Source organism: Acartia tonsa, chromosome 1 (assembly GCF_053477335.1).
Source record: "Acartia tonsa isolate MP-2025a chromosome 1, ASM5347733v1, whole genome shotgun sequence".
Taxonomy (NCBI): Eukaryota; Metazoa; Arthropoda; class Copepoda; order Calanoida; family Acartiidae; genus Acartia; species Acartia tonsa.
In genome coordinates this window covers 38,793,431-38,918,762 of record NC_137260.1, presented here as the reverse complement: position 1 = coordinate 38,918,762, position 125,332 = coordinate 38,793,431, and the positions used below count along the sequence as shown (strand labels likewise).

The window sequence follows — 125,332 nt, the reverse complement described above, 5'->3', positions numbered from 1 at the left end:
CTTAACCTTCAACATTTATATTTAGACTAATAAACAAAATGAAGACAATTATTTCCAATATTAATTCAGATTTTCAAGCAGGGTTTTATAGACAGTTGTCCACGGATAGGAATATGAAAATTATAGGGTTAATTTTTCTTTGGGACAACAAGAAAAAGATTTTTTTTCGTAGAAAATTTCTAGATAAACATATACTATACATATGTTTTCAGAACGGTTTATGATTTTTTAGCTAGGAAGTGAAATCCGATTTTGCGTTATGTTGTAATTGTTATTTATTGCATCGTATAACAGACAGCTTTCCGCTTATATTAAAATCAAAACATTAGACCAGTTTTAACCGACCAAAACAAATGGTATTAACTTTATTATTCTTATTTTATTATAGGTAGAAAATTTTCTGTGATACGATGCTATACCTAGTTTTTCAGTATGACTAAGAACCGGTTTAAATCCAGCTGATATTAATCGATTTCGAAGCCATACTGGAAAAAAATTTAAGGTTCATATTTTAAAAATTTCAAGTTATGCTAAATATTAAAACAGGTACATGATAACTTCATGTCTGTTTTTCACAAAGTAGTCATTAAGATAACTAAATAAGCAAAATCATTTTGATAAAAAAAAGTCTGGTAGAAACTTTAACGATTTTACATTTTAAAAGATTCAGTAAAATGACACCCATATTAGATGCAGAACTAGAGAAAAGTTTAGTATCAAATTATATACCAGATTTTTGGTCCTCATGTCGCTTTTTGACTCAAAATTTACCTAATCAAATAATTGGGCGGCTTTCCTTAGTGCCTCGTTATGCACAGAAAAAAAAAACAAAATAGATTGAATATAAGGAAGTCGATTGGAGGAGGAAGGGGGGTGGGGGTTGCTAACAAGATTTGCATGTGTTTTATTTTTACTGTAGGTCAGGTTAGGTGACTTTATATTGGGTAACTCCACAGGTTAGGCATATAAAATCGACTAACCTTCTTTATTTTCAATTTATTTTTAAAATACGGGAAGGAGCTTCATTGTTCATAAGGCACTTTAGGAAATTTTTAATAATTAGTCTTTTTTATATTTAAAGGAGGTCATACATACAGATCTAGTTATCAAAGCAGCAGCTTTGTTTTAAAGCTATGAGTACATGTCTATTTAAATACATTTATTCCAGCTAGATATAAAAAAACAAGGATGACAACATCCATAAAAGCGAAGCACTAAAACGGTAGGACAAACGGACATTAACACTTATATAGTGTCAGAACTGAATAATTAGAATAAAAATATATAAGAGTCGACAGGGGCGTCCAAGCTTTTTATTTTGGGGGGGGTAAAAATTTTGTAGGGGGGGGGGGTAATTCGTGTTTGGGGGGGGTAAAATGGCGCGCGAAGCGCGCCGCAAATTTTTTTTACCCCCTCCAAAATTTTTACCCCGGGGGTAAAATTTGCTTGGGGGGGGTAATTACCCCCCCTGAAATCTGTTGGCAGGGGTAAATTTAGTTTACCCCCCCAAAATTTACCCCCGGGGTAAAATTTTTGGAGGGGGTAATTTAAATTTTATCTACTAAGTATATTTGCGATTACTTTTATTTAATAGATTTTTCCAATTTTTAACATTTACAAAAGGGCCTGCTTTATTGCTTCAAGATCCATGTCAGATCTATATAGGAAATAAATGTCTATAAACAAGCTCAAATTTTCCAAGGAATTAATGTTTAAAACTCATAGTGCTCCAATAATCCATAATAAACTCTCATTGCCCAGAACAATAAAACCCAATATTTTACTTTATTAAGAATAAATTAATTTTTTTTATTTCATCTTGCTATTTACATATTATTGAAGTATTTTATTAATATTCTTAAAAAAGAAAATTTAAATTCATAATATAGTAAATTTAAGAAAACTTAGTTTTAAAATGAGTTGATTCTAGCGCCCCTCCCTAATGTGTCCAAATTTTGAAACAAAAATTAAAAACATTTTAACCCTTTCCTGACGGTTATAAAAAAAATATATATTGGAAAATAAATTCTGTAATTTAAATTGCATTTTTGAAAGAATGAAAATGGCTTTATTATAAATACGTATTTGAAGATTAAATTAAGAAATCAAAAGAAAATGGAAGAAAAAGCAAGTTAGAGAGAGGTTTATTTTTTAATCAAGAAAACGCTAAGGCAGAATGTTAATATGTTCATAGTATCAAAGGCTTTTATTATAAAATAAATAACTAAAATCAGCCGGACAGAAATTCTAACGTAAGTAGTTGAACTTGCAGTAATCTTTATGTGTAAGTTAATATATTTATCTCTTTCTATTCTAAATGCATAAGAATATTTTAAACTAGCGGATGTGTACCTAGCATCCAGGGGCTCTCAATTAAAAGAGGCAGAAACAGGCCAGAAAAAATAGCTCAAAACCATCTGAAAATGAAATAGCCTAATACCATCATGGGACCTATTTAAAGCTTACCTAAAATAGAGAACCCAATTGCTTCAGTAGTTATTGAGATCTTAACCTTCATAAAAAAAGTGGAAAAACATATTTTTGCAGACAGACTGACGGGCCAATTGAGATGCAGAGTAGATGCTCATCACCCTGTAAAATTTTAACAGGGAAAAATTCATCTTTCTATCAATCAAATGACAATCAGAGCATTACCGATAGACTGACAGACCAGGTAAATTATATAATGGATGCTTATTTGTAAAGGAGAACCATATCGATTCTGCGTTTATAGAGATCTTTTAGTACAGACAGACACACACACACCGAGATCCTTTTACTTTATTTTAAGGACTATAGGCTAGACTTCTATTTTCAATAGAAGAAAAGGCACATTTCCCTTCAGAAATTGATGTCATCTGGAGGGTTATAGACAGACTAACCGACTAAATAAGGTAGAGAGTAGATATTCATCTATCAGGAAAATCTTCTCTAGAAAAAATCAGTCGTGATCGTCTATCTACTTTATAATTTGATAAATAAAATTTTTACATTTTAAATTAAATGCCTTGCAGGGTATTTCCGACAGGCTGATGGAATAAGTAAATCACATATTGGATGATTAAAGGTATAGGGTATATTCTCAAAAATTAAAACCGTCTTTCTTTAATAGCAGATGGTGAATTATGTTTTACCCTCAGACGGACATTTCTAATTAAAGAGGGGCTTCACGTAAAAAATATTATATTTAATAAAAAAGCAAGGTCAGTTAAAGTGAGGATTAGGGTGCTTTCCCATAACGAGTGCATATCAAGCATTGAAAATACACTTCCATATTTTATAAATAAATTGTAAATTAGAAGGGATAGTTATTTTTTGTATAAGCCTAACTCTTGCAGGGGGCCCTAACCCACCAAGGTTTACCCTTGATGTGCTCTTACTCTTGATAAGATATTAATTATAGAACATATAGAATTTCTTAGAAATTTTAAAGCTAAACAAGGATTTATCATTTATAAGTCCTTAGTAAAGCTAATAAACATGGAAATCTTTACAATAGAATTTATATAATATCTTTGATAGTAGATGCATATCAAAGCATTTCAACAGACGGACGGACAAAGTAAGTTCATCAGTATGGGGATGTTTTTTATTCCAGCCATTGATCTTTTATAACTGAAGAGAAATTTACGTCTACTTCTTTACGGTTTCTTTCAGACAGACAGACAGACATTAGAGTACCAAGAAACATATGATAACACCCATAAACTTTGTGAAGTTCATAAAAATCTAAAAAATTAGACGGACAATATGGTTAAAACATTAGATGTCAATAGAAATATATACAGTAAACTTAAAACATAAAATACCATAAAATCTAATTACTAAAACTTTAGCATAATGGACGGACTGACTGACAAAGTTAATTAAATATATATGATGCTTTTTAGTCAGCGAAATCCTCACAGACAAATTTGCTTTTCATTTTTAATTTTAAGTAAATCATAATTCTGATTTTGTACCAGACAGACATACAAAGTTCAAGTAAGATTTTCTGCTAAAATATTTTTTAGTACGGATACCCTTTCCAGTACGGATATTTAATATTCTCAAGAGCATTACAGACCAGCGAACAACGTGAGCTGTAGGCTAGTTAAATATATAGTATTAAAAATGCGCGCGAAGCGCGCAAAAATTTTTTTTATTAGAGATTTTATATTTTGGGGTGGGGGTATTTACCCTCCAAAATTGTTTGGGGGGGGGGGTAAATACCCCCTCCTAAATGGTTGGGGGTGCCTACGGCACCCCCAGGGTAGGGGTAAATTTTGAATGGGGGGGGGGGGTAATCGTCCCATTACCCCCCCCCCCCTTGGACGCCTATGAGAGTCGAAGCAAAATTGTAAACAAATATGATGAAATACTGCTTGATACAGGATAATATTTATGGGCATACTTACATTTTTAGGACTTGATTATAGAGTTGCTTCGCTTAAAACATTATACTTTGTTGTCCCAGGAATCAATATACCAAAAATCAGTTCAATTGGATAATTAGATCACATAAAAATTTGTTGTTAAAAAAGAAAAAAAATCAACATGTTTAAAATGGACGTACGGACATTTTGGTAATGATTATAGAGTTGCTACGCTTTCTAAATCGTACTTAACTACTATAGGAATCACCATTCAAAGTTTGAAATCGAAAGGACAATTCTAAAATCCTTAAATTAACAAAAAAAAGCTATCCGTTACGGACGTACGGACGGACCGACCCTAATTATAGAAAATCTTCGCTTTTAAAAACAAGGATAAAAACAACCATAAAAGTAACTCTAAAATCAGATGGAAGGACAAACGAACAATAACTCTTCTAGAGTATCAGAACTTAAAAAGTAACAAATTTCGTGCAAAATTTGTAAATACAGGATACTATATAAAGGACATACTTTCTTTTTGGGATTTAATTACACAGATACTTTACTTATGATATTGGACCTTGTTAAAAATTAGAATGTTTTAAATGGACATACGGACTTTCTGGTAACGATTATAGAGTTGCTACGCTTCCTAAATTGATTGATTGATTAGCCATAGTTTTATCTGGATGGAGCTAAGTAGTCATGGTGTAGGCACAGACGCTTCCTAAATCGTACCTAACCGTCAAAGGAATCACCAAGCTAAGTTTGAAATCGCTATAACAATTCTAAAATTTTAAGGTAACGAAAAGATCTAACCGTTACGGACAAATGGACGTACGGACTGACCTAAATTATAGAAAAGATTTGCTTTTAAAAAGGTTTTAATCTGGAAATGATAAATATTTAAAGAATAACATTGAATTCAATACTTGCACTCAAGAACACACATACATACACACACACACACACTTATAGATTCAAACATACAAAAATACATTTTACCACGAAGACCAGCGTCATACAATGATTTAATTATTTAAATCTTAAATCGATTTAATTTTCATTGTTTACTATTTACTACATCATCGCCACCCTTTTCGGTGATATTTTTCTAGTGGCCTCCAGGGGCACTGGGGTGGGGGGAGAGTTGGTAGTCAATATCTCCCTAATTTCAATTTCAGTTTTAAAAGAAAAAGTAAAACAAATTTTATCGAGGGGGGGGGGGGGTAATGATACCTATGATAAGATAAAGACCCATACAGGTACGGCTGTTAGCGAGATCCTTCGGTACAGACAGACAAACATATGTTATGTTTACACAAGGATAATGTTTTAACACAAACATTAAATGGTTTAAAACTATTAAAATTTATCCTTTTCTCTGATGTACACTCAAATTTTCTTTGATGGATGTATGTGGAGCATATTGGGCAAGATCATTAAGTTTTGTGGAAAATTGATAACCCCCCTCCCTAACTTGTTTCTTATAGCGAGGCCACTCTTAAATAGGGAGTTTAGTAAGTTAAACAAATTGACTGCAACTATTTATATTATATAACTAGTCTTTTTTATTGAGAATTTTGATTAATTAATTTTTTCCAAATGACCATGTATGTACAATTAAAATTTTAGTCTATCATTTAAACAACACATGACTAAAAATTTACTCTCACTTCATAGCTGATTGTACTTACATTAGATTATGTTAGATTAACAGTTTCCATTAAAAAAAAGTCTTAACCAGTGCAGGGGAGTTTTTTTTGCTTCACTTATAAAAAAAGGAATTCTTTCGTATGTTGGATAAAAAATTCTGATAAGAAATTGTGTTTAACACTTGGTAGAATTCATGCCTCAAGTTTTAAGCAATTGAGTAAAGATAAACTAATTATATCCTATAATATAAATTAGTAAGGATTTTTTTTGCCTGTAGCAAAAGATATCGCTAACCAGTGAATCAATACAGTTCCTTTTAACAGTGTAGCTTTTCATAGGTCCTGGAAAGGTTTATATCTATTTTGAGGGAGGGTAACACCCGTTCAGGCACACTTTTGGGGACTTTAGGGTGGATGTATAACTTGGGGGCGTATCCTTCCCTAATAAAAAATTCAATTTTAAGAGGAGATGTCAACATTTTGTATGTGCTTCCTCCCTCCCCCTCGCAAAACCCTCTGTACCCCACTGAATTCTTTTGACAAAATAGTCAAAATAAAAGGAATATTTATATATCTGTTTATAATATGACAAATGCAAATGCAAATAGAATTGCATGTAGCAGATTAATTGTCATACTATTGTATTTTGTATCTTTAATATTTATAGAATACTTGCATGTAAACAGTTTTAAAAACAATTATTTAATTTTGTCTCTTCATGTTATTGTGCTTCCTACACACGATTACAAACCTTTCAGAAACTTTTTAATCAACTTGAAATGTTACTAATTTATTGCCATTTACTCGCCTATTTTTTTTTTATTTTGCCTATACTTATAATACGAACTAGAACGATGTCCGTAATCACTGAACCGACGAGGTTTTGTCTCTCAGGGAATACAGATACAGGTCTTGGGGAGGTTTTAGCTATTTTTTCTTGTTGGGTTAGGGGGGGGGGGGGGGATGGTATAAAAAGAGACCCCATCTTTTTTTTATTTAAAATAACAAAAAATAACCAATATACAGAACATTTATTTCTACAACTTAAATAAAATAGCCAAAAAACGATGTCTTCACTTCTTGTGGTGAAGCTCCTAAACGCTACTGGCAAATTCGCCATTATAGATATATAGTAACTTATCTCCGACACATAAAGGTAAAGTATGAAAGTTTCAGAAGAGGGGGGTGGGGGATAAAAGTCAACCTAAAGAAACCAGGAAACTAACAAAGTTTATACAATGTTTTTGTTTCTTTATGGTTGTAAAATATTTAACCTGACATTTGGTTTTATGTAAAAGGTTTCTACAATCTATGTTGGTTAACATAAAAAAAAACAAAAACAACAACTTTTCACTTTTAGATGCAAATATACTTTACAAATTGTCTACTTTAACCCTTTACAGTCGGGCCCCTTGCCGCACCTTAATCAGTCGGGGGGGGGGGGCGTTCAACGCCCCCCTTATTATCTCAGTTCCTATTAGAGCTAGAGGGCTAAAATTTTTTGTGCAAGTCCCCTGTTTGATAATGAATTTCCGACCTTTTATAAGTCTAAGTCAATTTTCGCTTCCTTCACCCTTTTATTTAACAACCTTTGTTTTTAGGTCCTTTTTTACTTAAAAATTTCAAACGGCTGTAATTTTCTTATTTTTGAAGCTAGAAGAAAATTTTTTTTCCAGAAAATGTTTATCTTTATGTAAATTTTACATTAGAAATATCAAAATATAAATTTCAGCGGCCGCAGCTGTACTTGGCAGCTGCCAGCCGCCGCAGTCGGCGGTCGGCGGGAAAACGGCGGCGGATCTTCGTGAAATTTTAATATGTTATGTAGACATGTAAGAAAAGCTTAAGTTTAAAATTTGAAGTCTCTAAGTCAAAAATTGCGGCCACAGGAGCCTTTTAAAGATTTCTGGAGACCTGGAGGATCAGGACCTGCAGGATCATACCTGGAACCTAAAAGTGACTTGAACACCTGTATTTTATATAAGGATGTACTACTAGAGGATTTTTTAGTATTTTGGTATGATAAAATGCTTTGTTTTAGTCAAAAAAATATTTTTGCTCTTTACCTGGATGACCCTGCCAGGTTTGCTGGCATCCTGTGCCCGCCAGGATGGAGATATTCAAAAAATTCCAACTCTCAGTTATGTGTCATACCCATACTTAAAAAGTCAAGCAGTTTGGGCTCTTCATCTTTCACACACAGAAAATGAGATAGAAAAAACCGGAGGGGGGGGGCGTTCAACGCCCCCCCCCCCCCGACCGTTAAGGGTTAAGGGAAATATATAAGAAAAATTGTATTTCTTTACCTTATGATTACAACACAAGGGTGACAACACTCAAAAGTAGCGAAGCTCTTAGATATAGGATTATTTATTGAAATGATAAACTTTGAGCATATGTTCAGTGGTATAGTGAAATATAAGGACACCATTACTTATAGAGTAGGTTCACTTTTAAATGGAAGTAATGATTTGAGAAAAGTTGAGAGTCTTTTTACATGGAGAAAGAGTCTATAGTTGAAAATATTTGTTTAAAAATTTATACACACATCTAATACTTTAATTTGAAGATGATTAAAGTCTCTCCACAGATTATGACGTCACACGATAAAATAACCAATGAGAGGCAGCATTAATTTTACCATTTGGTCAATTACAATGTATACTGACCTCTCATTGGCTATTCTATCGTATGACGTCATAATCTGTGGAGGGACTTTAATCATTTTCTTAAATTTCACAGCATAAACTTTAAAAAATCCCTACCTACAGACAGACTATAACTTTACAACAGATTTGCTAAATAAAAAAGGCAAAAAGTAAAAAAAAAAATTGTTTCTGCCTCATAAGTTAGTTTAGAAATACTTTGTGAAAGCTAAAATATTTCAGTGCTGTTACAAAAAAATAATCTTTTACTAAACGGGTAGTTTCACGAAATGCATTTGAACTTAATTTAGTGAACCGCATATTTTTTCATGGTTAATTGGTTAAACTACATTTATATGGCATATATTTGAAAGAATTTCAATTTTCTACCACGTAGTTTTTAAATATCAAGACTACGTGGTAAAAAATTGAAATTCTTTTAAATATATATGCCATATAAATATAGTTAACTAGCCAAAAATATGCGGTTTACTAAATTTAGTTCAAATGCATTTCGTGAAACTACCCCTTTTATTTTGTAAAATATTTTTTTTGGTTTCAAAGAAAAAGCAGTGAAATTAAAACTTGTTTTTTTTATATCCAAATACATTCTTTCATTATATAGTGTAGATTTTGATGATGCGTGCGCAGATATATTTGCCAAAATACATAAGTCCTTAATGGGTGAATAAAGGGAAAATGTGTCTAATTTAACTTTAAGAGGGGGGTGTAGGTGTAGGTTACTAATATCATACCTCTCGCACGTCCCTGTTAACTAATAGTCTCTTAATTATGTCTCATCACTGTATTCTAGTAATTAATTGTCAACACTTAACTTATATAATTATATTTAGTATTATTTCTTTCGTACATTAATTTAGTAGTCGAGCATTCGGCTGCGGTTAGTAAAAATTTGACTGGCGGCATCAGCAAGCTCAGGAAAATATGCTTTAGTGCCGCTGCGGATACAAAATTGTTTCCGAGCAAATATATGTTATGTAGCTATGATTTTAATGCCATTTAAAAAAATAAAGGTATAATGTTACACAAACTTTTCATAATTTTGATAGCTTTTGCAAAAAACGATATTTTTTTGTATTTTGCAAGCAGGCAGGCGGTACGTGTCTTCGGGCATTTTCCTTGTTAGAAACATTTTCATGAGTTTCCTTTTCATTTGTTTTGTGTGTTGTCAGGTATGCCATGCTGCAGGCTGGCAGGGAGGGATGCTCCAGGTAGGGGAAATGGGCTGGCAGGGGCAAAAAAGGGCGTGGGAAAGCATTTAGGTGAGAATAGAGGGCGTTTAGCGTGAGCGTTGTTTTTTAGGATTTTTTGTTTGCTAGGTGAAGAGGGTTTGTATGTTTTTTTGAGAAGGTTTTAGACTTTTAGTGTAATACAAAACTTATCAAGGACAATTAAATTCAATTATAGCGAGTATTTCTAAATATATTCACTCGATGATGCAAAACTAATTACTTCTATTTTTCTTTGATTAGCAGCTTGAATCTTCAAAGTTTATTTATTATTTGTCATATGATTCATTTCAGTCCCCAGGATAAATGTCCTGACTGACAGAAAGGTTACAGTTAACTTGTAAAGTATCTTTTCTATTTGTAAATGTTTATTTTGAGACAATATATAGAAATAAAATATAGGTTTACAACAAATGTTCATGTGGTAAATACCCTTAAATTGCAACTGTAAAGCATCCGTAACCCTCTTTATTTATTTTTAGATTTTAAAGGGTAAGGTTAGGTAAGATTCAGTAGAGCTCTTCAGATTTAGATATCCCCTTCAAGATGTAGAAATATATTCTTAATACAGTGAGGGGGAGTGAGGGGACTGTATCTTCCACTGGCTTTTATCATCCTGTTTATGAATTGTAAACTTGTATAATAAAAACAGAATTACTGCTTTACCCTCCACATAAATGGTTGCAATATAACAAATCTGATTGACTTTAACAATGCCATTTTCAAAAAGAATCTCTAATATTGTTTTTAAATTGAGGCTATTATGTCCAATTATTAAAGAAGATTTTTAATTTTTATGACATTTTCTAGACTTTTTTGGGCTTTTATTTTCCTGTATTTTTTAAAAATTTTATCTGAAACTTTAAGGATTTAAGATAAAATAAAAAAACTATGTACATTATTATGACCTTTTTTGACACTTTAACACATTTGGTGGATTAAATATCTTACAAATAAAAGATATATTGTCTTTGTGTAAAAAATATTAAAAAATCTATTATCTTTAAGTCATGCTCAATTTTATAAGAGTTTTATTAGAAGAATGACAGTTAAAAGTAGTTATAATGGTTCCTTAACGATAAAATATTATAGCTATTTGATGGAATCAAAACCCTATACAAAAATAAAAAGGAAGTAGGTGCATCATAAACATGGTTAAAACAGGAGAATATTTAAGCCATCATGGGATAGATAAACATCAAATGTACAAGCAAGGGAGTGCAGAAGAACTCCCCCCCCCCCCCCCAGAATTATATTTCTTTTTTGCATTCCTTCAATGCTTACAACCCCGGTGACCGCACATGAATATGAGAAGTGTTAGAATTTTTGAAATCTTCTTTCATATAAAAAACTACAGGATACACCCCTAGAGGCCTCTAATAAGTTAACACTCCAATTTCAATTGTAGTCTTAAAAAGGAATAAAAATCCTAGGGGGTAATTTTTCCAGAGGTTTAGATCCCTCCCTCAAAAAAAACTAATAACTATAAACCTTAAAGAATCTTGAATGTAAAGGAGAAACATTTCAATCCAGCGGTTAACAAGATCTTAAGCTACATACTGACACACAGATTGATAAGTATCCTGTTACTTTTATTGCTAAGGAATTTAAAGAAAAATTAATGTTTCTATTGAACGTATTTGATTATTAATTCAATGTACTATAATCTATCTATAATACAAAGTAGAACGATGTCTGTCTGTCCGTCTGTCTGCCCGTCTGAAGCTTAAGATCTCAGTACTGAACTGATTGGGCTCTGCTCTTCAGGGAATATACCTACTGGTCCTGTGATGGTTTTAAGCTATTTTCTTGGGGGGTGGGACACCCCCAACCCCCCAAAAAATCAAAAATACCCCCCCCCCAAAAAATTTTTTTTTACTTTTTCTTTTTAAATCGAAAATACGAAAAAATAGGTTGATCAAATCTCTTGGGGCAAAGCCCCTAGAGGCTAGGGGCGAAGCCGCTAGTAACTTATAATATAAACAAAACAAACGCAAAGTAAAAGTTATTGCAATAATAACCTTTAAAGGTTAAATCTCTCTTATTGACATTATTCATGGCATTTTGGTTTATCTATTTCTTACAAATTTTCCCCAAACTTTGTTTTAAATTATTTTTAATGTGTCTATTTGATTTAAAACTTTTAGCTGGATTAGCAAACTTTGTCTGCTAATTCGTCTTATATTTAAAAGCTAAGTTTTCCTACATTTAGGATAAATTTTTAACTTTTTGTGACGATTCCTTTGATAATTAGATACAAATAAGAAAGCGAGGCCACTCTTTAATCATGGCTGGGAAGTTTTAATGATTTTATTATTTATTAATTAACTAGTAACTGAGCGCCTAGCATTTAGGGAGATTAAAAATGGCCTAAAATTATACCAAGACTTAAATATAAAAAAGGAAATATCCTAAAACCATCCTAGGACCTCTATAAAAAAAAAGAACTCTAGTGGTTGAGTAGTAATCGAAATCTTAAGTTACAGACAAAAAAATATACTACTTAATAAGAATGTTATTTTGTCAGAAATCTTATTTGTTGAGCTTCGCTTTATGGTTTTATAAATGTTCCATTTTTACATATTTCAGTTTAATTCTATTCTTGTACTATGATATGTTGAATTTAATGAATATTTCAACTGCATGCATATTAGATTTTGATTGATAAATAAATTATTAAGCATGAGATTTGAAAACGTGGTACACTTTATTTTGTGCCTTGAACATCCCATAGTGCGAGTCCGCGTGGTGTGTATAATACACGCTCCCATAGTAGATAGATAGCGCGTAGTTAATCTGTATCCCGGCCAGATACCTGTGAGTGCTCAGCACACACACAGCGGTCAACTCATACTATATCCACAGTTACACACAGTGCAATGAATTATAATTATCCCGACACAGAGTTGTGTGTCCTGTGTTTAATGTGCTGGCAAGCCCAGGGCAAGGGGTGAAAACAAAAACAAAGAAAGTAGCAATTTTCTAAAAGAGTTGACTGTCTAATTGTTTGTTAACACACAAAAGTGATTTTAAAGTGATTATCAGGAGAGAGTGAAAATTTATAAAATATATTTACATAGACAACTGTTTGTCAGAAGCAATAAAAAAATAAACAGAACATGAAATAAAAGTTTTATTATACCTTTGAGATTGCGACAAATAGAAATTAATTATTCCAAAGTCAAAATATATTAGATATTTACTTTGGGGACTAAAATAATTTAATTTTATTTTGAAGTGACATCAACACCGTGCTAGATTACCTATAATTCTAGAGTAGAGCTCTATTTCTGGCAAGAAAAACAACACGTCACAAAATTTCTAGAACTGAGATATTGATTTTAGATTTTGTATCTGGCTATCTGTGACACACAAATTAACCAGGGAAAAAAGGAACATTGGGCTCTTTGTAACACTAGTCCCCAAAATTGAAAAAAAACGTTTTCTTATTTGTTGGCTTAACAACTTTTGGGCCTTTTATTGAATAATGATTGGTTGGTTCATTATTTAAGGGTTAAAACGTCACAATCACTAATTGTAGTCTAAAGAAAGGATAATTTTGTATATTAACATTGGGAATGTACATTAATTTATCGGCAATTGTCTTATCCCTCCGATTCCCTGCCAATTAACAAAGTCTACAGTAAAAGGATTACAATATTCAAGAAAGAAAAAACAATTTTACAAAAATTAGCATTCTTTGCAAGCAAATACGCCAATTTAGTTTTCTAAAATTTTGATTTTAAGCTAAATTACTCTTAGTTTAAAATATTTTATTAAAGCAAAAGTAAAAGGATAGTAAAAGCATAATTAAACATTTTTGTGAACTGAAAAAAAGGCTATGTTAACATTTCTTTTGGGCAGTTTTACAGTGATTACAAAAATTACCTTATTTTTGTTAAAATCTTTTATTAATGCTGATGAATATTTTTAGTATTATTCAATGCCATTATTTTTTCAATTTCATGCTCTTTTCAAATCATGCAATCCTAAGCAATAAAGTATCAGAGGCTAGACTGTAAAAAAATATTTAGAAATTCCCTGTACAATTGTATACAAATAATCAACAGTATAGGCTGCATGTGTGGTATTCGGCAACCGTGAGCCATGTCTATGGCACCCCTGATCTGGGGTTCGGTGGAGGGTCAATGGCCCTCCCCCGAGTCCTGGGGAAGGGGTCTAGTGACCCCCTCCCTACGCTTAGAATTAATGATTTGAATCTGTCATGTTTATTATGGTTAACTGTATTCTTAATTCTCCCCCACCCTTTCCAAGGATGGGGGAATCATTATTGCCCAAACTGACCATTGTATATGTATTATTTATGCTTTTATGTTATGATTATTTATTCCTATCCATGTAATTATTGTTTGTTGTATATAACTGCAGTATCTCTTAACCCTTCAATAAAGTGACAACTGAAAATAGATGTTGATCATTATCTAGTGAAAGCTAGAGAAGCGTAGCTTCTCTATAGTAAGGTGTCCACGTCTGTCACACTGCCGTAATCTAATTGAACTCCGGTGTCTGCCACTTATCCTCGGCGGATACCACAACTTTGGTGACAGCTGTGTGAGATTACGGCGAACCACAAGTGTAGAGCAGACGCGCATCTGAGGCTAAGGTACTCCCAGCAGTGAATCTGGCAAAACTGACGCAAGCAACCTGAATTACCCACCCTGGACAGCAAAGTTTAACTCTGCATCCGGCAGTTGTGGAAGCGAAACAGCGAAATCTGACGAATAACCGCGAGCAGCGCTGATATCTAACGGAGAATTGAGCGCCAAAAGGGCTGAAACAGGCCTGCGGACCGGCTGAAACAAGCCAAATACGTGTAGACGGCTGAAAATAGGCCAACTTTACTGCAAGAAATAGCAGGATCCGAACCAGTGGCGCTAGCAGGACGGGACATTCCCTGCCGCCGATAGGCTGAAACATGCCACATAGCTGCAAGCTGCGAGCTAACATACGGGTGTAGTGCACCAGAACAGAGAAAAACTACGTCAACCCCGAGTATCCTGAGAAGCTACAACGCAGCCACCCATCTAGAAGACAGATATTATATCACATTTGCAGGGATTACCACCCTAGTGTGATGGCCAAACAATAGATTTATGAGCAAAGCTTGGCAAACAAATTGTTGTGTTGTGATAAATCTAAGAATAGAACAGGCTTGGATTACCGTGTATTGTGATAACAGCTAAAAATAGAACAGAGTTGGTCAACAAATCTGTTATGCAATTGTGATAAGGACAAAAATAAAAGCTAGATGTAATATAATCAAAACAATCTCAAGCCCACAGCACAAAAACAATACACCCCTTATTCCAAGGGAAGGGGAGGGGCCCCTCTCCATTGAAGGCAAATACAATCAGGGTGATATAACAGATAAGCCTAAGATTAAGAAGCAAAGGCCCCATTACACCAGCACACAGTTACCCCCCTCCCTCACAGTGGGAACGGACGGAGTTACCCCCGTCCCCTCACGCGCTTCCCCCCTTCCTACCCACACTAGACTAAGTCCGTCTGTAGTGTGGAGCTAGCGATCGGATACACAGAGCGCCATTCACGGGTAGCGCAACAGAGTGCGGAAAATATCATAAATCCAACGGACGAAGCGGACCAATGAGAGAGCGAGCTGAGGGGTGAGAGCGCGTTTTCCCCGTGTGCGCGGATTTGACGGCGCGAACGCGCGTTACAAGGACAGAAGATTTCACGCACACACACACACACACTTTCATACCAGAGCGGAGCTACTCCATAGCATTTAACAGGGGTATTTTTAGCAAATAAAGAATTGCAAGTTTCTTTCCTCCTAGCTCTAGTGTGATAAGGGAAAACCCAATCAGTTCCTGACAGCAGTTCAGACCCTCAACATCTATCTACCTCAACACCTAACTATTGATAAGTACAGCTAAGTTATATCTTTGCAACTAAAACCCCCAACCTAGTGATACAAACAGTGTTGGCTGTTAGGCTAGGAAGCCTCAAGTGACAACCCATTCATTATAGTACTGTATAACTTTGTGCCCGCCGTTTCACCGTTGACCCAATGGACCAGCATCAAGTCCCAGGAGGTGACCAAGCCCCAGGATGGCTCCAGGATGACCCTCAGCCGGCCCCAGCCGAGTACCGCAAGCTGATGCTGAGCAATCTGCCGGAGTTTAGAGGGCCGCCCAAGCAGTCCTGGTCGGCACATATCCGCCGACTGGAGATGTCATGGGCGGCTTACCGCGTGCCACCTCATGATTCCCTCAACCGCCGCAACGCCCTACTACTGTCATTGGTAGGGCAAGCGGCGGAAATGGCGTCCCATCTGTTTGGCGAGGCAGGCCAAGCCTTGACCTACAAACAGGTCAAGACCGAGTGTGAATTGCTATTTCGCCCTGCTTTTGAATCCCAAACGCTTAAACAAGCGTTTAGGGATTACAAGCAACACTCGACAGAACCTATACAGGCGTACATATCAACAAAGTGCGCCTTGTATAGGGACGCCTACAACCATGAGGATCTTGAGTTGTTGGTGGACGAATTAAATCGTGGAATTCGTAACGCCAATGTAAAACGCCTCATGATGAACCATGAAATTGCAAGTGTACCTGAGTACACTCGCAAGGCCATGTTCACCGTGACCATGGTTACTAAGCAGCTGAAGGAAGGTGTGTGCTTAGTGGACTCGACCGACGGGCTGACTGGATCTGCCTGCATCCAGTTGCCCCAATATGACGAGTCGGAGCCAATGGAGATTGGCTCCTTGGCTCCGGGTCTCCACCAGATGGGGAAGGTAGCTCCAGATGACAAGGTTCCAGGCCGCTGCTACCGCTGCCAGGGGAGAGGCCACCGAGCTCGAGACTGTCCAACGCCTGTGGAAGTTAGCCTAGAGGAGAGGCGCACCCAGCCACGCCGTGACCGTTCTGCCAAGTGTGAGCGTTGCCACTATGACGGTCACACGGCGGCCGATTGTAGAGCTGACTGGGCCCAGGTAGCCAGCCGCAGGCGCACCGCCGACAAGGGTGCCCCTCCAGGGAAGCCCAGCAGAGTGGCCCATATGGAAGGGAGCGCGCCCCCAGCACCACCACCGCAAGCAGCCGCCCCCAGAGCTGCGGACCGAGCCGATGGGATGCCGCAGTTCGGGACTGTCCCAGCTAGGATCAACGTACTGGGCGGCGCGGCTGAACCCAACCGGGTTGGCCTAGGCTTCAGTCTTAACCATCTGGGGCCAGAGCTGGTACAGCCCAACAACATAGCCGAGCCAGAGGTGCTGAGGCCCCAGCCTTTCAGCCTCAACATGATGGAACCTGCCCGACTGAGCCTACCCAGCAAGAGTGGAGGGGCGCTGCCCAGCGTCCCTGAGACGGTGTATGGGGAGGCCCTGGCAGCCGCTGAACGAGAGAGGCAGGAGGTGCTAGCCAGCACCTCTGCATCGATGTATGGGACGCCACCCGGCGTCGCCACCTGGGATGATGGGGGGGTGCTATCCAGCGCCTCCCACCTTGTGCCTGGGGCGACAACCGTCGCCGCCACCGAGATACCTGGATCCTGGAACGAGCCAGCCTCCAACCTGATGTCTGGGGCGACAACCGTCGCTGCCACCGAGAGACCTGAGTCCTGGAACGAGCCAGCGGTCCCAGAGGAAGGGGTGACACCCGTCACCCCCAGCCAGCCAGCGCCACCAGTCTGCAGGGAGAGCCCAGCTACATGCCAGCCAGCGCCACCAGCCTGCAGGGAGAGTCCAGCTACATGCCATCCAGAGCCCTCTACCAGCCAAGGGAACCCAGCGGCTCACCATCAGGATAAGTTGAATTTGTTAAATGTGTTGTATCCAAAACATTGTAAACACCCAGCCTTGCCTGTGCCCCCTGCACCCGAGGCTGGGGAGATTGAAATTTGGGAAAATAAGGACTTGCCTGTGCCACATGCACCTGAGTTCCTAGGGCAGGGGAGGGCATTGAGTAAGGGCGAGCCTGTGCCACATGCACTTCAGCCCCATGCCACTGGGCATGCCTTGGACCAGGGAAGGGAGCACTTAGGGCTAGGGGAGCCGACACCCAGGCAAGTGCCAGTCGCTTGCCAGTCTGTCATTGGGGAGGGTATCGGGGTGCCTCGGCCGCATACAGATAACGCTCAATGGAAATTTGTATCTAGCCAGGAGCAGCCCAGCCGTGTCCAGCCCCAAGAAGCAGCCGTGACCAGAGCCGGAGATCCCCAGCCGCGTGTACGAGGAAGATGGTTACCTGGAAGCCTCTCCCATTGGTGGATGGTCCTGTGGGGCCTCCTGCTGGCAGCCGTGTGGCCTACAACCAGCTACGTCCTGGTGGGGTGGGACTGTGCCAACCCCACCCATGTCACGTCTTACAATAAAGAAAAGATGTGTGACACGGAGCCCCTACACCAGGAGGTGCCCCTGGGCCATGACGTCCACGTCCTGCAGCAAGTCAAGGTGAGGGAAACCACTGGGTTCAGCTGTCAGCTCACCGTGTCCCAGTGGACATTCAGGTGTGGGGTATGGGGTCACCTCAAGGTGACCTCGGTCCCCACCCTCATGAGGCCAACCAAGATAGACCCAGAAGCGTGCCGAGACCTGGCCAGGAACCGAGTATACACGTTGCCAGGCAAGACCCAGCCACTGACGTTCCAGCTGAACCACCCCCTGTTCTTCACCATTGATATGGTGGGCGCCCTCGTCAACAGCCCCGAGGGGGTGGGTTGCGAGGGGGAGGACGTCCACTTTGAGGGCCAGCTCTACCGCAATGAATTAGTGCTCCAGGAGCGGCGGCTGCTGGTCAAGGAGGAGACCTATGTGGTGGAGGATGGACGGGTGGAGTCCCAGTCTGACCACCTGACCCTCGAGTGTCCCCATTCTGAGCTGTCCTGTATCACTGGGGAAGCAACCTACGTGTGGGACCACCTGGGAAGAGATTGCCCCTTGAGGCTGATCCGCAGCCTCCAGCCCAGCCTGGTGAGGGATGCATATCTGGTTGACCATCAGGCCCAGTTTTTCATCAACATGACCAACCCCACCTCAATTGTGAACTGCGACTTCGAGGCCCATGCCACCAACCATCCAGCGTTGTTCGTGGCAGCTGACCCAGCCGCGGCTGCGCTGCCCAGAGTGTCGGCCAGGGATGTTGACGTTCCCCTTCAAGCACAGATCCATGCAGGTTATATTGGATTTACCCTGGAAACGCGCATGAGAAGCACTGCAGCAGAAGAAGTAGCGGCCAACTGCTGGAAGCTCCAGCAACTAGATCCGGCCCACCCGGTGCGTGTCCAGGGGAGCACGTTCTCGGTACTGAGGGGAGACATCCTGCTGCAGCTGACCTGCCAAAGGCACAAGTATGTTGTTCGCGAACACAAGGAGTGTTGGGACAAAGTGCCAGTGGAGCCCACAGGGTTTGTAGACGCTGTGACACGGGTATACAGTGAGCACGCCACCAAGATTCCCTGTTCCTCCACCTACCCCCTGACTGTGCACGCGGAGGAAGGCTGGATAGAGTTAACCCCTGCTCCCAAGAAGAGGCCACCCCCGCTGGATACGCCTAAGCAGTTGTTGACAGAACCCTTAGATGACTTCAGCTCAGGTGGTTTGTATTCGCAGGCTGAGTTGAATGACTGGCAACAACTGCCGGCGTTCCCAGCATACAAGAGTGCCATGCTGACCGGCCTATCCTATGGCTCCTGCGTTCAGCAAGGCAGCTGTTCGGCCACAGGAGACCATGGGATAGTGTCCTACAACATTGACCGACTGGCGGAGGAAGGAGAGGCAGCCCTGGATGTCTGGGCAGGATTTAGACAAGCCATCCACGAGTGGGGAGATGGCGCCGCCATCCTGTGCTTGCTGTTGCTGATCCTCAAACTGCTGGGGGACCTAACCATCATTTCTCTGGCAGCAGCACAAGGAGGAGTCCGGGCAGCCCTGAATGCGATATCACAAGTGTTCCTGTACCATCCAGCTTTGTATAGGAAGGCGTTGGCTAGAGCCAGGCTCAACCATGCCAAGTCCCGGGACTTTTCAGTGGACTGGGATGCCATTCCCATCGGCAGGGAAGCAGCCGAGGAAATGGTGTCTATGGAATCAACTGACAGCGGGCATGACCGCCCAGGTAGGCCAGGACCGCCCTCTGGCAGACCCCGCGGCCCCTCAGGAGGACAGGCCGCTGCTCAGACAATCAACCTGGCAGCCAGTGCCCCAGCCGCTGCCAACAACAACCCGCAGGCCCCACTGCTGACCGTTCCAGCAACAACTGTGCCACCAGCAAACCTGATACCTGCCGGCGCTGACCAACGTATCCAACCCAAGTCAGCCTCTGCCTTTTATCCCACATTGGGAGCCCATCAACCCTAAGAAGATACTCACCACTAGGATTCCATTGAATCATTATCGTTTGTATATATATTTTAGCCTTAAGGAGCGGGCCGAAGGCCTCAACCACTGTCGGAAGTCTGGTAGGGAAACCACCTCCCAGCCTTCCGAGGGGAGAGTTGTGGTATTCGGCAACCGTGAGCCATGTCTATGGCACCCCTGATCTGGGGTTCGGTGGAGGGTCAATGGCCCTCCCCCGAGTCCTGGGGAAGGGGTCTAGTGACCCCCTCCCTACGCTTAGAATTAATGATTTGAATCTGTCATGTTTATTATGGTTAACTGTATTCTTAATTCTCCCCCACCCTTTCCAAGGATGGGGGAATCATTATTGCCCAAACTGACCATTGTATATGTATTATTTATGCTTTTATGTTATGATTATTTATTCCTATCCATGTAAGTATTGTTTGTTGTATATAACTGCAGTATCTCTTAACCCTTCAATAAAGTGACAACTGAAAATAGATGTTGATCATTATCTAGTGAAAGCTAGAGAAGCGTAGCTTCTCTATAGTAAGGTGTCCACGTCTGTCACACTGCCGTAATCTAATTGAACTCCGGTGTCTGCCACTTATCCTCGGCGGATACCACACATGCACAAACAATAGACATAAGCTAAGGCAGTCAAGGAGGGGACATTTTTGATTGGTCTGTTCAATAAGTTGAGTATCATAAATGTTTAACCAATTATTGTCAAATTAAAGTGTAACTTTGTGTATTTTCATTGGTGACGTACATCAATTCATCGACCATTGTCTTATCCTTTTAGATCCCTGGATGAAATAGATCAATCATGTTCAAAAGTAGCGTAACATTCTGAGTAATTACATAATACATAGAGTATTTTTTGTCCAATTGATAATTTTAACTTGTAATGGTAATGAAACATTGCATGGTTATAACTGAATAATACATGTTAGCAGTTATTGTAAATAAATCACTGAACATGACCTATTCGATGGATAGCTAATTGCATTTTTAATATTTTTGATTGTCTACATTTTGTTCCATAGAAAAGAAAATGAAACATGTAAACATTTTCTAATTTTTAATTTACACTTTAGTTGATTAAATTAAAATTAAGTATGATTATGAGGTTTAACATTTTCAGTAAAATATTAGTTTTAAAATGTCTTAATTAAAATGTAAAACTGTGTAAATTTGGATTTATAATAGACATATTTTGTCGTTTAATATTTTGCTTTCAATATAATATTTCAAATCTATAATACATTTAAATGTTTTTATGGTACTACGTCAAACCCTAGATACGTCAAACAGTAGATGCGACAAACGCTAGACAGACAAACAGTAGACAGACAAACCCTATACACGACAAACAATAGATACGACAAACGCTAGAATTAATTCTATTATATCTATAATACAAAGAATGATAACTGTCTGTCCGTATGAAGCTTAAGATCTCGGCAACCGCTTAAACTAATGGGCTGTACTCTTCAGGGAATATACCTAATGGTCCTGTGATGGTTTAAAGCTATTTCCGGGGGGGGGGGGGGGTGAGACCCCCCAACCACCCCCCCCCCAAAAAAAAAAAAATTGATCAACCTCTTGGGGCAAATCTGCAGGGAAAGGACAATGATAGCAAAGCGAGAGGGGACAATGGGCTGTTTATTACACTAGTCCCCAAAGTTTTATAAGAACGTTTTTTTTATTGGTTGACGAAACAACTTTTGTTACGTGAATGAATTTTGATTGGTTGATTTAATAAGTTGGTTGTTCAAACGTTTCAACCACTAATTTTACGCTATGTACATAGATTTTTCGGCAATTATCTTATCCTTTTAGATCCCTGCATTGATAGATTTTTGAATTTAGTATTTATGAACAAAAATATCACTGAATATTTTGTAAGTTTAAATTCTAGCGTATGTCGCTTCTAGTGTTTGTCGCACTTTAAAAATTCTATCGTTTGTCGCGAAATTGAAAATTCTACTGTTTGTCGTATTTTAGTGTTTGACGCATCTATTGTTTGTCTGTCTAGCGTTTGACGCATCTACTGTTTGTCTGTCTAGCGTTTGTCGCATCTACTGTTTGACGTATCTAGTGTTTGACGTAGTACCGTTTTTATATATTACGGCTAGAGCTCTATTATTTTACTATTTAGGGAATCTTAATAGATAAGTGATCTTAGACTTTTTTATGGCAAAAATATCATGAGGCAATTATAAATAAAGATTATTATTTTTTTTCTCTAGCATTATTTAACAACTCTAACAGGCAGGGGCGTCCAAGCTTTTTATTTTGGGGGGGGTAAAATTTTTTTAAGGGGGGGGTAATTTGGTTTTGGGGGGGGTAAAATGGCGCGCGAAGCGCGCCGCAAATTTTTTTTACCCCCCCCAAAATTTTTACCCCGGGGGTAAAATTTGCTTGGGGGGGGTAATTACCCCCCCTGAAATCTGTTGGCAGGGGTAAAATTTGTTTACCCCCCCCAAAATTTACCCCCGGGGTAAAATTTTTGGGGGGGGTAATTTAAATTTGAAAAAAAATTTAGTATTAAAAATGCGCGCGAAGCGCGCAAAAATTTTTTTTGTTAAAGATTTTCTATTTTGGGGGGAGTATTTACCCCCCCAAAATGGTTTGGGGGGGGTAAATACCCCCCCCAAAATCGTTGGGGGTGCCTACGGCACCCCCAAGGTAGGGGTAATTTTTTTTTGGGGGGGGTATTGTTCACAAAATTTTGGGGGTGCCTACGGCACCCCCAAAATCGTTTGGGGGTGCCAAATGGTCCATTACCCCCCCCCTTGGACGCCTATGCTAACAGGTTACCATATAACAAAATTAAATATGATATGATCTAAAAGGATAAGACAATGGCCGAGAAATTGATGTTGCATAAAATTACCCCCTCTGCGACGTAAAATTAGTGGTTGAAACGTTTTAAAATTCAACTTAATAAACCAACCAATCAAAACGCACAAAAGTCAACAAAGTCGTTGAGCCGACGAATAATATACGTTTTTGTAAAACCTTGGGGACTAGTTTAATAAACAGCACCTTTCACCAATCTTACTTTTACTTTCGTGAAATTAAAGAATACAATTGATTGAATGTTCTTTGCAAAACCAAAAAGGCAGCTCTAAGTCTGCGTTCCAATATATTTGTCTTTACATTTCTCTGAACGGGGAATGAACACAAGAAGAGTGAATGCAGAATCCGCTCCTGGTTATTTTCGCACGCACAATTCTTTTTTTGTGTGGTAACAAGTAAAATCTAGTTTTCTTTATCTTTAGCCTCCGAAATTGCAAAGAATAGTGGATACGAATCGGTTCTATGCAAAAATGACTTTCGCTGCAATTTGAATTCATTATACTTTTGACCAATTGAAACATTAATTAGTATGCTTTGGTCGGTATTTAATGGATTGTTATAGAAACGAATTTGATTTTATCGCATCGTATTATAGACAGCTTTGAGCGGATATAAAAATAAATAAATCTAAGTTTAAACCAGTCTTGTTAGCCCGGAAGGGCCAAAGTCCCGGGCTACCAAAACTGGTATAAATTTATTATTTTTATATTGATATTCATGGAAAATTGTCTGCAATACAATGCTATACATGATTTTTCAGTAAGACCGAGAACTGGTTCTAATTCAGCGGATATTGATCGGTTTTGGAGCTATACTAGACAGATTTGCTCATTTTAAAAGTAAAACGCACTTATAATAGCTATGATGAAAAATTATCCGTTTAGGGAGCAAATTGCAGCTGAAAATCCCTTATGATTCTAATGATATATGGACAAAAGGGTTGTACACAGGACCTAATGTTTATAATAATAATTTCGTGATACAAAAACTGTTGTATTAATATTGACATGCAACATAAAGGCCTCTTTATCTCTTTTGATCCCCTTTCGCATTTTTTTCCCGGCCAGTATTTAGAACTCATTATTAATATTTGTTTTTATTTATATTTGTTTATTGTTTCTGAAAATGCTAAAATATGCATTAGAAAAAAGATCATTTGAACACAGAATCCTTTTTTAAATCAAATAACCTTTACAAAGCTAATAACCTATAAAATAGGTAAGTAAGCCGTTATAATTCTATTGAACTGAAATCGTACTTTAGATTTTTCACTGCATTTCTCCTTTTAAACTTACAAGTATTTTTTCGTATTGATAATTAAAAACTGTTATATAGTAGTGCGAGTCCCTAAAATTTAATTTAGATAAAAATGTTTTGTTATTGTTAAGGTGATTAAAATATTCGGTGATTCTAATCGTAATTTTTGTGTTTTTAATACTTTTCTAAACTTGCTTTCTTCCTACATTCTCCTTTTTCTCTTTTTATGACCACTGAACATTTGCTTTATAAATCATTTGTACGTTTGTCCACTGTTTAGGCAGGTTTTCTGCTATTCGTGTTTTGTTGTTGTTTGCTTTCCGTGATTAAGATACTAATCGATTATAAGATTATGCTAGCCGGCAGTTTGATATCTAGCAAGGCTGATTGCCTTGACATCCACCAATTACTTTTTTGTTCATAGCTACTTTTCCCTTATGGATGTTGTCATTCATTTTTGATCTTCTTCTTAAACTACTTAATTCGTGTTCGGCCTACATTTCCACTAATTTATAGGCTTACAAAAATATTAATGTTACATGATTCAAATTAATTAAATCTTTCTTTGCTCCTGAGAGGAACCTTGAAAATGTATGGTCGTAATTAAAAATGTATGTGTATACTGTATAGTGCACAATCATGCCAAAAGATTAAATTTTCAGCGGATATGTAAACAGGGAAAGGACTTGATGTTTATTAATTTAAATCAGTTTGAATAATCTATTGTTTAAGGGCTTTTAATGTTATACGTTGTTTAAGACATGGAAAAGAAAATGATTATAAGAAAGGGGTTAAAAATACATAAAATACACTAATAAAATGAATTGAAACCTCTGACTATATATTACTATTGCTGCTAATATATAAATTAATGTAAATACTCACACACAGAGCCATTAACAAGATTAACATTAATATAATTCCATTATGTGTTTAATCATTTATGCATAAGCGCAATCTATATTATACTTCAATTAAATAATTATTAACATTGAACTTTATTTATTTTACCCGCCCCCAAAATAGTGAACTATATCGGTTCAGCGGATAGCGAGATCCTTTGGTACAAACAGACAGAATTTTTTTTTTTACTTTATTATAAGGATAAAAGCTTGGACGCCCCTGCTTAGGGACCCATCACTTTTTCGGTAAATTTTTTTTGGAAGGATCTTTGACATCTTACCGATTTTTTGAGGGGAGGGGGATGTTTTAAAGGGAGAGTAGATAGTGCATAACCCCTCAGAAAAATAACTTAAAGCTATCAAAACACAAGTAGGAAAATTGCTACCATTATATTTTTAGTATTATATTTATTTCTTTTTCTTCTGTCATTTATTTATTATTAATATGTATCTACTGTACCTAATTAAGAAAGAAAAAAGCTTTTACTTTCTTATAGCACATTAAGGATTAAAGGTTTCTAATGAATATTTAGAAGATTGCATTTAGTCTTGTTATTTTTAAGTTTTTTCAGGCTAAATTTGACTTTCTTAGGGGGTTGGGTAATAGGTAATAAAAAAATCTTTACTGAAACGAATAGGGAAGGTATATTAAGAATGTTTTAATCAAATTACCATTTAAAAGTAAAGGGTCTTTCTTTCTGTTTGTACCGAAGTATCCGTTATGATTCTCCTTTACCATGTAGATTCTTATAGGTCCTGATAGGTTCTCAAAAGAAGTCACCAGAAAAAAAAGGACACCTCTCCAAAATTATTTTTCCTTTTTCTTTTTAAAACTAAAATTGAAAAAAGGGGGGGGGGTCTACTATAGACTTCTATTGGCAGTTTGTAATACCACACTTATATTCCTTTTCAGGGTTCTCACGTGTATTAATCTTAATATAGATAACATGTTACTAATAAAAATCCTATTAACTAATCAATCTAATTAAGCATCTGCAACAAAAAAAGGAAAAATTAGATATTTTTTATTGTCTGTATTATAATGAGTAATTATATTATTTTTTATTGGTTGCTGAGCAAAACAACAATTGGAATGTTAGACTGTTTGTCAATAAAAAACTTCAACATAATATCCTATTCTATTATAATGTTTTTTTTTGTCTTAAGCTTAAGATTTTAATAATTACTTAACTGATTGGGCTCTTCTTTTTAGGGAAGATTAACATAGGTCCTGGGATGTTATAGGCTATTTCAGTTCGAAGATTTTTTCTCTCTTTTTTCTTAAATAGTGAAAAAAACATTTAAAACAATAGAAAATTTTTAAAAACATTAAAAATCTAATCTTCATGGAAATCGCTACACTTTCTAGTGTTTGTGAAAATATTAATGTTTCCCCTAAAACAATTTTAGACCCTCGCGTAAAATTATTTCAGCCATCTGCGTAGCCGTTAAACATTATCATTGTTTTTTTTTTTAGTAGTAGAAACATTACCTCAATCTTAAACATATGTGCGGATGTAGATATACACCGGACTAGTTACAGAAGAAATAGGTACAAAACTAGAATAATTAGAACTGAATTTGATATTATTGGAACTAAACATATATGTTACAACCCTCCCAGGGGAATTCATTATTGTCTCTCTAGTGTGCGCTGTAAAAATATTATTTCCATATTTCTGCTCTAAACTAGTAACATATATAAATGGCTTTGTTAATAAATATATGTGTATTTCTCTTTATGGTATCGAAACTTCTCTATAACCCAGTGACTATATAATTGAAATACAATTAAATTGATTTAAAACTTCTCATCTTTAAAGTTTTAATTTAATGAAATAAATTATTTTGGTTATATTCAACAATATTTTTTTTCAATTACAATAATGTATTTGTCTTTCTATCTATCTTAAGGCAAACTATTTTTTCCACAATATTTAGAGTTCTCCAAACCCTTTTTCTAAGTAAAATATTTGACCTTGAAATAAAAAGTTTAAAGCACATCTTACTTAGATATATCCCTATATAAGTTGGGAAGTTGAACATATTTTACATACATTGAAGTTGTCAATAAAAGATTATTATTATTTCTCGCATATAAACATTAGTAAAAAATATTTATGCAGTTATCATTGAAATTTTTAAGCATTTGTTTTCATAATCAAGCCCATATACTGATGAGTAAAACGGGACCCATTTATAACAGGAATAATTTTTGATTCAATTCTAAGATAATAAGATAACATCTTTATGAGTAAAAGTGATAGTGGGCATTTACAAGTCCTAAAAGACATTGCCTTTTTTGATGGAGGCAACCTATGTCCAGCTTTGCAACTGTCTTTATTTTGTATTCTGAACACAGATTAAATACAATTTATGGGACATGCAACCAGCAGAAATGAACTCAGGAATTTGTTTTTTCCCCCTAACATTTTATTTATTTTTAAGCAATACATACTTCTTACTTAATTTTTTTCCAAAAGATGTGCTAAAATTTTAATAAATTAAAACTACAATTCTAAATATATGCTATTAACTGAAAAGCAAATTTGTATTTTTGTTAATAGCGCAACTACTTTATAATTGGTCTAAATTGGTTAGAATTAGTAAGAAATGTACAAATGAATATAATTGTAACCTTTTAATATTTTGTACAACTTCAAATTAAAGTTGTGTGAATAAAAGTAACATTTTATAAATTACTGATTTAGTTATAAAGCCTGATTAAAAATCTATTAATAAAAAAATTATTTCTGCTCTACTCAAAGTTCTAAAAATTATGCTTTTATATTATTATAATTCTTTTAAAGAGGAGCAAACGGTTACTGTAATACCAATATAACTAAAAATAAAAATACATTAGCAGATTAATTACTTGTGCAGATATTGACATATTTATCAATTTTCATTTACTCCAAGAGTTTCTATTTGTTTTCCTTCAGGATTTTCTCAGATCTGTGAGGGATATAGAGATGGACTTAAAAAATTTCCACTAGCTTTAAAGGCATAAAATGTTTATTGAATGAGGAATATATATATTCTGATAATAGAAAACCTTCTAAACAAAGCTATTGTTTTTGGGTCCCAATTTGTTAACATTTCTGATCAAGATAAACAAATAATTTTTCACTCCATAAAAAATTACCTTGGGTAAAGAAAACTGGCGACAACTTTGATGTACCTATGGGTGGATATGACTCAGCTGAAGTGTCAGATCTAGTTGGGCTGTACCTTCTTAACAAGCTAGAAGCAGTGTTCCCCCAAGAAAATGTAGGTTTGTACAGAGATGATGGGTTGGCTGTCTTATCGGTGTCTGGGCCACAAATAGACAGAATCAGAAAACAAGTTATCAACATTTTCGGACAAGAAGGCTTAAAAATCACAGTAACTACAAACATTAAAACCACAAATTTCTTAGATGTCAACCTGGATCTGGAATCGGGCAACTTTAAACCCTACAGAAAACCGAACGACAAACCTAACTACATTAACATCAAGTCTTGCCATCCACCATCTACCAAGAAAGACCTGCCTACAATGGTTGAAAAACGGTTGTTTGATCTTTCCAGTAATGAAGAGCTTTTCAATTCTGAAAAACAACAGTATGAAGACGCACTCAAGGCATCAGGCTACAATAAAACTCTCAACTATCAAAACAATAATGCTCAACAAGGAAATCAAAATAGACGGCAAAGGAGCAGAAAAGTTCATTGGTTTTGTCCTCCCTACAATTCAGCATTGGCTACTAACATTGGCAAAGAATTTTTGAAGCTCGTAGATAAACACTTTTCAAACAATAGAGAAATGAAAAAATACTTTAATAGAAATACCATCAAGATATCTTACAGCTGTATGCCTAACATGTCCAGTGTGATCTCCAGCCACAACAAAAAGATCCTGGGTCAATCCAACAACCTGACTGAAGCTGGATGTAATTGCAGGAGAGGAACAGTGTGTCCGCTAGATGGTAAATGTCTTACTGAATCCTTAATCTACAAAGCTACTGTAGAATCTGACCAGACATCATCAACCTATATTGGTCAAGCATCTACAACATTCAAAACAAGACACAATAATCACAAATCTTCATTCAACCTTCTCCATCTTCAAAAAAGTACACGGCTTTCTGGTTTTATTTGGAATTTGAAAGAAGAACAAAAAACTTACAATATTAAATGGGATATTGTTTCTTTGCAACCTACTTTTGATCCTGGATCTAACAAGTGTCAGCTTTGCTTAATGGAGAAAGTTTCAATTCTCAATTCTGACAAAAACTCATCTATCAACAAGCGGCATGAAATTTTCTCTAAATGTATTCATAGAAGAAATCATCTTTTGGCCAGACTGTAGCTGTTTAATATAGTTCTTTTTTATATGTATATTGTAATACAATTTTTTTTTAAATCCTCTAAAACATTTGTAAAAAATCCACGTATTTATTTTTAATGAAAAAAATAGTCTCTTTCTGATGATTGCAGAAGCATGAAACTCTGAGTAAAAGAAAATAAAAATTTAAGATAAAATGTTGTTTTACTTTTAAGTATATTCTGATATACTAATGATATTTAATCTTTGAAAGTATAATGACGAGGTAATAAGCAATAAAGCAATTTTAGGCTTATTTATTTTCTGTATTTATTGTGAAAATGTGCTGCTGTTTTTTTGCTCAAGCCGTTTATTAAACTTTAATTATTTCATGACCCTGTTGCTTAAAATAATTAAATATATTTTTTATTATGAAAAATATCTCATATTTCTGGTTGTTTATCAATACATTTTTATTATTGGTTATTCATTGTTTGTTTGTAAATTAATTCATTTAATACAAATGCGCAGTATATTATTCTTTTATTCAACCATTAAATGATAAATAAAATGTTTGATAATAAGGAACTTTATGAAAATTATAATTTTCTAGTTGAATCCCAAGCTATTGAACAGCTTTGTGTATGCAAAAATGCAAAAAGCTGCTTTCTCATGCCCTTAATCTACAATTTTAAAAATGATTTTATATTTTGATATCGAATGCTTTTCAAAGGTCCAAGTTGCACAAAATAATAATTCTAAGTTGGCATTTGAACTAAAAATCATGTATTTTTAGTAGCTAGAATACTATACAACTCGGTTTAGTGCGTCAGTCTATCTCTTCTTTCTGTAAGGGATAAGAAAGTGGCCTATAAATTGATGTGAATCCCCAATGTTAATACACAAAATTACCCCTTCTGTAAATTACAGTTAGTGGTTGAAACGTCTTTACACTCAACAAGGGATAAGACATTGGCTGATAAATTGATGTGCATCCCCAATGTTAATACAAAAAATTACCCCTTCTGTAGATTACAGTTAGTGGATGCGTCTGAACAATCAACTTAACTGAACAGCAAACCAATAAAAATTAATTGAAAGTCCCCATTACTGTTAAGCCAACGAATAAGGAACGGATCTTATAAAACTATGGGTATTAGTGAAATAAACACTAACAGCCCATTGTGCCCTCTTTCTGTGATTACGTAGTGACACTGGATGTGCATGTTTTTTTATTGTCAATTATTTGTTATAAAAGCATTAAATTTAATTAAAATCTTTCCTGATGTAAAATTTGATAATTTTCTAATTGATTAATTCTCTAAGATGAGCCTAGATAGGACATATGAAAGAGAAAGAGAGTGGGCAGTATACTTTATGCTTCTCGCAGTTGGGAAACTCTCAATTTTTTTGGCATTCTAGAATTTAAATTAAAAATGTTTTATTTTTATTTTTGATAACTTTGAAAAGTTGTATCAGTTAGATTGGTGTGCGTTTTATGTATGTTTTGCTTATGTTTTAAAGTGTTACTCTTATTTACAGAAAATTTTAATTCCGGGTTCACCGCAAAGCCTCTATAAGGCCAGGGGCGCTGCCGATAGTGTTCATTTAAACTTATTCGCGTTAAAAGGATTATTTATTGGATTTTTTGCGAGAGGCCGTGGCAGACAATAAAATGAGCAGGCTGTTTATAATAAAATTACTATAAAAGTCAACTTTATAGTAAAAGTTGCAATGTTGCAAAATAACCACTGCACAGGGAATTTTGATGTGCCCAACTGTTATATATAGTGTTGAACATGATGATAAAAAGTCTAAGAACATGTCTCATTTATTTCTACGACTTCTATAAGAAATGTCATAATACAGGCGCATTTAGAAATATAGACCAGATACAGCCCTACTCTTTGAATTTTATTTTTTAAATAAAAAGTTTAAAAATATTTTTTCTTGGGGGGGGGGTGGTGATTTTTTTAGTAGGGTTAAGGCAACCTCAAACTCGTTCTAAACTTTCCCTGAACTTATAAGAAGCTTCATTGTAAAGGAAAACCACATGTCTATTTTGCATAGAATTATTGATTTAATTAAATAAATTAAGTTAGTAATACATTTACTTAAATTAAATTAAATTTCAATTTGGCTTATAATTGATTTTATTAAATAAATAAAAGTCAATATTTTAGATAGCCATAAAAAGATTTTCTTGTTTTAACTTATGGTTTTTTGTCGAAATGTCGAATTATTCCCTGTCGACTAAATGGCTTTTAATTAAATGGTTAATGGCTGATATACTATATATATATACTTATAGATATTTTAACTACATGCTTATGTTTATGTAATAACAACTCAATGTTTTTACATAAAGGGTTAAAGTCTAGCAGTATTAGGAGGGGGAGGAGATTAATCTGCCGCCAAAATGACATCTATTTGATTACGCCACTGCCTTTTTGCAGTTTTCTACCAAATAAAATATATATATTATGTAAGATATAAATATATGTCCTGCAATGTTCAATATAATACAAATACTCGCACATATATCATACAAGGAGGACAATATTCAGTAAAAGCGAAGCTCAATTGAATTTAAACTTCATCCCGTAACATTTTTTGGCGGGTAAATATAAGAGAATTTTATGCTCCATGATCTTCAGTGCATCATTTTAAAATCTTCTCACAAAATTAAAAAACTATTGGTAGGGAAAGAGGTGATATTAGGCTGTTTATTACACTAGTTGAAAAGTTTTATAATAACATTTCTCGTATTCATTCGAATCCGGTGGATAGGAACCGGTTCGCATTAATACGAAAAAACTATGTCTAGCATCGCATTATAGCCAGCTTTCTACGAATATAAAAATGTACAATCATAAGATTAAAACCAGTTATTTTCAGCCCGTGCCTTCGTCACCTCAGGGCTAAAAAACTGGTTTTAATCTTATAATTGTACATTCTATATCCGCGGAAAGCCGTTTATAATACGATGAAAGAAATAACTATTTTTATTCGTTTGCTTAACAACTTTGGGGACTTTTATTAAACTTTGATTGGTTGGTTTATTAAGTTTAGTGTACAAACATTTCAACCACTAATTATAATCTACAGAAGGGGTAATTATGTGTATCATCATTGGGGATGTACATTATTTTATCGGCCATTATCTTATCCCATTAGATTCCTGAACTATCCGTCATCCCGTTTAAGAGATATTTAATCATCTGAATTGTATGATAGCTTTGCTATCAACACTAAAAATCACCAACTCCTACAAATACACTTATCCCAGGGACATAAAGGGATAAGACAATGACCGATAAATTGATGTACATTCCCAATGATTATGCATAAAATTAGCCCTTTTGCAGATCAAAATTAGTTGTTAAAACGTTAGAACACTGAACTTGTGGTATCAACCATAAAAAATCTAAAGTCCCAAACGTTGTTAAGCCAACGAATAAGAAAACGTTATTTAAACAACTTTGGGGACTAGTGTAATAAACAGACATTGTCTACTCTCTCTCTCTGCACTTATCCATATTATACACAGGCTTACACACTAAACACACCCACACCCAGGAAAATGCTAGCAATCATTCTTAATAATATTTCTACAAGCTTCTGAGACATGGAAGTCTTAAAACTAATATCCTAAATACTTCGATGTCTCTTTGGCTATTTTATGGTAGCCATAATTTTTTTAAATAAAGAAAGGAAAATTATTCAGAAAAAATTGTCACTTTATCTTGTTTCAATATTATAATAGTCTTATTTTCATACAAAAATAAGTGTATAGAATTGACTAAGAATTGGATTGTAACAAATTTACAAAGTATCTTTATATATCAAATCTATGTCGAAGTTTAATAAAAGTTATGATATAATTTTTTTGAAAATCTTTTTCTAAAAAAATAATAAAAACATAAGAAAGTATTTTTTGTAATGCGACGCCTAAATAATCAAATATTACTAGTTCTCCGTGTACGAATGATTATTTATTGCCATGTGAATAAATCCTAATAATCTTTTTAGCAGTAACATTAAAGTGAAAAAGTATTCTCTAGTAAAAAAATGTTTAAAATCTAAAATTTGCAATTCCTTACATTAATTAGCACAGATAACACATTAAAAAAATAATAGATACAAATTTTTAAAACTTTAAACTTTTTTGGCACGTTTTAGAAAAAAAATTTAAAAGAATACCTGTTCATAAAAAATCCAAGGGAGTTGATTCTTTTTTATTGGGGCATACTAGTTCTTTCTTTGGCGGCTTGCCAAACTAAATATTTCTCAGAACTTGTATATATACATACATATAAATAAATGCTTATTGCATATATTGTATTGCACATTTATGCATTTCTAATTGTATTTGAACTGAAATGCCGCTTGATTTAATTTGAAATTTAGATTAAATTAACGTGGTAAACTGACTTGAAAATGACTGAATGTCTGCCAGGAGCAGTTGTGTGTGTGTACTTGAGTGAAAACTAAGATACTTGCTTACATTTACTTTTTTCAACAGTCATGCATCTGACATTTCAGTTTTTAGCACTGTACGCAATCACTAGGTATACAAGTATTTCATTCCCTTTTAATTTGATTGAATGTGTGCTGTGTACTCCATATAAAGTACAGACTAACAATCAAACTTTAAACATAAGTATTAAAAAAAGGGAAGTCGATAATTTTACATAGGAAAAACTAAGGGCGTATTTTTATCAAAATTATTTTCTTAACGGTGTTTACGTTCGTTTGATCGGATACCATAAATAGAAGCTGCGCTGTTTAACTAAGATTCTTGCTCCACTTCTTTGCACAAATTTAAATACTTTTGTGAATTAAACATTGCAAATCATAGTTTCTCATTGCATTAAACAACCTATAAAACGTTCTACACGCTAAAATTTATTATGTTTTGTACTCTGTTGTAGAAAAAAGTAAGATAAATTGCCAACTCCTGTTTGTGACAAATGAAAGACACAAACAAGCGGGTTTCTTCATTGTTTCTTTCCTTTGTAATATACCATTATTATACCATTGATTTTCATTTCATTTTTACTCTTTTTTTCTGGGTTATTACAGTTTTCTTTAAAAGCCATCTAAAGTGGCGAATTATTGAACCATTTTCGCTGCTCTCGGGTTCAAGTCTGATCCACTCCGCATCATATTAGATATGCATTTAAAAATATTACCTACTGCTGCTATGTCATTGTCGTACCTTTAAATTGTAATAGTATTGAAAATGCCTTTTAAGTAATTAGGTTAAAATTATCACCTAGGATTTCTAGAGAAAGTCTTGCAATCAAAGTGTTGGTTGTCTGTTAGGTGTTTGATAACCTATTGTTCTAGTCGTAAGTCGCTTTACAATAGTACTATATCAAATGTCTCTAGAAGGAAAAAAAGACAAACGAACAGATAAACAAAAATTCAAAGCTGTTATAATTGAATGCTGCCAAAAATATATAATTATGTTAGTAACGGCTGACGAACCTTGCAATTAAGAGTGTTTTTTTACACATAAAACGCAAAATCACAGCATGACTTGTCATTTACTATTCCAATCTAACTCCATGTAAAAATAAAAATAATGGTTTCATGCCAAAAACAATTTATGTTATGTAAACACATTTATTTTTACTTTTCAGAAAATATGAAAATGGCGCGGACTGATAGAAACCTTAGTACATTGTGATTCAACAGGGAAGGCATTTTTGTCGTCAGATATTTCCTGAAATTTTAACAACCAAGGATTAAAATAACCAAGGATATGTAATATGAAATATTTATTTGCAGGACCTTTATCTAAATGCTCTGTGTAGTACGTTCAAGTTGATATGATAAAAGAAGTTTCAAATTTTCAAATGATAAATATTTTTTCTCGCGGGATTTTTGCTGAAATCAAAATATTTGACGAGTAAATACCCAGAATACAACATTTTCAAATAAATTATAAATAAGTAGAGTTAAATTTAAAATAAGTGCACGGCTGAAATGTATTTTTTTAATAACTCAGAGACAGTTGTAGATAAATGAATAGGTAGCAATTTGCTACTATTATAAGACAAATGTACTAATTCTTATAAAAATGCACATTTATCTTTTATTATCAATTGTTTCAATTAATAATCTTTTGAAATAATTATCTGGTTTTGCTTTAATTTATTTGGTTAATAAGATATTAAAATTATTGTATGGTTGTAGATCTGATATTGCGTGCAGGCCTATACTCTCTTCTCTTCATCAAAACATCCTTGCACAAATATGTATTATGCATGGTGTACAGGCTTGCAAAAATCCATAGATTCACAACGTTACAAAATCATACAGAGAACTAGAAGAAAAAAAGATATTTAATAAACAAAAGAAAAAGAGAAAAGAATTTCAAGTGGATTAGAACCGGTTCTCAGTAATAATGAAAAATTATGTATAGCACCGTATTACAGACAATTTTCCACTGATATTGAAATAAAAATCATAATATTTTTTGTTAGCCAGGACCTTTGGTCCTTCGGGGCTATCATAACTGGTTTTAATTTTATAATCCGCAGAAAGCTGTCTATAATCAAAATCATGGGCTAATACATTAATATTTTATTTTTAAAATGCTAATATTTGTAGGAATGTTTAAGTAAAAGAGGATTTGTATGAGTGTGGTTCTAATTTTAATTTAACTTGATTAAACCAATAGTTCAAAAATACAAACATAATACAAGTTATAATTGTTAGGAACCTAAATAGTTTTTACTGACCTATGAAAAAGTTCATATAGAGAAACGAAAATTTCAAGAGATTCTACTCATCTAAAAAAAATGCATACTTAGTTTTGGAAACATGTTTTATGTTTTACTTTACAGTATTCTGGTTTCCCTAACTTAAATTATTATATGCGGCAAAAATCATTTTTTTTATTAGTTTTTGTACAAAATAAATCATCAAAGCCCCGCCCCCTTTCTCCCTTTTTAAAAATTACGAGCGGCTTCGCCCCTAGCCTCTAGGGGCTTTGCCCTAAGAAGTTTAATCAAACCAATTTTCGTATTTTAGATTTAAAAGAAAAATAAAAAATAAAAAAAATTTTTTGGGGGGGTATAGTCGTCCCCACTATTTTAATTTTATTTTTAAAAAGAAATTTTTATTTTTTTTTTGGGGGGGGGGGGTGGGGTGTCCCACCCCCCAAGAAAATAGTTATAAACCTTTCCGGGACCTATGAAAAGCTACCCTGTAAAGGAGAACCCGATCGGTTCAGCGGTTAGCGATACCCTTCGCTACAAACAGACAGAAAAACAAACAGACAAACAAATAGACATCGTTCTATCTGTATGTATTATTGTTATAGATAGATACGAAGGTAACTAACACAATTTAATTGTACTTTAGACACAAATTAAAAATTTCTTCGCATATAATATGTATATAGTTTTTGATGTAAAATAAATGTATCTTTAGATAGATTCAGCAAAAACACCATTTACGTAAATAATTCCAGCAGCTTTGTTTATATTTAAATCAATTTCTAGTCTAGGGCTCGCCAGCCGCAAACACGAACAGACAAAGCCGCTAAGTTATTGCCGCTTGGCTGCCTAAAATTTTAGATTTATTATAGGATTAGCAACCAGCTGTTATAAAACAACGATTTCAATGCGGTTGGATGACTTTGATTTGTACCTTTCTCTGCATTTTTACTAGGATTTTTCAACTTTTTGACAGAGAAACCGTAGGAAGAAGAAATTTAGATTTTTGTTTGTACTGGTAATATCTGGATTTCATTTTCTACCTTTCGCCTCCATCTTTAGATTTAGTGCTAAGATATGTAGCAATTCGAAATTTCTGGAGTATTAATGAATAAAACGCCATATGCATAAATACATGCATGCTTTTGTGCAAATTTAAATACCTTGAAATCGATTGTTTGCAAAAAAAAATGAAAATCGATTTACAGGTAGAATTTACAAACTAATATACTGAAAAATCTGTTTAAGGAAAAATAAAAATTTATCTTTTTCTCGTATAGTACCCTATACTATTTTATTGTATATGAAATATGATTTTCTAAGCTGTGTTTAAAAGTAGACTACTAAAATTTTGTGTAAATAAGCATTTATAGATTCTTCAAATGACATTCTAATTTATTCTACTTAGATAATCTTCTGTATTATGAGCTTCGCTACTTATGGCTGTTGTCCTCCTTATTTCATAACAATTAATCTATACATCTCTCTTTTATGTTTATTTTTCAAACATATTGTAAGCATTAATATATTGCTGCCGTACTAATGGACATAGGGGGCGTCCTAGCTCAGTGGTAACGCACTGAGTTACGGTGCAGTGGTGAGAGTTCGAGTTCAAGTCCCCATGTGGCGACTCGAATTTCTCAGTCGCAGTTCATTCACGCAACTTCCCCTTGGTTGTGCAAGAAGGGTGATAATTGTGTAGTTTGGATACTCAATAGTCAAGTACATAATATCAGTGCAACCCTTACCCAAGCTCCTCTGTGGAGAGCGTCATTCATTACGGTGACTTAATTTGGGACACCTGTCATACTCGGCGAGGGTTAGGTAATAGTAGGTCCCTTGAGACAGCGGGTCAAGTACTTGTACTTGAGCGTGTAGTTTGAGCTGGCCCTGGTGCTAGCATACAAAAGTGTCTCGTCCTACTCCATGACTACTTAGGTCTAAACACTAAGAAATTATGGCTACACATACACACACACTAATGGACATATTTTCCTTATTTTATGCTAATACTTGAGTTCTTGTAATTGTAATAGGATAAGGAAAATGTAGATAAATAAAAAGTTATTCCAAAGTATAGAAAAGTTGCACATAGAACTAATTCCACTATTAATATCTTTTATGACAGGAGGAAAAAGTCCGTGACAACATAATTTGTTCAACTAAATTACATTCCATGTTTTTAATGCAACACATTTTATCATTTTTTAATCTCATACAAATTTTCTTTTCCCTTGGACAAACGAGCACAATGCCTGTTTTAATATTAAACTTTCAGAATAATCAAAATTTATCCTCATTTTTTATGTTGAACAAGGATGACATAATCCATAATTAGTCCAAGCAAATATGAGAAATAGACTCAAATTGAGAACTGAAAACAGACAACAATTTAACAGATACGTATTTGTCATAGGAATCTTCACTAGAACTATCTCCTCTAAAAAATGTAATTTGTCAGAGGAATATAAAAACAGACGTGGAAACCAACTAAAGCACTACCTACTAATATTATTGGGTAATATTACCTGTTTAGAATTTGCATAGCAAAAAAATTAGTTATAGAGTATCTTCATTGCTAAAATATATAGGAATAAATAGAATGACTAAATGCATTGTTACATTTTTTCTGCATAAATGTTTTGCAACATAAAAATCTCGTCATTGCAGAAAAATAATCAATATTGTGACAAATTTGACAATGACAATGTTGGCGAGGGAATAAAACATTTAGCCTCTCTTTCTTTTCTAATAGAAAATCATTGTTTGGCAGCCACGCCTCAGCCGCGACTAAGCCTCAAATTTAAAATCGTTTTTAACTTTGAATTTAAAAAAAAATGAATTGCCATATTTTGGCCTAGTTTAGACTTTAGGCTGATTTTTAAAATTGTTAAAGGCTGAGTTCCCTGAGGATTACAGGCGGCGGAAGACGCGCAGCTGCCGAGCCCTGTAGATAATGATTGAAGATTGAATGTAATTAGATGTATAACTTTACCATTTCTTGCTTAGACACACAAACTAATTTAATTAAACAAATAAGATTCATATTATCAGGGACAGCCATACCTACCAACATTTTAAAAAGATTTGTATTTTTTTATCGAGGCTCGGCAGCCGCGCCTCAACCGCGCATATGCCTCAAATTACAACCCATTTTTGTGCAAAACAATAAAATTCTTACATGATGGATTTTATGATTTTACTGCATCTTAAACGCGACTAACGCGCCGATCTCTGCTTTTTATTTTACAATAAGACCTACAAATCATTAGACCAAATGCTATGAAATATAGAAATGGTTTTCTCTGAATAATAAATTACCATTTATTAACAAATTTACTATTTATATTAAGTAAGGTTGAATAAAACTTATATTGATTCAAATCTGACAACAAATATCCTTGGCTAGACTCCGAGAAAACATTTTAGTTATGTCAGCTAGAAACATGACAAAACTAATTTTTAAACCTGGCATTCTCAACTAAGGTAAGCTGAACATTTTAACAATTTAAGAAATATGTAGAAAATGCTCTTAATTGATTTTACATTGAATTACACGTTCAGGCTTTTTAGATATTTTTTCTAAGATTAACCTTTAAAGGAAATTTTTTACAGCGTTCTATCTCAAATTGTATAATAACAAGGACGAATACTTAACAAAGCAAGAACAAATAAATAGATAGGTTGACCATTGTGGCATAACTTCACCTTAAGAAACCACTTTAAGTATCTGGTAAATCTATTTACTGTTTTATAAAATTTGCATCTCCTATTGTGAAGCCTTTAAGATTCAATATGAGTGACTTATAATTACAGGACAAAAACTTTATATATTTTGTTTTAGTTAAATTTTTTTGAGGGGATTTCTCTTGGAAAGGTGTTGGTACCCTCCCCTAAAATAGTTATAAACCTTCCCAGGACCTATGAGAAAAAGGATAACCATTTCGGTTCAGCAGTTAGCGAGATCCTTCTGTGCAACAAATACGCAACTTTTATATAATCTTTCCTATATTTTATATTGATTTGGATAAAGGTTAAATGTAATACCCATAAGATGCAAATATTTGAAAACAAACTTTTCACACTTACTCACACACACGCACACACACACACACATATACATAGAATATTGAGGTGCTCAGTGGAGTTAATCTGCTTACAAAGTTTAACATGCCCTGACTTGTACTAGTTGGGAGGGTGACAATATTTCTGCTCTCATAAGTACTAATTCAGTATACTAGTATTATTTTCCGTCTCGTAAAGTACTCAAGAATGATTATACAGTGTATTTTTTTAACTTCCCAAGCTAATGAAGAAAATGAGATATTTATGACTAATTTATTTCAAAGGGCAAGTTCCCAGTTGAGGAGTGAGATTCTACCCCATCTGAAAAAATAAACCCCCCCCCCCCGCCATCTATCAAATTAAACCCCCCCCCCCCGGCATAATGAAATTTTTACCCCATCTTATGATTTTGTCCCCATCATGTTAATTTATCCCCATCTTCATATTTTGTACCTCTCCAAGAGAAACAAAATAATGTCAGAGAAGGGATAAATTATTGAACAGGGGACAAAAATGAAGGATGGGGTCTAAATAGGAACATGGGGCCAGGATTGGAAGGTGGGGTCTGATTTGACAGATGGGGGAATGATTGGCAGAAGGGGAAATAAAATCTGGGTAGGGGGGAGGGGAGAGTCTGGAGGGGTTTGCGAGGTGAGCCTCGCGTGAAAGAATTTATGTTAGGGTAGCATAAGCTACCATGCTCCACTGTAGTGAAGCTATGCCTTTCACTCTTCTATATTTTCCTATATTTTGAATAAAATTTGAAAATGCCTCTGTTTATTTTTTTTATTTCTCTTTTAAGACTTTTTTTATACTAAATCACCAACATATTCTAATACTTTACTTTACCTAATATTTTAAGAAAAAATTTGGCTCCATTGAAGAAAAATAACAATAGTTTGTTTGAAATAGGAACATCTAGTGGCAGATTATTGAACTACATAATATACATTTTTCTGGATGTCTTCAAACATGATTAGTGATTGAAAAACACAGATGGGGTAGCAAAACTGCTATGATATTAAAATTGAAGCAAGGGGTTAAAACTCACACATGGAGGTCCAAAAATTAATATGGGGTCATTTTTTCATGATGGGGTAGCTTCAAGTGCTTATATCTGGAGAACCATAAGAGATAGAGGCCTAGTTGCTTGACTGTGGTAACTCAGATTTACACAAGGAAGCCATTTATGCACATAGGGTGTCAAAATTTGATATGAGGTATTTTTTTCATGATGGGGTGTCAAAATTTGATAAGGGGTAGGTTCAAGTGCTTATATCTGGAGAACCGTAAGAGATAGAGGCCTAGTTGCTTGACTGTGGTAACTCAGATTTACATAAGGAAGCCATTAATGCACATGGGGGACCAAAATTTGATATGGGGTACTTTTTTTCATGATGGGGGTAGTTTCAAGTGCTTATATCTGGAGAACCGTAAGAGATAGAGGCTTAGTTGCTTGACTGTGGTAACTCAGATTTACATAAGGAAGCCATTTATGCACATAGGGGACCAAAACTTGATATGGGGTACTTTTTTTCATGATGGGGGTAGTTTCAAGTGCTTATATCTTGAGAACCGTAAGAGATAGAGGCCTAGTTGCTTGACTGTGGTAACTCAGATTTACATAAGGAAGCCATTAATGCACATGGGGGACCAAAATTTGATATGGGGTACATTTTTTCATGATGGGGGTAGTTTCAAGTGCTTATATCTGGAGAACCGTAAGAGATAGAGGCCTAGTTGCTTGACTGTGGTAACTCAGATTTACATAAGGAAGCCATTTATGCACATGGGGGACCAAAATTTGATATGGGGTACATTTTTTCATGATGGGGGTAGTTTCAAGTGCTTATATCTGGAGTACCATAAGAGATAGAGGCCTAGTTGCTTGGGGGTATTTTTTTCATGATGGTGGGGAATTAGGTTAAGTTAGGTTAGGTAATATTGAGTAGCCCTGCAAGGTTAGGGCCCCCCGGGGGGCCCTAACCTTGCAGGGCTACTCAATATTACCTAACCCCTGCAGGAGACCCTAAGTAATATTAAATATAGGAGCCATTTTTTATGATGGAGGGGAATTAGGTTAAGTTAGGTTAGGTAATTTTGAGTAGCCCTGCAGGAGACCCTAGGTAATATTGAATATAGGGGCCATTTTTTATGATGGAGGGGAATTAGGTCAAGTTAGGTTAGGTAATTTTGAGTAGCCCTGCAAGGTTAGGGCCCCCCGGGGGGCTCTAACCTTGCAGGGCTACTCAATATTACCTAACCCCTGCAGGAGACCCTAACTCTGCAGGGCTACTCAATATTTCCTAATCCCTTCAGGAGGTTGGGTTAGGTAATATTGAGTAGCCCTGCAGGGCTACTCAATCTTAAACTAACCTAACTTAACCTAGCTAACCTAACCCAATTCAACCTATCTTAACCTAACCTAACCCATTTTAACCTAACCTAACCTAACTTAACCTAACCTAACCTAACCTAACCTAACCTTACCAAACCCATTTTTACCTGACCTAACCTAACTTAACCTAACCTGACCCATTTCAACCTAACCCAACCCCTGCAAGGGGGCCTTTCCCTTTCAATATTACTTTACCTAACATGACCTGATCTGACCTAACCTAACCTGATTTCACCCCCCGACTGCATCATAAAAAATTGGCCTCTATATTCAATTTTTACCCACCATCAGAGAAAAATGACCCCATATTAATTTATGTATCCCCATGTGCATAAATGGCTTCCTTAATTTAATCTGAGTTACCACAGCCAAGCAACTAGGCCTCTATCTCTTACGGTTCTCCAGATATAAGCACTTGAAACTACCCCCATCATGAAAAAAATACCCCATATCAAATTTTGGTCCCCCATGTGCATAAATGGCTTCCTTGTGTAAATCTGTGTTACCACAGTCAAGCAACTAGGCCTGTATCTCTTACGGTTCTCAAGATATAAGCACTTGAAACTACCCCCATCATGAAAAAAATACCCCATATCAAATTTTGGTCCCCCATGTGCATTAATGGCTTCCTTATGTAAATCTGAGTTACCACAGTCAAGCAACTAGGCCTCTATCTCTTACGGTTCTCCAGATATAAGCACTTGAAACTACCCCCATCATGAAAAAAATACCCCATAGCAAATTTTGGTCCCCCATGTGCATAAATGGCTTCCTTGTGTAAATCTGATTTACCACAGTCAAGCAACTAGGCCTCTATCTCTTACGGTTCTCCAGATATAAGCACTTGAAACTACCCCCATCATGAAAAAAATACCCCATAGCAAATTTTGGGCCCCTATGTGCATAAATGGCTTCCTTGTGTAAATCTGAGTTACCACAGTCAAGCAACTAGGCCTCTATCTCTTACGGTTCTCCAGATATAAGCACTTGAAACTACCCCCATCATGAAAAAAATACCCCATATCAAATTTTGGTCCCCCATGTGCATTAATGGCTTCCTTATGTAAATCTGAGTTACCACAGTCAAGCAACTAGGCCTCTATCTCTTACGGTTCTCCAGATATAAGCACTTGAAACTACCCCCATCATGAAAAAAATACCCCATAGCAAATTTTGGTCCCCCATGCGCATAAATGGCTTCCTTGTGTAAATCTGAGTTACCACAGTCAAGCAACTAGGCCTCTATCTCTTACGGTTCTCCAGATATAAGCACTTGAAACTACCCCCATCATGAAAAAAATACCCCATAGCAAATTTTGGTCCCCCATGTGCATAAATGGCTTCCTTGTGTAAATCTGAGTTACCACAGTCAAGCAACTAGGCCTCTATCTCTTACGGTTCTCCAGATATAAGCACTTGAAACTACCCCCATCATGAAAAAAATACCCCATATCAAATTTTGGTCCCCCATGTGCATAAATGACTTCCTTATGTAAATCTGAGTTACCACAGTCAAGCAACTAGGCCTCTATCTCTTATGGTTCTCCAGATATAAGCACTTGAAACTACCCCATCATGAAAAAAAATACCCCATATGAAATTTTGACACCCCATCATGAAAAAAATACCCCATATCAAATTTTGACACCCCATGTGCATAAATGGCTTCCTTGTGTAAATCTGAGTTACCACAGTCAAGCAACTAGGCCTCTATCTCTTACGGTTCTCTAGATATAAGCACTTGAAGCTACCCCATCATGAAAAAATGACCCCATATTAATTTTTGGACCTCCATGTGTGATTTTTGTTCCCCATATTTTATATACTTACCCCATATGTAATATTTTGCCCCTATAACTCATAGTTTATTACCACCAAGCTTTGTTTTATACATTGAAAATTACAGGGACCAAAATTTAAGATGGGGTACAAATCACATGATGCCGGGGGGGGGGGGGTTTATTTTGACAGATGGCGGGGGGGGGGGGTTTATTTTTTCACATGGGGTAGAATCTCACTCCTCAACTGGGATGGTGCCATTTCAAAGGTAGTTGCTCTTGTGCCATTAAGAAAACACCCTGTATAGTGTATATGTCTTAATGCTACAGTTGATATACAGATATGCTGAAATGAAAAAATTAATATTATAACTTTTTAGAGAACTAAATATTTTCATCATCTAAACTGCCTGCGTGTATTAACACATCATTATCTTAATACCTTTTAATTTATGTAATTTAAATTCTTTAAAACGGACTTTATTATTGAAATTTTATGATTCTAAGTAAGTTAAGTATGCCTTCAATAATAACTTCTTTTTATTGCTACTTCATATAAATAATTTCCCAAAGATACGTAATTAAATAAAATTAAAACTAAAAGTGCATGACAGACTGATGGCATATTTAATCTTGTAAAGCAAAATAATAGCTATTTATTTCATCGTATTTTATACAGCTTTTCGCGGATATTAAAATGAAAAATTATGAGATGAAAGCTGAGCGCCCGAGCTGACAAAAATAGTAATTATTTTAAGAATTTTATTTTAATATTCGTTGAAAATTGTCTGCAATACGATTCAATACATGGTTTTTTAGTATGGCTAATAATCAGTTCTAATCCAGCGCATATCAATCGGTTTTGAAGCCATCATGGAAAAGATATGTAAATTGATAGAAAGATTTAGGTCACAGCCTAAATAATATAAGTCCCCCCCCCCCCCCCCTCCTCACCCCCCAAAAAATGATAGTAATATACAAGAAAAAGTAAAAATGTTTTGGCATTCATTTGGAACAAGGAAAATCTGTGCTTTGATAACTTTTTTATGCATAGACATCAAAATCAGAGGTGAATTCTTTAAAAAACTTTTGCCTCACTAAAATCAGTGAGACTCGCTAAAAATTTAGAGGGGATAATTTTGACTCAATAGAATTTTATTGAGTCAAACTGATTTTAGTATGGCAACAGTTTTTTTAAAGAATTCACCTCAGTTTTATATCAAAGTGGCACGTACAGTGTTTTGCCAATGGGGTGTATTTCTTCAGGGGGTAAAAAAAGTGGGACAAGCACGCCTTCCTATGTTATTCAAAAGTGGTGTATTGACACTCCCGTACATCCCCCTTACCCAGGCTGAGGAAAACAAACTAGGCCTAACAATAAAATTTCTTTATTCAGACAGCTATATATCTCTATATTTTAATGATTTTCATCAATAATTTTTTAAAAAGAAAATGACGGAATAATTATCCCCATTCTTTATTCTTGACTTTTACACAGAATGATACTTTCAGTGATATAAGGGTTCAGCAATCTGAATAATAATTAATTTGTAAGAAATATTGAGTAAACACACCACTTAACACTTCTTAATGTTAAGCTTAACTTTCATAGAAGTTGTCATTATTTACTTACCATATACTTATATCACTGTAAAAATATTTATATACATATATACAGAATCAGGGGCGTCCAAGCTTTTTTATTTTGGGGGGGGGGGTTAATTTTTTTTATCCCCCTAAAATTTTTACCCCGGGGATAAAATTTGCAAGGGGGGGGGGGTAATTACCCCCCTGAAATCTGTTGGCAGGGGTAAATTTTTTTTAACCCCCCAAAAATTGTTTTTTTTTTGGGGGGAAATACCCCCTCCTAAATAGGGGGGGGGGGGGTAAAATGAAAAATATTTGGGGGGGGGGGGGGGTAATCCTTTGGACGTCCTTGTACAGAATAATATTTTGTTTTATGATGCAGCTTCATCTTTATTCAGGAAATAATAATGGTTATCTTCTCTTCCCATCGGCTCTCAAGCTTCTATACAAATAGTCTTCTTATCTTAGCAAGGTAACATTTTTAAACAAGGTCCATTTTTTCCATAAGTAGCACAGCAAAACTATCATAACACTGACAATAGTAGCACTGTAGGAACTGTATGTATTCTTTTCAAATAGTATTCTAATCTTAGCAAGGTAACATTTTTGAACAAGGACAAATTGAATCCTTAAGTAGCACTGCAAATAATATCATAACACTGACAATAGTATGGCTGTAGATTCCATACAATTAGTCTTCTTATTTTAGGAATGTATCATATGTATTTTCAACAAGAAAATTTTATTCACATGTATCTTTGAAAATTATAAAAGGTTGGATTATGAAAAGGAAAAAAACAGAGAGACATAGATAAAACGCATAGACATCTTGTTACTTTTATATAAGAATATAATTTAACAAAACTTATAACAAATGGACAGGTGAATATTAACATTACAAGACAATGAACTATTCTTTAAAAGTCTAAATAATATTCTTAAATATTGCATACAACACAATATGTTTTGTATTGTAATGTTATTGTTATTGTATAGGTTGGCCATGTTAATGACTCGATAATTGCTGGACATTTAAAACAGAAAATGACAAAAGTATAAAGACTACCAGTTTAATCAAAAGAAAATGAAATACTTTAAGAAAATATAAAGGAAGTTAAAAAGGAGAAATTTAAAATAATACATTTTTTTCCAAGCTTATTTTACTTAAGAATTAATTTGTTTACTTTGACGTAAAATAAACAAGCTGAATATTAACTGTTAACTGTCACACACAGAAAGAGACAAAGTCAATTCTAAAAAAAGAAGACAACATTCATTAAAGTTAAGCTCTGAAATGGCAGTACAACCGACCATTAACACTTATAGATTGTCAGAATTGATGAATATATAAGTTTAAACAAAATCAAAATAAATTTGTATAACATTGTACTTTGTGTGTAATAGGAGAAAGTATTACAAAAATAAGATGAATAAGATAATCATATTAATTAAATAATTATTGTGGAAAAAGTAAAATATCAGTATGTTAAAATTGGACATACAAACGAGTATAGAGTTGCTACGCTTTCTCAATTGTACCTAGCTGTTATATGAATCATCATGCAAAGTTTGAAATCGTTAGAATAATTCTAACATGTCTAAATTAACGAAAAGAGCTAAGCGTTGCAGACGGGCGGGCTTACCCTAATTATAGAAAAGCTTCGCTTTTAAAAATCTTTTCTAGTTAAGCTTTCGAGATTTGATATAGGCCATTCAAATCTGATTATGCCTCAACCTTGAAGCAGAGATTTTTTTTTGCAATTTCCCGTTTTTTTCCAATTGGGGTTCATGACAACCCTATCCCTAAGATATCTTTTAAATGTCAAACTAAAGGATTTCTGAGGGTGGGGGGATAAAAAGAGAAAATTATTGGTTTGGGGGAATTTGGGGTAATGAGTGGTCCAATTACTGTTTTTGAGAAAGTGTCGAATTTTTTCCAAGTTTTTACAGTGACCTTGTTTATATCTTAGATTTTACATACAATGCTTCAAGTTAAAATACAATTTAATTCTCTCTTTTCTTCAAGTAAAATAATTTAACTTTTTTTACAAGTAGAGTTTATATTCCATTACTCCGTTTGTATGCCTGTATGTGACTTTTAGCATTCTTATATCTGTTGTTATTTGATGGAATTAGTCTGATGATTTTAAAGTTTCTTAACAGTATCATTTTTATGCAATATGTTATTATTATTATAAAGATTTGATTAGATATCTTCATAGAATTTGATTATGATTTCAAGTTTCTTTAAACAGGGTTTTCCTTATTTTTTCTCTCTTTGATTTTCACACTACTTTGTACGTTGACATTTGATTTAAGTTATGCAAATGATTTTTAATCTTAAAAAATAATACTAGTTTTTATTCATTTCCTCAAGCAACGAAAAGATGTAAATGTGATGTACAGTACACGTTAAATGTGTTTTTTAAAAAGTAAAATTGAATTGAATAAATTCAATATAAATCTATTTGTACCTCGCTGTATATTTCGGAGAACTCCACATTATATCCCCTATCCCCATACTCATTTTTTTTATATAAAAGTTGTACTTAAACCCTATTGAAAGTAATATCTGACTGAACCCAACCCTGCGGGCCTCTTGAAAATCCTAAATCAATCACTTGTAATTAATGATAGAAATGTCTCAGTTTAAAAATAATATTTAGTTTGATATATTATACACTAAACCCTTCCCTTTGATTTAATATAATCCAAAGACAGTGGTAGGGAGGGGGGGGGGGGGGGGGTGACTTTTGGTCCATTTGTAAAATAAGTGAATATTCCTGCTTGTGTATAAATGTGTGAAATGCTTGACGTTTTGCAGAACGAGTGAAATGTTTATTTATCTCCAGCCATGAAATAAAATGAGATGCTGTCGATGAAAGGAAATACTCGCTCTGTATATTAACACATTTCCGATAGTATCCGTAGCGGCGAACGATTGTACTTTAAAAACTAGAGAAAGCCTATATATACTGCGACTTTTATACAATTTGTCTATTAATTGTACATCAAAATAGGACATCATTAAGTATGCAACAATAGGTAATTATTTTTTTTCTATTTCATAATTTGGTCATTAACATTACTTAATTGACTTGAACATTTATCTAAAAAAAAAATTCTTATCACGTGGGGCCCTTCTGTATATTGGGTTGTAGCAAATAATTTAACGTGCTATAATAGTGCAAACTGTACAAACCGCAAATATGAATCTGCGCATTTTGAGATACGATCCTATAAAAACAGCTACAATTACGAAGCAGCGAGATTCGAAATAGAAAATCATAAAAGATAATACAGTGTTATTTATATGTTTCTTTTTATTCTCCGAGTTTTGTGGAAAAGTATAGATAAGCTGTCAAAAGTTAATTAACATCGTACACAAGAAAACTACATTAGCGTATATCAACAAAAGAAGTTAGATTTAATGTTTTAAACTAACCTTTGGAAAAAAAAACTAAACCTTTATAAGGCCAAATTTTCTTTGATTTATATTTCGTTAAAAAAATATGAGAATGGGGTTGGAAAGTGCAACGAAAATTAAATTTGGGAGTTCCAACTCCCCGCTTCACCAGAATTAATAACTTAATCATAGCTGTAATAAATAAAAAAAAAATATTTTTGACGAGGGCTAATGAAGAAAGGAATAAATATTAAAACCTTTAAAGGCTAAGGTTCACTTTTTGACAAAAGGTAATTAGAAAAGAAAAGAAATATCGTACTGAAACGATTGAGCTTCTATTAGACAAAGAAAAAAAGGCAGAATTTTTTTATTTTAATCATCGTTTGCTTTGCTAAAGTCTAAGAAGCACAAAATAGTACATTTCTACTTTTATAAATATTTTCTTGACCTCAATACTTCACATACACTAGAACGAATCATTTTAACTTTACCAAAAAGCGCAGATACTTATTAAAAGTCTTGGGTACTGGCCTTGCATTTGTTGCGTGATTGTAATGGTTTATCATCACATCTTTGTGTTGTTTATTTGAAAGAAAAAAGAGATTTTTAATAATGAAAAATACGTTAGGGAAATTAAGAAGATAAATTAACGCACTTGATAACAAGGATGACAACATCTATAAGCAATGCATAAAAAAATAAAATAAATAAAAAAAGAAAACCAATTAAAATATAGAGTAGATGCTCTTTAATTATAGGATTCGTCTTAATTAATCCCAGAAGCAAATTATGTTCAGCAATAAAGCTACCTGAACCTTTATTTACAAATGATAAAACTTCCCAGGACCTATGAGAAGCTACATTGTAAAAAAGAAACATATCGGTTCATCTGTTAGCGAGGTCCTTGGGTACAAACAGACAGATCCTATTATTTCATTATAAGGATTAACAACCCTTGGAAAAAATAAATTATAGTGTAAGGATAACTAAAAGAAAGACAAACAATCAGGAAAACGAATAACTTTATAGAAGTTACGGAAATAAAACACTTATACTAGATTGTACTTTTAAAGTTTTCTTGCGTCTTCGGGTATGTCGTAAATTTGAGGGATAATGAAAGTACGGATGAAGAAAACACAATGAAACCCGACATAAATGATTAAATATATCCATTTTCAATAATGAGATAGATTCAGGCATAAAAAGATTATGAATATTTACTATATAATTAAGCGAAAATACTCTGTAATCAGTATTAGTCAACTGCGTAAAGATTTTAAAATGGCTTTATCTTTATCGTTTATCCCAAAAGAACTATCATATCTATTCATAAGTGAGTTTTTGTGCAAAATATAAATTATATAAATTTTTATACACTAAAATTGGTGCAATTGAAGATTTTAAAATCTTTTTTTTTGTAAGTATTTCTATTTAGAGTTTCATTTTTTATTCAAGGAAAAATTGGGCCAGGATTTCTACGTAAAGAATTTCTACGGATTTTTTTTCAAAGCATTTCTTGTCAACTTATATATGGTTACATAACAATACTGAAACCATACAGTTTAAAAACAGTTTACTTAATAAATATATATTGTCCTAGGGTAAGATCAACAATAGGTGAATGGTCAATTTATCTGTTATTTACCTATCCATGCTTCCCTGAAACAATTGCACTCAATGTTATTGACGTTTAACCAGAGGCCTTTTATACTTGTATTGAAAACAGAGTTATTCATAAAGAAAGATTTTTAAATAGATTAATAAAATATTAATGATTTAAGATGATTTAAATTGCAAATTTTATCAAACATGCTATAAACTAGAAAAAAATAAACTTTAAACTACCAACCCCTAGTGAATTTTCAAATTTTATTATCATTTACTATCAAAACTATTGAGAAAAGATTATTTGGATCTCAGTGTATAATTAACAAAAAAGAAAATACCCAATTTCAAGGCAATGAAAGAATACTCTTTCTTGTCAAATTTCTTAGTTTCATATGTTCTGCATGATAATACTTTGTAATATATTGTAAGTAATGTTGACATGTGTAAGCAAGATTGATTATGAGAAACAAATCCCAGGGGTAACATGAATATTTTTACAATAAAATCTTCAGGACTGAGGACAAAAGGCCTTTTTGAAAAAAAAAACTTTTTGTAGGAGGCTAAATAAGTGACTTTTAATTACTTCAAAGTTGTACAATGCACACCCCAGATAGGTTTACCTACCCCACCAAAGAAGGTGAAATTATTCAGTCATATGGATAACAAAATCCTAATCTACGACATATGTATATCTAATGTTTGTAAAACGTGCGACCCTCGCATCTAGCGGATTTGTATGAGATGAGGGCAAAAAAATAGCCTTAAACTATCCCTAGACCTAGATTTAATAATAAAGTCAAACTCACAATGTACCATTGTAAAGATTCCCTAAAATAAAAGTTTTTTTTGTGAATGACGAGAACTTCAAAGACTTGCAAAAAAACTTACTACTTTATAAAAGAGGATGGACTATCTTTATTTGAATTTTCAGATTAGATCTTAAGTATCTACACCAAATGTTTTTGGGTTAAGTTTATGTGTTTTTATTATTGTTCCATTATTGTTTGCTGCGACAAAAGTGTCATTTTTTAGTTCTCAACATCTACAAATGTATCCTGAGTGAACCCATCATTTAACCAATATACATTACATACGAATAAATGCATTGCTTAAAGGTTAAGTCACAAAATATGATTCAAGCTCTTCAAATCTCTCTTCAGATGTCAATGAAGATATGAATACATTTTTATTAATCTGTAACTATCATTTTAGTAGAAAATTAAGTGTTGTAAGCGTAGTGTAACAATTAAATATAAAGTGGTTTTTTTCTAATAGTACAACCCATATAGTCAATCTGTTTTAGAGATCTTATGCTTTGAAAATATCATTTCTTCAAAATATACAGGACTAACGTCTCCATCTCTCTCGCCTCGAGGGGCTTTTCGTTTTGCCGTTTCAAAGAGTTCATATTACAGAACATGGTGCATATTACAAAGCCTCCTACTAACCCTAGGTTGATACCAATATGGAATTTATGCTGAACTGCGTTGCCTTTCTAAACTTTAAAACTGATAACATGAAAACTTTTTGTGCCATCTTTTTATCGGTGTTTCATATGTGTGTTGTGTATATATCATATACAATCAGGGTGTCCAATCCAAATATTGGTTTTGGGTTGTCTGTTTAAACTTTTCTTCAAATCAAACTTGAAAATAAAAAAAAGTATATTTCTGTTGTTGACGAATTATACATTCCCAATGTCTTAACAATAAAAAATCATTATTTTGATAAATTTTGCTTCTCATGTTATGTTTGTCAGTTTGTTTATCTGTTTTATTAGGATTAGATGTTAGACATTGAAATCCCACAACAAGTGCAGCAGTCTATATTCTATGTACCAAACAAAAACAGAATTAGTAATAAATTTATTTTTAAAATTTTTTATGACATCCCACATCCAATATTTATTTAATTTTTCTCAGCAGAAAAGTGTAAAAAGAGAATGATTTATTGAATATTCTGGAATATTGAAAATGATAAGTAACATTTGTTTTGATAAGCTCTTTATTGAAAGTACAACATTTTCCTTGCAGTATTATCTATCGTCCCCCCCCCCCATTTTTTCTCTTATTTTTTAACATGAGACAAAATAAATTTTTTAAGTATTTCTTTAACAAAGTTTTTTTTTTAAATTTGGCTACCGTCCATAAAATGATAAAACTAATAAATGCAGTGTTTTTATAAATGGTTACATAAAGTTAACAATTATATCTAAGACTAAACACTGTTCCCCTAGACTTTTATTTTTATTACTTTATAAACTTATTCATAAAAAGACAATTTCTATTTATAGAACCAATGCAAAGCTACAATAGAATCACGTACGTCAGTATGTCAATAAGTCTAGCTGTCTTTGCTTTTAACATAATCGGCCTTGTTGTTTCAGCATTTGCATTTGTGGAGTGAGCTCCGATGGAGGCTTATATTCTGCGCAGCTGGCAACCTCTAGCCCCAGGCATGCAGACAGAGAAATTGTTTTTGACAGGTCAGTTTCAAGCAGGGCTCACCAGCCGCGCGCCAGCCACCTATAAACTGCATGCAACGTAGGTTGCATTGTCTAAATTGTTTTCTAGTATATACATCAGTTTATTTAGTTCAAAATGATTTTAATTGGCGGCTTATGTGCGACTATTGAACCCAGGTTACAATTAAAACAAAATCTTGTTTTCTGTTGCTACTATTTAATCAGAAAAAAGGATTAAATAAACCTTTCTATAGAGTAATAAAATATGTTTAAGCTGATAAAAGGTAATAAAACAGTTTGAAATAACCTTAGCTTACCCCTAGTAATGCTAATTGTATTAATTAATATTTTGAAATAATGTACTAATATGTATGTTTTATTTAATAAGCTTAAATATTTGTATGTATTACTACAACCTTTAGATTAGGCAATGGTATTTTATATTTTTTTCCTTTTTGTTTGTTTAATCAAATCATATATTAAGTCCTCTTTAATTTATCTTCTCAAATTATTCATATAAATCATTTAATTCAATTAAATTTACATTAAACTTCTCTGAATTAAAAAAAACTTATTTGTTTTCTAAAATTCCATCTTAACCTAAAAAATTAGAATAAGGAAAACGGTCTAGATTATTTAGTTTATTTATGGTGTAGAATGTAGAATTCAGCATTTGGTATGTAAATGAAGTCTTTATACTACTTACAAGAAGCTTATTGAATACATAGCAATTATATTCATAAGAACCTTAGTAATAATGAGGTAAAGATGTTTTGTATTTAGTTAGTAAAGGCAAGAAAAACTAAATAGATGCGCTGCTTGCATAAACAGAAAAATGAAATTTTACAAAATTCTATATTCTTTGGGTTAATTCTAAGTCCAATACATGATATGAAGCTTATCTTTGATAAATCGGATATTTTTTTTTTTTATAAGAATACAATATTGGAGTATTGATGTGTATTTTTAGAAAAGTTTACAATAACCCACACTGTAAAAAACTTAATCTAGTTTCTGCAGGGAAATGACATTGGACTGTAAATTATGCTGTTACCCAAACTATATCTTCATTGGTTGGTAGTAACTTAATTTGGATAAATTTAACTACTTTAGGGATAATCTTGTTTATCTTAAATGGGGTTAAATTTCAATGTATTCGAATCTTTTCCTATAATATCTTAGCATCTTAGTTAATTAATTAAAAAAAACTATAATATATTTAACTTTAAAAAATGTTAAAATAGGTAACAATTCTTACAAAAGAGTGGCTTGATGGCAGATTTTTGTAGTTATGGCGGTCACGGATCAATAAAATTACAAGCGGATGTTTTTAGCTTTTCTTTGTCTATTGTTAACAAATAGTTAGTATTACCTTGGATTGTTCACTTTTTAATGGCTGCAATTAATAAAATAAAATAAAGTGGATATATTCTAGAACTGATTTTTTTTATATTTGACAGAAAATAATTTTTTTTTTAATAAAGAAATAATCTGAAGTCTATACATAAACTTGTACTTTTCTATCTCTATATTACAAAAACTTTCTATTTCTACTTATCATCAATTTTTGCCCAAATTAGTTTGGAAAAAGAAGGGACCTTGATTCAATAATTTAATTCAACTTGAAATTGCTGATATTTGTCTGAGTAAACTTGGAGGGAAAAATTATTTTCTGGAATCCTAGTCCCATATCCTCGGGTAAAAGATAACAGGTGTCGACTTGTCGTCTCAAAAAAAAACTAAAGATGTACAAATCTACGAGTTTTTACAAATTGTAAGTCATCTGTGACCTAAAAAATTTTAGTAAAAGTTTTTAATTCATACTTAAAATAGCGTATATATTTCTTAATATATTTTAGTATGGTCTACAGAAAATATTAATGCCCAAAAAAATTTATTATTTCTAAGCTACTTATTGATATAGTTGTTTTATATGAATATTACCTATATATAATTCTAGAATAAACATAAAGGAAGTATTTCGTTTGCTAATGTAAAATAGAGTATTTTAGATATACACATAAATAGAATATAGAACATACATGGACGTGCGGGAGGGGGGTTTGATGGGAGTTATGAAGATTCTACCTATTTTATTTATACTTTGTTTATCTTTTTGACCCACAACCTAGTCAGTTACCTCTAAAGGGCAAGGATGCTGTCCATGACATCTTTAACATCAGGTTCAACAACCAAGGATAGATAAGGGTAGGCAATCTTTCCTTTCTGTCCAAACACCCTAGGTATTAGGTAACACAACAACAGACAAATTTTGAAGGAACGACCATTTTGTCTGGAAGTTCTAACTGTGCATGGTGATGAGTTGCACCTGTTTTTTTGGCCAAGGCATTTTCACAATTCTAACTATTAATGTCATGCGTAATTGAGGTTGGTGCAAAATTTTAGCCTTGCTCCCCCCACACTGGAAAATACAGTGCACGCACCAAAATGTATGTGCATAATTCATGTTTACTTCTCTTTTTTTCCATGGATACAGGGAAAGTTACATAGATGATAAATTCCCTTAATAAACATGTGTGCTGCTAATAAACACAAGTATGTCCCCCTAAATTCAATAATTAAACTTCTCTATAAAACTTTTTTTTATCATTTTATGTTCTACAACAGGCTACGCTCCTACAGGTCTTTAGAAGCCCTTGAGGGAAGGGAGTGGGGCGAGTAAACTTTAGTTTTAAAAGGAAAAGTAGAATATGACTTTTTTCCAGTTGCAATTTTTCTTGGGAGGGGGGAGGTACCTTCCCACATAAAAGTTATTAACCATCTGTGAATAATATCAGTCAAGCCAAATCCTAAGCTACAGACACACATACATCCTGTTACTATTGTATATAAATTTGTCTCTCCCAGTAACCATGATTTTTGTGAAAAATAAAATCCTCTTATTTTCTTTGATCTCCGTTGTTTAAAACACGATAGTGTAGCGTAGATGGATATTAGGCTTATATGAACAATTTATGTGAATACGAAGATTTTCTATAACAGATTCTATGCGTCAGTAGTAGTACGTCAAAATCTGTTTGATAATTTTCTATAACAGATTCTATGCGTCAGTAGTAGTACGTCAAAATCTTTTTGATAATTTTCTATAACAGATTCTATGCGTCAGTAGTAGAACGTTACATGTCAAAATCTTTTTGATAAGATATGAAATCCTCTTTTTGTTTTAAATAAACGCCAGGGCCAGGGACGTTCAAGAGAGTCGTGAAGGGGTAATAACCCAACATAACGAATAAATCACACCTTTACCAAAGGGGTAAAAGGGGTAAAAAAGGGTAAAAATATTTTGGGGTGGGGAGAAGAAATATTTATGCATCTATCCTAATTTTTACCCCCCTCCCCACCCAAAAAAAATGCTTGGATGTTCTTGATCATTGTTGCTATTTTTATGTTTAAAAAATAGCATAACATTTCTTTCTTTTCATCAACCTTGGTTCTAATACAATTTGACTATTTGTTACATACAATATTATTTTAACAGAAAGATGGAAAGCAATATAATAAAATTGTTTTATATAAAAACAAGGACAATTTTGTCCAGTAGTATCGCAGCAACAATAAACTTTTTTACAGCAAAGAAAGATATCTTGTGATATTTAGTAAATGTTTATATGTATGATTAGTTAATTCTTAATTTGGGGAAGGCTTCGTAGAATAAATTGATAATATAGGGGTTCTTAAGCTAAAATGTTCTGGGGGACGAAATGTTTGTCTCAAACTACTCGCTTCTATAGACAAACATAAATGATAGAGTTGCTACACAATCTTAAAAATATGATGGAATGATTACCTCCTTCAAAACTTTACAGACCAATCTTTTCTTGTTTATAGTATTTTTACTGCAGTCTCCATTGATTCAAATTACCATATAAATACTATAGATAAAAGGGTTGGCAGCTTATTTAGGTTTCGATATTATCTTGAATCTATATACATTTAATGTGAATTTAAAGTATCCAAATTTAAATGATGAATTTGTATATAATGGTTTGAAATATAGATGATCAAATACTCGTTTAGGTTTTAATCATAAATATATTTTACCACAATTTTCATTTAATTAACACAAAATGTGGTTTGCTTTATTATCTTTATTAACCTTTTAATCATAAAAAAATATATTTTTTTTAATTGAGTTAAGTCAGAAGCAGTACTCTGTAGCTGTCAATGTTAAAACAAAGTGGCTAGGCTGAGGATTAGTATAGAAAGACGGATTAGATCATGGAAAGAAAACGAAGTAGCGAATTTCGTCGTATTTTCACACTAGCTTTCGATGGTCCGACAGGGTTAGGAATTGGCCCCGCAGGGTTATAGCCCCCCCTGCAGTGGCTACACGTAGGAAAAAGTTACTGTGAATTACGACGAACTCGCTACTACGTTTTCTTTCCATGATCCGATTTTATACGGTTGCAAAATAATGAAAAAAATTGCTGAACATTTTTAGCCACAACCAGCTATCTAACAACTGTGGATGTGGATTATCCAAAAATTGTGCGGCTTTATAAATTGAACGCTGCTGCCGAGCCCAGCATCTTACTTAAAAATGCAGTTTTCGATCAAATTTTTGTGCTATTTTAATTTGCCCAGACTAATAAACTTATTTTAAGATTTTAATGAGAAAAAATTTCAACTTCATGAAATTATTTAATTACCTTATTTCACGAAACTCTTGAAAAATTGCAAATCCACATTGCAATCTCAGCTAGGGTTGGCAGTAAGTTTATTGGTAAAAATTCATGTTTAAGTCAATTATTGCGTGTAATTTTTAGAGAGATAATAAGGAAAGATAGAAAAAATAGAAAAGATAGAATTCGAACGTGAATATGTTTTTTTTCTATTTATTCCTTATTTTAAAAAGATCAGAAACGAAAAGTAAAAAAGTTAATTTTGAGAGATAATCAAAACTTTTTTTTTCTTTAAAAAAAAAGAATTCTATAAAATTAAATAAATGAACATGATACAAATTAAATATTATTTTCTTATTATTAAATTAAGTTAGAGCTAATTAAAAGCAAAAAAGGATAGAACAAATAAAATTTAGGCAAAGATAAGTATTTTCAAAAGCAGTAGATTATTCAAATGTCAAAACGTTAGCTTTTAAACACCCTTCAGAGAAATGTGTTTGTGACAAGTAACGTTTTATTGTGATGTCACAAATTCGCTGAGACTTACAGGGTAGTTAAGTTACCATAACATGATTGCAATGGAAAATTCTAGAACATTTAATGGAAAGTTAAATTGATATTCATGCCATAGTGCAATAATGTCTCACCCATATGCCTAGGCAACCAGAATATCAAACCGTTTTTGCACAGATTACCATATCCAACCTTTATTATTTGAATATAACTGCTGCACTTCTTTTCATTTTTGCATTTCATCCAGGGCCGGCTAGCCGCAGCCAAAAAAAAAAAACCGGCGGGCAGTCAAACCACAGTCTTGGACGGCAATAAATCACAAATACAAATTCTCATTCAAGCCGCGCTTCTTAAATAAAAATCTGTTGTGATTGCCAAATCGTATCGAGGTCGAACAATTTGCAGTTTTAGCTGCGAAAAAGACGTCTTTTAGCACCTAAACGCCAAAAAGAGTTTCAGCCGCGAGTTTTGTTTATCCGCAGCCAAACAGTCAATCCGAACTTAACTTTTTGTAGATTTGCGAACAAAAATGCGCAACTGCATATCCCTGATTTTTCCTATGCAACAGATAAAAGGATTTGCGTTTTCTTTTCTTTGACTTTCCCTGATTTCATGACTACCAAATCTGTTTGACTTTAGCATAGCATTTGCCTTGCCATATCACACAGTTTTTTACACTAAAAATAAGATAGTTTTATCATTGATTCCATTCAAGTTGAATTATATAAAGTGTTTGCGTTTATTTTTGCTTTTTATCACCATTCATATTAGTATGGGTCCAATTGAAATCGATGAATTGTCCTTCCTTAATTTTTATTTAGATAGAAGAGAAAATTTTGATAATTATTTTATTTTTAAAACATTGGTTTTATAATACATATTTTGTTTGATTTAGTTTTACAGCAAAGCATATTTTATTGAAATGTTCTTAGTAAACTGACTATAACTTGGATTTTTGCAGAACATATAATATCTTAATTGATTTCGTGGATTTTTAAACACCTATTTTTGTTATTTATAATGTTAATAGGAACACAAATTATGTTTTTCATAGTTACTGAAAATAACATAGAAATAAAGTAATATTTCAGAAATTATCCTAGTTGAATAGTTTAATTACTAATAGAGAAAAAGTAAACATCATATAAGTTAAAAATATAACTTTTTCCTTATGTAGCGCAGCATTAACAATCCAAAGTATTAAAAAAATATTTCAGGTTTTTTCCAATAAACTTATGTGATATTTTTAATATTTCAACTATAAATGAACATTAAAGAATCATTATTTGAAATGAAAAATTCAAATTGTAGAGTAGCTGCATTTTTTAAATATATAAATTAGATTATTTAAATTATAATTTTTGTTCCTTATATGATATGAGCTGAAATTACAGAAATATATATGGTAGCATACCAATCTTAAGTTTGAAATGACTAAAACATCATTTCTTAAAGCTAAACTATTTTTAAGATTGGTTTGACCATGTTTTTTTTGTAATTTCACCAATTGTATTTAGACCCTTTGTATTTACTTTGTTGCTACTGTAGCCTACACCATGTTTTATTTTAGCACGGTTGGTGTGACGAGACCTACATATGGACCAACACCCTCCCCACAAGACCAGCATGCCCTTGATACTAACAGGAAACCCTTCGCTATAGTCTAGTTCACTCATATAATATACATTAGATACTTACTAACCCACTAATATAATTTACCAACAAATTATTACCCAGCCAGAAATAATAAATTTGTATTATTTTATTTTAGGGTAAAAGGACGTGTGCAGTGTTTCTTTTCTTGTAAAGGTTTAAATAAAAAGGCAAATACAGGGGACAGTTCTTAAACAAGTTTTAACTAATTTAAATTAGCAAGAAATGTGTGTTATTAAACTTTATATTTCAGTAGTATGGGTTGGACAAAAAAATTATTTCCTCCAATAAGAAATAGCTTTATCAAAACCAGTGGCGTGCACAGTAATTCACCAGATAAAATCTTAGGGTGTGAAAGGGGAATGATGTTATCCCTAATTTTTTGTTTTTAATGGGTGTTGTCTTCTCATTATATAATGACAAAATATAATTGTAATCTAATAAGATTAGAAAAAAATCAGTTTTGGTTGATGGTTTAAGATAATTAAATTTATTGGAAAAGGGAATAAATAAGATAATATGTATTGAAATTATTCAGTGGAGTAAATATTCTTAGCCATGGATCTGTCCCTGAATTTTTAAATCATTCTTTTAAAAAAATGTCTTGGAATGGTGTACACACGAATAAACCCTTATAATAATATTCCATAATACAAATATTTTATCTCTAGTCAACACAATTTTAAATCAAGTAGAATAAGAAAAGTCCAAGCAACAAATGAAACTGTTGTAATTATTTGTGATCAATAATTTTTTTTTATTTTCCGCCCTAATATGAAGTGGGATGGAGCATTTAATTATTAATTCTACAGGGTGGTTATTTCATGTTTTTCTTTGATGGGCTATCATAGATATAAATGAGAATTAATTATCTTATTTGGAATTTTTTCAGTTTTAATTTAATTTAGAAAACCTGAATTTTTCAATAAAGATCAATTAAGTGTTAGAAACAAGTCAAAATTAGAAAAAAGTATAATTATTTGCAATAAATAATTATGAAAACTAAGAGATTTATATAAAAGAATTCATTTGATCAAATTATTTCACAATTTCCATTATTTTTCTATTAAAGAACAACATGAAGTATTCTCCCTGTAAGTATTTTAAACTTTGTTACTTTTGTATTGTTAATCCTATTAATTTCTTCAAAATATGCAATACTTTTGTGTTTGTGAGGTTTTTTAGATTTTAAACACTTAAAACAGGATTACAATACAAAAAGGCAAATTGATAGTTTTTTTTTGTTTATTAAGTAAGATTAGTTAGGCAAAAAGATAAATGTATATCATTCTAATTCCTATATAACCTGTAGAATAGATTTGAAATGCTTTTACTTTTATTTGTGTAATATTCCCTTTGTGTAAAGTGACAAGCTATTTTTCAGGGACAAACTAAGTTTCAAAATTAGCACTTTAATAAAATATACTTTTTATACTTTAAGCTTTTAAAATTAATGTAAATATAACAAAAAATGTATATTTACAAAGGCAATAAATCTTTAATCTATATATGAAAAGATACAAAAACAACATTTTGATTTAAATGTTAAGACTTGGATTAAAAAGTCTTAGCTCTGTGACATTAAAAACTATGTTGCCTTATTATATAACTTTACTGGTAATAAATGTCGAAATTATAAGCTTTAAATTCACATAATGCAGTATGTGTGTCGTGGGGTATGGAATTATTGTGAATATATATTTTAGAGGCATATAATTAATGTGACTAACATGAAAACATAATTTATTCCTTACATTGCATTGGCTCAGCCCCCCCCCCCATTGTTTATTCTTTTGAATATCACCAACCGAAACCAAATTAATCCAGATTTATCATTGGTTTAATTTTAATTAATTAAAATGGAGCTCAATCAACCGTATTTTTCGCTTTTTTAATTAACCAAAATAAGCATTACAAAGAAAACGTCCATTCACTAGAAATATAAAAAAATTATGTTTACATCTGAATTCTTAATTAAAAATCTAATTAAAACTAATTGTATAAATCAATATCTAAGAGCATTTTGTTTTATAATATCTTATTCCAGGAATCTTTTTGAATATCAACCTAAATATTAAACTTTTATAGTCCAAATAAAAGTACAGAATTTGAAAAGAAAACGTCCATGGACCTTTGTAAATAAAACATATAAAATGATTTTCTTATATAAAATCTTTTTTATATAAAAATCTGTCTTTCAAAATAATTACCCTTTTTTCGTATTATCATATTATCTTAAATGTTAAATTCAAATTTTTTTGCTGTTTTTTCATGTGGTTTGTGTTACTGTGTATGCGGTTTTATTCGATCTAAGAAAATTTGATCTCACAAGAATTATTTACATAATTACAGACAGACTAACAGATAACTAAGACTTGTAAAGTGTAAACTACCTTTGCTAAAAAACTCTGGAGACTGGATATGAAAAGTATTAATGTTAAAGTTATGGCAATTTATCCGTATCACACCCCATTTAACTATTTGATGGTGGCAATTTACACCCTACACATTTTATGGCAAGAGTGCTATCAAGAAAGGGTTAATATTGTTTTAAAAATAATTTTAAAAATCTGTCAAATATTTTTCTTTTTCTATCAACTAGCGGTTGTGCCCCTAGCATAAAGGGTTTCGTATTGGTTGGGTTAGGAGATGTCAGAAAAAATAGCCTAAAACCATCCAAAGACTTATATCTAAAAATGAAATAGCATATAACCATCCCAGGACCTATTTGAAGCTTTTCTAAAATGGTTAACTCAATATGTTCAGTAGTTATTGAGATCTTAAGCTTCAAAACAAAACTTACTACTTTATACAATAGGATAATTTATTATCTGAATAGTAGATAAAAATATTTTTCTTAAGTTGATTTTTGTAAGAAATTAAAATTTTGTAGGTTTTGATTCAACTGATTAAAATCGTAAAAAGAAGAGGATTTTGCAGCCGTTTTTTGGGCGGCTTGACTAATGTTGTGAAGTTTAGAAAAGTACAATCAAATTGTTGAAAAATGCAGCTTTGTTCGCCTATTAATGATTGAGTTACTTGCGGCCAAAAATTTGACAGCTTTAAAAAAAAGGGAGCAGGACCATTTGAAAGAAAAGTAAATTCCTATTGGTTGCTATCTTAAATAGGATACTTATAGCAATGCTCTTTTTCTGTCTAAAATGATTACTTCAATATATTATTTTGTCGTCTGGAGATATTATTTCACTTGAAGTCAGACAGACTGATAGAAATAAAATCTGGGAAATAATGTAAAATTGAACAATAATATCGTGATTAATCAAATAATCTATATTTATCAGGCATAGCTATGCCAAGAAAACAAGAATAAAAAATATTATTTAAATTGAATCTTATAAAGTTTAGTTAATAGATTTTTTTTGAAAATCAGAGCCTGACAATACATTTGCATTTCAATTCATCTATCTCTTTTTAACACTCCATTTGTGATCAATTAGAAAACCTAATCAATCGGATGTTTTTTTTTACATATATTTGATTCCAAACTTATGGTTTTGCTACGAAATTTTTGTAACACATTTATCTTGCAGTAGTGCAGCCAGTTTTTGAGACCGACAAACCAATCACAAGCTTTGTAAAAAGCTTCGCTGAAACTTAGCCGACTAAAGAAAACAAAACCCCAATTCCTAGATAAAGTTTTCCGAGACATAAATTGTGAACTAGATTTTACCGCATCATTGCATCACATTCTTTTTATGTAAGCTTAATCATCCATGCATCTTGTTAAAGATAAAGAAATATGTTCACATTTCATTCATACCCACCACCATGTCATCTGTATATTTATTCTTTAGGATCATGTCAATGTCACTATTTCCTGTGCATTACTGGGCTGTGGCTTTATGGTTAAAAAATATTTTTCAAAAATATAAATAAAGGAGGGAGATAGAGACATAGGGTTTGATAGAGAGATTTTTCTTTTTTCATTGCAAGTCACCAATTTAGTTTATTGAAAAAGAGAGATCTAGATGAACTACTTAGATAATAGAAGTTAAGTAGTATTGTAGCTTTATGGCAAAAGCAAATCAACACTTATTTAGCTGCTTTGCTACTGAAATAATGTATAATGGGATACTATGGTGTTCTGACAGGCATGATCCATCTTTTCTTCAAATATACTTCATTTCTTTCCTAAGTGTTTTTAACAGAAGAGCAAATACCCTTTACATTTGCAATTTGTCTAACAAAAACTTAACTTTAAAATATTAAAAGCTTTTCTAAATATTTGAGAATTAAATCTATTTGGCTTACTAAGACATGCAAAGTGAGAATGTTTAAAAATCTATAAAAGGATGGCAACATTCAGAGCAAATTTTAACAAATAAAGATGCTTCTAGCCGTCTGAACAAAATTGAGTCGTACAATTGCTTACATACAGCATACTTTTTTATGTACATACTTCCTATATGAAAGAACTGATTATTGAGATGTTTCAAAAGCTTGGAATGATCATAAAGTTGCAATGCTTTCAGAAGAGTATCTTAATAATGCTTTTAAAAAATTCCTGAAAGCTTCAAATGGAAAGGACAAATCCTACATGATTAAATTATTGTACATAGCTTACGGACAGACCCTGAATTTAAAAAAGCTTTTAAAATAAAAGTTGTTTAAAAGAATTGCATCTAATTGGTGAATCTGACAAGTAATAATAAATGTATACATTGTCATCCATTTTCTTTCTCACACAATTTTTGTCTTCTTAAGAATACTTTTGAGGAGCTTAGCAACTCTATGATTAACAGAAAAACTTTTAGTAAAAACAGGTCTAAGATTAAGATAAAAACAAAAAATACAATACTTAGTCTTTGTTAAATAAGAGGGGAAATATATGGACCACATAAAAAACTTTTATGTTATTTATTAATGAAAATCGACATAAAAAACTTTGACTTATAAACACACAGCAGTAATATAAGTAAGTTTATTTAGTTCGAGCAATTAAGAAAGTCTGAAAGAGACGGCATGGACATGAAGCTTTTATTTCTATGTATTTTTTTCTTAAAATACAAACTTCTCTTTCTATGGCCTATGTCATTCTTGTTGTATTGGGATCTAGTTAGAAAGTTAGCAATTTTACTTTTTTTTCTTTACAGAACTAAAATTTGAGCTACGCAATTTCAACTTTTTCAGTGGTAAACAAAAATACCTGTGCGTGTGTGTGTGTTAGTGTGTGTCTGTGTGTTTTTGTGTGAGGGTGTGTATGCGAGTGTGTGTAAAAATGTTTTTAAAGTGTGTGTTTGTGCGATGTTTTACATGTGAAATATTCTTATACACACATAACATGGAGAAACCTTAATATTTGTTTTAATATTTCAAAATATATAACTACTGTAACGCACAGCACATAAACTGATATGGTGCTTTTCCCCTAAAGTAACTGTTGAGCACTGAAACCGCCAGCCCATAACAACCTGAATAAACAAATAAATGTAACTCAACCCATTTCCACACCTTCTTATTTTCCATTTATCTTAATAAACAAGAGGATTCAGAGCTCAATAGACACTTCGAGGGAATGCGCTAATATTGATAATAATTTTATATTTGATTTAGAAATAAAATTTATTAGTTTTAAGATTAATATCTAAGATAATAGTTTATTTTCAATTAGCTTAATTTTGATTTAGATCATCTATTATTAAGGCTTATTCCAAACAAGTTTTGTTCTTCTTAATACTTTAAATCGACACCATGGAAACTGTCCCAATTTTGTATAACTTTTGCGGAACATGTTCCAGTTACGTCATATTTTTCTTTCCCGAAAAAGAGAAGGGGGGAAGAAAATCTCTTCAAAAGAGATGGTGAAAACCCCCTTTTCTCCCATCTCTTTTTTCTTCCCCCCTTTTTTTTCTTTCCCCCTTCCCTTTTTCGGGAAAGAAAAATATGACGAAACTGGAACATGTTCCGCAAAAGTTATACAAAATTGGGACAGTTTCCATGGTGTCCTTTAAATCCTACCTATGGTCATTACTTAAGCTTTATGAACCATAAATACTAAAAAAAGGTTTTATTGTTTTTCCTTTCTTATAAAAACTTATTTCTGTATTTATTCTTAGGAGATCAGTATGACCTTTTTCCCAGTGTTTTTGGATCATTTAAAAAGTTGCGTTTAGTCATTGAAGAAACTTGATTTTCACAATCAAAACTTTTTAAAAGTCTACCGATTATTTCAAAGACTAAACTTACTTTTAATAAAAATAAACTATATATGAAACTTTATATCTAATGGAAAATCTAAAAAAAACAAGAAATTTACTTTCGACAAAAAAAATCTTAGAATATAAAAACTACTTAACTATGATTTCTATAAGTTGTATATTGAATTACCTTTAATTACAATACGTTCTTTAATTTGAATTTGAGCAGAGAAAAACATCTTTTCTTAAAGTGACAATTTTCAAACATCAATCTCACAAAATGAAACTATATCCGAATAGAAAAATTTTAAGTTGTAGTTTTTAGGGGAATGAAAAGTCAATTAAAATTTTCATTTTAAGAAAAGAAACTTTTTGAGCTGCCCAACTTTTTAAAAATTGTTTCTACTGAATAAAAAAAGTTTATATTTATTTTTTTCTAAAGAATTGGCTTGCGAGGGGAGCACAATCTTAGATGTAAGCCCAACACAAGTTATGTCTGGTGTCTTCCCCCAGATTATAATCAAGAAAAACATCCATTCTCATGTAAGTATTCAATTTATTCAATATTTCTTGTATTCTTAATTGTCCAAACCATTCAGAATTTCCCTTTTGTAACCCTTTAAATGCTTACTTCTTACCCAAGATTTTTTCTTGCACTCTGTGTGTGCACCGCATGTGTGTGTGTGTGTGTGAGTGTGTAATGAGTCATTAAAATCCATAAATAGGGTGTATGCAAGTCAGGTGTACTTTATTAAGTCTTTTAAAAGAAACAGTTATTTTACCCAAAATGTTAAGAAAATAAGCAAGATCTGAGTTTTGACATTACAATAACAATGTTGTAATTTCTGTTTTTGTTACTGATAGCATGTATTTAGTTTTATCTATCTATCTATCTATCTATCTATTTATCTATCTATCTATCTATCTATCTATCTATCTATCTATCTATCTATCTATCTATCTATCTATCTATCTATCTATCTATCTATCTATCTATCTATCTATCTATCTATCTATCTATCTATCTATCTATCTATCTATCTATCTATCTATCTATCTATCTATCTATCTATATATCTATCTATCTATCTATCTATCTATCTATCTATCTATCTATCTATCTATCTATCTATCTATCTATCTATCTATCTATCTATCTATCTATCTATCTATCTATCTATCTATCTATCTATCTATCTATCTATCTATCTATCTATCTATCTATCTATCTATCTATCTATCTATCTATCTATCTATCTATCTATCTATCTATCTATCTATCTATCTATCTATCTAGATTTCCACCTTGTGAACAAGTCTCTACCGTGGGATTATGAGTTTAGATTTGTTATCGAGGAGATCAGTAATATTAATGATAAAGCACAGGTAACTAAATTTATACAAATATTTGTAACTCTGCTGGGCAAGGATGTATCGATCTTGTTTTTTAAAAAAAATAAATATTTTATGTGAATCCTATTTAGATATATAACTATTCTTTTTAATTATAAACTCTTTTTAAATGAGTTTAATAAGTAGGAAAAGGCAATTTTTATAAAGATGCATTTATAAAATAATGACTTTATTTCTGTTGCATTTTTGCATACATATTAACATTTTGTTAAAAAATAATTTTAAAAGACTTCTATCATAAATTTTTAAAGAATGTAATTATATTAAGAACCTAGAGACATATAAAGCTATAGAAAGAAATAAAAGACAAAAGAAAATTGTATTTTTATAATTGAAAAGCAATTTTCGTATACGTGTAAGCTCATTAAATGCCCCATTTCTAAGCCTTTAATACTCCCATGCTGGCTTTTCTTATAAGGAATAAAAGTTGGGGAGTTCTAAGCTGTACCCGAGAATCTGGCATAACACATATTAAATCCGCTCTTCGCCGGGGAGTTGATTGGAGAGGTTTAACTTTGCGTCATAACTTTAAAAACAATGGGTTCTAACGACGCTCTGTACGATTTTACAAAAAATAGAAAGGTCCTAGAATGACGCAACTCCATGATGTAGGACAGTTGGTTGTTTGTATGAGACTTGAAAGTGTATCCAGTTACAATATGCATTTTACGTTGACATATGGACCAATACTAAGCAAATAAATTTGATCGTATCTACCATCTTCTAAAAAATTCTGCAATGGCATAATAATAGTTTAGTTAATGTTTAACTATTCAAAATCAAATATATAATGTGTTAAAAATCTGTATACTTTAGTTTCTATAATAAATGGTGCAATATGAAGGTATAATTTTCCTGTTACTCAATGTTGCTGCAGTTTTCTTGCTCAGGGGGTATTTGTCATAGATAAAAGTTTTAGTATTCTAGAAAATTCACCGGAAGAGGAGAAAAAAAAGGCAAGATCCATTCAATCAAAATGATCCACCAAAATGAACCCCCTTCCTCGTTCATTACATTTTCCATCTTTTGGCATTTTTTTTAAATAGGTGAATAAGGGAAACATTTTCTTTACAAGGTTTAACTGTAGAAAAATTGCGGAATTCTCCTTCGATTTTTAAGTGATCATCTAGATAATCAAGAGCATCATCCGCTTGCAATGGGATGCAGGACATCCAAGGATATAAAGTTAAGCAACAATTTTTTACTTTACTTTTGACGCGGTGTCGGGCCGAGATTCGTGCCTTTCAGCTTCCCGACGACGAGTAGATGAGCATCTTGTTGAGCCACGGTAGCGGGTTGGTAACCTTATGAATTGCAATGTGTTCCGCTTTCCCTTTGCTAGAGATGTGGGGTATTTGTCAGTGGTCCACTCATAAGCAAGGGGATATTACCGTATAACAGCAGCAAATCAACTCTTGGAAAAACGAAGAAATATTAAATACATGAAAAAACTACTGCAATGCAGTTACCATGAAAGGGCACAAAAGGCAGGACGGACATGGCATTTTAATACCTGACCTGGCATAGCAGTATCTGTCCTGGCATGGCAGTAACTGACCTGGTAAAGCAGTACCGGACAGGACGCCAGCAAGAAATTTTTGACACTTTCCATTAAACAAAAATTGAACCATCTAATTATCTTTTTTTTATACCACTTTCATATAACTAGATGCTTCGCCCCTAGCCTAAAGGAATGGGCTAACCACCTCAAAGTATGTATAAATCTTTCTTTAAAATTATAACAAATTCAAACCTGCAATTTCCGAAAACTTTAGATTCAGACAAAAAAAACATCTTAACTTTTTAACAATGGTAAAATGTATTAGAAAAACCAAAAAAGTTAATTTTCCAAATAATTAGTAATATTGTTTATATACATATAAATAAACCTCGATAATCATTAGAGTATACCATAATGTTTCATATTGTTATATCTAGCCTTACTATGTTTATACCTATTCTTAGGGCTGTCTCTAAAATACCTCAACTGTATAAAGCTTTGGGCTAAGCATTCACCCAATTTACCCTTACTTTGATTCTTACATACACGACTATAGCAATAATTGGCTCTTAAAAATTCATATTACATGGAGTGAGGGCTTATCCACCTGCTATCTCGGAAACCATAAGAGATATCAATATAGTTGGTTACATTTTAACGTGTATTGTTATGACATTTAGAAATCCAGACTTGACAACAATAAAAGAATGGATTTATAGTATAGATGTATGTATATACAGATAACTACCTGCCCCCCTTTTCCAAGGACCATTTTTGTCTGCTAGTTCGCTACTTGGCTGTGTTAATATTCCTGACACTATTGGTTGATTTTCAATGACCCAATTGAGAGTCGGCAAAAGGTCCTTAGAATGGGGACATACAGTTATTGAACCTTTCCCCCTCTCTTGTTTTACTCGAATAATAAGAGTTATAACACTTAAAGGAATGAAATATATTTTTGATTAATTGTATATCTAAATCTTTTTATATCTATATATTATACTGCCAAGCAATGATAAGTTTAAAAGACTCAACAATATTGTCTGTTGACCTTTTACTGAAAATTGTTTTGTGTTGACGAAAACAAAAATTTTGATTATCACGAAAAATGTTAATAAATTATAGGTATTGTGTCTATTTTTAGAGCATTATAATATTTACATTTATAACTTTGAGTATAATAGTTACACTTATAAGTTTCGTACTTTTCGCGGTTTTTTTTAAGAATTAAAGAACTAAGAAAAAAAGCGTTCCGCAATAATAGATTTTTAGAATGTTATTCGAGTTTGTTCACAAATTCACTACTTTGGATCAAGGTCTGAATTATTTTTAGGAATAACTTTAGTGATACAAGTTTTCATCCAGAATACACCCAGAAACATTTTCAAGAAAGCACATTACACTATGTTCTAACAGTTAGTGTAAACGACAAAAAAATCTGTCACTTTAGTTATATTAATTGTCAAAACAATCAACCAAAATGACTGACTTTTGACTCGATCCTAATTTCATAGAATAACAAAGAATTCAAAATGTACTCTTATTATTTTTTCAGACGATGTCTGTGTCAATGTATTTTGCTGTGTCCTGGTTGGAGCCGAGACTTCAGATAAACGAATCAGCGGCGGAGTGGTACGAGGATAGAACTGGCCCACAAGACGTAAGTTAGATTTTTATTTGTTGGCTACACAATTACTAAATATGTATATCTGTAGAAGTTATCTAATTATCTCAAACGCTAAAAATCATTGATAAACTTCTGAATTCTTTGCCTATAAAACTAAAACTGGGTCTTAATTTTGCGGTATTTTCAATTCAGGATTATTAAAAACCTTTCTGAAAAATATATTTGTAGGGGTAAAGTTGGTCTAATTTGAGTTTAGCTTTTTTTACAAGAAAAGCATTACTCATTAGCCATGTGGATAAAGAAGATATGATTATTTTTTGTAATATCAAGTAAAGAGACTTTAGCAATGAGTTTTAAAATATTCTTACCCTCAAAATAACATTTTACTTTGATTAATTTGATCACAAAAATTACAATTCAGGATTATTAAAAACCTTTCTGAAAAATATATTACTAGGGGTAAAGTTGGTCTAATTTGAGTTTAGCTTTTTTACAAAAAAAAAGATATTAGCAATGTTACTAAAGAAAATATCACTCAAGTAAGTAGCATTCAGTTTAAAATATTCTTATCCTCAAAATAACATTTTACTCTGATTAATTTGATCCAGGGGCGTCCAAGCTTTTTTATTTAGGTGGGGGTAATTTGCTTTTGGGGGGGGTAAAATGGCGCGCGAAGTGCGCCGCAAATTTCCCCCCCCCCCCAAAATTTTTACCCCGGGAGTAAAATTTGCTTTAGGGGGTAATTACCCCCCCTGAAATCTGTTGGCAGGGGTAAATTTTGTTTACCCCCGCCAAAATTTACCCCCTGGGTAAAATTTTTTGTGGGGGTAATCACCCCATTACCCCCCCCCCCCCTTGGACGTCTATGATTTGATCACAATATTTGTGCAGATTTAATTAGGTAATTTATTTTGAAATGATGGTATCAAATTCTAAAATTTTATATCTATTTCATAAATGAATTTATTATCTTCCTAAAACAACAAAAAGAACAAATGACAAAAAAGTTGTAAGTAATTTTTCGCCAAAACTTTTAATTACTTTTCTAAAATTAAATAAAATGTTTATCAAATTCTAAAGTGTGTTGTTATCAAAAAGTAACAAATGAAACAGGTGACAAAAAATAATTTATTTTATGGCAATTTTCCTGTAAAGTTTTATTGTAAATTCTCCAATAATACTTTATGTACTTTGAAATAATAATTGTAGTGTAAGCCCTCTCTCTGTTCCTAACTACAATTTTACCAACCCCTACCTGGCCACAAATAAAGGAAAAGATAATAGAAACATTACAAGCAAGTCATACCATTTAGTTACACTCAGTAATACATCTTTTTTTTTTCTGGGGGGGGGGGTTAATAAATATTTATTTTTTGCCTTTCCCTCGGGATTTTTAGTAGCGAAGCTACTCTATAATTACAAATGACCGTCCGTCTGTCACGGAAAGGGGGAAACGTGATTTTCTCGGCTCCTATTCAAGATAGACAGCTGAAATTTTTAGTGAAGATTCCTATTATATATGACCATTTAATCTATACATTGTTTTGTCCATCTGTCTGTTATTTAGGATGCTAGATCGATTCCTAGATTTTTGTGATTTTCTTATCTGCTTTTCAAGATAGAGGGCTAAAGTTTTCAGGGAATAATTAATTATACATTCTACATGTTCTCACTAAGTTTTATTAAGATGTGTCTATTTATTGGGTTGCTAGATCGATTCCTAAAGTTTTAGATTTTTGTGATTTTCTCAATTCCTGTTCAGGACTAACGGCTGAAATTACCAGGGATTGAATATGCTTATATTCTACATATTTCCATCAAGTTTCATTAGGATTTATCTATTAACTACGGTGCTAGATCGATTCCTAGATTTTTAAGTTTTCGCGATTTAAAGATTTCATGATTTCCCTATTTTATCAAATTAAATTTTTATTGTATGACACTGCTATAGTAAAAAGGTTTTCCTGATATCCATTCATTTTTGAGCTTCGCTACTAGTACTTATGGATGTTGTCATCCTTGTGTAAAATACCATTCTATATTTACATTTCAAACTATCTAATTTATGGATTTGATTTAAAAATTAACATGCAGATAATTAATGTTTACAGAGATTTAACTTTTATTATCAATTAATAGTTTTAAACTATTGAATTAAAATACGCCTTATAGGAAATATCTGGATTATTTTATTTGTTAATTCCAAGTTTCGATAATTGGACCATCAAAACACCTCTTGGTTTGTAGGTTTAAAAGTGAATCTACTATTTGGGAGATCTAACCCTAGAAGATTTATCACTGCGGGGCTATTCTAGACTAACTTAATTAGAGTAAGCAAAAAGCAATTTATATTTTCGGCAAAATTGAATTTGTCGGTTTAGGTTAAAATGTAAGTTAAATGTTATTATTAATTAACATATTTTATACAATATTTCTATCTTTGTACTGAATTAAACATAATAAAATTAATATAAAAGATTATAAAATAAGATTGGTTAGATTAGGTTTTTGCTGGATTCCTTTATTTTTTTCGTCAATTTACCTGTTCATTTAATGACTGCACCTGGTGCTTATTCATAAATATTTTGTGCACTTTTCATTCAACATTTAGGAGAACTTTTTTTTCTGCAGTAATTGGAAAATCACGCAAACATTTCAAATAAATGAAACTTTTTAAACAGATGTTGATACAATTTTACATTTTTATTTTACATTTTCTTTTTGCCAAATTGTTTGACTTATTTTAAATTGGATATCTATTTTCTTCAGTTTTTTTTCCACTAGTTAAATAGACGGGTAAAATATGTAAAGTAACATGTAAAAAGTTTAACTTTTAGCACCAACTAAAAAAATGGTCAAAAATTATAATTGTTTCATTAATTTTTATTTTTTTAGTATCAATGAAAAAGATTAGAAAGAGTTAGAAAAGTGGACAAAAATATTATGGTCTTACTAAATCTGTAAAAGCCTTCGTACTTTTGGATGTGATTATCCTTTTTAACATAATATTACCCAAATCGTAGCCATAATCTTCGTCAAATAATAAAGTAAACCATTGTTTCTAAATTTCGATCATAATCAAATTTGGCAAAAGATCCCAAGACATAAATATAAAATTTTAGATATATTTTATCGATATATCATTAAGGATATTCTTTCTTTAACATAAATTTTACAATATATATCCAATGTATGTTATATATTACATATCTCCGATAAAGAAAGTACAAAATTTGGAATTGGTCATAATAATGAGCTTAATGGTTATAAAAATCTTGTACTTTGTTTTTAACATGATCTTTTTTCATATTTCTGACCCAATACCAAAATACCAAAAAGAATTAAAGGCTATAAAATACTCAGCTTTAAAAGTTTTAAATGCAAAACTCGAAATAAAATGATTTTGCAATGTAATCAAAACTAAAAACAAATTGAGTAACATCAATTTTATTTCTTTCATCAATTTAATGAAGTAATTTTATGAGAAATAAAAACAATTTTTAATTAAAATTTTCTATAAACATTTAAACATGTTTTAATTTAACATCTCAAAGATCAGTCAGCATAATATTTTGAGTCAAAATATTTAATCATAAAGAAAGAAACCTTCCTGGAGGACAGTCGTAAATACTATTTGTAACATATCTTACTAATATACAGACATACATTTTGAATTACAGAGTACTCAGCCTTTATACTTTGAAAATTAAGGCCTTTGTAAATAAAATATTATATGATTGTGAAGTATTTAATAATTAGGACTTAGTATTTTTAAACATTGTTTAAATACTCGGCCGGCTTCTATTAGATATTGCCGTCCTAGTTAACTGTGTAGTTTGTATGATGCTTAATGTAACTTGCATCATTATTTTTACATCACAACTATTTTGGGATCTCGGTAAAGGTTAGGTGAATGTAAATCACATAAATTGTTCAAAGAATTTACAAAATTAGCTTGAGATTTTTGCATAAAAATTTACTTTAGATAAAAAATCAAGCAGCTTTTTGATTTACAAGTTAACATATGAAAAAAATAAATCTGCTCTTTAAAAGTAGTTACTTAAAGAAAAAGAAAAATTTCCCCAAAAAGATCTCACAAATGTCCTTTATTTTTAATGCAAGTGATAATTTACTTCAAATTTGTTGTGTTGATTCTCTTATGATATGATTTGGCAGACTAAAGCTATAAACAAAACAGTTTTCTGGCACTGGTTTTATAATAAACCAAACAACATATTTCTTATGGTTTGTACTAAATGGCCTTAGCTTGTTGTTTCTTGGCGAATTTATGAACGGGTAGAAAAGGGTTGCGTACCCCTTCTTCTTAAAATAATTTAGTGAAAACTGTCTGTAAGTCCTATAAATCTATGTATTCACCTTACATATCTAAAGAAAATTGTACAATTTTGTCAGTTTCTAAATTAATATTCATAATCTTTTAATATTATACACCTGACAAAAAAAGTTGTGTTTTATATTAACATCTTTGTTATGATACAGTGATGGCCGAGATTTGAACTCTTATCTTTTAAACAACATGAGCTTTCAGGTGACTTAAGTTTTATTTGGGCGGGAAATCTACCCCCACCCCATGCCCAAGATTAATAAACGGAAACTGATATTTTTCTATTTTTTTTTCAGCAAGTGAATGAATCTCCCGACTCGCTGAAGTACATTTGGTATCCAGAGTTAGAAATATATGGTTTAGAGATATTTGGTCGCCAGAGGGTGCTAAAGGAAATGTCTGGCGTTAGAATTAGAAAAAATAAAACAATCAATTATGAATTAGGGTAAGTCTTTCTTATTAAAATAGCGCAACTACTTTACAATTCGGTAATATCCAACAGATCTGGCTTAGTTAGGAAAACTAATGCTTTAAAAGGTTGTGTTTTTAAATTCTGCCTTTCTGTGTTAATTGCTAAAAACATATACTCTACACGGGTATAGTCCCTTTCTTAGCAATGCCCCTTCATGGGCGATTCGTCGTATTTTCAAAATGGCTTTTGATAGGTTATTTTAGGTTATATTTGGTTAGGTGATTGCCCCGCATGGGCTAGAAAAAGCTACTGTGAAAATACGAAGAAACGCCTATTAAGGGGCGTTGCCACGAAAGGGACTATACCCCTCAAAACTTGTTGAGAAGCTTCTACCAACAACAGACATAACAACATGACATCAATTTAACTTATTGGTGTCGAAATTTTTAAAAAAATAAGACTCTAAGTATGTATGTAAGTTGTTACATCTTCGTTTTGATAGACTTAAAATCATGATAAAGTGTGTATGTATTTTGATGCCATGAAGAATTTTTGTCGGTTTAGATCGTTTAAGATCTCTGTAACTGCAGATATAATTAAGCTTATTTTTGGGAAAATACCTACTGTTTCTTGAGTGGTTTTTAGCTCCCCCTAAAAGCACTGAAGGCCCAGTACACCCAACCATCCCCAATTAATCCCAACCAAAATATTTTCAAAGCAAACATAATTATGAGGAGGTGGGGGGGGGGGGGTTGATCTCCTACCATCCCTTAATACAAAGCACTCTATATGCCCAGTTCACAAATAACTTTTAAAGGTCTACAGATTTTTTCTGTAGGTTACCTAATCAAGTACAACCCACAAATACCTTTATAAAATCGGTCAAGCTAAAGCTTCTGTAGGTCGTCCTAAAATTTCCAGAGGTCTACCTTTGTCTTTTGTGAACTGGGCTTTAGTTATTAAACATTGATGTGCAAAGCTCTACTATAAATTATTATATACGCAATACGCAAAGATAAATAACAAACTAATACACCATAATACCAATAAGTAGTATACCTGTCTAATATGATAATAAATATTACTTTTATTTATCTAAATTTGACAATTAAGTCCTCATCACAGTAAATGTTGCAGTATTAAGAAAATAAGTATACAATAAACACAATTTAAAAAATAACTTGCTACGTATTCTATGGTCAGTAGAAAAGACAGTAATAGTTGTTTATCACGCACAAATTTTCAATAAGGCTTAGAACTTGACTTAAAATTCATAGGAAATTAATCGATTTCAAAGCCACACTGGAAAATAATAAATGGATTGTTCTATATCCCTATATAAATGCTTCACTTTTAACATTCAACAAAACTATTTTTCAATTTTATTTAAAAACTTGACCTTTATCCAATTTTTTGTAAATATCCTTATTTTCTCAGAAAATAGATAATTTTTAATTATGTTTGTATCTATTTCTAAAGTTTAACATATTTTCTTAAAAAACAAAAAAAAATGTCAAATATCTTCACACAATTACAACAAAATGATTAGGGTAATGTCGGTTTTGTAACATCGCCTCAAAGTGCGTTTTGTCGTATTTTCACGGTAGTTTTTCTTCTATTTCTGGCCTCTGTGGGGGGGCTCTTACCCTAACATGACCTAACCTTACCTAAAATAACCTATCAAAAGCAACAGTGAAAATACGACGAAACGCCCATTAAGAGGCGATGTCACGAAACCGACAATACTCCATGATTTAAATAGATAAATATTCGTTGTTATCCCTGTAAAGTATATTATTGAATATTTGTAAGCAAACAGGCTCCAGGCTTTATGTAATCATATTTGTTTCAAAACTTTAAAGGATTTAAGAAAATATTGGCTACATATTTGTTTACACTAAACCTAAATTTTTAAGTTGGATAGGTAGATAGTATAAGTACAATTAAAATGAAGATATATATAAAGATATCATCAAACTGTTTTAATATGTTACTAACAAAGCAATTTTTATAATTTAAAAAAATGTAAAAACTTTAAAATATTTTGAAGATTAAAATATGATAGTAATTTCTCTTAAATATGATTATATGAAACTTTATATTATTTCAAAATGGTTGACAATCATTTTTAACAAGCTCCAAAACGCAGAATTCAAATTTTATTCAAAATCATCTTTTTTGGGAAACAAAAATAATCTTTCTGTTTAAATTAAGAATTGAATCTATTGAAATTTAGGTATCCCTATATACTTTAGTAGTTTAATTGTATGGTTGATTTTCATGCTCTTTCAGGAGATAGGTACACCTACTAAAATTGGATAGTAGTATTACAAAATTATTGTAGCTTAAGATTTATTAAAAATAAAGAAGAATAATTTTAATTAATTTTTAAAAATGTTTTCAGTGTTCGGATAACAATATCTTGTCGGATGAACTTTGATGATTATCCACTGGACGCACACACATGCCAGTTTCAAGTGGGAAGCTGTAAGTATCTTTCATCTTTTAATATACAGGGTGTCCAACAATTTATTTTGTGAGGTATACTTAGTAGTTTTATGTTGGAAGCTGTATGTGTCTTTGATCTTTTAATATACAGGGTGTTGCACAAATTTTCATATAGGAGGGTATACTTGACAGTTTCAAGTTGGAAGCTGTAGATATATTTCATCTTTTAATACACAGGGTGTCACAAAATTGTTTACCTATTGGATGAGGTATACTTTACAGTTTTAAGTTGGAAGCTATAAATATCTTTAAACTTCTAGTATACAGGGTGTCACAAAAAAATGATCTGAAGATCGTTGTTTTAAAAAAGGCAACTTTTTTCATTACTCACTCTGTATTCATATAGATGCCAATTTCAAATTATTATTTGGAAAATCCTAAGACAAGAATAGTACAAAAGAATTAAATAGACAACATTAATGGGTTTGTCTTATTTCTAAAGAAAGTAATTTGATAAGATTTAAAAGTAGTTTTAGTAGGTACACAAGAATGGGTATTAGCCCCCTTCAAAACTCTGAAACCTCAATTCCTAAAAAAATTACATATACTAAAACGTTGGTTAAATCACCGCCAGTATTGAGTTTTTTACCCTCTGCAAAAAGCTTGGTCGTTCTTTTAGTAACTATAAAAATATGTGACAATTTTTCCTCTAAATTTAATAGCTCTATTGTGTAGTTAGATAGATTTGAAAAGAACACATAATTTCTTAAATCTATTAAAACATATATCATTTACACCAGAAAAGGACCCTCGTAATTGACCATGTTCAAGTATAAACATCCCTCTACAGAAAAATAAAGAATAGTGTAAACAATTGAACAAAAAAGTCAATTGAAGATAAATTTAAAGAGCATAATTTAAAAAGTTTAGTAATGAAATTTATTAGAAACTAAACTCGTTTAAATAACTATGCGGGTTTAAACAAATGAAGGCTTTGTATAAAATATTTTATTTCTAAGAGCCCTTAAAATGTACCTTTTTGACCCAATTTTTTTGATTAAATGCTTGATATTGGGAAAATTACTTTGTATACCATCTTTCTTGTCTTTATGACATTATCAGGGCAAAACTCATTGGTACTCTAGTACATATACATTGAACTCAACAGTTGAGATGCATTTAATCCCTGCAGTATAATCAAACTTTTAAGTAAAACTTTGTGGAAAAATTTATGTATTTAACTTATTTTTAAATGAAACACTTAGTTCTTAAGAATGTCAAAATTTTTTTTGCTTTATGTAGTTTGTTAAAAGTTTTTAAACTTATTGTTTAATCGTATCATCTTTGTATGACATCTTATGACGTTCTTGTGGATTTCATCTTAGTTTTTGACCAATCATTTATTTCTGAGAAACAGACCAGATGTTCAATTGTTACACTTTTAAAGCGACAATTAACCCAAACATTTTCGATATTTTTAGAGTTGCTGCAAAAAGTAATATATATATATATATATATATTGAAGATGATAACATCAAGTTATAAAAGTCAGTTTTTATAATTTACAGAAATATATTAAGAAAACAAAAAGATATAAAGATATTAGGTACACCTGAAAATGTATACACAAAGACAGTTAGGGAGTTGAATCCATTTTATAGAAGCAGAAATATATCTATGATTACGGTTTTGACCCTCTAAAAACCGCAATCTACCATTCCACTTTCCCCTCTCTAGGTGATGATATCATCAATGCCGATATGATTTTTGTAATCTACCATTCCAATTTTGCCTCTCTTTTATGTAAAATAAAAATAATAACTAGAATATACCATTAGTATTATGTCGATTTAAAAAAGGAAATCAATGTTTATGAATACGCTGATATGCAAACATGAATGTACCATTCCAGTTTCGCCTCTATTGAAAGTGGAATGGTACATTTCAAAAATCGTGTCAGCGTTGAAGATAACATCAACAAGAGAGGGGAAAGTGGAATAGTAGATTACGTTTTTTAGAGGGGCAAAACCGTAATCATAGATTATATTTCTGTTTCTATAAAAATGGATTCAACTCCCCAACTGAAAGAATAAAAATATAGAATAATAAACAACAAGAACAGTTAGGGAGTTGAATCCATTTTTATAGAAGCAGAAACATAATCTATGATTATGGTTTGGACCCTCTAAAACTGTAATCTACCCTTCCACTTTCCCCTCTCTTGGTGAAGATATCTTCAACGCCGATACGATTTTTGAAATATAAGATTCCACTTTTGTCTCTCTTGTTGAAGATATCTTCACCAAGAGAGTCAAAAGTGGAATCTTACATTTCAAAAATCGTATCGGCGTTGAAGATATCTTCACCAAGAGGGGGGAAAGTGGAATCTTACATTTCAAAAATCGTATCGGCGTTGAAGATATCTTCACCAAGAGAAGGGAAAGTAGAATCTTACATTTCAAAAAACGTATCGTCGTTGAAGATATCTTCACCGAGAGGGGAAAGTGGAAATGTAGATTACAGTTTTAGAGGGTCCAAACCATAATCATAGATTATGTTTCTGCTTCTATAAAAATGGATTCAACTCCCTAACTGAAGAACATTTGGGAAGTTGACGTTTTTTTCTATTTCAAGTATGTAGGTTAACCTTAAAATAACACCAATTATGTTGTTTGCATTACACCCTCTAAAAATCACACCCACTCGATTTTGGTTGGTGCACGCCACTGTTTGGAAAGCTTTCCCAACATCAACCATACCCATTCTTCAGTTGGGGAGTTGATTCTATTTTTATAGAAGCAGAAATATAATCTATGATTATGGTTTTGACCCTCTAAAAAACGTAATCTAACATTCCACTTTCCCCTCTCTTGGTGATGATATCATCAACGCCGATACTATTTTGGAATGTACCATTCTACTTTCAATAAAGGCAAAACTGGAATGGTACATTTATGTTTACATATCAGTGTATTCATAAACATTGATTTCCTTATTTAGATCGACATAATAGTAATGGTATATTCTGGTTATTATTTTTATTTTACATAAACGTTTTTATATTGTAAATAGTATTTTAAATTTATACATTCCTACGATTAACATAATTTAAAAATAGTATGTATGATTTCAATTATGTCAATGTTAAAAGTGTAAATCACCATTCCAGTTTCACCTCTCTTGAATCATATCGGCGTTGATGATATCATCACCAAGAGAGGGGAAAGTGGAATGGTAGATTAATTCTTCAGAAAGTCAAAACCGTAATCATAGATTATATTTCTGCTTCTATAAAAAAAAGAATCAACTCCCCAACTGAAGAATGGGTATGGTTGATGTTAGGAAAACTTTCCAAACAGTGGCGTGCACCAACCAAAATCGAGTTGGTGTGATTTTTAGGCGGTGTAATGCAAACAACATAATTGGTGTTATTTTAAGGTTAACCTACATAAATTGACTCGTGATGTTCGCAAATTTTTTTTCACAACCCCCTTAAATTTGAGTGGCTTGTGACTTATTTAGCTTTACGATCCCCTTAGCTGTTGTAGCGGGTGTATCAGGGTGTTGTAGGGGAATGGAGTGGAAGGTGGGGGGGGGGGGGGGGGGGAAGTAAGATAATGTATCAACACACCTTCATTTTTCCAAGTAGGTGGAATATTATTGTTTGCTTGGACGCATATCAAAATATTTTGTCTTCCAAGATTTTATTTTAACTCGAATCAGTATATTTAAAGACAGTTTACCAAATATAACCAAAAAAATTATATAACAGTATCGCTGACCAATAATATCAAAATAAAGAGCAATTACAAATATTTTCTCACCTAATTCTCATATGTTCATATTGATAATGAGATTAAATATTTAATAGGTAATGTATATTTTTATTTATCTCAAAATATACATTTACATTATTAATTATAATACTCTACACAAATATATTCCTAATTAATATAATTGATATTCTTGTTTTGGAGCACAGCTACTATAAAAATCTTATGTTGTATCTGGCTTAATACAAAGACAACAAGCTACGTCATTTATCTTTAAAAAAAGATGCAAAAAATAGCAAAAAATATAATAGTTATTTATCGTATCGTATTATAGACAGCATTCCGCGGATATTAAAATGGAAAATTAATTATAAACATTTTTGTTAGACCGAGAGGCCAAAGAATCGGGCCAACGAAACTGGTATTATTCTTTTTTCGTGGAAAATTGTCTGAATTTTGATGCTACAAATGCTTTTTTAGTATTGATGAGAGCTAGTTCTAATCAGGGAGTAAGGGAGGGGACAATGGATCGAATATTCAATCTTTAGGAGTCTCAGACTTTGGGGACTGGCTTAAAGGGAATGTGCAAGAATTTAGCAGTTTCTGACTGAGTTTGGGGACTTGCGCAAGAAATGCCGTTACTCGCTATTTTAGTTTTGAATATATATAGTTTTGCAGACAGAGAGTAGTTCAAATATAAATACACGGCCCCCCTCCCATACTATATTTCACTCCCTTCATCCCCACCTTCTTTTTTAAAAGTAGACGAGAAAGGGAAATGGAGAAGGGAGATAGGGGAAATAAACAGGATAAAAAGGGACAGGAAGGCGTGCGGGTCATATACTTGCCCATCCAGCTACATGCCTGCCTGCCCCTTTTTTCCGTGTTCACATCACTTGCCCCCAAATCTATTTTCTCTTTCCCTGTCATCTGAAGAAATCCAGGGAGATATTTCTAGTAATTAATTACAGAATGGTTATCTATTTTCTCTTTCCCTGTCATCTGAAGAGATCCAGGGAGATATTTCTAGTAATTAATTACAGAATGGTTATGTCAGTCTGTAATACTGGTAATCTTATTTTCAAATGATTGCTTTTTTTCTTGGAACTTTTTTCTTAGTTTGTGGTTTTCTAGATTTAATCAACAATCACTTTACAATTTCCACCATATTTTCGGGATTATTCTGGTTTTCATGGCCTTTCTTCAAAAACTCTTAAATTGAATTAATTGCCCATTGTCCCCTCCCTTACTCCCTGAGTTCTAATCGGTTTCGAATCCATATTGAAAAACACATTTGATTGAATGTAAATCTATAAAGAAATTTAAATCTGCATGGTATATTTCGCGAAAAATGAATAAAGTTGTTCTTGAATTAATTAGATGGTGTATGTTCCTTTACCTAATTATTTGTGTTATTTTGTCAGATTATTAAGAATCATTTTTAAGATGAAATAATTATTTTATTATAATTTATTAGCTTTAATAATTATCCAATCAACAAATATTGCTTATTATATTAGAGTTTTACCTTATACAATATTAATTTTGTTTTGGATAAGTAGGAATGTAATTATTTTCTTTTCTCGTATTCATTCGAATCCGGTGGATAGGAACCGGTTCTCATCCATACGAAAAAACCATGTCTAGCATCGTATTATATCCAGCTTTCTACGAATATAAAAATGTACAATCATAAGATTAAAACTAGATTTTTAGCCCCGTGGTGCCGAAGGCACCGGCTAATAATTGTACATTCTATATCCGCGGAAAGCCGTTTATAATACGATGCGAGAAATAACTATTTTTTGTTTGATTAATGTAATAAAACTAAAATTAAAAAAAACTCATACAATTATCTTCAAAGAAATTTTTCGTTTACTTATATTTTTTTCTATAATATAAAGAAGTAAGCTTTTGTTTGTGCGTTAAGATCTCAACTAAGTTCACATTTCAGGGAAACTTTCATACAGATTTCAGTGTGGTTTTATGCTATTTTATAAATTATGTACATTGAACCCAATAACTAATTAAAATGTTCAGATTATGACACGTTCGAGACTGTGACGTGTACTTCCCACTTTATATACGATGCTGAGAGACAAAGAAACCTGCAGCATTTTATACTCATAGAAGAACTTCCAGAAAGGTTCCAGACTGTGCCTCTACCCTCAGGTAAATGTGAACAAAACAGCCGTTGATTGAAAGAAAAATCGGAAGCTGCATTGAAATATTAGTTCTGTTTATGTAACTATTTACATTTATTATTTACATTTTATTTTTAAAAAGAAAATGTAAACAAAAAATTTTGATGTGGGGGAGGAATTTTTTCCAGTTGCGATTTCTCTGTGGGGGGGGGAGTGCCTTTCCCCAAAATAGTTATAAACCTTCACAGGAGCTATGAAAGGCTTTACTGCAAAGGAGAAACTTATCGGTTCAGCAGTTGGCAAGATTATTCGGTACACAGACAGTTAAACATCCTTTTACTTTTAGGAATAAACACATTTAGAATAATTTTCTATTTTCTTGTAAATTTTCCTGAAACAAATTTTTGTAAAATATTGTTCAATATGCTGAACAGAATATTCACAAATATAAATTTTTATACATTCTCTACTTTTCACAGAAACCCTTAACCCAACCTATATCCTACTTATGGGAAAACTGTTGCATTTTAGAACAAACTTTATTCTTAAAAAAAAACTAGCAACGTTTTCTTAAAAGTTGGCCCATTGTATATTTGTATATGTGACAAGGAGGAAATTTTGAAATAATTAGCGTGCCTGTTATTATAAAAGTTTGTCTGGTTGGTGAAACAAATATTTAGAAACTTTACTTTAATGTAACAGAGTTGGAATTCCAGGGAGGGAGAGGACATTGGAATGTAAGTTATATTGGTAATTAGTACCCAATTTTATTCGTTTCTCTAGGATTTGGGTATTTTTGATCAATTTTGATTGTGATGTACAAACTTTTCAATCAATAATTTTAGTCTACAGAAAGAGAAATTGTCTTATCCCTTAATATCCCTGTGAAATTCATAAATTTATTTTCTCGTATTCATTCGAATCCTATGGATAGGAACCGGTTCTCATCCATACGAAAAAACTATGTCTAGCATCGTATTATAACCAGCTTTCTACGAATATAGAAATGTACAATCATAAGATTAAAACCAGTTTTTTTAGCCGGTGCCTTCGGCATCTCGGGGCTAAAAAAACTAGTTTTAATCTCATAATTGTACTTTCTATATCCGCGGAAAGCCGTTTATAATACGATGCGAGAAATAACTATTATTTTTGAACCCAGTAAAAGTGTCTGACTATGACGTCAGAAAAAATTAACAATTAACCAATGAGAGACCGCTATATATTTTACCATTGGTCAATTACAGTGAATACTGGCTTCTCATTGGTTAATTGTTTTTTTTTCTGACGTCATAGTTCGACACTTTTACGAGGTTCTTATTTTTTCAATACAGAATTAGAATAATACTTTTGCGATGCTTCTTAAAAACAAAGTCCTGCTTATTCTTTTTATTAAACTCTAATTTAGAATAAAAGAAATTTGGAGAAAATATTTTTGTTATTGAAACAATCATACTACCAGGGATGGAGGGGTTGGCTGTTTATTACACTAGTCCCCAAAGTTTTATAATAACGTTTTCTTATTGGTTAGCTTGACAACTTTGAGGACTTTTATTGAATTTTTATTGGTTGTAATGTGAATAAATTAATCAGCCACTGTCTTATCCCTTTTGACCCCTGCTTACTACACTGTATAGCGCACTGATGATAAACAAATATAAAAGTTATTTTGTTTGTTCTAAAATCTCTGGGGACAAGACTTTTTATTTAAACTGTGGCAACACAAGGTCAATAACTGGATAATTCTACAAATAAAATAAAAACTTTGGGTCTAGTGCAGTTCACGGTAAAATGTTCCTGGTAACACGTATCTTTAAAAACCTATGAGATAAATGTTAACGGTGGAACGTATAGAATATGCTTTCGCAAAATTTTAACCTACAAAAGAAGGCCTATACATATAATCTGGATTACTTAATAATGAACAATTGTCTTGCAGCTACGCATCTTTTCTTCAGTAAAGCTATCCCTGTGTATCATTGAATCTTGGCAATTCTACATTATTCATAGCACTTGTTATGCCGCTTAACACGGTGTGCTTTTATACGTGTACGTTCAGCTGTTTGGCAGATAGCAGCCATTACAGGTGGAGATAATCGTTACCAGAAACATTTAACCGTGAACTTGTTGTTGCATCCTGTTGTTGTTGCATCCTGAACTGCACTAGATCCAAAACTTTTTTCTCCACAAATTATATCTAAGAAAAGTGCAACCATATTCTAAAAGGTATTTGTACACACCAACAAATATCCTAACACTTTGTGATTATATATTAATATAATAAACTTATTTGTAGGGAAATATGCAGCCTGTGGATTTCAAGTGAGATTAGAGAGAAAACAAATGCAGTATATTGTTCAGGTACACATCCAAGGAGCGAAGCTTTTATCGTTCTGTACGTCATCACACTGCATTGCAAAATATCTAAGACGTTATCGTAAACCAATTTTAAATTAGAAACTTCTCGTCCAGATTTGATTACATTTGATTATTTCATTAAAGATGTTAGTCCTACTAACATTTAAAGTAACTAATAACTAGAAACATCAACTTTATACTTTTGTTAACTTAATTTTAAATTGACATTATGAATATATAACACAGACTGCCTTGCAAATCTTTCGTCTACTTTTTTTGAACATTGGTCGGGTTCTCGTGCGCGCATCGCTTTACATTTTATAATGTTGCAAAAATATATTTGCAACAAAGAGTATGTATAAAAACTGAAAGTAACATAAAATGTCCGTATTAATTCCTATATCAAACACACGCACAGCACAAAATCATCAACAGCTTCGATGTTATGTAGATTTCTATCCATGTTTGCATTTTAAATTGGTAGATTTAAAAAAAATGTTACTTCATACAAAAGTAGACGGAAACAATCATTTAGTTGAGCAGAGCATACAGAGATTTTATATCATTATGTGCTGTTTTTTTTTAGAGTTTACAATATGCGTCCATAATGTATAACTCATATTTAGTTACCTTTAAGGGTGCAAGGAAAATAATTCAGTAAAAAAATTAAAAAAATAAGTATTATTTGCCACCCAAATATTATTAGATTCGTTATACCTTATACCTGGTCAGAATGTACTATTATGTGTTTGTGAATATGTCTGTGTGTCTGCTTATTTGCATATTTGATTGCTTATTATTAGTTCTTAACAAGGCGATATCAATATTATTTGTTTATTTGGTATTGATATCATTTATTTATATTGATTTTTCTTGTTTTTTTTTATGGTATTATGTGTTGGTCTGCTGGTTATTTGGAAACTGTGTTGTTATAATGGGTGTAGACAATAAAGTAGATATTATAACAGGGGTAACATTGTCGTAAATTTAGCTTACTAACATAGAACTCAATGATTGGTCAGTTCGTCCATCTAGTAGGAGGGGAAAAGGTAAAGGGGGTTTCCCCTTCACCCCCTTTACCTTTTCCCCTCCTACTAGATGGACTAACTGACTAATGAATGAGTTCTATGTTAGTAAGCTAAATTTACAACAATTTTGCCCGTTTTTTTGAGATGGGCGTTTTTATGATATAGGCGTTTTTTGAGATGACCCTAATTTAGCCGCTGCTTGTTTCACTTTATGAGGTAACACGAAAATCTGGTGTAAGATCCAAGTAATGATATATCCATATGCTGTAATAGTTATCATTACAAGTCTATGTTGATGCTGTAAAGACACACATATTCCCTCGTCTTTACTTTAAATAAGGATGACACAAAAAAGTGAGTTGAAGCGCATATATTCCTTGTTATAAAGAATACAAAAAATTATGCCTTTTTGTATACGGACCAAGTAAATATGCTACAGGGAATCTACAGCTGTTTACCGTAAATAGAAGCCGAGAAATTCATGTTCCCCGAACTCTTATTAACGATTACAAACGACAGAAGGACAGACATTTCGAAGCATATAGTAGCTTTGTCACGAAAAAGATTTTATAAAAAGAAAACCTAGATGGAAGCAGACAAATAAAAGTTTATATTCTGTATGTTGGTGCATAATTGTAGGCATAATCCAATTGTTATTACAGCTTTATTATGTGATAACAGTAAGGTCAGAACAATATTAAACTGGTCTGTACAGAGAGAACAGAGGGGGTATGTGCAAAAAGATGGATTTAAATTCGTGTTTAGTTAACTTATTTTTTTTTGGGGGGGGGGAGGGGTTGATTTACAAAAAAAATCATTTGACATGGCATAAAATGGCACTTTTGTGATTTATTATCATAAGATTATTATAATTACCTCTCGGGGTCGAGTTGTCGTTTCGGGTCCTAGCCCTCTCCATGCGACTTCAAATATACTCTAGAGTAAAACTCGACATAGTTATGATTCACATCTTTTATTTTTCTAAAGCAACCTTCTATCAACCATGTAAAAATAATTTTATTGTTTTAAGACTTTGCTCTTTCCCTCTTATAAAATTTCTGACCACGCCACGGATAAGAAAATGATTAGTATTGATGAAGTTTTATCTGCAATAAATATTTACATATTAACACACTCCATAATCTCCATAGAGTAGTATGGAAATAGCAGCTAAAATCAAATCATCTAAGTTTACATTTAGCAAGAATTTTACTTGAAGTCTCTACTCAATCATATCTATTTTGAATTTTTATAGCATATATGTATCCATGTTTAACTGGCTTTGGCCTTTAGGACCACTTAGCCAACAAAACAGAAATTTTTCATTTTTCAGTTTTTGTTCCAAATTGAAAAAAAACAATTGTGGATGGATGGGAGTATTTCTTTCGTTGAAAATTGCTCACTTGTCGGTCTAACTAGTTTACTTGGGTATAGTCCCTGGCTTTTAAATCGCTCCTTTTAAGGAGCCATAACATCGCCTATTGTTATAATGGGCTATTAAATCGCCCCTTTCAAGAAGCCATTTCATCGACCCTTGTCATAAGAGGCGATCAATTAAAATAATCGCCCCATATGAAGCGATGTCACGAAAAGGACTATACCCGTTTACTATACGAGGAACAAATATTACAGTACCTAGAATTTTAACCCCTTTTCCACAAAATATTATTTGTATTTTTTCAGGTATATTTACCGACATTACTGTTTGTGGTAGTGAGCTGGGTCAGCTTCCTAATCAAACCTGAAGTTGTTCCTGGCAGGTCAGTACCACAGTACAATTTATTTTCCAGTATGGCTTCGTAACCGAGTAATAACCGCTGGATAATAACAGGTTCTAAGCCATACTGACAAATCATGCATCGTATGGTATCATATCCAGTTTTTATTGGTCACATAACTTTATCGGCCAATGTCCTATCCCTTTAGATCCCTGCTTTTTATGCTCATTTTCTTATAATGTGTACTTGCCTCTCTCTAAATATGTCTAAAAGTGAACAGTAGTGTCATTCTTTATCTTTTAGGTTACGCAAACAAACATAACTCAATTAATTATTTTCAGCTATTTACATATCTCTTTCCATACAGGGATAGGTCAATGAGAAATCACCCGAAATCCGCTTTAATTTTAAAGTCAGTTGAGGTTTCTTTTTATTCATATTAAAGACAAATGGTAGATTTTTATTTTCCATTAACTAATCCCTGCGAACCTGTCATTCAGCGGTCAAGGTTCAACAGCTGACCCCTCTAAAGTGTTAATTTATGTCACTTTGACCTAAACAAAGCAGTAAATGATTTGTTTAACATTATATGTTAATTATGTTGCGAGCAGAAATTGAGATAAACCTTTAAGAAATACAATTTTAATTGATATAAATTATGTTATATTTCATAGTCTACAATTTATCTTTTTCTCAAATGCGTACTAAAGAAAGTACTTTAAAAACCATAACTTCCTCCCCTAGCCTAACAAACTGTGAAAAAAATGATTTATATTATTCCTTATACATATACTACAAGATTGAAAATATTAAAATCACCGAATGCCTATTCCTGTTCCTAGTGTCCAAGTTTTGACAAGTTGTTTGATGAATGATGTGTTATGTATTCTGCACCTTAATTATTCAAATGATTAATTGAAAAAATCTTTTTTCCTTTTTTGAATATAATCTTTACATTAGAAATTATTTGTTTTTGTATACATATTTTTTGAATAAGGATACCTAGTGTCTATTAAAAGAAAAATACCCAAAAAGATCAACAATACAACCATTTAGTCATTTAGAATAGCTTTTCTTATATTTGATAAAAATATATGTATACCTTTTAATTTTAGGATGGCTCTGTTAGTTACTCTATTCCTGGTTTTAATCAATATTTTTAACAGTGTCAGGTAGGTTACTATATCAGTAGCGAAGCTTCGCTTTTATTAGGCTTAACGTCTGTAATACGTGTCTCAGTGAAAAACTCAAAGTTTGTCATATGTTTTTGATTGTACTCTCATTCTTGTTTTTTAGTTTATTTCCCTCTGTAAAGTTTTGCTTTAAAAAAAACATTGTAAGAAAAGTAAATTATATAACACTTAGCACAAGCTTAAACAATACCTTTTTGTGTCTATATTCTCATTTCCTACTCTATACTATAATTAGGCAAAAGGTTAACACACAAACTAACAAACAGACACGTCAAAAACTAAATGTTAATAATATTCTCACAGCTATAGTGTAGGTTTTTAGGTAAACATTGAATGTTTAATAGTTTATTGTTTACTTAAGGATAACACGACCCACACACTTAATAACATTTGTCTTTATATAATATATGTGTGTGCTATTATTATTATGAATCTTTTGTAATACATGGTGCATATAATTATATGGTATTATTAGCTGGGATAACATCATTATTGGGTAATTACTTTCCCAAGGTGTGAATATTAATAATTACCTACATCTTGTCTTATTTTTTCCTAACTTTGATATACTTTCAATTGTTATAGAGTTCTTAAACTTAGCTCGATTTAATTAGCATGGCAAAGACATTTATTACACTATGACATCTTATGTTAAACTTTCAACTTTACAATTTCAAGTATTACCACTTTATACATTTTAAAATGTCTACTTCTGTTGATATAAGTATTTCAATTATCTAAAAGTTTTATTTTACCCTATTATGTAAAGTATTAAGCTTTTTTATCTGTAGCGGTAGAGAAGGATCTCACTAACCTCTGAACTGATGTTGCTCTTCTTCACAGTGAAGCATCTTATAGGCCCTGAGTTGGTTTTAAGCTATTTTATATTAATAAATAAGTCTTGGTATGCTTTTATGATATTTCTCTGCCCTATTATATCCCTTCGAATATAGAGCCCCTAGATACAAGGGGCGCATGCGCTAACGTATTAAATAACATCACTTAAAAATGTGACAATAAAACAACAAATAAACATCATTATGCATAAAAAAGGCAAATTTCCCTCCCATTTACTTATTAAGTTTAATCAAAGTGAAAACACTTAAAGTGTGAAACTATTTAACCACCAACCATGCAACAACCAACAACAACAAAAATGTAAATTACTGAGAAGCTGGATATTTCTGGATCATGAGGCAATCAAGATAATTATTATTGCGCCAGTAAAGTAAACCTGGCAGACACTGCTCTCTAATAACTATAATAATTCAGTGAAGTGGAGCCAAATTTTTAGTTGCGAAGTTACTTTAAATTTCATATTGTCTGTCCGTCAATGATTTTTTTATCATTTTAAATATCTTGTATTCTTATGTTCTTCTTTTTTTTGTTTCATATCTTTTTTATGGCCATTCAACATATGCTTGATTCCCTTTGTCAATCCATGTTTTTTTTGCTTCGTTACTTATAAACAATATTGTTCTTGGTGGGCCTAGATAAGCTGTAAAAGCAAGTATTTCCAGAGGGAATTGGGACAATGGGGCTGTTGTCCCCAAAGTTTTATAGTGACGTTTTATTATTCGTTGGCTTAACAACTTTGAGGACTTTAGTGAATTTTGATTGTTTATTTCATTAAGTTTAGTGTTTGACAATTAAACCACTAATTATAATCCACAGAAGGGCTAATTTTGTGCATCATTTTTGGGGATGTATATCAATTTATAGGCCATATTGTCTTATTCCTTTAGATCCCTGAATTATTTTATAGTTTTACTTCAAAAAATTTATCAACTGGTTACAAATAATTTGTGGCTCAGCATCCCTGGTGCTATGTAAATAGATCCATTCTTAACTATTTATACATTAGATTCATAATATGTATTATACAATATTTTTATATACTGAATATGAATATAATTATTATTAATCAAAGATTTTAGCATACAAACATTATTTTTTACACAAATTGCAATTTCTTCTTTTAGAATAGAATATAATAAGTTTTTTTTTGTTCGTGTTTCCAGTAAGACCTCAACAACGATTTTAACAACTGTGGAAAGGCAATTTTCCTGTATTATATGGATGCTTCGTTTTAAACAATATATGAAACTTTGCCGAAATGTATAAATGATTAACTTCCTCTAAAAGACAAATAATAACTTTTCTATTAGTTTATAAAGTTACAATAAACACAAATAAAGTATAGATTTCATATTTACATTTTAGTTTAAAATTTTTTTTTTTAAATTAACTTAAATTAAGATTTGAGTAGATATTTTAACGGGTAAGTACTATGAAATGGAATGCCTTGGCACCAGTGCCGGCATAATTTATGTATTGTTTATAGAGAGAATGTGAACGTAATTTCTTTAGAGGATTGGTTGTTTTAGAATATGAAAAGTTAACAAAAAATAACAATAAACTATTATTTTAAAAAGACAAGGAGTTGTGACATATTAACATTCCCTAATTAGTAGCTGAATTAATAATTAGGAGTTCCAATGGGACCTCGCCTCCTTAAGATCAATACATGAATGTCTTTCTGTTATCACTTTAGCTGAAAAGGAAATTTGGGGGGTAAATGGTACACATAAGCACAATACCCAAGAATACCATTCATCTAATTACTTCCCTTTCTATTCATGTTAAGTAAATACATCATTCTTTTCATTACAAATACAGAGACAAACAATCAGAAATACTTAAGTAGTTTATTGTTTGTATTTATGTTTATTGTGTGTCAACCCTTGACGTTCATAAAAGTTTCTGTGGTGACGATACAGGTTTTTAGGGAAGCTTTTGAATTATTGATATTCAATTGCCAAATTTGCCATCGACATAAAACTTTTTACGGACATTTAAAATTATGTACAAAAGGTCGTAGCTGTCATATCAACGATATGACACTATTCTATTTACATTTTGAGTACATGCTTTGTTGATATTATAATTGCAAGAAATACACAAAATATTTTCGGTATTATTACATTATAACTATTTGCATCTAAAAGAGGTTTGATAAAAAAATTATCCTAGCTATAATACTTCTTTAGTAGCGACGCTACAATAGAGTTCACCTTGTCTTTCCGTCAGTCCGTCCGTCCGTAACGATAAGGGAATATGTGTTAGGAATGACTGCTGATTTTTTTTGTGAAGATTTCCTGTACCAATCCAATATATAACTTGCTTTATTCGTCGGTCTGTCGGCATGCTTCAAAGAAACTTATTATTATAAAGGTTTTAAAATTCTTTCTATCATTTATATATTAATGATAAAAAAGTTTAAATAAACTAATTTTTTTTCTTTTTCCAAATTTAAATTTGAATATTTTCTTTTTCAGGGAACAAGCTCCCATTTCCTCCCGCTTGAATGCTGTGGATCTGTACCTAGTAGTCTGCATATTCCTTGTGTTTGGTAAGTTACGCTGCTAATCCATTATTCTTTCTTGTTTATATACTTGAAGATTTTAAAAGATATTATTTTAAGGCGTAAAGTGGCTATACCTACCACCAATATCTAAGAATTTTGATGTGTATGGGGTATTACTTCAAAAAAATGCTGAATCAAAGCCCTTAGTTTTACAGGATAATACAATACTTTTCATTTACTAAAATTTGCGATTGTCTGAAATTTCTTTGCCATTTTTACTCCTCCCCCCCCCCTCCCCTTCCATTCCTAAAAAATGCTTGGATGTCCTAGCATACATTGTTATATAAATAACAATTATAAAAAGTCATGCAGAAATCAAATAAAACATATTTATTCCCCCATAGTTACAATAACAAAAAAAGGCAATGAATAAGCGAAACAATTATTTTTTGTCAATACATAATAGGTAAAAAATTACTTCTGGGAACTATAATGAAGCACTCTGCTACACAGAAATGCAAAAATTACAAATCAAATCTATTTTTGTTGTTTATTATGTTTACAACAACTACGTACAATAATGTTCTATACAATACAAGGAAATAAAAGCAGAAAAACAGTTTTTAAGGCAAGAATTTTCTACAATTATGGTCGGTATGTCTGTACGTCCGGAACGGTTAGCTCTTTTCGTAAATTTAGACATGTTTGAACTGTCTTATCGATTTCAAACTTCAGTTTCAGTTGGGTACGTTTTAGGAAGCGAATCAACTCTATAATCGTTAAAATAATGTCAGGGCCTCCATTCAAAACATTTTTAGTAGCGAAGGTACTCTATAAGTTAAAATATCCGTCTGTCCGTATGTCTGTAAGAAACGTTTTGGGGGAAACGTGATTTTCTCAGCTCCTATAAAAGATAGACGTCTGAAATTTTTAGTGAAGATTCCAATTAAATGTGTCCATCTAATATTTACATTGTTTTGTCCATCTGTCTGTTAATTGGGGTGCTAGATCGATTCCTAGATTTTTACGTTTTCATGATTTTCTCAACTCCTTTTTAAGACAGAGGGCTCAAATTTCCAGGGATTAATCAATTTTACATTCTACATATTTCCACTAAGTTTTATTTAGATTTGTCAATAAATAGGGGTGCTAGATAGATTCCTAGATTTTAAGGTTTTCGTTATTTTCTCTATTCTTTTTCAGGATTGACGGTTGAAATTATTAGGGACTGAATTTGCTCATATTCTACCTTTATCTACCAAGTTTCATTAAGATTTGTCTATTAATTGCGGTGCTAGATCGATTTCTAGATTTTTTAGGTTTAAGGTTGCGTGATTTCAAAGGTTTCTTGATTTCCCTATATTATCAAGTTTCATGTTTATTGTATGTTACTGCTCTATATTAAATTTTTTCCTGATATCCCTTCATCCTTTTTAAGCTTTGCTACTTATGGATGTTGACATCCTTGTTATTTTTAATTTTTCACAACTATTTTTTATGTGATATAATTATCCTGATTATTAGGACAACATAGTACAATGTTCGTTTGTCCTCCCATTGCAGAGCTTTGCTTTTATAGATGTTGTCATCCTTGTTTTTTTATCAAAAAAGGAAAAATTCATTTAAATATTTATGAGTTTTGTAATATAAACATAATATCAAACATAACATCAAATTGACCTTTCATACACAAAATACATGGATGTATAAAATTTTTTGTGTCAAATTTTGTATATAATCTTTCTTGTCGGTGTGTCGGTTTTCTATTTTAATGCTCTGTAGCCCTTCACTTTTATATCACGCACACAATGTCACGATTAATCTTATTTTCACTTCTTTAAAAATGTATATAAAACATACTTTTATTTTAATTTTTGTTTGGTCTCAATGATTTCTAAAACATTGGTCTTTAAAAAGTTTCTGGTTGCACAATTATGTGAATTTTAAGGAGTGCCTGTAATGGTTGTGAAAATACATGAATATTTTCACAGGGTAAGAAATAGTCGTTAATTTAGGTTGCTAACATAGAACTAGATTATTGGTAAGTTCGTTCATCAAGTAAGAGGGAAGGAAATTGGGTATAGGGGGTGGATAGGAGAAATCGTTATCGGCTAGAAATCAACCTTATTAGACGTTCACTCAAAGCCCAAAAATAATGGACTTAAAAGTGTATTAAACTGTATATAAGACATTTGCGGATATATTGATACCATTAATTTGCCTATTAGATAAAAAAAAAGTATGTTTTTTTAATATTTTTCTCTTGCTACAAATCAAATTTCAAATTTGAGTCACCAAAAATGCTAAACTAATTTTTGCTCTAGAAGAATCATTTTTTGGAGTTAGAAAGTGCTTAATACCTCATTTTAATCGCCTGGCATTGCTTTATAATGTACAGGTAATGACTTGGTTGTTTATAGAATAGTTGACTAAAACATCGAGGTTTTGTGATAAACCCACTTTTGTTGTTGCTCCATAACTGATATTTTTTTTCTTAATTTTTTTGGCTGTAAAGAAGCTTTATATATTCATATAACATCCACCTAAATTTGATTTTTGATATATTATTTATAACATCAACAGAAGGAATTGAATTGTGAAAAAAAATATCAATTTATATTTTACACTGTTATGCATTGTTCTTGTTCTTGTTTCTAAAAAATATTTATATTATTAAAAAGAGAATTATTTAACGCTTCTATAGGTATGTTTATCATTTTTCTAGGCTAAATATAACTATAATTACACCATTTTAAAGTTAAACATCATAACATATAAACTCACTTATTGAATCGGTCTGTATTATTAAGCTGCCAACCCTTAAAATAGCTGCATTTCATTATTCTATTATATAAAGTAGTAAGCTCTTTTGTCTGTAGCTTAAGATTTTGCACCTATTGACTTCTCTGTTTTATGGAAGCTTCTTATAGGTTCCGGATAGTTTTAGAATATTGAAAAAAAATATCAATTTATATTTTACACTGCTATGCATTGTTCTTGTTCTTGTTTCTAAAAAATATTTTTATAATTAAAAAGAGAATTATTTAATGCTTCTATAGGTATGTTTATCATTTTTCTAGTCTAAATATAACTATAATTTCAGCATTTTTTAAACATCATCCATCATATTCAAGTTATTGTAATTTTTAAAAAAAATATCAAAATCAAGAACTATTGGAACCATTTTTACCATGCAAAACAAGGTGTTATTAAGTGTAGGATCCCTCACAATATCTTTATGTCTGTCTATAATGCATTACACATGTAATGCTAATAGAGAGCATAGACATACAAGCTTTTTTTTGGGGGGGGGGGGATAAAATTTTTGCAAGGGAGGGTAATTCGGTTGGAGGGGGGGGAAAATGGCGCACGAAGCACGTTGCAAATTTTTTTCCCCAAAAAAATTTTTTACCCGGGGGGTAAAATTTGCTTTTGGGGGATAATTTTGTTTACCCACCCCAAAATTTGCCCTTGGGGTAAAATTTTTGAGGGCGAGAAATTTAAATTTAATTAAATAATTAGTAAATACGTGAAGCGCGCAAAAAAATTTCTATTTTGTGGGAGGTATTTACCCCCCCAAAATTGTTTTTTTGGGGTGGGGTAAATACCCCCTCCTAAATGGTTGGGGGTGCGGGTAAATTTTAAATGAGGGGGGGGGGTAAATGAAAAATTTGTTTGGGGGGGGTAATCGCCACTTTACCCTCCCCCCTTGGATGTCTATGATAGAGTGGATGCTATAAGAGTGCTCTTATAATGTGAACTTCTCATAACTGAATGGGCTTCCAGAGACCATGAAGTTGGCCTAGTCACTACAAGGGAGAGTGCAGAGATATCCAGGGGGGGGAGTGCCTTTAAAAGTGTAATTTTTGGGGGGGATGGGGGTAATCACCCCCATTAATATATTATGGGTGGTATAAACTCAGCCTCTTTAAATTTTTTGAATAGGAGTAAAGAAAATCAGGAAAACCTAAAAATCTAGGAATCAAACTAGAACCCCAACCAATAATCGGTTCCATGCCAAATGTAGGAGTCCCAAACGTAGGAGTGAAAAAACATTGGAGTGGACAAACGCATGAGTCCCCAACGTCAGAGTGGAACAAACGTAGGAGTGGGACAAACGTTGGAGTGGACAAACGCAGGAGTCGCAAACTATTTTTTAAATTTTGAATTCTTCTTTCAATTTTGAATTTTTTTTATATAAACCCAGCTCCCCTCCCCCCCTTCGTCCAGTTACTTTTCTTAGTTAGGTTAGGTTAGGCCAGGGGGCCAAGCACTGTGGCCATAGTCATTATTTTATAGACAGGGGTATAAAAAGATTCAAAATTGTCATATTATTAAAATAGCAGACACTCCTAGGTTTTATTTAAGCAATGTCCACTCTAACATTTGTCCACTCCAACATTTGTCCTCCTTGACGTTTGTCCACTCTGATGTTTGTCCCATTCCTACGTTTTACTCCAATGTTTGGGACTCCTGCGTTTGTCCACTCCAACATTTAGGACTCCTACGTTTGGGGTAGGACTCCAATAAGTAAATCTCAATAAAACTTGATAAAATTATGCAGAATATCAAAGTTTTCAATCCCTGAAAATTTCAACCATCTGTCTTGAATAGGAGTAGAGAAAATCATGAAAACTTGAAATGTAGGAAATTGATATAGCCCACCCCTGTTTATTGAAAAATCCTAATGAAACTTGATGAAAATATGGAGTATCGATAGAGAGAGAGAGAATATTCAATCCATGAAAATTTCAGCCTTCTATCTTTTATAGATGACGAGAAAATCACCTTATCCCCCTTTCTGACAGACGAACAGATGAACAGACAGACATACCAATGGACAGACATACAGATGAATGGACAGACAACGGACGGAGGGATATTTTGAATTATAGAGCATCTTTGCTACTAAAAAACAGATGAATAGGATAATCGTTGTACACAAATTGATTTCAGTATGTTTTAAATGAGCTTACATAATCAAGGACGTCCAAGCTTTTTGATTTGGGGGAAATATCTAAATTTGGGCACCACCATGTTCATTTTGTGGGGTAATCTTTATATCATAGAGGCAAGGATGTTTAAGTTTTTATATTTTTTTTTGGGGGGGGGGGCAAAGGTTAAAAATTATAAATTTAAAAATTATGGGGTTGTCCCAAATTAATTAGTAACCCTTAACCACCTACAGCCCCCCCCCCCCCCTCCCACCTGGACGTCCCTTTACATGAAGTAATGATTGTAAAGTTGCTAAGTACCTAACTGCTACAAAAATCATCATCCAACATTTAAGATTAATTCTAACATGCCTGAATTAACAAAAAGAGCTAACCATGGCATGGATAAACACTTAAACAAATTTTAAAAATGTTATTAAAATATTAAATCAATTATTCACGAATCGTTTTCCTTGTTTGTTTACTAGCAGCTGCGCTCTAAGGATCTAGGATCTCTGAATTTAAAAGAATAAGGAAATTAGTAAAATAGCCTAAAACCTTATCTAAATCTTAAGCTACAGACAAAAAAGCTTACTACTTTATATAATAGGATAATGAAATGCAGCTGTTTTAAGGGTTAGCAGCTTAATAATACAGACCAATTCAATAAGTGAGTTTATATGTTATGATGTTTAACTTTAAAATGGTGTAATTATAGTTATGTTTAGCCTAGAAAAATGATAAACATACCTATAGAAGGGTTAAATAATTCTCTTTTTAATAATATAAATATTTTTTAGAAACAAGAACAAGAACAATGCATAACAGGGGTATAGTCCTTTCCACGACATCCCTCCATAAGGGGCGATTAGTCGTATTTTTAAAATGGCTTTTTATAGGTTATTTTAGGTTAGGTTAGGTTATATTGTGTTAGGTGATTGCCCCACAGGGTTAGGTAATTGGCCCCGCAGGGTTAGAGCCCCCCGCAGGGGCTAGAAATAGGAGAAAAGCTACTGTGAAAAATACGAAGAATCGCTCCTTATGGAGGGATGTCGTGGAAAGGACTATACCCCATAACAGTGTAAAATATAAATTGATATTTTTTTTCCACAATTCAATTCCTTCTGTTGATGTTATAAATAATATATCAAAAATCAAATTTAGGTGGATGTCATATAAATATATAAAGCTTCTTTACAGCCAAAAAAATTAAGAAAAAAAATATCAGTTATGGAGCAACAACAAAAGTGGGTTTATCACAAAACCTCGATTTTTTAGTCAACTATTCTATAATCAACCAAGTCATTACCTGTACATTATAAAGAAATGCCAGGCGATTAAAATGAGGTATTAAGCACTTTCTAACTCCAAAAAATGATTCTTCTAGAGCAAAAACTAGTTTAGCATTTTTTGTGACTCAAATTTTAAATTTGATTTGTAGCAAGAGAAAAATATTAAAAAAACATACTTTTTTTTATCTAAGAGGCAAATTAATGGTATCAATATATCTGCATATGTCTTATATACAATTTAATACACTTTTAAGTCCATTATTTTTGGGCTTTGAGTGAACGTCTAATAAGGTTGATTTCTAGCCTATCTAAGAACTCTCCAAGTAGTAATACATCCATTCTGTCTGTATTTCTAACATATCTTAGCTGTTTTGATTATAATCGTCATCTTTCAAAACATATAATCAAATTATTTTTAGGAGCTCTCATTGAGTATGCAATAATTCTGCTTTTGCTCAAAAAAAGAAGAAAACCTAGAAGGACAATCGATGAAGGTAATATTTTGTACAGCTTTTTGGCTTATTGTTTTTTGAGAATAAAATTTTTTTATTAGATGTAAGAAGAATGCAATTTGAAATAAACACCTTTAAAATCAGTATTTTAATAGTGATTAGATTAGCCGTTGTAAATTTTTTCTTGCGTACATATTGGTCTACCAGACATTGTCATCCAATTGCACAGCCGCGAGGAAGATGTCTTCAAAAAAGATAGAAAGGATTTCTTGAAAGAGAACGATAAAGCGTCATAAAGTTTAGGCTGAAAGGGAAAGACAAAAGGCAGATTAAAAAACACTGTCCGTTTTTAAAAAGTATTTCCTGAAATTGAGTCCTTTGTCATCGAACGTTTTGATAATATCAAAGTGCTTTAATCTTGGACTGGATAAGTTACGTTTTAGAAAACAGTAAAAGTGTCTAACTATGACGTCAGAAAAAATTAACAATTAACCAATGACAGGCCGCTATATATTTTACCACAGTGAATACTGGCTTATTATTGGGTAATTGTTAATTTTTTTGACGTCATAGTTAGACACTTTTACTGTTTTCTACGTTTTATCTTTTTACCTTCTAGCGGCTGCTTTAAAAGTCCCAACGTTTTTTTGCCAATAGGGAAACCTATAAAAGATTTTTATATTTTGTATTAAAATAAATTTGTTGAAATTATATAACTATATTTGGCTCTTTTTATACCCCAACATTTTTTTCTAAGAAAGTATTTATTTGAAAAGCAACTGAGAAAACAATTAGTGCATACACACATTAGTTCAGCTATTTAGTTTGGTTTATGAAACTTGTTTTTATAAAAAGAGGGCTTAGTCTTTTCAGGCTTTACCACAAGAACTGTCAGAAGGGTGCGATAATTATTAATGCCTTAACCTAAATTTTAAAGACTGTTATATTTATATCAACATTAGTATGTAGTCATAACATATGTTTAGATGTTATGCCAGAAGTGTATTTTCAAAAACATAAAGTGAAGAAAACTTAAATTTCATATGGACAAAATGCTTTGAGTTTTTACGTGGTTAATTTAATAAGAATAAATAACTGAATTCTTTTTTTTAGCAATATTCTTCTTTCAATAAGGATTAAAGTATTATAACTGTATCATTAACGAGCAGCTACGGCCCTAGAGACCTCCAGGGGCTTTTGATTTAGGGATTTTAATTTTAATTTTAAAAAAGGACTATTTATCTAGGGTGGCTTTTGTACCCTTCCCCAATATAATATGAAGCTTCCCTTTACCTATAAGAAACTACATTTCAAAATAGAACTGTATTAGTTCAGCGGTTAGTGAGATCCTTCAATAAACAATATTAATTACTTTTAGAAAAGGATTATATAACATCCTTAGTATAGTAAACCTAAGTCTCATTAGCCACACTGCTATTGTTCAAAGTTAAAAGTTAAAGGTAAAGTTGGGTGAAGTGAACAGAAGTTTTGAAACCTGCCCTGCACTCTAATAAGAATATTGTCAACAAATTACAAACATATTTCACCTATATTACTTTTATTTATAAATAATGAAAACGATTCCATATATAATATAATTTTGTCTAAATATTATTATTTTGTTGAGGTAAAAACACTCATAATATTAAACCAAAGGGTAAAAAATCAACTCAAAAAATTGAGAAAAAATCCTCCAATAATGTTAATGCTAATCTTTCCAGTGCTCCTTGTAAAATGAAACACAAGAAAGTGCACATCTTTATAGCCATTCTAACATCATATTTGCTGATCACTTCTGGAGAATTATTCTAATTTCATTCAGTTTTATGGTTACGCTACTAATAGACATATTAATTCTTGTATTTACTCTATTTTTAAGGTTATTGCCTTACTTATTTCCTGGAGTTCTCTAGAGGTACTTGAGTTTAGGGGGGGAAGGAGAGTCGCCCCTTACTTTACATTATACAATTTAGTTATAAAAAGTAAAAGTAAAAAAAGTTTAAGGTTTTTTTTAAAGAGGCGACTTATAAACCTTTCCATGACCTATATGAAGCTTCACTGTAAAGGAGAACACAAAAAACAGACTCAGTCATCCTGTGATAAAAAGGATTATTCACTTTTAAATCAAATCTAATTTTAGGTTTAAAGAATCTGTTCAATGGAGATGCAAATCAACCCTTGGAGAGACGTAAACCTCAGGTAGAACTATGACTCTTTCTTCAAATCATTTACATAATGTACATTCTTTACACAGTGTCTGTGTATGTCTTGCCTCTCAGTTTTTAATCCTTTTTATACTTTACTACCATTACTAATTCGTGCCTGGAATATCTATGTGGTTGTAATGTAGAAGATATAAAGCATTTATCTTATAAGTAGAAAACATAATACTTATCTACAATCTACATTATCTTTGTTCTCTTCTAAATGTTAGATAAAGCATTGGAATGAAAAAAAAGTTTTCTTTTTGACTGTCATTGTTATTTGGTTTGCATTTTTATTGCATGCTGAATGAGACAAGAATGGCCAGTTTCTTTAATACCTGGATTTTTGGATATATTGAATTTTTTAAACCGGACAATAGATTGAAAAGTATTTTATTTGCTAATTTTATACTAAATCTTATTACTTACAATGTTTATGTCCGGTTTAAAAATTCTTAATAATCTAGGCACCATTGACTCCCAAAGTGAAATATGTTTTAGATAACTGTTTAATAGGCTCTTAAATATATTGCCTCTTTAAAATCATTATTGACCTTTCAAAACTTTCTTATCATATAAATAATCCAAGTATTTTAAAACATTGCTTTATATGTTTTTAACAAATAAAAATACGCCAAAGTAATTCAATAAAACTTCTTGCAAGTTTTTTTTGCCCATAAAATTTCAAATGAAAAGCAAAAATGGCAAAGAATTTTAATCCCCCGATGATATAATGTGCTTTAAAGTGCACTTTACCACATTCTACAAAACAATTCATTCTTGAAAAAGTATACTATCATTTTTAAGGCTTTTTAGGGTTTTTTAAGAATTTTCTTTTTGTTCTACCTACCTCATACCTGCATGCATTTAAATTTTCTTGCATGGGTATGTAATCTCTAAGAAATGGTAAATTCCATTATTTTTTATACAGAACAACTATAACCTTTTTTCAATGTAAATTAACTTGGTAATATCTAGCTTAAGTTGGGTTAGGTTATGCCTTATAAAGCCAAACATCGATCATATTTTTACAAAAATAGATTTGGTGTTATTGTTATTCCACTTGAAAAATACTGGATTTTTCTACCTGAAACTAAATTAGGCTTTCTTCCATAGATGGTCACCTATACGTTAACATAATCAGGCAATTCAGAAGCAATTAAATCTATAAAAAAAACAATGCGAAATAGCGTGTATGCTTGATATCTATTCATCTTTTTTAATTAAGCGAATAAACTCTATAATTTACCTATGTTAGTGCTTATAAAACTTTTTTTTTATTAGAATCCCATATATTTTCTTTTTTTCCTCTTCAAATGTATATTTTTTTAAAAACTTTATAAAAATGAAGGAATTGTAATTAAACTATAATCTTATAAAAATTTATTATTTAATATCAAACCTTTTTGCTAATGGGCGTAATCGTCCTTGTTGTTTTGCCTTAAATAGGTAATAAATTTGTAGTGTATTTTTCTCAAGTTTTTTTTTTTGTATAAAGTGGCGCATAGCAAGGCCGAGATTTACAGCCAACAAAATATTTTCATTATGAGCTGTAAAAGTTTTTACACAGTTCTCAAGACAATCCATTATTTTCAAATAGACCGTAATCCCCTTTTTATAGCTTAAAGTAAACTGTTAAATCATGAGGGTTTGTTGGACAAATTGGTCTTTATCTGTATTGACTGATAATAACATGGCTAGACCTTACGTTGGAGGTTAGGGTTGGAGCACAGAATCTTTAGGTTGGAGGTTTTGGAAATAATTGTTTCAGGCATCGTATTATAAACATCTTTCCGCGGATAAAAAAAACTGATTTGATTCTTAAGATTGTACATTTTTATCTTCGTGAAAAACTGGATATAATACGATGCTAGACATAATTTTTCAGTGTAGTTGAGAACCGGTTATAATCCATCTGATAATAATCGGTTTCGAAGCGATACTGGTAAAGTAGTTAATAAAAAAAACACGTTTCTATATGCAATTGATCTGTTGGGCTAAATAACCCAGTAGGTTTACTCAGTTTTTCACTGAACCTGTATCACTATAATTTTCCAGAAAAATCTTCTCTTTTGTATTTATTTTTACTCGGGAGGATTGGGAATATATTTGGTCCACTTATATAAGGAGGGATTTTGCCTAGTTTTATGTTAAAAGTTTGAAAAGTGAAATTTAGTTGATATCAAATGGAAATCAGTTCAGCTTGAATATTCATTACATTAAACTTATATTTACCTGTAAAAGATAATTATGATTAAAAGAGAGAAGGTCTCATTAAAAGGCAGCTAAAAGTTTTCATTAAATGGGAAAGGCAAAAAAGTTATTATGTTATAGTTTTATTTGCAATCAGAGAATTTATGACAATTTAACTTTTAAACGAAATTAAGATTACATCTTTTACCCTTTCATATAAGGAACCATCAGCCTAACTAAACTATTAAACTAGAGAAGTTCACTTCTGAAAAAAAGACAAATAGTATTACTGAGACATAAAAAAGCAAAAAGAAAAGTTATGCTTTCTTTTTGTCCTTGCATTGGGACAATTCAATTCTGGAAACAAAAATGATAATCATGAGAATGCATGCAAAAGAGATTGCTCAGTTTTATTAAATTATTTGTATTTGTCTTTTTTTCTCTCAATTGTCATTTTTACGAAAAAGTTTTATTTGGAGTTTCACCTTAAAGTACTTTAATAATCTTTCACATTTATTTTTTTTTGTAATAAAAACGTCACTTTTATTAAAAGATTGAACGATCCTTTAAAAACTGACCTTAACAGCATTGAGGCATATTTTAAGGACAAATAGTCAATTTTGTCCATTTGTATTACGATTTTTTTCTGTGTAAGGTATGACTATACAACAAGTATGACAACATCCACAAATACGAAGCTTGACAAATCAGACAATTATACAAACAAAAAAAAGAAAATAAGAAAATCCAATAGCAAATTTTTTAAGTAGCTGAAAAAAAAAATAATTTGTTCAAATTGGTCTGAACCGGTTGCTTTTTACTCTTATGGGATTTATTATGTCAAACGAGACCAGCTATTCGTTATGGTCAAAATGACTTGACTTAAATGTAGGAAAGCTTCGCTTTCAATAAAACAAGATGTGTAATATGTATGTTTGTATTTATGCACGCATTTCCATACATACAAATATTTGCATCTTTTTTCAAGGGTTTTCCATAATGTAAACACAGACAAGGACCATTTCAATTAATGGTAGCGAAAATTTACTACCTATAGTAAATTTTTTTTTTAATGTAGACCATTATATTTATTCTTTTGACATTGATAAATCCCTGTATTTTAAAACACTAACTCGTTTTACGAGTCTATTTATTGGTCTAAGCTAATCACCTATCATACAAACATACCGATAGACTGACAAATCCAATATGCAGAAAAGCATAGCGACCAAAATGTGTTTTTCTTTGATATACAATTTTTCATATGTTTGGGGTGATCCCTAAAAATATTCCCAAAACACAAATTCCTAAATTAAATTTATGACATGATTGAAATAACAAGTTATTGCTCTTAAAAAGCTTAAAATCATGTGTTGATAAAAAGTTGTTTACGAAAATATTGAAATTGCTAAGTCTTCCGTGAAATTTTTTTTTTCATGCCTTAACAAAATTCATACTTTCTTAGGATAAATAAAACATACAACAGTATCTTAGAAAATATTAAAGAAAGACGTGATTTTTTTCGAAATATATTAAAAATATATTATTTCTATTTACCCGCTTTTCAAGGCAATATCTATAAAATCAAGTTTTTTAATGTTCTAGCAAAATATTTTTTCTGGACACCCAGAATATATTAAACCATTCTGAACAGCTTAAGCTTTTTATTACATTTGGTATGTAAGTTCTCATACAATCAAATAACAAATTGTTTCTTTTATACATAAAAAGGACGCTTTATGCATTTATATATAATATTTTATCCAGCTAATGAAATTGATTTTAATCATATGATGTTTGTATTTGTCATACTGAGTTTGTGAAACAAAAACCCAGTTCATATATTTTTTTTTTGCTTTTAGTGTTTCAGTTTATTGCAAATAGTGAAAAAGCTAATGTTGCGCTAGTTATTATCATCAAAACAACCCCATTCAATTGACATACTGAAATAGCTGTTCCTACTGTCAAATTTGTCAAAGATGAATAGATATTAAGCATACAGAAAAAAAGATAAAAAGCTTATTATCTTCAGCTTAGCTTTAATAATTGACATGGTACATATTTAATAAATATTCGTGTAAAATGATCTAACCTACTAAATCCAATCTATGTGTAATTGGTGTCTGCTTTGATAGATATGGGAAAGGTCCCGCAATCTATAAGGTTACGAAGTTCAGTATAGTATATGTATTACTGGACGTCAGGATAAAGTCATGTTCGAGTACAGAAACCTTATCTTAAATCCATAGAGTTTGATTATAACACAAGCCAAATTAGAATACAAAGTTAAAAGGTGTGTTAATTTCTTAGTCTTTGTAATATCCCCCACCCCCAAAAATAATTTGTAAAGCTTTGCGCCAATGTATAATGTATTTAATTTTTTAAAATCACATTAGATTTTTTACATTTTACACCCAAAACATGTGGTTTTAACCCATGGTTTGATTATAACACAAGCCAAAACTTTATTTTTTTTTAAAACCAGGTTAATTTTTTTACATTTTACACCCAAAACATGTGGTTTTACCCACCTTCCAAAAAAAATTTTTGATAGTGTAAAATATTTAAGCAAGCTTAATGCACCATTTAACTCCCTACTCCCCCCACCCAATGTTAATTCCCCCCACAAAATAAAAAGCTTTGCTTTGATGTAGACATAATACTTAATTCAGAGCCATGATTTTGACTTTATAGTTTGTTGAAATTTCAGAGAAGGTTCATTATGTGGTCTTTAAGAATTCAATCAAGTTTCTAAACCCTGACATGACCTAATGCTGTCCTCTAATAAGTATATGTTGGCCATAAATCACAGAGTACAGGGAAAGATAAAAAGTCTGTAGCTGATACTAGAAAAAAATTGAAAATCTGTAAAGAAAAATAATAAAGTATTCTTGTTTTCAAAACCATTCTTTTATCTTTTAAAGATCCAGTTCTGATCTAAAATCAAATAGTTTTTTTAATATTTCAATCTTTTTGATTTCTTTGTTTTTTAGGTAAATTAAATAAATGTTGTATGGATGCAATTTCATTTTATAAAATTCTTTTAAATGTAACATTAAGATCACCCAAAATTTAGTATTTAATGTTTATGGATTACATAATTTTAATCAGTTTTATAAATATAGATCAAAACCTTTTTCTTTTTCCTTTTATATTTTTGGTTAAACAGTTTAAAATTTTAGTTTCAAGCCTAGCTTAAATGATTAGGCCTTTAATAATTTCTCTGTAAATTTTTTATGTTTTTGATAGATGTTTTTTGTAAATTTTGTTATGCATCTATGATATGGTTTTAAAGTTCAAATCATTTTTAAAATTTTGTGCTTTTTGGCCTTTGACAACGTTTTCTTTATATTTTATTTCCCCCTTGCAATATTTTTATAGAAATTTTCTGGCCGTTGAATTTGTTGATCCTTTTGAATTTCTCATATTTTCCAAAGATATGGCTTTCTGCAACTATGCAATAGGCTGACAGAAGACTTTGTAGAGCAAATCTTCTAAGAAAGTGTTAAAAATACTAAGATTAACAAGCTCTGTGAATTATGGTCATTTAATTTGATTTTATAATAATGATTTTTTAACCTTAATCCATTCGGGACATTTCCTGTATCTATCTATCTCCGTTTTCTCGTGTGCAGTCTGCGGGTGGAGTCGGCGAGGACGAGAGTGTTGGTAATGGTATATCTGCGGAGGACAGTCACCTTGACCACACTGTACCCGCTACTAACAACAGAGCCTCCAAACAGTCACACCAGATGATGAAGGTGATTCTAGAGTTCACACACGCACACAATTACTTCTGTTTGTGTATAGACGAGCAAAGTTATGAGATAGAATTACTTATTTTGTCAGTGTATGCCACAACAAAACAAAAAGCCATCATTATGAAATAGCCCATATGGAATATTTCGGGGGGGGGGGGGGGGTTCAACTGGTGAAATAAGTTATTTTGTCCAATTTTTTTTTGCTTTTACTAATTTCGATTAACAAGTATTATGCTTTTTTCATTTTGCAGCCCTTTCTTAATATTTCCGTTTATTTACCGGAAAAGCTATCTTTCACATAAAATCACCATGACAAAAAAGTAGAAGCATATACTAAGGGTAAATTCAACATTAGGAAATAGAAAAAGTACAAAATGTATGTTTTAAGATGTATCGTTTTACGCAATAAGATAAAAAAAAAACTGCACTAGATTGACTTTATTGAACAGTAATATGGGAAGTTCAAAAAATCTTTTTTTCCCACTCATTTAAATAAGATTGATAAAAAAGCCTATTATTAAATTAAAGGTCTGTTTGACTAGCTTTCATATTTCAATATTATTTTTCATTTGGGACCATACATCCCTGCTATTTAAACGTTTCTCATAAATTATGTTTTTGTTTTTGGTTTCATTTGATGTGATACATCTGCAGTCCGCTTAGATTTGTCCTCTAATGCAGTATTATACATACATAAACTTTTAGTTAACTTTTTATAAAATAATATTTTTCATTGACTTTTCTCGTCTATGCATTTTAACTCACACGTTAGGATCCTAATAATATCCTGTTACAAGTATTGGTAATCAAACAATTAGGTTTAAAAGAATTTTGATAGACATGAATATAGCTTTAAAAAGTAAAATACAATTACTTACAACATCAGAGGGGTGCATGCACAGGAGATAATTAAGATGGTGCGCGAAGCGCCAATATGAATTTAACTTTCGAGGTTATTTTACTGCAATTCCAACCCACCCCAACCTCCAACCCTCCTTTGTGCACGCCTCTGCTTGCCTTGATATCGTTAAGGAAGTACGCTTATCAAATTGTATAATATTTTATACATTATTATAATTTCGCGCAAAAAATGTAGAAAATGTAACTTACAATTGTACTTTTCTTAATTGATATCATATTAGACTGATATTACTAACAAAAGATACTTACATAACTATCATAGCTTTACAAACAAATTGATAAAAAAATTCTAACGGCCAAACTGGTTTTTACTAGCTGAACGCTGAGGGTTACTATACTATGGAAGAAACTATGAAGGTCATAAGTATTTCACATCTAGCACGGATGGCGGGTTATAAATAGTTCTCATGACATTTGAAAGATTTATTCTAAGATCACAACTTTTTTTCCTTTCTGGATATCATAAATGCAAAAAATAGACTATTACCACTTTAAACTTCATGATAAATCAATCTTTTAGTATGTGGGCTATTTTAGAAACTACATGGTTGTATGGTCCTCCTTTAGTATGGTCTACTTAGAAGCGCTGGAAAGTGTCATGTGTAACGTCATAAAAATAATCCATCCCTTTTTAGGGGTTGCCTTTCATGCCTCCTTTTTGGGTGTAGTTTTATGACGTCGCACATGACACTTACCAGCGCTTCGTCTAATTCATATAGCAAATATGATATCAAGAAAAGACGAAAGCCTAATTTTACTCGTAACCTTAGAATAATCTTTCATTAGAGATGGAATATTTTTACCTACCAAATATAAACTGTCTTAATCATTTATTTTTTACCATCAATCGAATGATAAAGAAAATTATTCCTAAATTTCAATTATCTAAAGCTCAATAGAAATAGCAGGAAAAATTGAATATTATTTCTTTAACTCCAAATGATAGTAAATGGTTTGAATGTTTTTTCCTGCTATTTTTAATATTTTATGAACGATCTCTTAGTGTTTATTAAACCTTCTAAATAAAATCTGTAGTTTAGTTATGAATTAAATTCAAATCTAAAGTAAGCGGCCAGTTACTTTATTTTCTAGTATAGTTTATTAGATCGTTGACAACAAACACATAAATGAAAAAATAGGGTTAAATTCTTTTTTTTTTGGTTGGCTTTAAAGGGAAGGAAAAAACAAGGAATAATTCTATGAATTTATTTCTATTTTATTGGATATTAAACCATACTAGAAAATAATTTCCGTTGCAGTTCAGAACCTGTTTGTATCCATCAGAAAATAATTAGATTCTGAGCAGTCATTAAAAATTAATTATTATTTCAATCAACCTAATCAAATAGATGTTCATAATTTAGTTTTCAGTGTTTGATGTTTTATGTTTCTTCTTGAAAACCTCGCATGATACAGAAAATTAGTTCACTCAATGATGATTTTAGTTGTTAAGAAAATGCATGTATACTGAATGGGATACCATTGAATTTATTTGTTCTAGGTTCTTAGATGTTGTTTATGTTAAATTTTGAATGTTTTAAGTATACTTTTAGAAGTCTGGATATCCTTCAATTAGAACTGATTTTTTTTATTTTCTATTATGTATTTATGTAACTCTTTATATTGTGAATATTATAATCGTAAGTCTGAAGGTCCGTGGCGCCTAATATAAAATTAATGATATGGGTCGTAATTCTAAAAATGCATATTTTTTTATTCATGAAAGATACTCTGACATTTCTATGTAACACGATCACTTGCAAAAAAAAAGTGTTTTTATACACAGAAAAAAAACTTTTCCTTATCTTGAAATTGAATTTATACTTAAATATTTTGAAAACATAAGTATTTGATAAAATGATATGTGAAACACGTTCCAATTTCTGAAAGGCCTAATTTAAGATTTTGAATATAAATGCTACAGGGGGAAGGTGTAGGGAGGTAGGGGACATTGGGCTCTTTATTATGCTGGTCCCCAAAATTTATAATAACGTATAATTTGGGGACTATTGAATTTTGATTGGTTGGTTTATTACATAGAGTGTTCAAAAGTTGTAACTGTAATTTTGTGCATAATCATTGGGAATGTACATCAACATATCGGCCATTAGCTTATCCCTTTAGATCCTTGGAGAATATGGATGAGAAAAGAAAGAGTTAAAGCGAGATTGCATAGAAAGCCAGCTAGACTTTTCGCTATTCATAGAAAAATATTCATTAGATTTTAAAATTTTATTTTTTCTTCACAAATTGCACATTTCTTTGTCCAAGGATTACAACAAAATATTGCAAATAAAATTTAAAACATTTGCAGGGCTAAAGGGATAAGACACTCGAATAAATTGTTTATGTTATTTTTCTTTTTAAATGCATAGAACAATTTATATTTATAGTTTTCAGTGAAAAATGATAGCTTTTAATCAATACATAGACAAAATTTTCTTTTTTATCTAGAAAATTTTGATTATCTTTCATTGAAATATCCTTGTTTTCCTAAATGTTTACTACCTTAAACAACTCCCATAAACAATGCTTTTATTAATTTAAGTCAGCTACTCTGAACTTATGTTTAACAGCTTCGTTTAAATAATTAAGTTATATTTATAAAGACTAACAAAAAAGACCTCATTGAAAATCTAGTCATAAACCTTCCTAGCCAAACTTTCTTAAATTTTCCAAGAGAACCCGGGCTCCCCCCCCCCCCAAAAAAAAAAAAAAATTACCCACCCAAATTTTCTTTCTTTTACTTTTAAAAACTACAATTGATAGTGAGGGGGTCGACGACACCCCCCCCCCCCTTCCTCCTCCTCCTCCTCAAGGGCCCACAGATTAAGTTTAGTCCTTGTTTTATGAAACCTGTTATGGATGAAGACCGTTGCATTTAATGAAAAAATAAATAAATTATAAATAGTAATTTAGCTGTGTTCGCGTAAATATTTTTTATTCTTGTTCAAAATGCAATCTTTGTGCAATCTGTATTGTTAATATTTATAACTTTTAAAAAAGGACAAACAAATTTTATAAACAAATTTCAAACAATTCCCCAATATTTATTGTTCATTTTCAGCAATTGTATAAAATTTAGAAATGTAAATATTGAAATCCTAAACAACTACTTTTCTTTTGATAAAATGTAAATCATTCTCCATTTTATCAAATCTAGGCAGGATAAATAAATCTTTTTTGACCTTCTTTGTGCTTTGCTTTGGGAAACAGGTATATGTCATTGGCAAAAAATCAATCATTTAATACAATAATTCGTGATTATATTATATGGAGTTAAGTCTATATTTCTGCTGCTCAAATGTAGCCGCAGTCTCGGTTGCGCATACTGAAAATTATGTCGTCCTTTGCGGATGACAAGCTCTGAGTTGTAAAGAAAAAAATAATGAAAATAAGCCATCCTACATTTACCTATTCCTTTAACTCTGGGTTTAATTTGTGTTGAGCATGATTGGCTGATTTATGTCTTTTTTCTTTAGCCTTGTCTCCTAATATTTTATTTTCCAGGTGAAACATTACATTACTTACAAGATTATCTAGCAACATTTCATTTACGCCAAGTTTGTCTGCTAGCATAAATCATTCCAATACTAAATAGTATTTGCTTTTTTTATTATCTAGCTTATATTAATACTGTCTTCTTGTCTGTCTGTCTACTTTTAATCTTATGAGGTTAATATAAGATTGATCTTCTTCCTTAAAAAAAACATAATTATTTCCCTGTCATTTGACCTATGTCTCTTTTATTTTTAATGAATGACCTAAAGTTTTGTTCTTCATGTTTTTCGTTGCTTTAATCAAAACACTTTACATATAAAAAATTATATAAGAATTCATTAAAAATTTTGCTTTATTATATATCTGGTGGAAATATTTTTCGTGAAAGAATTCCAAGTTCATGTGTTGAAGACCTGACAAAATTTTATTATTTTGCTGCAGTGAAAATTTCGTGTCCTCACAGCAGGGTTGCGGAGCACTTCTCATTTGGATTCAGTTTGATACATTTCTGCAATTTTAAATGCTCAAAAAATCATTCATGCGATTTTTTTATATGGCATCTTGCGTTTTTCAGCTTTAATTTATTTAATTTTAAGTTATTCCCAAATGCTTAAAGATTTACATTATCATTAAATAGTTTGTATTTGAATGCATTACAGGCTAAAATATTCCCCCACATATATAACACGCTAAAAGTATTGAGATTTTGGATCTAATACAAAAAAAATTATAAAAATACAAAAATATTTAGTTTAAATGGTTTCTAAAAAATTCTGGATCTGCCCTTATGGCGTATACTTATTCTTATGTTGTACAAGAAAAAAAAACATTAAAAGAAAGAACATGATATGAAACGTACAGAAAAATTGCAACTTTTCTTGCTTTTCCTTCAAGATATCATATTTAGTGCTTTTCATGAAGGAAATTATTAAAAAGATCATAGTATTTTTTCGGATCTTGCGCAGTTAACATAAAAATGTTCCTAATATAGATTATCTAAAAAATCATACGATCATTGCATTGACATAATTCATACTTTCAATAAAATGCAAAAACAGGAAAAAAGTATTCATGAAACTCAAGTAAAAGAGTCATTAATTAGAACAATAAAAAAATCAATCATACTATACGAAAACAATTTTTTTGAGTACTGTTTAAATTTTTGGTTTTTGTCAAAATTAATACTTATGTGCCGTTTTAAGGCATATAAAGAGACAATCATACATAGTTCATATGTAGATAATCTTCGCCAGTTACAACCATTACAAGACTATTATATGATTGTAATGCATTATGTATAGAAAATATACATGAAGCATTACATACCATACACACACATATACAAAGGTATTGGCCATTTCTGTATGCGTGTAATAGTTATGGAGTAGGGCACACTTAGCTTCAAGAAAAAATGTCTTTTGGAAAATTTATGGAACGTTTCTTAACATTTGAGATTTAGATAAACTTCTATCTTTATAACTAGCGGCTACGCCCCCTAGAGGCCTCTAGGGGCACATGAGGAAGAGAGAGTCGAATTTAATAATTAAATTTCTTATTTTAGATTTTAAAAGAGAAAGTAATTTTTATTTTTTTGGGGGGGGGATTTTTATTTTTTGGGGGGTTGGGGGTGTCCCAAACCCCAAGAAAATAGTTATAAACCTTCCCGGGACCTCTGAGAAGCTACCCTGTTAAGGAGAACCCGATCGGTTCAGCGGTTAGCGAGATCCTTTGGTACAAACATACAAACACACAGACAAACATCCTGTTACTTTATTATAAGGATTTAAATCAACTTTACTTTCACTTCCAAAATATATGTTTTTACATGAAAATGATAAATTGTTAATAAATATAATTATTTATAAAAATAATACACCATATAAATTTAATGCTCAGTATACAATTTCTTTTGTGGGGTTAAAATTATCTGGGGTTAAACATATCTAGATTTTATTTTTACCCACCCCCAAAATAAAACTAAAAACTCGGACGCCCTTGCAGTAAGGCATCATCTTTAGTAAGCAAGTTTAAAAAAAAAACAAGAACTGTGTTGAAGCCCTGTGTGATTTATGATATGATCAATGAACCACTAGGCTTCGGTTAGAGTATTACTTCTTGGTAGATATAATGTTTTCAGATAAAGTGATGGTCCCTTAATGGAAATGTAATGTATTCACATATTTTATTAGTTCATAAAAGCTATCTAGTCAATAGTCAGGCTTTTATGCGTGTCCAGAAACTTTTTTATGGATAGAAAACATAGAATAAATGTGTAGGTGACTAGAATACAAATTAATGTTTCTTTATAAAACTCAGGCATTTTGTTCCATTTGACTTACTTTATTGTCAACTTACTGGTACGCCCCATAGGCCTCTACAGGCGCTTGAAGGTAGGATAGGGGGTGGGGGCGATCTAGAAGAAGCTTAACTGTAATTGATCATATTAATTCAGCCGTTAACAAGATCCATAAGTACACACAGGAAGGCATCCTCTTATTTTTATAAGGATGTGTAGTATTTTCATTTCATCCTCGAGTCCGAACAATTTATGCTGAATACAATCTAGTGTTAAAGAAATTGTCCACAGAAACGAAAATGATAAGCGGAATTCTTTTATAGCCAACAAAAATATGTATCATAAATTTCTATATTAGCAGCCAACAGCCTATAAAACAATAGAACAAACTTTATAATTCTTAATGGAAATCATTGTTAAAATTTTTACCAAAATATCATACTTTTAAAACTAGAGAAAAATTGATTTATCTAACATTGCAATTTTTGTACTCTGTTTCAGCAAAAAAAAAGCCTATTTGATTCTTGTTCAGATTTATATAAGATTTTTTTATCTTTTAATAAGGTTATTTCTTGAGAAGAAATACCAATTTTCTATTGAGACCAAATTTTGTAATTGAAATAATTTCTGCAAAAGATCACACAATAAATCCTGCATTCGGATTTGTAGAAACAAGATTAATTACGCCCAGAGAAAGCGACGCTTTTTGAAGCATTAACGTTTTTATATCAAATTTTCTTATTAAAACCTTTTGTATGCTCCAATATTCTAAAAAATTGAAAATTTTAATAGTTATTTATTGCATTGTGTTATGGACAATTTTTAGCAGACAATAAACGGAAAAGTACAAGATTAATTTCGGTTTTGTTGGCCCCGAGGGGCTGTAGGCCCGGGCTAACAAACTAACAAACAGGTTTTTTTTTAATAGGACAAAAGTATTGCGTGCATTTTTAAAATTAAAATTGCGTGGCTTGTGTTAATAGTAGAAAAATGTTATGCATATCGTTAGAATCGACATAAACTCTAGTTTTTGAGTGTTTAAGAAATATTCCTGTGCTACGTATAGTTTAGGAGCTACGTGGTAAAATATTTCAACTTAAAACTTTACAACCTTTCTCACATTTTCCAACGTAGCTTCTATACTACAAATATCATGAATATGATACATATATTTCCAAAAACATTTTCTACTATTAACACAAGCCTCACAATTTGATTTTTCAAAATGCACGCATTTTTGCACACTCTTTAAATTGCTCATAATCTAAAAATCTTCCAAAAATAGGTACTTTGGAAAAGCCGGTTTTTAAAGTATAATTTGTTGAAAATCGATAAATATTTTTTTTTTATACAAATTGTCCCTACCTAATGAAGAAATTAAGATATAGATTATTAATTTCTGTCAATGGCAAGTGGGTTATATTAAGCAATACTTTTGTCCTATTAAAAAAAAACACCCTGTATACAATATGATTTTTCATTTTACTATTCGTAAAAAATTGTCTATAGTAACACAAACAAAATGTATTTTTTAGGTTGTGCAGCACATATTTCCTAATATATCATCAAAAGTTGTATATGCCCTTGTGCTCTATACATTTCCAAATAAGGCTATATAAAAATTGAAATTTTCCCTTAAATAACAACGGAGATTTTTAGAGCTAAAGTTTTGAAAAAGTGACTGAGAAAAAAGTAACTTTTTACATGAAACGATGTTTTTAGCAAAATTAAAATAAAAATGTTTTGTTTTGTTATCTGGAGAAACTTTATACAATAGTGTAATAAAAATTTAGGTTTTAAGTTCAAAGTATTTTTTTCACATATTTTTTTGAGTCTCTTTAGGTTAATCATATTTTTAAAAACTTACTTTTCAAATAAAATTGTATTAGATAAAACAACCAAATGAATAAGCAGGAATATAACAAGAAATATATTTTGGTTTCATAATCCTAACTCTAAAATCAAAAAGGATATCACTAAAATAAAATATTAAAATAATGATTTTTCTATTCTAAAAAGCATAATAAGCCATTTCCCGAATGATTGACAAGTAAAAAAGGGGGAGGAGTAGCTGTCATAATTAATCCTATTGATTTATTTTGGTGAGAAACAAGATAAAAACAACATGAAATTCGCAAATAACCTGTGGAATAAAAAAGAAATAATAAGTAAACTTGTTTTTCTTTGTATATTATTCTTTAATTAGCAGAAATATATTATGCATCCATTAAAGAATATGAAAAACAAAAAAAAATTCATTTTCTCAAGATCTTTTTAGAAACTTTGGCCTTCAAAATCTCCCTTTATATATTCTTAAAATCAAATTTTTCATCTTTTCCTAGTATAAAATTGTATAGTGAACAAGAACATTTGCCACTTTTGATGATACATTAAGAAATAAGGGCTGCACACCCTGAAAAATACTTTTTCGTGGGTCTTACTGTATGATACGACACGATACATGGCTTTTCAGTATGTCTGAGTGGCGGTTTTAATTTATTAAAGGTTTCGAAGCTATACTAAAAAAAGTTTTCTAATTGTTATTATTTGTTTTCATCTGCATGAATCTAATTTAGACTTCACTTTTTTCATCTTTTATCTAGTTTTAATATTTACTTATCATATATACTGTTATAAACAAAAACTTTATAATATATTATTTGTCAATTATATATCTATTTAAATAGTTAGATTTACAATACAGCCTTATCAAAAATCCTTTTATTTTATTCAAGATATTATTTAAATCTATATACACAGCACTAATAAATGTAATTTTATACTTTTTCACGATATAAATATCTTATAAACCTAACTAATTATATTATTAAAGTAAGTTTAAACCTCTCATATTAACATTAAGGCACGCCTAAATGTATGTTAGTTTTTTAGTCCAATCTAGTTGGGTCTCTTAGATGTTTTTGTTTAGTTGTTATTTCATGTAATTAATGTAATAAATATTTCAGCATAATGATTCCCTGAGTGCACACAAACAGGCCCTGTGTGACAACATTGACGCCTGGTCTCTGTGGCTGTCACCTCCCATATTCTTCACATTCAATCTTGTCTACTGGATTGCCTACAGGTGAACTACACACACGCGCGCACTGGTCGTCCTTGTTATGTTAGACCTCACTAAATTCGATATATTAATTTTATAATAAAAATTGTATTTTAAAAAGAACTCTTTTAATAACAAGAAAGCTATTATTAGTTCTGCCATTTCTTTACTTTTATTTGAATTTATGCATCTTTGATTTTAACAAAACGTTTGATATTGAACATATGTTAATTCTTTTTAAAAGAGCTTATTTGAAGCTGTTTATAGTGCTTATAAAAAAATGACGTCATATTGGCCTATCATTGGTCAATTAAAATGTATGTTGGCCTGGCATTGGTATTTTAGTCTGTGTATTGGCCTATCATTGGTCATTTTTATTTAATGAGGTCATTTTTTATAGGCATTATAAAAAGCTTTGCTTATGTAGCTTTTCTAGTATTAATGTTAAACCTTATATTTTATCATAAAATATGTGAATAAACCAAAGACATTTAAATTTCAAAAATGAAGACCAGGTCGCTTCTTTCAGTCAACCTCAAACAATTTATGTTTACCATTATTTCCCTAAATGGGCTTTGTCAAGTATAAAATTATACCATATGATATCAATTCATCTATTCTCTCTCTCTTTTTTTTTCTATTTGTATCTTGCAATACATATACAAAAGAAATAAAGTAATACTGTAAATAATTAATAAATTATACATTATTTATTTTTCTAGTGTCTTCTAGAGTTGTCCCAAGCAAGAAGCAAAAAGAAAAATACAGTAAATAACTGAAAGAAAATAAATATCCTATTTTTTACAAACAAATGTTAATATCTAGCTATATTATGATGTATGGATACAAAATGGTCTTATGTTCATAGTAGCTAGGTTACTCTTAAAGTTTTGGGTTATAAAAATGGTCGGTACATGTGCACATATGACTTACTCCAAGTTTAACAAATAAGCTTAGTATGAAACTGCTACATCATGATTTTTTTCAAAAATTGAACACAATGAGTTTAATAATTTGTATCCCTACTTTGCAATGTAGTAAATATAAATTAATATTCCTACTTTAAAAACAAAACATTGTCAAATTTAAAAAAATGAAGTTTCTCATAAATGTCAATGTTTAAGTCTTATAATTTTTAGGATATCATAAAATTAAAGTAACCTTCAGATTATTGTTTTAAAATTTATAAGCAAAGGTTAAGGAAAACTGCATTTAAAACATTAAATTACTAGCTTAAATCTAACAGCTTACAGAAATTAAAATTTTGGCTTTAAAAATTTTAAAAAAATTCTAAGGTAAAAATACAAATGTAAAAACTGAATATGGTTTTATAAATTTATGATATCCTACTGTTTTTTTTATTTTTATTTATTTACTATATAATTAAATGATAATAAATTCCTTATAAATATTATATATAGTTTTAATTATCTTAATATGTATAAACATTGGTTTAATTTCGTTTTTCCTTATTTGTAATGGAAGGGAAAATATTTATGGGTGAACACATATCATTTCTGGAAATTAGACTTCTATAGAAATCATCACAATTCATAATCGTTTGGTAATGCTATTAAAGTAGTAAATATATTTTTCAAATAGAGCTTTATTAACCAGAAATGCTTGCCTTATAAAATTGGGGATTTAATTAAATTTTTATTTTATTCAAAATGACTTAATATTGTTTATAATTTTTTTTTTCATTCTCGTAAATACAAAAAAAAGATAATCATCTTTTCTAAAAAGTGAACAATCAAACATTCAATGAGTGACTATATACATATATATTATAAAAAGAAATCAATTTTAAACTTTAAAAGTTATATTTTCTATGCATTAAGAACTGTAGTGATGATGTGAATTGATCATGAGAAATGTTTATGAAAATATTGCATTGTACGCCACATAAATGAATTTATTTTAAATGATTGTAAGACACTTATATAATTTTTCATTTAATTTATCAAATCTATGAAATTCAATCTGATGTTTTAAAATCAAATGTCTAATATTTGAATTACCTAAAACCCCCATAATAGTATTTTAAAAATGATTTATTCAGTTTATATGCAAATCGATACTTACCTTTCACGTAAAGTAGTAAGCTTCTTTTGTCTGTATCTAAAGATCTCGCTAACCGCTGAACCGATATGGTTCTCTTAAAGAAAGAAGGTCCTGAGTTGGTTTTAGGCTATTATATTTTTATAATAAAGTCTGGGTATGGATTTAGGCTTTTTTTCTGACCTTCCAAGTCCCATATCCCTTTGAATAGAGTCTCTAAATGCTAGGGGCGCATCCTCTAGTATCTAAGAAAGTAAAGCAGCTTAAAATTTCTCAATAATTGATTTAATCCTTTTGAACTGAAACTATGTAAGCTAATATTTTATTCAAAAAATCATAATATTTCATTCCCTACTCAAGGTATGTCTACCTTGCCAACTGATATTTAGTTTTTATTGAAAATAATATTTAAATATATCTTTAAAGATTATGGAGTGTTTTATAATCATTAAACCTGGATATTTATGTAAATAAAGTGAATAAATAATATATCAAATTACATTATTTTTCATCAATTATTTTAGAAGCAAATCTATTCTTCAAGTTTAGTACTGTTAGTCATGCTGTTAGAAGGAGATAGAACAGTCGTAGTGTTGAATGAATATATATGTATTATTAATTTAATGTTTTACGCAGACCAGGTTAGAATTGAATATGAATTAATATGTTTTTATTTGATAGCATTAAGGTATTATTAGGGTTGTTCGACATTGTTGCATGAACCTTCTCAAAAGAACTTGATTTACGATCACAAGATACATACAATACGGGAAAAAGTTTAAACTTTAAAAACACTTTAAAGAAGCTCTTTATAGCGCCAATAAAAAATGACGCCATTCAATACAAATAACCAATAATAGGCCGATACACAGACTAAATTACCAATGGCATGCCAGTATAGATTTTGATTGGTCAATGGTAGGCTATTAAGACGTCATTTTTCATAGGCACTTTAAAAGCCTTTGTTTTAACTTCTTGTATTAATATTTGAATTATGAACAGCAACAAATCTTTCAATTTTTACAAAGATAAATAACAACAAGGAATAATAGAAATTGTGTAAACTAAACAAACAGATCACGTTTCCAACAACAAAAATTAACAAGGAAAAAAAGAAAATAATATTTTTAACACCTTTGTTTGTCAGATTGATACAATGATAAGGTGACAACATTTACTTTCATTAACAGAATAATAAGTAAAGATTGCAGTATCATTCATTAAAGAAAGATATAGAAAACTAACGTATCTGACAACGAAGAAAAGAATAGTTATTTCTCGCATCGTATCATAAAACGCGGATATGAAATGTACAATTAATGATTAAACCAGTTTTTAAGCCGAAGGCACGGGCTAAAAAGCTAGTTTTTAATCTTAAAATTGTAGATTTTTACATTCGTAGGAAACGGGATTGGATATAATACGATGCTAGACATAATTTTTTCGCATATTGATCAGATTCGAATAAATACGAGAAAAAGGATTCCTTTGCCCAAAAACAGGCGCAAATCATCATTACAATGCACTGATAGGACCTTATGATAAAGGTCAGACAAGACAGGACAAGAGTTGGATGTTGTACTAGTGTCTTTTTCTACATTATTTTAAAAGTGTTTGGCAATAAATCTTAAAAACTACTGAAAAATCTCACACTCGCTGATTTAGGATAGAAATATAGGATAATTAATTACTAAATTAAAAGAAGAATGGTTATATCAGGGATTGGTCTAGGCCAAACGGCTAAAAGAAGCCTCAAGGTTCGATAGGCGACTTTCATGAGCCTTCCAACTCGCTACAGATACATGCCCGCCATACAAAAAGATGATACAAAAAGAATGAGAATTCTAAGCCTAAGCCAACCTCAGCTTCATGCTCCCTAAGATTTACTCTACCTAGGCCACACTAAGACGCACCCACAATCATCAGCGTAGATTCGACCTCTCAGAATATAGTTTTGCTTTTTGCAATGTTTGATTTAATGGTTTATAATACAGCAGAAAGGATATACATAATGCAAGTTTACATTGTGATGCTGAAAAAAATACTTTTTTGAAAAAAAATTTCATGATACTTATTGTATTTTCCGTTTTCTAAAAAAAAAGATTAACATAGCCTTGTATACAGAAATTTTTAGGGGAGCTCAACAGGGTTGCACATGTTTAAAAAAAGGATGAGCTAGCCGCTATGGATGAAGATTGCTAAATTTAAACAATGGAATACTAAATAAAGACCGTTAGTGAAAAAATGCAGACCTGCCATTTCATTTTTGCTACCAGCCGCTATCACTTCTCAGATATTAAAGAAGAAAGAAGAAAGTTGGCAAAGGTTAAATTATTGCATGTTCACGGGGTGGGGACCATGTGCCGACTTACAATTGGGTCTTTGAATACTAGCCAATATCGTGGGAAATATTAACATAGCCAAGTTGCTACAAAAGAGCAGAAAACAATTTGCTAGCAGACGGAAAGGATCCCCACCATAAGAACCAGGTAGTTCTCATCTCTATAACTTTAAATATGTGGTTGTCATTAGACATTTGCACTGCTGCTGTTGGCTTACAGATGCACAAAGATCATGTTTGATGATAACCCTGTATCTAAAATAATATTTTCCCCAGAAAACAATTATGTCAGTGCATGTTGGAAAGTTGTCTCAAAGTGTCAAATTATCAATCTACATTTTTTGTCTTCTTGTGTCATGGAACAAAAACAAATATGATTAACTTTGGTTGCGTAGAAGAATAAATTTGCTGTAAATAAAAACTGGACAAAAAAGTACTAATATGAGGATTTAATTAATTTCTTATATCCTAAAGAATATATGATACAAATGTATTTGTTTTTGTATGTTAAAGTAGCCAACGTATTCATTTGTAGTTAATCATCTACAAAAAATGAAAAGAAAATATAAAAAAAACATTTAATTAAAGCATTTTATTCGTATGTTTCTAAATGCGCCACTCTTAGTTTGTGTGTTTTCTGTTTTATCAATAGTTCAGAAGTTAGGAGAGAAATGGGGGGTCGAGATAGAATATTTTTAGATTTAAAATTTAACTTTTTAAATATACCTAAAAAATTCAATACTTAAATATATTATTAATGATTAAGGTGTATCATCCAAATTGCTGTAAACCTTTAATTAATTTCTCATTTAATTTTATTATGATACAATGTAGAACGGTGTCTTTCTGTCTATCGGTCTGGTGCTTAATACCTCGGTAACAGCTAAACCGACAAGGTTGTGCTTCTCAGAGAATTTAGACAATGTTCCTAAGGTGATTTTAAGCTATTTTCTTGGAGGGGGCTAACAAATTACTTACATTCTATGATTCTTCTTTTTGTACTTATTGTAAGAAACTTAAAAGCTTATTATTATAACTAAAATGCTATTAAGTACTTTAGTACTCGTACCTTTACGCCATAGAAAGAAATTTATAGAAATCTTGACTTCACAAAAAATTACTTTGAGCTAAATTTTTTTGCATCATATATGTATAAATCTTGATTTTTTTTAATGATATGTTTTAAGTTGTAAACAGTCAACAGTAGTAGAATTTCATAAAAAAAAAATTGAATCTATATATTTATTCATACAGGATTTAAACGAATCTTAACGAATGTATTTTATATTCGTCTATAAATAAACCTAATTTACCTAACAACTAATCTTGCAGTTATTTTTCTAAGATAGGTTGTTAGTACGAATAGAAATAGAAGAATAGAAGCATATTCTGAACCCTTTTTTCGTCAAATCTAAGAAGGAACATTTCTAGCAGACAAAAGTATTGTTTACTTTCGACTCAAGCTGATGTGGATTCTTAAGAAATTATAGAATCGCTACTCGATAGTGAGGCAAAATTATTTTTGTGAAAAATCATCCAAAAGCACATTAAAAATCTACAAAAAATTAAACAAAATCATATGTTAATAACCCTTTAAGATTGTATTTAATTTTTGTAGTTTTTTTATTCGATTTTGGAGGATTTTTCACAAAAATAATTTTGCCTAACCAGCGAGTAGCCAGCCTAACTTTTTTTTAAGAATCCACCTCGTTACTAAGCTTTCAAATTTAAACGAAATTTTTGGGCAATTAATTTTGATTCCGCAAAGCTTTCTACTAAGAAAATATACTGTTTACAGCTGACTTTTATGTATGTATGAAATGAAAAAAAACATGCCTTTGTAGCAAAATGTGTACACAATTTCAACCAATGAGATCCAATGTAAATTCCGATGCGATTCTCCTATTGGCTCAATCAGACATTCCCTCTCTTTCTTAGTACCTTTATTTTAGTACGTTAACCACAATAGAACACGTGATTCTTGCAAAACAACCATAGAATAATAGTTGTAGAATACAAACAAAAGCCAAGTTAAAAAAATATATTTCCTAAAACTGCATAGCAGCATTATAGCAGCATCCGTAGTTTCCAAAGCAAATAAATAAGTAATAAGTGGCAAATAACCCCCTATATCTTAGTTTCAATTTATTTCAAAATAAGGTTGGGCGGATTCTAAGCTCAACTAAGTAATTGGAGGGGAAATACCAGTATTGTGTTGCATAACTTTACAAGAGGCCATTGCCTTTTTTTTGTCAGAACGTCCTGGTTTGCTTAAACTATGCAGAATTGACTACCTAACTCTAAATCTATATTTTGTAAGAATACTAACCTGTCTCTAATACTAACCACACACAGACATAATTCTAGTCTCCAGAGATAGAATTATGGTGAATAGAATTGGGTTTCATCAGATATCAGCC

The 125,332-nt window shown here is 31.9% G+C and overlaps 1 protein-coding gene across 7 annotated transcripts; it reads left to right on the top strand.

Annotated features, from left to right (window-relative positions):
- Positions 1-35,210: 35,210 nt before the first annotated feature.
- On the top strand, positions 35,211-121,072 carry LOC145319078 (glycine receptor subunit alpha-1-like). Of its 7 annotated transcripts, none has more exons than XM_080160929.1 (21): positions 35,211-35,267; positions 39,705-39,781; positions 46,522-46,595; positions 53,524-53,622; positions 60,328-60,402; positions 67,041-67,111; positions 67,866-67,954; positions 71,038-71,142; positions 75,751-75,899; positions 78,271-78,353; positions 84,128-84,259; positions 86,528-86,592; positions 89,301-89,377; positions 90,451-90,507; positions 93,867-93,940; positions 100,541-100,615; positions 102,714-102,772; positions 108,606-108,731; positions 109,968-110,009; positions 118,416-118,534; positions 119,233-121,070. In XM_080160929.1, exons 3-21 carry the CDS (start codon positions 46,531-46,533, stop codon positions 119,240-119,242), a joined length of 1,572 nt encoding a protein of 523 aa, XP_080017055.1. In that variant the 5' UTR covers positions 35,211-35,267; positions 39,705-39,781; positions 46,522-46,530; the 3' UTR covers positions 119,243-121,070. The 7 variants fall into 7 exon arrangements, with proteins under 7 accessions (XP_080017055.1, XP_080017049.1, XP_080017070.1 ...); XM_080160923.1 differs by having other exon boundaries at positions 67,011-67,111; XM_080160944.1 differs by lacking the exon at positions 60,328-60,402 and having other exon boundaries at positions 67,011-67,111.
- Positions 121,073-125,332: the final 4,260 nt, after the last annotated feature.

Bases quoted from the DNA above. Each gene is read 5' to 3' on its own strand.
- LOC145319078 (XM_080160923.1), top strand. From the start codon at position 46,531: ATGGTTATCTTCTCTTCCCATCGGCTCTCAAGCTTCTATACAAATAGT. The intron at 71,143-75,750 runs GTAAGTTAGATT...TTTTTTTTTCAG, and splicing joins ATAGAACTGGCCCACAAGAC to CAAGTGAATGAATCTCCCGA. The intron at 78,354-84,127 runs GTAAGTATCTTT...TAAAATGTTCAG, and splicing joins CCAGTTTCAAGTGGGAAGCT to ATTATGACACGTTCGAGACT.